Below are 144,179 nucleotides of genomic sequence, written 5' to 3'. Positions count from 1 at the left end.
TCTTCGATTTAGTATGAATAACCTACTGCTTAATATCAAATTATTTTAAGTTATCCGTAATTGTGCATCAGATTAATAGTTGTGATTGCGTCGAAAATTGTCTATGAATGGGTAAGTAAAGCTTATTAAAAAAAAACAGTAAAACAAAATTTAATGTTTTCTTAATTCAAAAAACACTTAAACATTGTTATTAAAAATATTAGGTACATACTAAAAGCTAGTTAAAATTGTTTTAGCAGCTCAAAGCAGCAATGCGGCTAACATGCTGAGTCAGCGAGTCGGTGATACGGCGAGCTGGGAATTATGTTAGTTTAGGATTTCACCAATTACATCCGACACGGGCTCTGTTTTGTTGAACAGCGACTAATTAAGCAGAGTATTTGTGGAAATATTTTAATTTTCTATATACGTTTTTAACATTTTCGTACTTTACGTGCAAGCGTATGATTAATTAAGATACTAAACAAAACTGAAACAAAAAATTTATAGGAAACCATTTTGAAAAAAAAAAATTTTTGCTTACACTATTTGTTGACAAAATATATTTTTTTCTGTTGTTCTCTGTAGTTTAATTTAAACCTTGTATCCTAAATATAAAAACGCCAGAGACGGTTATGTCCTTAGTCCAGATTCTAGTCATTATTGATACGTATTTACAATACAATTCCGCCTTGCAACTCCCTGAGAACATAGAAATTCACGATAGTTTGAATCTACTGATCCCGTATCTCGGATATTAAATAACTGTGGCAGATTCTGCCCGTCCATCGTACTCGCAATTCGAGGTGCTTATCAAACCAAATTTATGTAAAATTAAAAGTAAACGGGCCATGCCTAGTTAAGACTTGTGTTAACAGTTTCGTGAGCCATTCTCTGAGGTCTTGCGTTCACCGCCTGGATAAATAAAATAAATCAGCGGCACTACAACCGCTTTAGGTCTTGGCCTCAGATTTTTTAATCTGTTTCATGATCATTTTTAAATCTAATAGGCAAGTAGGTGATCAGCCTCCTGACACACGTCGTCAATTTTTTGCGTCTAAGACATGTCGGTTTCCTCACGTTGTTTTCCTTCACCGTTCGAGCAAATGTTAAATGCGCACATAGAAAGAAATTCCATTAGTGCATAGCCGAGGAACCTACGACCTCAAGTATGAAAGTCGCACGCTGAAGCCACTAGGCCAACACGCCCTCACCTCTTGGATAACCAGGTTTATTTATCAACAGCTGTGTTATTGCCAAACCTAATGTGGCATCAGCACTTCCAGTCATGCTATTATTTTATTTAAAAACTTCCAATTGTAGTATATGCTAGATTTAGACTAAATTGATATTATTTTTTACTCTATACGTAACGTGTAAACTCACTTTCTATGTTTAACCATTACAATATTTTGATTGAATAAGCCCACAAAATTTATATTCTAAACCATTTATGTAACTCACTGAGATCCCGATCCAGTTCGACTGTTTTTGTATGAAATGAAAGTAAAATGAGCTTTAATATTTTTAAACTCATAAAACCGCTTGCTCGACACATAAAGCGAATTTCATTAAAACAAAAAGGAGCAGCGCACATAAAGTCGTCATGAAAAATTGAGCAAGCCACTACTACATAAATAAACAGAATTCTGAATTTCATTTAAATTATCTTCCCTTTGAATTTCAGGCTTTACTTATTTCGCAAAAACGAGTTACCGTCACAGTTAGTGAAGCTTAGTATTGGTTCTCGAATTTGATTGATTTAGAATAAGCGACATAGACAAAAACCTAATCATAGATAAAAAAAATCTATATTATCACACAATTTAATTAATATTTTTGTTTTTTTATTCCTTTTTAATAATCGACTTAGCAAACCTATAATGTACATACTAGTACCATTTTTATATTCATTGATTTATTTATATTTTTTTATAGAACAGGGGGTAAACGGGCATATAACATAGATACATACAACTGTTGAGAAGTGTTCGCCTATTGGTTTTAACGTGGGACTCTCATCACTGGTGCCATATTTTCGATCTTCGACTGTGCACCAATGGACTTTCTGTCTGTCTGAAAATATCGTGCCGCATGCCTCAGACATAATAATAATATTATAATAATATTTATTTATTTTCTCACAAAAACTTACAAAACTTAATACATGATACAATAATCAATCTAAATAATTAACCTTGAAGCTCGATGGTGTATGGCAAGCACAGAAGGTGATCCCCTTACTTACCTATTAGAAATGATTACGGATTTTATACGGAAGAATTAAATTGAGATGTAAAGTTTATTAACAAACACAAACCAATAACAATATAGAACTAGTTCAAACGAATTAATATTTATTTTGAAAGATTTCGATCGAGCTTCAGTAGTAATGCATTTGAAATTGCATAATACGGGAATATGATTACATAAAATCCCGTGAAACCGTAATAATCACTTCGTTGGTAATTTTAAGAATTATTATCACATAACAATATCAGCATACTATAAAAGATTTGGTACGATAAAAGATGTTCGATTATGAAAGCTTTTGTGTCAGTCATATATCATACAAAAAATTCGAAAGTTCTTGACCAAAACGTTTCCAGTTTATAGTTACATAATTATTAATCAACTCATTAGAGTTACTATATTAATAATACATTTAAAGAAAAACACTTTTTTAACGGATTAAAGTTATGTATTATTGTAAACGTATAATTATTTAAACATAATTTTAAATTTAACCGACGTTTCGCGTGCTTTACAGCGTGCTCACGGTGACTGAAGACAAAAGGTGTTAAATGTTAAAAAAGTATCACAGCTGTAGAAAATGTTGTATTATCTGTATTTATTTCCCCGGAGTTGGTATTGACTAAAAGATGTAGGGTTTCTGCAGAAATTGCTCACGGTGTCCTCCATATTGGCTAAAAAGTTTATATATTAATGATTAACATGTTTAATTGATCCCCCTTCTTTTAAGATCGTTTACAAACGTAAAATAAGGCAACTGAACAGAAACTATTAACATAAGATAATATGTCAAGTTCATTACGTTTGACAAGATTATTTAAACATAACATTATTAATCCAAAACAAATCTTCAACAATATTACACTATTCTGTATAATGTTATTTACTTCGTCGCTCGCTCCCCTGTATACTTTGAGATTTACAATTCATGGAAACAGCTAGTTTTTCAACGCTGTAGCGTGCTTTCTTCTTTTGCAATTTTCCTTTTGTATAAATGATCGGATTGAGGAAGGTAGCGGAAAATGCAGATATTGATTTGATTTAATTGAACTTTGGTATTCTTGAGAGATTAAAAACGAGTATTGGTTCTCAGTTTATTATTTTGTTACCATTGTATGTGTGAAATTGATCGAAAATGAATTTGAGTTGTATAAGCAATGTGCAGTGTTGAATCTCATCCTTAATGTCATAGGTTCGATTCCCGGCTGATGGGCTTTATGGCCGCTTTAACATTCATTCGAATGGTGAAGGAAAACATCGTGAGGAAACCGGCTTGCCTTAGAACGAAAAGTCGACCGTATTTGTCAGGTACAAGAAGGCTGATGACCTACTAGCCTATTTGGTTGAAATAATAATCATGAAACAGAACCAGAAATCTGAGGCCCAAATCTAAAAAGGTTGTACCGCCCCTATATTTTGTGTATTCATAATTTAAACCTAATTTAAAGTTATTTTAAACCTAAACAATTTAGAAAAATATTGTTTGGAAATATAAAAAAAATTTAAAAGTCGCTATGGTACCTACCTACCTACTGTTATTCAAAGAACACTAGGGACCGTATTCTACTTAGCATCTTAATTCACAATCTCCGCTTGACTTACGTCAAATATGTCAACTTCGAATATAATGAATGTCCTGACAGCTCTTGGAACTAAATTAAGTTTGAGTGAAGTTCTGAAATAAGGGGCCAAGATTTCACTGCAATAATAATAATACAGTTAGTCTACTACGAGAGTCTACAAAAAATCTAGAGACTGTAATAAAACTGTCGTTATTGTACTTTATATTACAGATATAATATATAGTATAAACATGTACCTACCTTTATAAATCCTATCATACGTTACGTAATTTATACACTAATGCAATTAAAACCGAATTATACAAGTATGAAAACGTATTAAATTCATATTATAATCTCATGTCAAATAATAGAACATAAGCATTCAAAGCGCGTTCTGAAACACTCTATGGAGTTATTGTTCCCTAGTCATTAATAGTGTGCTTCTAGTGGAATAAAATTTACATATTATACAAACATGTATCAAACTTCAGTTTTAATACATTACGCTAGGATATGAGCTTATGACATCCACGTAGGTAGAACTTAAAACTGTGAACTTATTTACTAGGATTTATTATTTTATTTATCAGACTATCTTTCTAGTTGAGTTAATACCATCCGGTGTAGTTCCAGCGATAAAGAAATAAAAACTTCCCAATGTTCTAAGATACTTTGGGGTTTATAGCTTCTATGTTCTTATCAGGCGGTTGCCGGCAGTTTAGTCTTCGGTGAAAATTACTGGATTTAGGATTTTTTTATCGAATAAGTTTCCAAATATAACAAGTATTTAGTAAAACACAGTAGTTTAACCCTATAAGACGGTAATTTGCAATAAACATCAATAAACTAAAAAATGATATATTAATAAAAAATAAACAATTTAGTAATAATGTATAAATTTAAAGGTTTATCTTATAAATTACAATAATTTTACTTCATACATATCATGTAGTTATAAAACAACTCTATAACTAAGATAAAATTAATCATAGAAAGTTTTCATTGCTAAACCACAAATACATGGTTTTACTACTAATATCTGTGTTGTATAGTTGCTACGAATATGCTACGAACGTGCTACGCCGCATATTAGAGCATCCGTCTCCATCAATTTCCTGCGACTACGCTACGAGGAATCAAATTAATTAATGTTACAACGAATAAAATGTTTCTTAATAATAAAGACAAAAGTAGACAGTTAATTAAATGATCAAATGTCGCGAAAACCTCCTGTGAGTATATGATTAGCATTTATGTTGTTTTGCCTCAAATAAAAGGTATTTTTTAAAACATGTATAACATTGTAATAGCAATGTTTGCTTGGAATTTATGTTTTCCTAACATGTCACTTAATTAACAGTAAACAAATTTACTCCTAAATTTATTTTTAGTTAGATACAGTATATATTTATAATTAATCAGTGGCACTACAACCTCTTTAGGTCTTGGCCTCAGATTTTTGAATCTCTTTCATGATCAATGATAAATCTAATAGGCAAGCAGGTGATCAGCCTCTAGTGCCTGATACACATCGTCGACTTTTTGGGTCTAAGACATGTCAGTTTCCTCACGATGTTTCCCTTCCACGTTCGAGCAAATGTTATATGCGCACATAATGACAATCCATTGGTGCCGGGGATCGAACCTACGACCTCGCGTATGAGAGTCGCACGCTGGAGTCACTAGGCCAACACTGCTCCAATTATATGCAATATTATAAGTATTAAAGTATATCAATGAATAGCGTTTAACAATTTAATTTGACTTGAACAGTACTATTCACTGTTAATAGTAATAGTTAGATTCTCAAGCTGCGAATGAGTTTTATGGCCTCAGGCTATTTTAGCTCAACTTGGCTTATGGCGTAATATAAAATCTCGTATAATATTAAATATAGAACCATTTTTCTTATTATATCATTAACACAGACTAATTAGTGAGTCGCTATTTAAAATACAAGGTTTTCTGTAATTGAATTTACTAAAGTTACAATATCTATTACATTCTGTTAATTAAAGTGATACATTTAAATAAGTCGCCGAGTATTAGCCCTTTTAAATACACTGACGTATAGTAGGTATATTACTCAAAAAAACAACATTTATTAATTGAATGCTCAATCTTTAATTACTATTAAATTCTAGTCTAAGACCTAATAGATTAGATTAGTCTCGATGTTTTTCATAATCGCAAGCAAGTGTTAATTATGCGATTAAAATTATATATTGGTTGATATTTGATGGCACGATCATCGGGTTGAGCCGTACTTTGATTGTGTTAACTTAACTGCAAACCGCTTTACTCATAATAAAGTAAACAATGCACCAAATTATATTTGACGTATGTTTACATAGCAGATAATGCAGAGATAAGCATACGTAGATAATTCTGTGAAGACAACAATATTGTAATGTATTGAACTAACAACTAACGGGTCGATGATATTTGAATTGACGTTCCATTTTGTTTGTTCCAGTCGAGTTTGTAATCATTTGTGCAGTATAAAAGCAAGATTAGTTACCTAATTATTTTATTTACACGAAAATTCAATTATGATTATAAAATATCAAAAGTTAATATAAATACTTTAGGTGTTCTACCTACAACAGAAATCACCAAAAAAACAGACCAGAAAACAAAAAATCAGTGGTGCCTTGATCTTGACTACAGATTCCGAATCTATTTTGCGTTTTCAAATAGGCCAGTAGGTGAGGTTCTATGCATAACACACGCCGTCAACTTCTTGGTCTAACTATTTTCCTTCACCATACGAGCAATAGACAAATGCACACATAGACTGAAAAGTCAATTGGAGCGCAGTAAGGCACAGATCATCGTAGAAGCTACGACCTAAAAGATGAGATTTGCAGGCTCGAGCCACTAGGCTTCACCTACAACTACATCAGATGAGCCTCCTGCCCGTTTGCCCCCCCCTGTTCTATTAAAATAATAATAATAAAATATATTTAGAAAAGTCTCAGCAAAGCATTGTTAATTTAAATCCAGGTTCATAAACAGCGTATTACTTTAATAATGAAGCTGAAAAGTGTTCCGGTCGAGCGGGCGTTGAAAGTTTAAATTGCATTTTTTATTCCCGAAGGTCAGGGGTTCGAATAAAATGAAATTTTAAACAAAAATAGGAGCTTTCTATCAGGCGCCCGCAGTGCCGTCGATTGGTTGAGGTTGAGATAATAATTCAGAAACTTTAAGCGTTTTAAGAAAGCTTTTTAAGGGGTTTAAAGTTATCCAGTTGTATCTCATCTAGTAAACCTTGATATTAAGCGGTTTATAAGTACCTACCTAAGTGTTTTAGATGGACGTAGATTAAGTAGAAAAACATGCTTTTGATTAATGTGTTGTAGTATTTGTAAAGCTCTTTACGATCAATCTGTTTATTGCATACGTAAAGTGGTCCTACTGCGTTTGGTTTGGCTTCTGGGCTTCTCCAGACAAATTACAATAAGTAGTAAAATTTAAGCAGCTTTTCTCTCCCGAGACATTTTTTGGGTTCATTGTGTAAAATAATTGTATTAATTTTATTAATATTATAATTAATATTACTTTGCCATCATGATTGTGTCGAAGTAGTATTTGAGATTTGTTTTAGATGATTTTCTGATCTAACTAAATACTCATTGTTTATATGTGATAAGTGTTGTTTGTGTATGTGTTTTTAAGTGCTATAACATAAAACTTAATTTATATGTTACGTACAATGAAGTCAACATTTTAAATGCTTTTGAGAGTACGTGGTCAAGATACCGCTAAAATATAATAAATAACGGTTGAATCCACTGTCAAGTTAGCTTGACTTAAGATCATAATATGTCCAGATGGAACAGTGGGCATCCGGAGGAGAACGCTAGCACTTATTTCATAGAGAATCTTGATTTAACTTTCATTGAAACAGTTCAATATTCTTATACATTGGACCACATTTTATCAGGAAATAAGACGAAATAAAATAGCTATATACAATGTAAGGAGTTTATGTGTTGTTATATTAAGCGGTAGTGCAGATATCCAATTGAATTTATTTCACTTTAAACATTGTATTATTGCGAATAATATTATTAATTTTATCATTCGTTTTATCTTATCTTTTTAAGGCTTATGATTTCAAAAATTTTGGGGCCATTTTAACTGTATATGGTTCAAAACAAAACTGTATTAATTTACAAGCAATTTTGAGTAGCGTCATTCACTCAAGTAGTATATGTTTATATGAAGTAGTAGCACTTCTTAGTACAACAATATGTCAGTGTAATTCCTATTAAAAATATATTATTTAATATATTATGCCACAGGCGCCAATAGTAGCCAAAATCGATTTAAAACCGTTTATACTTGTGGTTTTCGATTTGCCAATATTTTTACATGAAACGAATATACGACAGTCGGTAGTTATAGTGATTTCATAGTTATTATTATTAAAAGCAATTTACAAAGCAATGGCAACGTTATTTAACGTCAAAGTCAAATAATTTTTAAGCCTACTTATGGTTTTATAAGACTTGCCAATAATAACTACTAACAACTAATAGTATTCCGTAGTTATTATTATTAAAAGCAATTAATTACACTGTCAGCCATTGTCTTTATGAATTAATAACATCAAAGTGGTTAAATGGTTTATTTGATTTGCTAATGTTGCTTGATCTATAAATTATAATTAACGATCTATCGATAATAATAGTGACTGCATAGTCATTATTTAACTAAAAGTAATTTATCAAGAATTTAGATCGTCAAAACTTAATTAAATAATCATTTGACACTCTCCGCAGATTGCCGTTTTACACTGTAGTCGACGAAGATATGGACGTTATTATCTTAATTTAACCGCGGCTCTTTCTTTCTTTCTTTTCAGGTTGTCGTTTGCGGCGCTGTTGACAATCGGTTCCTGTTCCATGATCATTTATGGTCAGTTACTGCCTTTGACTTATTCTACCTTTCTTTCTCCAATTGTCCTTCTAGACCATCCTGCACCATTATTTAGGTGCTTGCCTTGTTTCTGTTATTTCTTATCTCTAATACTTCCCTTAGCACATCGTCATATATATAATAGGACTGCCTTTATTTATTTAATTTGCGTAAATCATTCAGTTGAATTGAGGGCTACACGCAACGGTTAGCGCGGAGACAACAAAAATATCAGATACACAAATCAAACAAAACCCCTTCAGAAATCGAACCCAACGAATTCAACTCGTATTGTTAACATGTTTCCTATTTTATTAATTCGCAAACACAATGATCAGGAAGGAAACCACCAGTTTATTGTTGCGGCTGCAACCAATGTTTCTCCGATGTGCGATTGAAATTCAACTCTAGCACTATATTGATAGGATCTAAATTGTTCTATGGAGTTGATATGATAGGAATAGGACACGCCAATTTAGCTCAGTTCGGCTTTGCCTCGGGCTCTATATTTTTGCTCCTGATATCGAAAAGCGCAGATATAAGTTAAACGTTTAAGCGATTGTGTCTTATTAATGTAAGTAATAAGTAGATTAGATACTTATCATATAGAACGTACTGATATTTTCAAATAATCATGCTAATCAGCAGCATCGTATTAGTACTGAACTTTGTATATTAATAAAATCTGTATCATTATATTATTGAAACTCATTTAAGGGAAAACATAATTCATTCCAATATTATATCCATAAATATCGAAAAACCATATTAACGCCAACTATTGCCTCGAAAATCAATCTCGTTGTGTGTATTTTAGTTTTAATCTATACGCGAAATGTCCATTAATATAGTTCAAAGATTACTTAGTATTAAGGTTGTCGTAGGAAGTAGCTACCGTAGTTTTAAATAAACACCGCTTATCTCATAGACCCGGTGCCCCATTATGAACTCCAATAATGCTAAACTTCATTGAAGGCGCATTATAAATTATTTTCCTAATATTAGATTTTGCCTAACAAGACTATTATGAGGAAAATAACAAAAGTTTTGAGTGTATTTGTGTTTTAATTAAGTAAGGGTAGGTGATCGTTAATAACTAAAATATTTATATTGAACCTGACCAGATAATTACTATAAAATATGATGTAAAAAGGTTTGGAAAAACAGTAGTAATAGTATAGTTATTTGAATGTCAAATATTATTCAGCACTATACATATTTGATGGTTTATCAGGGTTAATTGAATAAATAATTGATTGTTAATTGTGCATGATAATAATAATTGGTCGAGACACTAGTTTTCAATATTTTTATTATACGGCGGCGAAACTTAAACTGTATTCAAAGGAGGAAGATATAGGATTTTAAAATGTGGAGGCGAATACTCGGCATTTCCTGAACAGTAAAATTTATCATTTTTCAGACTTTCTACAAGTGACAAACCGTCTTTCTTCATAGAGTAAGAAGAATTCCATTGTCAAAACCCATTTTATATGCATCAACAACTAATCGTATAAATATAGCTTCTATTTATAAAATGCATCATAAAACTACACAATATTGTACTTTATTAAGTAAATAGTATTTACCATCTATCTTTATGAGTCTCCAGCAAATATAACTGAGTGGTGATGCGTTGCCGAGTTAAATGTGAAAACAAACAAGTTACATTAAGTCTGTGAGAGAATGATCACGGCACTCGTCGTTAAACGAACGAGTTGCACGGGGCTGTCACAAAAAAATAATATTATCAGCGAACATTTCGTTACTTTAAATGTGTCATTGTTATAATATATGCGAGTGAACTATATACTTAAACAACAGGTCTGTTCTGCCGCCGTACGACTTTGATTAAAACGTGTAATAATCACAATTTTACTTAAACCCTAGTGGCGCTAAAAACCTTTCAAGTCTGGGCCTCAAATTGCTTTTGTAATAGTTTATTTTATTTTACTACTGAATGAATCTTTGTCTTGAATCCGCCCTTGAAAGGCACTCAAGCCACCAATACTGCAGGACAATTTTACCTAAAGTTACAGTTTTGACGACATTTAAAGCGCCAATTAATTAGCACATTTACACAGATAAAAAAAATCATTGGCTTACAATATTACTACACATTTAAACAAAACTTTTTCCACGAATTTCAAATTTATTTTATTATATAAACAAATCGACGTTTGTCACTGTTTATCTACTATAATGATTGCTAAAATGCGTTTTAACTACGAGTAAGTTAATACTGCCTTTTTTAATAAAAAATAATTGGTCCTTCAAGATATTAAAAATGTTTTTGACAACCCTAGCACTATCGCGACGTCCTCGCGCGTAAAATGAGGATCGTGTAAATGCAGTTTTAACGCGCACCGCGAAATTAGTTGTGATCGTAGCGTAAAATAAACCAGGCTCTATAATTTATCAGATAAGTTTTGAAACGTGAAACGTGATATCATAATTTTAATTATTAAATTACCATTCTATTCCAGTTGGTGGCGTTGCAAATTAAAAGTCCTAGTAAGCCGGCTATTTGCCATGCCAGCCGATTTTGACATGCATTCTTGAACAACTCATATAATATAAATATATAATATTATATGGCTGTACGTTTTTCTATTCTTTACCCCTAATAAAGTCTCTTCCATGTTAGTTCAAACTTGGATGCCCCATACTCCGGACAGTGTTGTTATTGCAGCTGCATGTTGTCCTGCCCCGCCCTACTATTACTACTATTATTTTACTGCCCGGCACCTGCTAAAGAGCGTTAGGTGTAGCTATGGGAGATATCGATAGTAGTAAACAAGTGACATATAAGCAATAATAGGCTGAAATGTTATTAGTTATATGTCAAAAAAAAATATTATTCGATATTAAATACAACTACCTCAAATACATGCTATATCCAGGATCATTTGGAAAGAGACTTTTCGAGGGCATTACAAAGAAATCAAAACATTTTTAAGCATCGTTTTCAAGACATTTTTTAACGGTTACCTGCATAGCATTAAAAATTAAGACAAATCGTAGAACAGGTGCTTATACATTGCCTTATATTCGCACCGTCCAGGCAACCACCTGGAGCTACAAACACAGATGACAATAGACCGTAACGGCCTACAGGAAATGTTAACAAAGCACAAACCATGCCTGGAACGGTTCTCCGTTCTATTAAATATCGGCTCGCCCAGAATATAGTAAGTAATAATATTACCGATATAGCTGGGGCCCTCTCCTCCTTTGCCTGTTATATTTAAAAAAAATGTTTAATAATTTGATTATTGGTTACCACGTACCAAATTATTTTAGTGAAACAATTCAACTTAAAACTGTACTAATACTGTAATATGCTTACTAACAATCCGATCTTTCACCGGAAATCGAACCTCAAAAATTACAGGTTTATCTCGGCCGAATAAGAGTAAATACATATATGGACTGCAAATTTTTTTTAATATTACTGCTTCAGTATCAAGCATTTCATTTTAATAATAACATAAAATTATAACTCCATCAGAGTTAATTCATCAAAAAGTCGTTCCTTATTAAATTGTGATTGCGTGTCGCGTCCATCATACCGGATAATTAACCTTGCTTTCCAAATTTTCCGCTCCCATCGACTGACTCGTTAATATGTAAATAATTTGCAATATATATCCAATAAAATACATTTTCTGACACTACGTTTCATTTAGATGGTTAAGCATTTATCATCTATTTTAATTTTATTTAGTTACAAAAAAAGTAAAGCAAGCAAGTATAGAGCAAAGTGATTACTATTATCTGCCTGATACACGCAGTCGACTTTTTAGGTTTAAGAACGTTGTTTCACACGTTCTCACGATGTTTTTCTTAACTTGTTAAATTCCGCCCAAAAGCTGATCGTATTTACTTCCTCAGGGACGATAATTGCACACTAAAGGCACTAAGACAATACTACAAAAAAAATGAAAACGAGTATTGAAAGTAACATTAACCACCTGTCACAAATATACTCTAATTAAAATTTTGGCAAATTTTAAAGCTAAAGACTTGACTTAATGTCCTATGGATGGGGCAGAGGGTGTCACAGAGAGTCTCCATCGGATTTGGAGCCTCGGTTTTCTTTGCCTCATGTGCAACGCTTTTCTTAGGACGGCTACGGTTGCGCTTTCCGTGCGGGTTTCAATCAAGCGCCTTGGGGATATAATTGAAATCTCTCCGGAGTGTATGGAATATTCATTTCCACGTTCGTCGCCTAGTCTGCTGGGTATCTCGACAGCGATCCCAAAGTTGCTCGTTAAATCCTCGCGGGCCAGTAGATACACAAAATACGGCGAAGACAGCGGCTAACGAAGATTTGGAGTAGTTTGTAACGTTACACATTTCACACCTGGCTATGAGGTTGATTGGGACCAACTGATACTAACCTAACCTAAAAAATAAAAGTTGGGCCCCGAAATATATGCTTTCCTAAAGATTTTGTTTTAAGTTTAATGTTGTTTCACACACATTTTATTTAGTCATAGCAATGGTCACGGATATTACAACAAAATTATACGAGGGAAAATAATCATGTGAGCAAAAACAAACTTATAATATAAGTTAATTTTAGGTCGGAGGTCAGAATTACTGCTTATTTGATCATCCCTTGTAACCCAATTAGTGTGGTTCTATACAACATTATTGCTTGGAACTGTTTCCCGCTAACTTATCGTGTATTTAATAAAAAAAACATTTAACTTCAGTACAAGGATCACACAAACTTTAACTCAATAATAGTGTATGAATATATCATATACACATCTTTATTTCAGGTGCAACTAACGAGAATCATGGGTTACTTTATCAATCGTGAAACTAACTCTTACGGGCTATTTAGTATTCTAGTTCAAATAAGGTTCGAGGCATGGAATCAAGTTCAGGGTATCTGATCTGCTTGCATCTGATACCCAAGCGACACAATTTAATTACGTATTAAGACTTTCAATCCATCATAGGAAAAGCAATAACAGTTGGTGCCTCAAACAAATGCAGTATACAGAAGATAAACAAACGAAGTGCGTTGACCCGTTGCAATTTACGCTTAACAAGAGTGACATAATTATTTGGAACTTGACGCATTTAGAAAATAAAACCAGTGGAAAAAACTGGAGCGCAAAATGTCAACACTAATGATCGTAGAGTAAGATAAATACAGTGAAACAATAGCGCACTCGTCACAATGCTATAATTGAACTCAATCGATAACAAAGACGACTTGCGACGCTTGTGAAATAATTAATTTTATATAACTATGTCAAAATGAGGCTTTAAGTGATGAAAACGTACTGAGAGCTTTACAATGTAAATGTAAATAAAAACTTAATTAAAATTCATGTAAATTAATACACCACATAAAAACAAAAAACTTACTAAACATATGCATAGAATTAATAATATAAAAACTAGATTTTTTGAATGGTTACATCGATGTATGTTTCTAACCTTCAAATTAAGACCTGTATGGCGCCGTATGTCAAATTTGTGTCCTATTTGATACAACGTGGTCATTTATAAAATTTATATTGCGAGCGTTGTGATAGATATTTTTATTCGAATTTAAATTGGTAAAAATAAAATACGAATTCATCCCAATTAGGTCAAGTTTGACTCGATTATTTATTGTTTAGTATAATTATTATAATTATTTGAAGCTTAATTTTCATTATGTCGGAATGTTTTATAATATCAGAGTTATCTTTTTTTCGACGAAAAAGCAACCAACTTCCAAAAGGGTTAGTTTATAAGGAATATATATACTAGAAGACTAATATATAACACGATACATATTTTCTCGAATTTGAATTATTTTAATTAATCGTATAAAATGTACTAACGAATTCTTGGTTATACGAAAACAGTTTGTCGAATCAACAAGAGCGAATATGAAAAACTTTTGATAAAAGTTTAGAGTTTGTCAGTTTAGGCCTCGAAAAATATTTTTAAAGTAAAAAATTTTGATTTCGAGCATAACAGATGGCTATTTCCCAGAGTTTATAAAAAATATCAGTAGCGTTTTATTTGAATAGAGTAGTAGTGGCTTTTTAAAACGTTTGATGAAGTGGAATACTCTTTACCACGAAATTGCTTGAATTTCGAAATATGTTTTGATAGTAAAAAAATTGGCCGCAGAAACAACAGTTCATTTAGAATAACAATTTAATGTAAATGTTGTTTTTAATTATTACCTTTCGGTATAGACCATGCTGAACACATTCACTTCTGAGGTCTACCGCTGCCATCGCACGCACACATACACAATTTGACACAACGATACTCGTGTGAGTTACGGATATTTTATACATTGCCCAACATTTCATACCCAAAGGGATTGATTATTAGGATCATCATCGATAAATAAATACGTTTTAAGATATCTTATTGGTGCAGAAAAAATACACTAGTAAAGACAGATAAGTGTCAGGCCATACACTAACTAGTACGTCATTGCAATATAATTTAACCAAATTTCTGGAACCTGTAAATAATCTTTATTATAAATAGCAGAACGGCAAGGGAGAAAAACTTGTTTATGAAATTCGAGAAGCTGAGATTTTTTTTATTGAATTTATTAAAACCCATTTACTCAAATACTCAAAAAATTAGATATGAGTATATAATAAAACGTTTTTCTCCTACACTCCTGTAGACAACGCAACAAAGCCAGCGAGAATTCTGAAAAGCTTCGATAATCTAAGATTATTCTGACAAGAAGTCAGAAACAGTTTTCCGTTGCGACGCCGTTCCAGATACCGCCTTTGCTTACAAATATCCAAATTTACTGACATTTTCGTTGTGAAAAGCTCAAGCGAATAATAAATGAAGTTTTTCTTTATTCGGGTCAGGTTAATGTCGATAAAAGTGGTTATTAAAAATAGATTGTTTTAATTATTTGGTGCACAAATTTAAATTAATTTTGTGTGTCAGCATTTTTATGATTCTTCTTTGTAGGTATAAGGTCGTGCTTATCTTGAGGAAACTATACGTTGCTGCCTGCTGCAGATTAAAGAGAGAGACTCTATCTTCCACTTTTCTCAGAACAATAGAAGGCAATAGCTATGACGTAATTGTTTTAAATTGGTCGCGACAACTCTTACCTACTATTACTATTATATTAAAACTGTACAGTTTTCTTCTGGCGATGATAGTTAACAATCTTATTGTCATACTAGCTGCCCCCGCGAACTTCGTTTCTCCTTAATGAGGTCTTACTGAGCCTACCAGTTTAGTACATACCAACATGGAACATTTTACAATGCTATCTCAGAGACTGTTCGGTTTTCCGGAATGAAATCTTTTTAGGTTGTTCTGTGAATTTTTCTCTGTATAAACCTCAGAGTTCACAACATAAGTTTTTAATAATGAAATAAAAAATAGGGGTTGATTATAAAGGATTGAAAATTCAGGGTCTTATGTATTTACTAATGCTGTATCATAAAAAAAAATATTTATCTAAAATTGAAAAATAATAATTTTGGGGTGGATTACCGTTAACATTTAGGGGGATGAAAAATAGATGTTGTCTGACTCTCAGACCTACCCAATATGGACACAAAATTTCATGAGAATCGGGAAAGCCGTTTCGGAGGAGTTTTACCACAAACACCATGTATAGGCGACACGAGAATTTTATATATAAGATTTAGTTGGTTGCTTTTCAGTTCATGGTATCCGCGACATTCTCTTTAAACACCACATCTAGAATGCCTTTTTCTCCAGTCCACTGTAAGAATCAATCGATTTTGATCTGTACAAAAATATGGAAAATTTAGTAAAGATATGTTAGGATTAGGGAAAATTAATATTGAAATATTACTATTTAATATTCAATTTGATTATAGCGAATTAATTTAGGTTTATAAACTTAAATAGATGTGTAAGATATATATAAAATAAAAAAGAACTTAATTAGAAAAAAAAAATAAGAAAAAAATTTACGTACCAAAATTATCTTTAGAAACTGGTCTTTTGATTATACTTAAGTTACTTGGCCGTATATCCAAGGAAAAACATCAAACGCTTAATAATTAGAAGCACGTGAAAGGGTTCCTTTAAAGTTTTCTCAATAAAAGAGTTTTGTAGTTTTTTCGAGTTTCTCAACTAGTTTGAAGTTGGAGGGTGCCTTTGAAGTTCCGACAAATTGTTGGGGATATGTTAAAAATGCAATTAAGTCTTATTTTATTTGGCAAAATTCTACGTTCGAGTTAAAAAAAAAACAAAACAGAACAAAATATTGGATCTAAGGAAGGATCGTATTTAAAAAATTTATCGCATATTTATCAATCAACAAATTTAAAAAAGAACCAAATAGTTCGTTTACAATTCACCGCTTAGAAAATATGTATTTAATTCGCGTCGAAGGATTTTCCTCTCCAGTCAAAAGGTCCCATAAAAAGGGTTTTGTAATATTCTGGATAATTATTATACATTTTACTTTAGTTTTACATTCTCTCTGTCTTTAGTCGGCGGCTCATGTATGAGCGTCGCGGTGCTTCATCGTTTTTTATTGGGTACACTTTTACATTGGTTATATTTAAAAAAAATTAAGTTTTCTGTAAAGTCGGTTTACTGACAATAGTTGAACGTGACAACGTCATAATAAAATACTGATAGAATGGTTACATTTTTCAAAAGAAAATGTTAATTTTGTTTTATAAATATTTTGTATGAAAATAGAGATAGAGGTAAATGGAAATCACGATTTAATTTGTCAAGTTACAATTATTTGTACTGAGTTCAACTGTCCGCCGCCAAGTAAGAGAGAGACATATGTCGAACGATGTCGAACGCGGAGGACGATCGTGCCTCTTTGTCACTCGTTCCGCGCTCTCGCTTGCACTTAATGCATTAAATGGAACGCCCAAGAGCAAAGTAACACCGCATACGTCATGTTTTTTGTGCGTGCAGCCGGGTCTATCGAATTAAAAGACGTTATCACGTCAAATACGTAAGATATGAGTCATATATGAAAGCTGCTTTCCTTAATTTTTTTAAAATGACTGATGTAACGTCGTCACACACATTTTGGTTGATTTCTTCAAAGACGCAGAAATGCCAATTATACTCAATCAGGTAAGGCTTTATCAATTTTACTAGGGTCAAAGGCAGTAACACCAGATATACATACTGTGAGTTACAAAGTTAGCCATGGGTGCGATAAATATACATGATTTAACATGTGAAAACGGTACCGATGTATGTGAAGAGACTGAAACATACCACGTATCAATACACTTAATCGCTGTATGTATCGTATACAATGAAACAATTATCTACCGTTACAAAGCTAAATACAATGTGTGTAACGTTAGTAAAAGACCACTAGACCAACTTGTCGCCATCACAAACGTTTGACAAAGTGTTTGCGTTCGACTTTCCTTTGTGCTTTGTACCGGTTACATCTCAATCAACACACATATTGATACTAGGCGTTAGACATTACACGCGAATACTTTTCTACTTAAAATTTTTCCATTTTCTAGAATTTTCCGATTATTTACGAAAATGGGCTTTATACACAGTTTAAAAAAATCAAAGGGCTTACCAGCTTTTTAATAGAAGGCAATCTTTCAGACATCTAGTTCTAGTAATTATATAAATTTTATGTCGCCTTATTTTCTGATTAAAATACGGTCTAGGAAAAAAATTTTTTTTAATAAAACTTCTATATTCATAAAATTTATCAGCAGAGTCCTTGACCGCTTTTTATTTAAAGCACTATTAAGTTTGAATTACGTAAATAATGTAGTTTATTACATTATTTATATCCCATATGTCGCGTTTACATCCGTATTCCGTATAAAATACGTGATGTATTTTTAATTATTTTATTAATAAATGAATATAAATTAAATAAGAATCAGAAACTAAAGATCGAAATCGGAGCACAGAGCGAGCAGCCTCGCGAGGCATTTGCCGCTGAAGTTGCTCGGTCAGTGTGGACGTGCCTCGGACGAGGCAAGCGCACGCGCTAGCAACCGAGCGCTCAAAGGCACCACATTCGTTTACCGCGCGCACTTTTTAGGCTCGGGACTACCGCGCGCGGCCGCCTCGTGATAAGTGTCGCGCGAGGACACTTATCACGAAAACTTATCACTCTCTTATCGCTGCTCGATCTGTGTAGATGCGCCTATTGACGTAATTTAAAAGTTTCAAATTAATAAAAATATATATTATTTAAATTTGAGTTAGTATCAACTTAAGTATTATTCCAATTCCAAATGTCTTGTTGAAAACGAATTAATAATAAGTACATTATATAACAGATATAATTATTGTGTCTAACGTACTTCAAATACGGAAGTCCATTATTATGCATAATACTACCCACATCTATTTTTGCAGTAATTTTCAGTCGATTGAGCAATTGACTACAGAATTCACTACTATGAGAGTTGCCCTTACTATTGTGCCAACTTTACTATTTAAATATTAAAGTTTATATCAAACTGGAATTTAAATTCATTTAATTTTTATTGTTATGATTATGAACACAACAACTAAAGAAGCGCCAAAAAGTATCTATGACACACTTTCTTGTTGAGCTTAGTTCAAGATATTGTAATAAAGATAAATGAAATATTCCGTGTTATTGAAATTAAAAAAATATTATTATAGTAAAGTTTTTCTTTGATATCATATAATACAACAATAGACAACGTCGTTAGAACGAGAAAAAGTATTTTTCCCTATATTCATTTAATTTATATTTCATTAGTAAGGGAATTCTGACTAAGCATGGTTGCACTCATATTATATTATGTAATGCTATATGCACAGTCCATATCGACCTCAAAGCTCAGTGGTATGTGCAATCGATTTACCAACTGGAGGTGGTTTCAAGCATAATAACCGGTACGGAAAACTATAAAGTTAAATCAGTAAAAAGTAATAAAATCAGAAAATATGTGATTTTTTTTTATAAAAAAGGGAGCTCATCTGATGTTAAGTGATACCGCCCATAGACACTCTCAATGCCAGAGGGCTTGCGAGTGCGTTGCCGGCCTTTTAAGAATTGGTACGCTCTTTTTGTAGACCTCAAGTTGAATTGTTTCACAAATACTTCAGTGGGCAGCTGGTTCCACAAAGCGGTGGTGCGCGGCAAAAATTGTCTTGAAAAATGCTCAGTTTTGTAACGGCGGACGTAGAGGTGATACAAGTTGAATTTCGTTTTCTGCCTTGACGTCTGATGATGTATGTAACAGGCAGAATATAAACTGGAAGCTGGAGACATGCCCGAGTGCGTTTCCGGCCTATAAGGAGCTCAAGCTCTTTACATTTGCGGTCCAACCGAAAGACGACTTCTTTCGGTTGGACCGCAAATGACGGTTCGGACGAAGAAAGAAATAGCATAACAAGCTTCTTGTAAAGAAAGAGGCGATTCAACTGTACTGAACTGTGTAAGGTCTGGGCCTCAAAATACTATTGCATGGTCATTTGTAAACCTAATAGAGAAGAAGGTGATCACCCTCCTGTGCCTGACACACACCGTCAAATAATCTAAGGCAAGCCGGTTTCCTCACGATGATTTCCTTCACCGTTCGACCAAATGTTAAACACGCACATAATCAGAAAATAAGGGGATCGAACCTACGACCTCAGAGATGAGTATTCTGAAGCCACTAAGCTAACATGGCTCTCTTCAGGGTTTCTATATATATACGTTTACACCTAAGAGCTAAGATAAAGTATCATCTGTGTAGTCAATTTATTTGTTTTGTAGCCAGGAGGGCAGCGAAAGTGTTAAGTCGAACGCTTATTGGGTTTCGGGAATTAGTAATAAAATGTCTTTGTGCGTAGCACAAGTCATAAGAGCTTATAGAATTAAATGATAAGCTATTTAGTGTATAGGCCTTAGAAAGTGCCAATATGCACAGTAGGGTAAAATAAAATAAAGTGCACGTAACGCTAGATGTATTTAAAAGTCTGTGAAATTCTCTTCTCATTATTCATAATACATGAATCATTCCGTTTTGACTAAATATCGCACTGTCTCTTTTTATCTCAATATAAATAACAAGAGTTGCTTGCTATATTGTTAGTTATGGATAGATAGATTTAGGAATATAAGTTTAATTTTTTTGATGTTTTTATCTAGAATAGTTGGTGTGGGAGTTATTTTGGAATTCTATCGTATTAGTATTTACTGTTAAGATAGAAAAATGTAGTGAAATAAATAAATAAAAATAAATAAATAAACATTTGATAGGAGACGAAAGAGTACTGTACCTACAACAGAGTATAAGATTTTATTATGACATACCTCGTTAAGTTTGTTTATGTATTTCAAGTGTTAATATTACGAACGCGCTATTCTTATAGCTCTTTTCTCCTTTAGTGTCTTATCATCTTTAACCACGTTCTTAAAAACAAAATTTTCAGTAATGATTCAAAACTTTATACATTATAGTATACACTAATAATCATAAGCAACATCTTTTCAACTATGCTAAAACGGATACTGTTGCACAAGAAGCAATATATTCTGTATGTTAAACAGTAGTTTAATTATAAAATTGTAGTTAGAAATAAGTACCGTTCAAGTACCGAAGAGACTATTTAGACTAGACATAGGGTATCCTAGTAGCATATTCTCCTTTAAAGTAATGTATTATTGAAACATCGGTTAAATAAACATCTTTTTTAATATGTGATTTTTTATTCTGTTTTACAATGTTATTTTGTGTGAAATGAACTGCGAATGAATAATTATTAACACAAAATTACCGTTTTAGTCGCGTTTTCTTAAAACTTAAACCAACTTAGTTACTTGAAGCGGAAAGGTGCTCACGGCGGTTTCAATTAGACCGGTGTGGACTCACTGCACTGTAAGACATTTCAAATAAAACAATACAATTACTCTACTATTTTTACAACTGAACAATGTTGTTTATTAGTCTGTGTCGTATTAAATTATAAAGTAAGATGTTACTGGTTGTTAATAAAAAATAATTTATAAAGGTATAATTTGTTGTACCTTTTTCACCCTTAATTTATTACCTATATAAGTTTTGTAAGTTATTCTCAACTCAAATAAATGAGAATATACAAAGTGAAAACCGATACTCGTCCATTTGTGTTTTTAATGTTATTTAGAGTAATTTTTTGAGATTGTTTGTGGTAAGTTATGTCAAAAGGTAGGTAGCTAAAAGTTTTTACAATATAGAATTATACATCCAGTTATTTGATGGATTATACTAAAATATTACAACCTATATATTCATCTGAAAAAGTTCACGTTCGTTAAAAAGGATTTAAAAGCTTTCGCACAATACTAAATCCCTTCACCAGATTATTGAAAATTTATAAAATCCCCTTACAAAATTAATTATTTTAGATTTTAAATATGATTTAAGGGTTGCACTTGCATTAAAATCGTATCAGAATTAAAGTTGTAGTTATGGGAAGTCCATTTGGCTGAAGTAGACTCAATGTATTACAATAAGCTATTTAACAATATTTTTGTAGCAATTGTTAAAAGGGCGACAACGCACTCGCGAGTTTCCTGGCATAAGTCAATGGGTAGAGGGTATCATTTCAGATGAGTCTTTTTCTGGTTTGTCCTTTTTTCTATAAAATAAACCATAATTATAAAACTTTATATTATCTGTAGATACATATACGATATTTTTATTGAATTTATGTTAGAATTAATATTATGTTATAGAAAGCATGAATTAAGAACTACAAATTTATTTATTTTTTTACTAATATTTCGTTGCATACAGAAATACAATACAATATTTAACATAATTAAATAAAAGAAAGGGCTGGCGTCCTTATCGCTCTCGAGCAATCTCTTTCAGGCAACCGCTGTGAAAAAAAAATAGATAAGGCAAGGAAGAAGTGCAGAAATACATACATAAAATGAGATTAAGACAAAACTGAAATAGGAGCAAAAAAACAAAAACTAACCTAAAAAGGACACAATATGAAAAAGAATTAAGGAATATCCAAATTTTCGTCACTCATTTTAGGTCAAAAATAGATACCTGAAATAAAATTATTGTTGAAATCTCTGCCCCTTAGGGAGCCAGATTTCACCTCGGTGAGTGGCTAAGTGCCACAACATCGATACCACTATATTGAGCTATTCAATAATTTAACGGAGAATTGCTTTGTCTCTCAAAAAGCAGGGCCGTATTGGAAATTAATAAGTAATATACAGTAAGGAAATGGTGGATTACTTTTATCCCATCCAATGTTCCGGTACGTACGTCGGTTGGTTGTGCTTCAACACAATGGTTGCAGCTTCTTGCAAACATTTAATAAAACAAAAAATCTTGGCGATTGAAAAGATCGCGGAGAAGTGGGCCCTTGACTGTAGAACTGGCAGTTAATGTAAAATTAGAAGAATTTAATATTTTTATAGACGTTTATAAGTGCACTTTGTGTTACCTAAATGAAAAAAGATTTTGAATTACATAATTTGAATTTGAAGTGTAATTTTCTATGGTAACATATACACACGTAATCTGAGTTCCGGACTTTCAGTCGTAAATGAAATAATATAATTTAATCAAGATTCCATCTGTTAAAGTCAATAAAAATATAAAACGCTTCTACTTACTTAGTACATAGAATTTTTTAAATGTTGCTTTACTGTTTTTCTCAAAAAATAAGTTATGCAATTTCCACTAGTATTTTGGATTTACATCACAAGAGTACGAATAAATAATATTAAACTTTTACAGTAAAAAAATCGTTTTTTATTCTAAGCGATATACAAGACTCCGACTCTGTTACAAAGGTCGTGGCCCCGCGAGTTAATGGATTGGAAATACACGCGGTCTGTTGAGACAGGTGCCGCTTTCTTGTATCTAGATTGTCTATAGCTGTCTTTACCAACACGTCTTTGAACAGAAATAACACAGACTAAGTAATAGTGAAAACGATATGAACCACTTTGGATGGCCTTCTAAAATTCATACATTTTTTAATTAGAAATTACTGTATCTACCCTTTCAATTTCAAGATGTCAAGATCAGGTTCTTACTGTCGCACTTTTTACCCAACTAAGCTTGTAAGCCAATTATCATGCTTTGTTTGAATTTCAAATTTTTTGATTTAAATAAAATCGTTTATTTTAAGTAGTTAAAAAAATCTGATTTTAAGTACTTATTGTAATGAAAGCCGACGCTTCGGTGAACGGAGAACTGTGACCAATTGGTGTTCCACCGTCACATAAATTTCTGTATTATTCTATTCTTTATTTTTAATGGCGACTTCTGTGTCAATCACAATTCCGCCAATATCGCGTTCTTAGTCTTATCACGGTAAGGATAGATTTGATAGATTGAATTTAGTCTAAGCAGAGTTACCCAAAACAAAAATGACTTCACAAAAAAAGACAACACACACAGATATATAACAATATATATAAGAGGTTAACATTATACTAGAAGTTATGGAAGGGAGTATTTCTGTATTATTATTAATAAACAAAGTAAAAATTGTCATTGTCATAATACAAATGTCACAATTTAGAGAACTGTTTCGCGTGTTTAGGCTGTTTGTATTGTCTGATTTATTGTTGATTTGATTGATTGTTGATTGTATTGTCCCTTGCACTCATCATTTTTTTATTTATTGTTTTCTTTTCTTACTAGGGTTGCCTGGAAGAGATCGCTTGTTAGCGATAAGGCCGCCCGTTGCATCCCTTGTAATTTATATATATTGTGTTATTTGTGTTTCTTTCTAGCAACGAAGTATGAATAAATAAATAAATAAATAAATATAGCAAACGTCAGTTGATAGTATGGCCTGTAACATATGAAACTACACAAAAGTTAAAACATTTTGGCTGCAAGACTTTTGACAAATCTCCCCTACCCACTTGGGTAAGCCCAAAGGAGCTCATTACGGCGAACGTTAACAATTTAATGTCTCTATTAAACCAGCAAAGTGCAGCGATGGCTCATTAACGCAGTATTTGAACAAAAGTCCGAATTAATTACGGTTTTGTCTCATTAAACACGATCGGATCCGAGTAATTTATGATCTGCGAATATTATTTTCAATGAAATAATTAGTAATTCGCGCGTTTGTTTAGCTTGATAGCGATGACATTAATATTCATTGTTTAACTTGACAAAATTACAATAGTCAAATTAAACATCTATTCGAAATATTTATAGATATATAAGATATAAGATAAATCAGAAAATACAGGCACACAGGAAGCAAATCTTTTTTAATTTAATTTTAGTGAGCAGGTTCAGCTTAGATATGTAAATAATACATACATAGTTTAAAAAAAAAACTTTTAGTCACAAAATCAAATATTTAAGTACATTGAGCACTCCAGGAATCCAGGAATACGTGGGTGACTGACGGCGCTGCGCCTCTGAGCATGGGGTTGTCTATCGCGCTTATGACAAACATATATTTATTAAAGAGACAATGTTCCGTAATTGGCCCTATAATTGTTTTGAGATAAGTTGTAATTAAATTATAGTGCTTAGTCTGTTGCGGGTTACATACTGCTCGCATAGCCATTTTGTACAGATGTGAAATCAAACAAAATTCCTCTTTCGCCATCTGGGTATAATATATCTCGAATCTTCCGCTGTCTGTTTAGTACCAACTTATTTGTAATATACCGTCATAAATAAAAGACAGCCTAGTTCCAAAGTCGAAAAGCGTTCGAATATAAATAAAACGTTGATTAGATACGACATCGGTCACCGATCACGGATTTATCGGGGAAATTATCGGCGGCCCTTTGTCACGGGAAATTAGTTTTGTCCCATTATCGCCCCAGCCGTGGGACGATTTGATGACTTCTATAGATTAACGATTTAATGTTATTTTACAATGAATCTCATTTTAACCCTATAGTTGTGAGAGATTTTGTCGCTTACTTGTTACCTATTTATATGCAATCTAAAGGTTTTAGTTACAGGCGTATAATTTTGATCTTGTACTAAACGTATGAGTGATATTTCTTGATTCGATATTTAACGATTAGCAATATTGTCTTCGGTTTAAAAGATTAGTTTGGACCTACCTACGGCTGAAATTCATCATCAGATGTCGAGGCGAAATTCTAAAATCCCCCATCCATCTTGCTCAGCGTTCCACAACCAAGGATTTTAGGACACTTCCTGCCGCGCACCACCTCTTTGAGGAACCAGCTGCCACTGTAGGTGTTCCCAAGCCGATACAGAGTAGGGCCCTTCAAAAAAAGAGCGTACTATTCCCTCAAAGTATCTGACATATACACGCTAACCCCTGGCGTCGATCATATGACCAACTAAACTACGAAAAAAATGACTTTATTTAAAATATATTGTCATTATTACACATTATAATAATAATCACAAGAATGCAATTATGATAAGTAGTGCAATAGTTTATAGTTTCATTAAATGAATGTAATTTTGTCTTTTGCCTGAAAGTAAATTCTGTTACTACATAAATAAGCTGACATAAATTCACTTTTCAACATTGCACACACTACATTTTTATAATTGTACAATTCCTGGGTCATCGGGTGCTTGAAATAATAGAAGATATTTGTGTTACTTTATATTCAACACTTACGTATAACAATAGAATATGAGCGAATTATTATAATGTTAATTGTAATACAATTTAACAGTCGTAGGCACTCTGCCTACGACTTCATCATGCTTATAAGTGATCAAAATGTTTAGCCAGGGCACATACATACAAAGGAAGTCATCACGTTTGTAAATTAGCAAAATGTACGAACCTTGGCACGTACATACATAGGTAATAATCACGCTGATACTAAGAAAGCTTGAGCGAGCAAAATGTACAGCCTTGGCTCGTACAGTAATTATAAATCATTTTCAAACCCATATTAGAGTTACAAGTATCGTTTTATGTTTGACCTTCGTTCTTTCGATCAATATATCATTAAACGTAGGATCGAGCTAATCAGGTTATATGGTTCAGATGCGATTTATGGTGTACACATGACGGAATTTTGTGAATATCCTACCATTAATACTGTAATAAAATTTCTTGGCAAGTTTTTTATTTTCTCTTCCAAATTAATTTTTTTCAGAATGTAGTCTGAAGAGTATTAAAGACAGATTTGATTTTAGTACATAAGTTATATTTACAGTATCATAGTTGAGGCCCTAATTATAGTAAACAAAACTGAACATTCAATCCGCCTAATTAAAAAAAAAATATTTTAGGTTATTGTTCTTTAGTTTCGGTCACAATACAAGATACTTATTTTAAAAGAAATAAAATTATTAAATAAAAAAGAATTAGGAATTTCATAAATATTGAGATAGTTCTTTACATTTTTTTAGGTTCAATAGAATGAAGGTAATTTAATATTTGTATACACTTTTATTTCCAAGAAGATTATTTAGAAGACTTAGTCGCGGTATACTCTCGTCGGTAGACTAACGTTTACTTCGAATAGTTACAGAACTTTGTTACATCCAAAAAATAAAATATAATATTTAAGGGCATTAGAAGTATCTCAATATATGATTATGCTGATGTATGGGATAATTGTAACAACAGGTGTTAATGTTCCATTCTCAAATATTTGGACTTTTTAGATTTCTGTCTTAATTAATTAATTAATGAAATCATTAATTAATTAAAAGGGCGCCAAATAAAATGAAAAAACAAATATATATTATGATAGCTAAAATTTAATAATGTTACGACATATATTTTGTCATCTGTTTACCAGAAGACGTAGCTTTGATGTCATGAAAGCAATTTATTAAATCACCAATCTGATGTAATGGAGATTGAATTGTCAACAAACTGTTAGCACGTGGTGAGCATACTAAAGTTAAAGAAATGAACAAATGCTCTGAGTTTTCACGTAAATTTAAGCGATTAAAATAGATTTGTTCTCATTATTTTACTTATCACTATTATTATATAATTAGAGATTAATTAGAAATAGTTTCTGATGAAATGAAACACTATTTTTTGTACTTTTATTTATTTTATAAAACTTTAAATAATATTAAAATTTATAAATTGCTATTCTGAATACAATTCAATTCACTAGAGTTTTTATAGGTTTTCCCGTGGAGTCAATAATCACATCAGCTATCAGGCTTAGCATATATAAAACCACTTCCTAAATATATATGCACCTCAATAAAATAAACATGTTTTTGATAGCAGCCAAGCCAACAACTATCATCGCCTTTGTCTTATAGATTTACCATGTTCTTTCTAAAAGCCGTTTTTTGGAAGTTCAAAAACTATAAATATAATTTTCAACTTTATAATTCCAAACCCCACATTAATAACCTTAACAAATATGCCTCTACGTTACAAATGAAGAGCACTCAAGTAAAAAGCTACTCATATATTATTTACCATAACCAGTCATTACCGCATCCCTTACGAATATTGCGTACAAAATTACGAGGAAATAATATAAATGCCGGTCGGGAGCGATTTACAGGCGGAAATGTTATACACATGTTTGTTGAAAAAATACAATGTCAAAGGGGATGTTTTTCGGTGATTTGGAGCGTTTAAGGAATTATTAATTAAAATGGAATTGTTAAGAGAATTCGCAATTTGAAGCGACCTTCATAGCAATTAACTACCTACTGATATTGATTATCTTTGTGTGTTTAGTGTAGAGCTATAACACTTAAATTTTATTTTTTACACTTTCAATAATATAATGGCACCCGCTACAGACCCTTCTTCAACATCAGCGATGGTTGCGAAGTGTGGACTGTTAACAGTCCGAAATGCCACGCCAGATAACCCCATTGACAAAGCGACTTGTAAGCTAAAATAGAACTAATCTCAAAACAATGATAGGGACAGTGTCTCCTTATTACTTATTAAACATCTCTTTGTCCTTGGCGCGACAGACAGCCCCGTGTGCACAGGATGTTTCAGGGCAGATGAATACCTCCACGTAGTTCTAGGCGAGGCTGTGGGTGAAAAACGCTCAGAAATCCCCGGAGCAGTGAGGAAGCTCCGTGAAGCCTATGAAGTGCCCAAAAGCTTCTGTGCTTCTGGAAGAAGACCAGAACTATGCGAACAACAGACCATTTATGGGTCTTTACGGAAACTCACCATACCATACCAATATAATAGGACCTTAAATTGCAATATTTTTACGTACCAACTTTAGACTACTCCTAATAAGCTGAGAGGACAGTAAAAATATTCAGAACATACACATATTACATTATTATATTAAATCCCGCATTGCATTAGAGTTCTTAATATTTAAGCTTCTGTTTAAGTTAGCACCAGAAGATTTGTAAGGCGATTTTCCTCATTAAATAACGCGGTTAAGTAAAGAATTGCGCAGACTGGAATGTTTACACATAACTTTGTTTTAATTGTTTATCATTAAAATACACGTCGTCCTTAGATATTTACCAATGACTAGCAGCCTGTACTGGCTTTACACTTATTAGGTTAGATAGTTTGTAGGTCTCCTATGTATGTTGTATACAACTGCATCTATAGGTACTGACGGGACTTGCACCCGGAACCTCACTACACTTACGGCCGAACCCAATACTTGGAATTTGAAAACAATCTGAGATTGTGGATTAAGACTTAAGTCCGACTGAGACCGCGTCGGTCGATCGATGTCCTATCTGCAATCCAATAACCAAACTCTACGAAGACAATAGGAACATTTTAGCGACGGATTGAATGCAATCACGTACAAATAATATTAAAATAAAAATGTCTATGATTAAAACAATCCGTTATTGGCACACTTTGGCACACTTGGATTAATAAGTCTATCGGGCGTTAAACATGCTAACAGACAAATGTGGCAGTAAAAATTATATATATATTTTATAAACTCAGTTTAAATCCGGAGCAAGATAGTTTGGAATAAATGCATATATAATCTACTATTTAACTAATGATTACTGATAATTGAACAGTGCTAAGAGAGTCCCAGAGCATTCGCGTATCAGAATTAATTTCACCCGGCGTGATTGTGACCTACTGTTATAATGAACCATAGATAAATAGGCAAAGACTTTTTTTTTAATAGAACAAAACAGATACATATTTACAATAAAAACAAAGTTAAAAATAAAACATAAAATAAACACATTGGATGTATCCAGAAAATGTTTCACTAATAAACGGTTTGGTTTATCCACTACAATAGTTTCGACTTTTTATTAAGTCGAATACACAAGGGATAATCTAAACGTAACTATGATTTATAAACCCGCTCAGAAAGGACATCAATAAAGTTATACAAAGCGACTCACTGTATGTAGCCTAGTATCAACTTAATATAATTATAGTAAACTATTTGGTTCGTATGTATGCAATATGTCGGTGTAGTAAATTTCAACCTTGTTAGCGTGAAATACGGTACAATTTTCTTCACAAAGCATCTCATATCAACCCGTTGATTGAAGATTGACTTTGGGAATTAAATTAATTATAGAGATGTGAAATTATTAAATATTGATATTACATTTTCTAAATACACATTAAGTATCGTTAGCTGTATAATAATAATAATATAATAAAGCAAATGGGTTTTAAAATCAAATACGTCAGAAAATGATGACATATGTGAAGGATTTATAGTGTAATTTATTTTTGTATATTTTTTTAAACCATCAAGAATTATTGTACGAAAGTCCTAACAATTATCAGTTCTTAACAATATTTTAAATATTGGAAACAATATAATACTTTAAAGTTTATTCTTTCTAGTGTTTTGTACATTTAAAATTATTGTACAGTATTTAGGTCATTTCATTCTAAGGTGTTAGAAAATCTTTCACCATTCCGTGGTAATCTTTCCTTTATTCTTAATGTAAAGTTCATAGATCTCATAGATAAAGCCATATTTTGTACACTTATAACATACATTTTACTATTTGATATCATTTTAGTCGAGAAACATTATACAACGAGTCACTGCGAAGTAGTTTACACACCTTCACGTGTTTTTTATCATATATGTAATAATAATAAAGCTTTCCTTAAAACATTCATCTATATATATATATATATACACACACTCAAAATTGTATATAAAAATAATTACGTGTATTGGTTTTCTCCACGGATCTATTAAAGATAAGCCTCTTCTCACTGGTTCTATCTCTCTATCCTGAGCATTTTTCTCCCAATCTTCTTAACCAATTTCTTAAGCTTTAATAATTAAATTCCAGGAACACAGATTTTGCGTTGAACACTGCTTGACAACTCTATCTCTAGCTAGAACTTAATCCGAAAATCAGTACTAGAAACTTCAGTGGCAAGTATAAGATGGCTATGCAAATGTTGAATCGACGTTAACCCGAGTTACGGCAGCAGAATATTAATATTATTGGCTCTTTCAAGTCTCAATTTTGGTTAACTGTGTGGTTCAGAGATTATGCTTGTTTTCATGTTAATATTCGACGTGAGTTAAATGTGGTTTTAAATGAATTTCATTACAATATATACTGTTTCCGAATAACCGATTCCGGAGGCTTTTCTCCTATGTACGCAATTAACACTTCCTTGTACGGCTAGGGAAAACATCGTCAGTGAACTATCTTAAAAAACAACAATGGCGTATATCAAACGCTTTAGATATAAAGAAAAACAAAACATAATATTATATGGGTACAGAAATCTAGTTAAAGTGAGATTGAGAAACAAAAATTACCCAATACATTTTCGACGTGCACGACATAATTATCAGTCTCGTTTTTTAATCCATCCCTATGACTAAGCCTTTCAATTGTTTTGTATCTAGGTTTGCAAATAAGGGTACCAGATGGTATCCTTTATAAGGCTTACGTCTAATACAAGACTATTGGTTCACAATTTTTGAGATTTAGTCATATTTTTTGATTGTAGACGGTGAGCGTTTAGATATTAAGCAGCCTATTTTACAGTACTTACAATAAAATTAGCACTATTTGATGTGACCGGTCCGTTTAAAACCCATTAATCATGTCCGTCCCAGAATAAATTAATTGAGCCAAGATACAGCGGCTGTTTCTTGACAAAAAGCGGGGGTCTGCGGGTCCAGGGCCCTACCCTTATCGAAACGCGATACGTATTTGTGAATATTAAACGGTGAATTAATTTTTTAGGCCTTTAGTAATTGAGAACCTTGTGAGTGAATAATATACACTGTATACTTGAAAATTGATATCTTATACAACGAAAATTAGTCCATGTTTTATAAGCACAAATTGATGAGTTAATCTTAAACAGTACTGGGTTCCCAAAACTGGCAATTACATTTAAGTCCTTTATTTACATACATAACTCGCAACCAAACATTTAAATACAATATAAAAGGTTCCTCGCGTGTCTTCAAGATGGTTCGTATTTCTTAATATTTTTTATTTAAACATTGCTATTGCATTAGTCAAATAAAATTGCAAAGCAAATTGATTACTTGTTCAGAATTATATAAACTTCTTTTAAAATACAATTAAAGTGCCAATTTTCAGATTGTTCATGTTGGGAAAAGATACATTTGATAGACATAACTTTTCATACGATTCGTCGTGTAACTCTGACAGATTTATAACAAGATACATCGAGTATCAAAGCTCAAAGGAAAAGTTGAAATCAAATGGAGCACAGTTTTAATGGATCGCTCTGGGTAACACTGTTACAGCATAGCCCAACTTTATGCTTTTGAAACAATTTTACACTATCTGTACAATAATAATAAAAAATTGTCAAGAAAAATTTCCTCGTATAAACGTGAACTAATAAAAGTCTAGAATACTTAAAATTCTAAAAGCTGTTTTAGGACACAGTCAAAAGTATGTCAAACGTATTTGCTTACCTAGCCAACATTATATCTTCCCAGTTTACAGTCCTCAGATTTCTGTATGAATTTACTGATAATTTACTGTTCATTAACTTATCACTTATCTGAATCTCATACACGCCGTAGATTTTTTAATTAAGGCATACTGGTTTCTTCACAATGTAATACTTTATCGTACTCAGGGCCGCTTGATCAATTGATGCAACACTTAGCAAATAATAGGCTACCTTTTTTCATATAAACTATTATTTCTTATAAAATAAAATAATCGTAAATAAACGTCACTTTACAACCCATATACCATATCAAATAGCATTGTGTTTAAAATCGACGAACTAAACCAGAAGTTATTACCCAGACTGTGATGTAGTCACGCCTGCGCCTCTTTCTGTAAAAATGTGTCACCGCAAAACGTGACACGGAAATAATAGCATCTAGTTATTTATATCCTTAACAATATATAAACTATTTGTAAGCTTTGAAAATCATTGACATAGTATGACTAACTTTAATGTGTAAACTAAACGAAATGAAACTCACAAATATATTTGACTATAAATAGTTTAGGTTTAAAGTTATGGCTTTTAAAATATCAATATCATATTTCTACGTATTTAGTACTTAAATGATAAGCCATCTATGAGAAGCCAGACAGAGTTAATAAGAATGACAAATTAATTATTATTTTCTAAATATTTGAATGATAAGCAATTTATTTGTACTTACATAGAATACATGAATCATAGTTGTTAAAAAACGCGTCATCCCTAAACACGAGATTATAATTTTAGAAGTAATTAATAATGATAATAATGTTTAAAGGTATGTTTATATTTTTGAAAAATAACTATTACTGAAAGCCCTTAATTGATCTACACAGAATTAATCACGGTATAATTGCCGTGTCAAGCATTATAATAATCTTACAATCGCACGCGTGCTAGTGATGGAGAGGAGGTTCTAGCCAACTACAAAGTGCCTAAGGCAGAATGAGGTTTACAATTCGATTTGCAGCTGTTAGAACGAGTTACTTTAAAATGAATTGTCTTAAAGTTTCGAACGTTTCAATTCCTAATAAATTATATTTAATAATAATAATGGATATAGACTAAATATTAAAATTAAAAATTCAAGTGAAATTGTTGTTCAGAAAAAACATGCATCATTGGTCTTATTTTTTAAAGAATTTGTAGATGAACGCGTTTTCCCGTTAAAAGAGGCTTAGTCTATTTCAATTATTTGTATAACTTAAAAATTCATCAAGCACTTTTAGCGCATGTACAGACACATTTATTATTTTTATAATGAATTTAAAAAAAAAATAGATATATTCAAATATATAGATCTATTAAACTATTATATACAGGGCCTTTAAACCATACTTTAATGTACTTGAATATCAGAAAGGATAAGAAAGGTACTAATTGTAAAATTCTGTTATAAAATTATATATATGCAATGTATGTCAGAGTAGTAGTATATACATATACATATTAAACACAACCCCTTAACATAAAGTGCATATTGATTTGACGTGAAATATATTTTTATACAAATGTGTAATTATTGTCGTTTCAAAAAATTGTCACTACTTTAATAATAATAATAATCCAGTGGTGCTACCTGAAATCGTTCTTGGTCTCAGATTATAACCACTTCTTCGATCATTTTTATTAACAACTAGTTCTGTCTTGACGCTCGGCGTTTGCACGTCTGTGTTTGTTTGTTTGTTAGTATCTTCTTTTGCGATTTTAGGTGAGATATTACTTAGCACAGCATCAAAGAATTTTGTACGGTATTCTTAATACTTCATATAAGTTAAAAAATTCACCAGTTATTCCTCTGTTTTTATTTATTTCGTGCACACCATCTCTAGTGTTTAATTAACGCGCCCCTTCTCAGGATCGAACTGTGTAGTATAAATAGAAAACCCTCGTCCATAGTTTGCAACACCAGAAATACTTTGAACCGCTACAACAACTCGTGCATCACTGTGGCCATCGCACGCCTCCACTCGCCGCGCCCGCCTTTGTCTCTAGTCACCGCGCATTCAGTGTGGATGCACACTGAAGCTGCTAGAACTGGCAAATAATTCAATTGCTTGGCTTTCTATTGAGACTGTATGGTCTAATTGTAATCATCATTGTATCGTTATACATATAGGCTTCAAACTCTTAATATAAAGCTTTGTCATATTAAAGAATTTGTAAAGTGATTGAATTGAAATGAAGCTGTTTTTACAAAAGAAGTAGCATTATTTTCTCACACAACAAAAAACATAACTTCATTATAAATCAACGTCCGAGCCTATCAACTGGTATTACAATCGATATAAGGCTAAAAAATTCCCTCTGAAACTTATAACCTCTATGATATCATAAATCATAAAGGCGCGTTATTAAATGCTAACCTAAAATATTTTTATAGTGTGTCTGTTTGTTTACAAATGGATATTTATTTTACGGGTAACGTTAGTGAAAAATACTGTTATTAATGATAAATGTGTATAGTATGGTACTATGCTAATCGTTAGAACAAAACTTAACCAAGTTTTTTGTAAAAAAAAGTGCATGCGTACACAGTACACAATATGTCAGAACTGAAACCTCTTTGTAAATTAATTATTACTAAGGTAAAAGCCAGAATAGATGATCATGTACCAGTATATGCTTACTCGACGTATTTATATCTATATTCACACTGTTAACGTGCAAATGATAATATAAATAAATTAAAATAATCTGCGTGTTTTGCACAAGACGTTATACGACAAAGATGGTATCTAAAGTTATAATAATAAATAAACGAATACATCAATCAAGAGCGTATATTTATCGATCTCCCCATCTCACTCTCTCTCGCAATTGGTCTCAATCGCTCTCTCCCTTTTATTTGACAAAAACGCTGCACATCTTCGTGACGTTCCGTAAAAACTTACCCTCATGCACCTAAAGAAGTTTACACTCTAAACTCTAAAGCTATAACGAAAGTGATATTTTTAGAATACGAGATCTTTTGTGTGTAAATGTATAGTGTACGAATATTGAATTTTTGTAGTTTGTTTTTTTTTGGCGGAGTATTTGTAAACCGTAAGCGGAATGATGTTTAGTCTAGAAGGCTTCTTTCATTGTAAGTAGCGTTTGTTTTTTAAGTTTTGGCAAGGATAAAGTTACTTGTTCTCAGAAGGATAAAGATACAAGGAAGAAGTGGTTATTTGATACCTTCTTTGTTATGGTATCTTTGTTTATTATATGTTTATTCTATAGTGATTTTTTATATTATGACGTTCTTTTTTTTAATAATAAATTTATAAATTATACAGAGTAAGTGGTGATATTAATTTAACAAACTTATGACGTCCAATATTACCTGGAGTCTCAGTTCAACGTATACAGAACAGTACAGAACTGTTGGCCTTTTTTCTCAGAGATACTCTACGAGTGTACAATAAATCGCTAACTGGAACAAATTTGAACTTTGAAATATGGAAAGATATTTGGGTAGGAAAACTTTTCCTTACTTCTACAATTCACATTTACGAGTAGTCATATTTACATGAACATAATTAATACAATGTAAGCAACACCAAGAGTTCAGACTAGTCAATTGCTGGCGAGCGATAACATTAATATGCAAATGTGACGTCACATACATCAATCAATTTCGGGCGCCATTTAAGAATAATAAATGTTTGTTTAGTTTCACGAAACATAATACTTCATCGCTATGATTTTGTTTCGATTATAAGCAATTCTTTTTTGTATGAAAACAACCAAAATATAATTTGTAATAAAATTCATTAATATATTGTATACAAAGGACTTATAGAATATACAAATACGCCTCTATTGCAAAACCAAAATTATATAAAATATACTTATTGTATTTTTTTTTATTATTATATGAATTACGATATATTTGACATTGCTTCATTCTCGAAATATATAAACACTAATGTGTAACTTCTTTTGATCTCTTCCATTAACCGCTTTTCGTTAATAAAAAAGTAATTTCCTGAAATATGTAGTTTTTTTAAGTTTAAAGACATTTAGGAATGTTTTCATTGTTTTCACCACACAGAAAAAACTCGCACACCAAATGAGACCCGTACATATATATCAGCCAACACAGTAATTATTTCTCAATAACAATGTCTGAATAAACAATTGTTTTTTTGAAAGCCGTGTACTTTTGTAATCGTGAAATAAAGCAGAGAATACAAACGCGTACATAAAAGTCTATATTACGTATACAATTGAATTGTAAAGTCTTATACATATTAATTAAGCGTCGCTAAGCGATAACACGTTGTGTGGACGTGCTGTAAATTATCCTGTCCCGTGTTCCCGTAGGTTACATAAATTATGTGAGGAATTAATATCAGATACACTTAGCGAGTTACGTATACTTTTGTATATAGAAACTGGTTCTATATTAGTTCATAGAGGGAGTGTTTGCATGTCTCAATAGCATTGAGGTCAAATTATAGATAATAAAGCATTCAGTTCCAAATTCAAAGGCATGTTTGAAATAGTTACAATATGAAAAGTACTTATGTAATGTTGTAGACTTAAACTTAGAATTACAATTAGAAAATTGTAAAAAGTAATCTGGTAAAAAAGCACCTTTTATCGCTACACTTCTGTTCGAATACTCTCCAGCCCAGACTAGCTCTAGACTCTATCTAGCATTTACCTAGAGTACTGGGCGTTGACATATCCAACGACGATTCGGCAAAAGGGTTAAAATTGCCTCGAAACTAGGAGGTCCAAATTTACCGTTTTTGTTCGGATTGTCAATGACCAGTCTTTCCGAAAGGTTTCATCCCTTGGTGTTGCGTAGAGATGTGGGCTATCTAGCATCGAGAGTGTCCATGGGCGGCGGTATCACTTAACATCAGATGAGCCTCCTGCTCGTTTGCCCCCTGTTCTATAAAAAAAAAAACAACTTACGATGTCTTCATAAAACTACATAAACTTGAAAATGACAAATCCCGTTCCAAATGTTAGGTAAAAAATTGTTTAAGTACCTCATGAAAGCATTTTAAATATTAACACAATATTAATAACCTTATTATGATACATCAATATAAAAAGTTATTGGTAGTCGTTTGATGTTCGTTTTATGTACGAAAATAAGCTACGAAATGATAAACCTTAAGACAATTCCAATAAATTCCATTATAAATATTTTCTTATAATTTGTAAGGTGTAATAAAGAAGGAATGGGAGTAATTCGTGACGAGGGCGCGTAGGAGCCAATAAAACATCAAAAGAAATAGGATTCTGACATAAAATGAGTACTTTAAACGCGAATTTAATTTATTGCTCGTTCATGTTATACACGACATGAATAGTTCCGATTACTGACGACAATTTCTTTGACCGAACTATTATTAATGTTAATGCTTTGTACCCATTAGTACCCGCGAAGTTTTTTTACCTTTATTGTAGATCTACAATGTATGGTTTACGCGGCATATGGGTATGTTCTCAGTATGTACGAAACGTTTAACATTAATGATTGCTTTATTGTGTTGTAGTGACTGGTGCTGTTTAAAAGTACGTGTAATTTACACTGAAATTGAGAAATAGAAACATTAATCTGGTGATTCTCTTTTATAGAATCTTTTCTGAAGAATCTTTAAATAAAATAATGTTAGTATAATTTTATATATAATTATAAATAGATTTTATGTTATATGTCCAAGTGAATGAGTGTAAGTTAATTAGAATAAATACGTTAGTGTAAATGCAAAGTCCGTACCAATTCGGCATATAATATAGTAGAAGTAGATTTATAGATACAAGTTTAGTTTAGCATAGATCAGTTTTAGTATAGAGTAAAATTAGATTTTATTAATTTTATATACCCATGGGGCTACAACCGATATTTCTGTATCTGTTCCGGGATCATTTCTAATAATAGGCAATGGGTGATTTTGTGCTTGACAAGCTGAATATATATATTATATATAATATACATTTACACTAACGTACTGTTTAATTAATCTAATTAACTCATCAAAAATAAATCAATAAAGTAATAAGGAAGATTCTGTCGAGACTACAATATTTTTTCATTAGTTCCCTATTCTTTGTTTCAATTAAAGTAGCTGCAAAGCAAAATGATCAGGAGATGTTTTTACCTCGAAGTTATCATACAGTTAACATTCATGCACTATCTAATACAAGCCTCCAGAACAAATTCTCCAGAAGCATTGGTTGGAAATCGCTCAATAAAACTGTTACATAGTTCCGGTCAACTTACCTGTTCGAAACTTACAAGAATTAATTAAGTTCAAATGTCGAACAATTCCGGAAATTCCCGACGAGTAAGTTTTAATGTAAACGTTTTTGTTGACACGACAACTTCAGTAGCAATTTGGAGTCCTTTCAGAATACAGCAGACTTTTCCATTAGGAAAACTTTTCAAGAACCAATAAATTTTCTTACAATTCAAAAGAAATAATGATATTGTAAAGTCAATGGAATGTTAATACTCTGTGCTTGTAAGTGTGAATTCATTAAGAATTATTCTTCACTCTGAAATACGACTAGAACTGACCTGCTTTTACACCTGTGCTGGTTTGTAAATGAAAAATTAGATTTTGCGGGTGGGTATAGCTTCGTATTGCAATGGAACTAAATGCCTGCTAAAATATTCATTTAATAAACTATCAACGTCAAAAACCTTGTAATCATTAAATTCCTATTACATTTTAAGAAAGCCGCAAACAATATCTAAATCCTACAGCGGCTATAAAACTAAATATAAACGGTGCTTCATGCTAAACATAAAATTCTGAACTCCATAAATATTGGTAATTTACCACTGTTGAGAAAGACATAAAAATATCAACCAAATAATACAAAAGGAAACATCAGCAATACGTCAACACAACATCGGGTCTCTTGGAAACGGTGGACTGCGTGCTTTGGCAGAGAAGGGCGAGACTTTCCGCAGTTTGACAGTTTGCAAGTTACGGAGGGAAAACATATCATTGGATTTGCATATCTTAATTGTTTCATAATCATCTATTCAAAGTCATTAAACAGAAAAAAAACATTTTCCTAAAATGCGAGCTAAGAAGAGTCGAGAAGATTTGTCATTTGCTACTCTTTTAGTCGCCAACTATTTTGTTTAAAAGTTACTTGAAAATGAAAAATGAAAAATGAAAAATATTTTATTTCTTCAAAAACGGTACAAAAAACATTCCATGGTTGCGACCCTCAATTAAGTGTAAAAACACCTGTGTTAGAAGGCCACGCTCTTCCATAGCAAAAAGATTTTCGTACCATAGGTATATTTATAAGCAAACTTGTAAACAAGAATGTAGTTGTGATTTCTGTGATTCATGAAATGAAAGAAATGTGTGGTGTGTGTGTGTGTGTGTGTATTTGTGTGTGTGTGTGTGTAGGTAACAGTGCGGTGCGTGCAGCTTTATCCAGGGTACATCAAAAGATCCTCACAAAAATAAAGTTACAAATAAAAGTTTTTAAAAGTTACTTAAAGTTTTAACGTGGGGCCTGGTTGATGGTACTGAGGTGACGGCAGAGCAGTTGCTTTCCTCGCCAATAATCGTCATCCTTAATGGTAAACAATAATGCCACAGGAACCAAAGTTTAAATTTGTTTTAATTTTCTATTCATCATTTTTTATTAATATTATTATAAGTTAAGAATGTTGTAAATACTGTGTTATATACTTATTATTTTATACTTACATAAGACATACAACATTTGCTTAAATTGTAAATAAGTTGTTTCGTATTTTATGCCACATCAAATTAATACGCATTTATTTATATAACACTTTTCTTATTATATTATTTTGTATGCTCATGTGAACTAAAAATAGTCAAGATTTTTCTCTTTGTAGAAAAGTTTCTGTAATCTACACCTTTCACGAGTTTTCCGCAAATACCCCAAGACGTGAAATTAACACACTTTAGGCGTAATAAGGTCAACTATACCAACCATATGTTTTGTAGCCAGTTTCCCCCCTCAGCTTAAATTTCATAGTATAGATATATAAATTTATGTAGATATAGGAATATGTAATAAATCAATATTTATGAAATATTTATATTTTTAAGGTCATTTTATTTTAAGTACTTTTCAACGTACGTTTCAAAACAATATGTAATAGACTACGAACGGCATGAATTTGGGTGAATTACTCATGGTGTTAAATAAAAAAAATGGACTGAAACGGACAATAACCTACCAAAAAACCTCAATTCGTACGGCAGCACAAATTTATACAATTGTGTGTTGATCATAGATGCCGATTATACATAGTAGCTACCTCTTCACTATGTAAAAACATTCTCAAAACTTACAAAAACAAGTTATCACTTGAAGCGTTTTATCGTAGAGATGGCGGGAACCAACCTTGTTTTATATAACGTAATATATGTATGTTCAATACAACGAGCATCTCAATGTTTTTATAGGATTCAATGTGTGAAGTCGAAAAGGTTGGACGACTTTACAGAGAGGCCTTAAAAGGTTTGCGATGTTGAATATCATTATGATAAACAGGCGGTTATTTGATTTCAAATAAAGGGAGATAGGAAAGAAAATAAGGGCAAACATATATGGATTGGTAATGACTGTACATATATTTATTTATATGGTCGTGATGCCGTGGTATTGCATAAGAATGCCTTATCCAAAATCAGGTAAATAGAGCCGCTGACTTACGTCCAAACTCAATAACCTATCTAAATCCATTTTTGATCATCTGAGATAGACATCTAGACAATAATCCAAATATTGATAAAACAATGATAACCAATCGAAGGATTGTAATAGCCATCTGTCGATACAAGCTATCCATGGGAAGTCGGATTGGTATCTGTGGATAGACCTTTGTATGAAAATGACAGTTCATCTGTGCCAATATCCTATCTTTAATTTTTTACACTTTTGACGGGTGAAACAATGTGCATAGGATTTCTTTACTTTATTTGGTTTACATTGATTAACAAATATTAGTGAAATTTCGGTGAAATGGAACGACAAAGAGGGAAGAGATGGCATTCTTTCCGTCACCATAATTGTCTTCGTAGGGTTTAGTTATTTGAATGTAGATAGGAGATCGATCAACTGCCACGATCTGACAATCCACAGTCTCAGAAGGTTTTCTATCTGAGACTGTGGATACATTATTGGGTTCGGGCGTTAAGTAATAGGAAAAAAATACTAATAAGCACCGCGTTTGATTTCTGCGAAGTGTTCCGGTATTGTTTTATTTGTTTTGCGCGGTAATAATTTTCTACGTCCGATTGTGAAGGTTCAACTTCTAATCCCGGTTTGGGTCGAAAAAATATTGATACTTGTAACAGACCCAATAAAGCTATGTTCGTTTTAAAAGTACACCTGCGCCTTATTTTTTAACTGCTCTGGTCTGATCTTTCCATCAATGCATGATAGTTCTTGAATATTACTCGTATATTCTAAATATCTCCAATAAGTAACGTATCAGGCGGACTTATAGCACAAGACTTACGTTATCGCTGATAAGTATGAGTGCATAATTTTTTTAAATATTTTCGTAAATAATATTCCTAAGGAATGTTACTTTATTTTCTCATTAAGATTAACTACGTGTATTGTATTGATTGGAAATAGTAGTTTCGGAACGCGTTTCGGATTAAACCCCTAAACAGATCATTAAGATTATCGCCTATTCCCAAATTAATTAAATAGATACATAGGAATGTCGTACACGTTTTTTTGCGTATTTATTTATTTAGTATTCCTACAGCTAACATAAATTATATATAATTACAAACAAATACACTGAGAATATAGCCAAAGATGGAATACGTGATACATTTAACAACAAAAAGAATTATAAAAGGGAACAAACAAAAATTATTTAATACATTTGACTAATTGTGATTTAATTTATTTAACTAAGTCTAAATTAGTTGTGTTGTGTGATGATGTAAAAGTGTGGGTATGTACGTGATGGTGTGTATGTGGGGTGTGCTCATGATGTATAATGATATTTTGTGTCCTTTTAAATAAAGAAGGTCTGTACACCAAATAATAAAACCGCGGCATTTAAACAAATATCGTAAAATTGATGGGAAACAAACACAGAAATAACTGATCAACCTTCAAATAGAAAATTTTGTTATTCACTAAGCAATGGTAAGAGAATTTAATAAATACGACTTAAAAAGTTCATAACTTCAAACCCCTCTATACCCAAACAAGTATTTAACAGCATGCTAATATATGTACGATATAATTTACATAAAGGTTTTTTCGTAGCGCGTAAAAGCTGAATAATGAAGGTGACTTTACAGATTTTTTTAATAAAGTCGAATTTCGCACGTGATATTTAAATCAGCACAGGGTATTATGAAAATATTTTTGTTATAATCCGAATATTGTCAATGCTAAAAAGCCTTTGTACTGGATGGTTTTATTGAATGAGGGTTAGTAGTCAAATTATTATTTGTGTATTCAATTTTAAGGCTTTTAAAGCAGCAATGTTAAGGCAACTAACCTAGCATCATGCTTTTAAATTCCGGCTTATATATATATATATTATATATATATATATATATATATATATATATAGATAACAGGAACAAAATAATTTTATGTAACATAGCTATAACATACCGAAAATATGTCTGTCCGGTACGGTAGGGCGGAATTGACGGATATGAAGGAATTCCATCAAGCTTATTAAAATCAAGTAAAGGCAAATCGTTTCATATGTGGTATATATACCTCTTGCTACTTTCAAAACATATTTCCTCAATTTCCGGCAAAATGTATTTAGGAATTACGAAGCTAAAACCATTAGTTCCCGTACAGAGCTGAAAATCATTCACGACATTAATCCAATAGAAAGGACATTGACGAAGGTACTATCGCCGTCTCTATCACGTCACCATTAGAAGATAGAGAGCACATTTGCTAATTGTATTACGACTAATAAGGGACTGTGACATCTTTACTTAACCCTAAGAAAATTGTCTGGTGTATAGTGTTACAGTAATGGCATACAAATAAAGGTATACACAAAAACATACATTGTTATTGGTTTGTACAACGTGTAAATAGTACAAAATTACACTGAGTAAAAATCGTGAAAGAAATGTCACTTTTTTAGACTCAGAGTAGTATTATCCTTAAATATACCTTTTTGACATGAATAGTTGTAAACAGTTTTTTCAGTGTATTCATTTAAATACTGACAGTTTCAAATGCAAAGAAAACGTTGCTTTATGCGTAAAAAAAATGTTTTTCATTATCTTTTCCGAACGAATTAAAAAAAAATATTGGCGTATTGAAAAAAATTTTTATTTCGTACTGCTGTCACATAAGTTACATATTTGCTTCAAAGTTATGATACACAATCTTATATTTCTTTTTAAAAATGTATCTGTTAAAGTCTAACGGGATGCTGCTAATATGGGCAGTTTATTTTACTTTAACACCTATACCTCAAAATGTACTGCATACATATGCGAGGTCAGAATTAACATTAGCAGCATCGAATTATACAAGTATCATAGTTAGTTTTAAAGCTATGAAACTAGGGTAATTCTCTCTAAGCAAAATCTTTGTATCATCAAAATTTCAAAGTTGCGAAAACTAATCGTGTTAAGTTTGTTTCAGTTTCAGCATTATCTAGTTTCCTACTTAGCAGCTTACTGAGATAATAGAGAAAGGTGTGAATCTTCGTAAGCTGTTTCAAAAGCAATCTTTTTATCCCTATTACTATAGTAGATTTAGTTAAAAGATTGATAAGTTGGAAAATATAAGTATACCTAAAAGGTTTAAAAATCAATTCTTAAATGTTTCTTATTTACATTATATACTTAACTCTTGACCCTTTTAACTAGTAGTGTTAATTACGTGATAATTTTTTACATTTATTTTTTATGTACTTGTATTAATTACAGCAATTAACATCTTTTTTTTATAGAACATGGCAAACGAACAGGAGGCTCACCTGATGTTATGTGATACCGCCGCCCATGGACACTGTTAATGCCAAAGGGCTCGTGAGTGCGTTGCCGGCCTTTTGAGAATTGGTACGCTCTTTTTTTGAAGGACCTTTAGTCGAATTGGTTCGGAAATACTTCAGTGGGCAGCTAGTTCCACAAAGTGGTGGTGCGCGGCAAAAACTTTGGCTATATAAATTATATCTATATATATTTTTTGAATATTAATATCAATAAAAATAATTTATAAAACATGTTTTACACAATAATTTAGTACAACTTTAAACACAGCATGTCACTCGTTAATTATTCATTATTTTAAATACTTAAACAGATCATGTTAATTTTATTCGTTATTCCATGATAATACTTTACAAGTTGAAACAAGAATACTACAAGAAAGTATTCTAAAAAGGTCTCTATGTGCTTTCTAAATGTATTTTTCTAAGATTTAATAACTAGTCTTGTTATTCATAATTATTTTTCATAATTATTACTTGTCTACGGCATCCCTTACATAATTTATAAGTGTGTCATAATGAATAAAAGCAATGAATAAACAAAGGTAGAAAATAAGAACATGAACAGAAGTACATACATGTCTGAAAGGATATTAAATGTATTTATGTAAATAAATAAAATAAATAATGAAAAAAAATAGTTTTTTTTTATCAAAGGCGCTATTAAGCCATCCACAACTATTAAGTAAAACAATATGTTCTTAAAAAGTAAGTTACATGTTACATAAAAATTGATGGTAGCTACAAAATGTATAACGTGGGGAATACAAAATGGGATAAAACCAGGTTAATAAATAATAACGTGAGCTGAAACTAGCTAGGTACATCATGTACCCACTGTAACACTAAATTATTCTTCAGAGTAAAACACAGGTTTGCTTACCTTGTGGAATAATAACATCTAGAATATAACATCCTTAAGATAATACATCGTAAAGATAATTGTGATGGGCTTTGTAAACACTTATCTATTGGTTTTAGAAATATAGAAACTGTAAAGATCGTATTGGTTGGTTATTGACATCTTCAGATTGTTTATTTCATTGTATTTGTATTCGCATAATCATATCAAAGACACAATTATATTTACGTTATAATGGCCAATTCATAGTGTGCGTAAATGTGAGTAAATTTGTGGGCCGTGCAATTATTGCGTACTTAGTATTGTGTCAGTAAAAGAAAAGCTCTCAAAAATAATAGTACATAAACGTATTAAGTTTCTATATATTGATAATGTAATTTCTTTTCAAGCATAGACAATTTGTGGGTAATATGTGTAAAAACCTAAATAATTTCTGTTGTATGTGTGTATATAATCACCAAATAAGAAAATGAAAGCCATATAGTGCTTACGTAATATTTGAAAGGCCTCTTACGCTGTCTCGATTACTCAGCGAGTCTTATAAACTGCAATGCCACAAATATAGTTCTTCATTCCTTCGTGTTCATACCATCGTAATGTTCGCGACATCGAGTAGATAAAGGGGAAATTTTTTTTTTTTTGTTAGGATCGTCAAAACAGCCTGAGCTGAGCTATAAAGACGATTAAAGCCAACAGCGAGATTCCATTTAAAAAAGGACAAATTAATTAGCCTGTTTTGTTAAAGAAGTATTTGTTGAACATTCTTTACATTACCTATTTATATCGATGAAGAATCTAAAGCGTAAATGTTTGGTATTTATTACAAAAAATATAATGGACCTGTAAATTTTTGGAATGGGAAAATATAATTAATTAATAAATTAGTCATAAACAAAAAAGTTTCATACATTTTATTGCAATTAAATTGACGATTGGATACAATGAAAGAAAATGTGTACAAATAACGTTTTAATGTAAGTAATATTCAGTCAGTAAGGGTTTATTCGATACAAGGTAAATACCGGTAACATGATCATACAACCTGTTCATCCGTTTCTAAGTCTATATACATATTTACAAACACTATTGGTCCGTCTATGTTAAAATAATTAGTGAGAGCTTTTTGCGATTTAATTTTAAGATCTCAAAATAATACCCCTCTCATTAAAAACCAATAAATAATAGTTCATTGATAGTTCTTTTAAACCAAAAAATCTATTACATATTCTTATAATGACAGTTATTTAATGGTATTTATTCTTATGATCTATGTATTATGCTATCTGTCACGAACTATTATTAGAATGTCATTAGCTACTAATATGTGAATATTTTCGTAAAAAACCGGGTCCAAGCCGAGAGCACGCGCTCAGGCGGCAGCCTCGACCTGCGACTCGCGAGCTTGGCCTCGCGAGGCAGCCACGTTAGTTTGCCTGGAAATACCGAGGCTAACCTCGCGAGCCAGGCTGTGCCATCGCAATTCCTTGAGCATCGAAAATGGACAGTTGTGTAATTTCTGCTGCAACTTTCATGGTAGCTTATTGAAGGAGGAAGCAATGACGTTTTAAAAAAAGACCAAGACGCTTGTGTATTATAAGCGTCGCAATCAATAAATTACTAAAGGATTTTACATATGATAAAACTGTACGTAATGTTACACGAATGTAAAACCGTCCACATCGAACATACAGCGCACACTGTGGCATCTTTGATCGCGTCCCATTTACCGACAACAATCGGCTCAACCTCAATCGGCATGCTCGACCGAGGTAACATGCGCTCGAACGACCCCGAGGCACGTCCGAGCATTTGGCATGCGAGGCTGCCGCGCGAGCGCGGGCACCCGGTGGACACCCGGTATACACGAACTCCTCTTTGAGCAAATAATAATCTAACTTGACTAGTTTTTTCGACAACAGATTTTCTTATAGGAGTAAATACGAGTAGCTCAGATATGGCTTAGCCGTATCTATATTTACAACATTTTACATTATATGCTATATTACAAAAGTTTACATCGATTACAATATCGTCTTTGCCTGTTTGCCCAGTCCACTACAGATATGGTATCACTAAACACATCACTTTAAAACTTTGTTTTAAACTATATCTCTGTTTCACTGTGTTCAACAGGTATGATATTAAAATTGTTCTGGCACCTTCTATCCAAGAGCTTTAAATGTAACCATCTACGCCCTTGAGAAGGTCCGGCTGGAGTCACACGATCTCATCGTGGTGCACGTCACTGCAACTGCCGGTCCGCTGCAGTCAGGCTCGCTGGCGTCACACTCTCAACTCCTCCATTGTCACATTGGACTTGGCGTTCAGTTGCGTATTCTTCTTTGTCAATGTGTTTGTATTTATCATCTGCATTTGATGCGAGAGAAGTGGCTGGTTTTCTTGCAACTGCCCGCTTGCTAGAGTGTTAATGTTACTTTTACCAATTTTGGGCGGTGGAGGGGCCCGAGGCAAGGTAGCCATCGCTGAAACGTTATTACTGGGAAGGTCAGCAAATTCAGGTGGTGGCAGTTGGTGATGGGAATGTGCATGGTGATGACTTAAAATAGTGGCGGGATCGTTTTTAAGGCTAGTTTGGAATGATAGAGCGCTTTCTAAGTCACCACAAATATTGTTGGGCATTTGACCGTTTTCAACGCGTTTTTTCAGGTGAGAATTTGGATCACCTTGGCCGTTCATTCTAGTTTTGTCTCTTTGGTAGTAAACACCAGCAAATATAAGAACATTTAAAATAAGCAGCGAGCACCCAATAGCTATAGTGACACTAAGAGCGGTTGAATATGCAGCGAAACCATCTTCAGGTGTAGATGTGCTCTGTGCATCAGATTTGTGAACGTCTGATATTGTACTCTGAGTCATTCCGATTATATTGAAATTCATCGGTGCAGTCACATTCAACATTGTTAAGAGGGGGATTTTCGTAGCTGAGTCTGGTAATACGATCTCTGTAGCTTTCTTAAACGGCGGAGTAAAAGTTTTCAAAGTCGGTTGTAAAGAGGAATCTTCAGGTTCGATTTGGTGGTGAGATTGTGGTACGTCCTCGCCTCCAGGGCGATGTAGGTCTGGGATCAAATTCAGCCAAAAGGATAATCTGTAAACAAATAAATAAATTTAAATATTTTTATCATAGAAATGACTCCTAGTTGACGATTAATTATTAATATTTTATAATAAATATATATATATCAGTTATGATTAGGAATTGTGTAGATCACTAGATTAGACTCAAATATTTTATATTTGAAACTATTTTAATATACAAATCATGTAAGAAAGGAGTACCTGTGAGCTCTGTAATGATTTTTTAATTTCAACTTGAGGTCAATATTCAAGTATCTTTTGTGAACTTCTTCGTAAGCTGTCCACTCAAAATTCTTCATTCTCACCCTGTCTTGCCTTCCAGCTCTGATAGGGTCGCTGTCTTGGGCTTCATTTGGGTTTCTAATGATTAAATAAATAAAATTATGATTACTCATATTTTTAAACATATTTATAATTATTAATAAATAAGCTGTTGTAATTTCTGATAATTCATAATTTTGACAGATTTAAATCTCTATACAAATAAAATACTCGTGTTACAATGTTCGTTCTCATACTCCTCCAAAACGGCTGGACTGATTTTTATGGAATTTTCTATGCAAATTCAGTAAGTCAACCCCAATTTTTTTATTATAGTAGATAGTTATTTTTATTGAACTAAAGAAATGTTTCCTAGAAATAATATCTATGGCAAAACGACGATTGCCGGGTCAGCTAGTACTTTTTTTAAATTTAAGCTTCAATAGTATTTTATCGTCGAATTGCATTTATAATAAATCTCATACTAAAGAGCCTTTGATAACGATCATAACTCACCCAGTCTTAGCAAAGTTTCCCCAATACAACATCACAGATTCCGATAAAGCCACTTCGGCTTTTGTATAGTTAGTGGGGAAGTGGGCTAACCCACCTACTAATGGCGCTCCGAAGATATATGGCAGGTCTTCTCCATGGATGCAGCCCTGGCGCTGTTGGGAATTATTCAAGTGAACATTGAATTCTTAACCTATTTTTTAACAAGAGCATTTGTGACCCGCAGTCACTAAGAGTTAAATATTTTCTTTTGATAAAACTTTCTTGCTTTGTCGTGTCGTCGCCTCTTGGCAGCTACCGTCGACAGAGGCGGTCTGTATTGGCGTGATGGCGGCGTTGGAATAGTTAATCATGTAAATTGAACATACATTAAAAAGTATAACTTGGCGTACTACTGGTATTTTCTCTAAATAATGTATATACGTAAACAGTTTATTTTCCACACAACATTTCTTATAATATTAGTAAGTAGTTATAATATGTATTCCGGATTTTTGTTAATATCGTGCATTTCAACTATTCCTTAAAAGTACACTTAATTATAATTATTTTATAAATATTACATTGTATGGTAAATATTAAATATATCACCACATCGTATGTGCTATAATCAGAAGATTTTAAGGGCTTCTAAAAATTGCAGTAATTATTTTAACGATGCCCTGTTAAGTACTTACAGAATTATCTAAAGTAATGAATAAAAAAAACTATTCAAAAGTTCTACTTATAAAATGTCTCATTACTGAAATAAGAACTGATAACTGTCAACGTAGAAATTAATAAAAACTCTAAAGTAGTACATCAAGTAAAATCATTATCTCCGGCGGATCCCCTCTAACGAAATTACCGAGGCGTTTAGCTCGGACAAACCTAATTTACCTGTAATCCAACAAGGTGAGAATTTCAGTAACGATTCGTTTAAATTTAAATATTTATTATTATGTTAATGTTTTTACGGATTGCAAGACTACTTTAAGTATGAGATACATCTCAATGAACATTTATTAATTAACAAATTAATAATGTTCATTGCGTTCCAGTAAATATAAATTTTATTTTTTAATTAGTATTACATTTATAGTTATACAATAATACAATTTTGATAATACATAGTGGCAATTTTGGAATATTATTGAAATATATATAAATAAACTATCTGTTTAATATAATGACATACCGATAACATTGTCATAATATGTGTAACATGGGATACGTCGTTTAATTATTAAATATGCCTTTGGATTGAAGATGTTATACACTACCAAAAAAACCGTCAAATTTCAAGCAAGATTTATTAAATCAAGTTAAAATAAAATGTTATTCGTCTTTACAAATTGATGTTATATCAATATCAGTTAGTGAAGTTATTCTAATAAAATATTCTACAATTTACGTCAAGAAACTTGAGATTGTACAAAGGAGAACATTTTATCATTTCCGTCCCCGGTTCGCTCCAATAAAAACAATTTCTATACCTAATACAACACCTAACAAAGAAACGACGAAATGTAACAGACATCTCAATGTTATATTAAAATGTGACGTTTTCTTTTCATTCTCCCAACATCAAATACTAAGGTACTCGAGAATAATTTCGCTCAAAATATTTCAATCGACTCTTGTATTCATTTAATTGTCTTTTGTATGGAAATATATAATGTATGCTGCGGTAAAATGTAATTTATGTGTTTTTCTGCTTTAAACTTTTTTATTGGATTTATAACATATCAATTATGAACCATAGTTTATATGACGTAGAAGAATGTAATCTAACAATCTCAAGAAAGCCAGTCAGGTTAAGCTTTTTTCCGACCATATTAGAAAATATACAAAAGATGTGATACCAATAATCATTCTTTATATATACGTCAACATTATACTAAGTACAACAAGCTATGGTACTGACAGGTAAATTTTGAGTTAAAGCGTTGGAAATATGAAGCAATTTGAAATAGCTATACTTGTAAATACTTGGAGTACTTTCTAATTGTTTTATCACCTTTAAAATTGGCAAAATATTTAAAAATGGCGTCAAGGCAGAAAGCAAATAAAATCGTCAATATTTCAGTGAACAGATTCTTGTGGAATGGATTTTAGCCAAGAAGCAGTAATGTAGAATGCATCTTTGCCAATTGGAAGTTGGAACGACGCCCTGAGGTAGTCGCTAAGTGAAAATCGATTTTTCAAAATATCCACCATATCTTTGGATGTTGGAAAAATCTTTTCATCGTTTCTTCTTTAAAGTCTCTAAACTTTTATTCAGAATTTTATTTCTGTTCTTTATTTGTGCTAAGCTTTTATTAACGTAAGTTGTGATTGTATCTTCCAAAGTCTTACCTCTATAACGGAAATAATGTTATAAAGTCAGAAACAAGACTTTATTTTTTTAGATCATATAACACTATAAAATCATATAGAAGAATAATAATGGGAATAATATTAGGTCATAAAAAATATTAAATCCAAAATACTTAAAGTAATGTACCGGTAACGGCTACGGAATCTCTAGTTTCCGTCTGACTTACAATGAGGTAATTTAGCGCACTTCATTGACTCTACCATCAAACGACCTAACTTCACTTATATTATTAATAATAACCAACTTCACTTGGTCTTCGATTTTGAAGGATATCCAACACAGAGTAGGTCTGGCTTAACCGGTAAAGTTTAATTACTTGCTATGAAATGAAGACGCTTGAACTCAGCAGTCAAATTGGTGGGCATCAGTAGCTCTATAACTTTGTTGTTCTTCCAAACTTCCGGTTCCAATTAAGAGAAATTTAAAACGGGGATGTACGTGGAATAAAACTATAGAGCGGCAAGGAAGTTTTTAATCGTTTAACTTTTGTAGCCCAGTTTGTGTTAGCGTTTCAAGATAATTTAATAATTACTAATAGAATTAGACTGGAAAATGGCACACAGTAGAAGAGATGGGAGGTTGAATTAGAATAATGATTGCAGGCCAGGAGGGCAGAATAATATAAGGGTCTGGGAGGCCTTTATCGGTATCAGTCCGTTTGGATTGTGATATAATAAAATTTGATCTATACATAAAATAAAATTTACGTATTAATTTTATAATATATAACTTTTATATTTGTCATCGAAAAACACTTAGAAACGTATCTGGCCAAAATTCTATATACAGTTTTAACCTTCCCGTAGTTAATAGAAAATTGTATTAAAAAAGTAATTAGCTACAATTAATGTGCAGTTCTAGTCATTTGTGTTGGAAATAAGGCCGATAGTACGCCAGCATTGTTATAAATGCTCGAGTCCTAAGGAGAAGATTAAACTCGAATTAAAACTAGCATTAAGGAATTACGGTGGTTATTATTCCATAAACTGTGCGCATTTTGTAAAGGATAGGCATTGGTGAAACAATAGAAGGTACTGCTAAATGCTCATTTTAAACGTCACTAAAGTACACGTAGCAGAATCTTAGGTCAAACTTTAAATTTACAGGGCCCCCGCTAACATCTATCAGGGGCCCTAAAAGGTTTAATTGCATCACTGAATAAAGGAAAATTGCTGCTAATTGTTTAATTTTTAAGCTGAAAGTTCTGAAATACCCCGTCCTTGAGTAACTTTTGTAATTTAATTAATAGACACTTTACTCCATTTTTAGTTACGTCTAAATTGAATAATTTTCGTACTGGCGCTGCAACCCTTGGTCTTTTATTTTTGTTGTTAATCAGCCTCCTGTGCCTGGTTATCGTTGTAACCGTTGATTTTGTGTTCAGTACGATGTTTTCGGTTTGAGTTCGATCGCTTGACCCCACGGTTCAAAGGCGTTAAAATTTTGTAAAATAATCTTAATTTTCTTTAAGCAAATTAATAGAAAAATATTTGTGGATAAAATTATGAACAAAATATTTGCTTAATGTACAATATAAATATCTCTGGTCTCTATATTCCATATTCAAATCGTAATAACCACGAGACGTTTTAATATCAAAGAGAAGGCTATTACGTCTTTTATTAATACAGCTGTTTTTAATAAAGATATATGCATATATATTATTCGGGCCTAATATATCTGGGCCATTCATATGTATAAGAATTAAATACGCTCTAAGGAATCAAGTTCTATATACATGTATAAAATTTGAAATTCAAACTCCAGTAACATGAATGGAATAAAGAAACGGTGTCAGCTGATGTTTTATGAATAGCATAATTGCTTTTGTATGTTCTATTTTTATGTCAGAGTGGAGTTCTACTTCGAAAAAGAGAATTAATTAAACAGAATAAAACACGAGTAATTCGGAAAATGTTTTTCTAAATATTAAATTTAGGAATATTAAAGTTGCGGTGATCACGTATTTATATCTCTATAAGAGAAGTTATTAAGTATTTTTACGAACTCGTTGGCTGCTTTGGTGATAACTATTAATTGTATTAGATAATTACAATAAATAAATCAGTAGTGCTACAACCTTGTAGGTCTACGCAACAATCTATGATTGTTGTATCTGTTTCATGATCAATGTCAATATAATAAACAAGTAGGTGATCAGCTATCTGAGCCTGCCACACAACCTCAACTTTTTGGGTCTTTGACAAGCGGGTTTCCTGACGATGTTTTCCTTCACCGTTCGCACATAGAATGAAACGCCATTGGTGCACAGCCGGGGATCAAACCTACGACCTTAGGGATGAAGGTTGCACACTGAAATCAGTAGGCACTACTCGTATTTTATAATAAGGTCTTACAATAAATCCGCCAATATATTTAGAAAAAGGCTTAGCATCGCCTTACAAAGGGTCAATAAATTTGACTTAAAAATGTCTTCCTTATCCCCCATCTCTGGCTGTATGTATTGTGGGAAATGTACTTTATATAGATTAAATATATAGATTAAAACAAAAATGGCGGTAATTCATCCAACCACCTCTTAATATGCCGTTAATTTCTAAATTCGTGAAGTTTAAGCATTATTATTTTGTCATTATTTTTTATACACATGTGTCGACAATTATATTTTTTTTAAATAATAATGATAATCACCTGTGGATAATCTCCATTCTTTGTTTGATAGTCGAAGACATAGAGGTACGAGTTTCTTCTTAGCGCAGAATGAGTGTCCGCTGTTAGTACAATTGGAGCGACAACTTGGGCATCACTTAATGCTTCCAGTGTTTCGTCTCTGTTGAAAAATGTAATATTAAATCCTGTTAACTATAGTAGTTAGGTTAGGATAGATAATGACCAACTTAATTCGTATAACAACATATACATATACTAGCGGATCCGACAGACGTTGTCCTGTCTACACGTCTTTAATTTCAAAATTTCAATTTTTAATAAGCCATTTTGATGAAAATTATTATTCAAATGTTATGACAATATCTAACGATCCAGCACATGGTCACACACGATATAACACAATGATAACAAAACTTTTTTTAAATTTCGGGACAGACTAAAATTAAAATTCGAATATTATTTAAAATTTGACACTGCGATGGTAGCGCCGTCTGTCGGATCCAATGTAAAACATTCCAAAATCAACAACAACTAAAAAATTGAAAATTAATTAAAAAAACATTGTCCAGCGGACAAAAATTGTGAATCTAAACCATTCCCAGATCCCCTTGAACACACACAAAAAATTTCGTCTAAATCGGTCCAGTCGTTTAGGAGGAGTTCAGTCACATACACACGCACACAAGAAATATATATATTAAGATTATTAATTAACACAAAATAAGTAAGTCTACACTTTTAACTGTTCTGTTTCTCAATACATAGAATAAAGTCATTCAAGTGGTATAGTTTTTATGAATAATGGAGTAAATTATTAATTATAATTTTTTTTATTGCAATTATTTTTAAAGTCTTCAAGTTTGATTAATTATCACGTCACCTTTATTGAGTTGGTAAAACATATATAAAAGTAATTGATTATTTTATATAAATTATGTAAGAACTGAATCCAGTTTGGAACTGAGTCCAGAATGGAGAATCCATTGGAAATTTAGAAGAAATATAATAGAAATATTACAAAATACAATAATAGCATATTAACTTACCTAATATTAACTGGATGCTGAACTGGTTTTTCCCAATCCGTATATTCGTTGATGATCGTAGCCAATATCTCGGAGAGATGATAAGTGTAGGTATTTCTTACGAACGCTTTAAGAATTTTTGATCTCCTATCCGCCTCTATTCCGAATAGGATATCATCACCGCTGAATGCAAAATAAGCCTCAGCCTTAGTCACTCCCAGCATAAGGTCATATCTGAAAATTGGGCTTCGATTTTTAAATTGAATTATTACTCCACGTACTACTTTTAGTTATGAACAAAAGGTATATTTTCTCTTCCGCTTAATAAATTAGATTATTTAGTTTCAGGCTCGGTGGAACAAAACGTATTTCCGGCTGGATTCATGAATTATCAACTAAATATACGCAGACACATTCGTGCTATATTGGAAGGTTGTGGGTATTTAAAACAAAACATTCAAGATAGTTTGAATTAGAATAACTTGTGGATAAAGGATGGGGTCCTTTAGCATGTCAAATACCCCCGGTCGAACTAATGCCAGGCCCGAAGGCCCTTCTGGGTGTTATTCGCGTGATTTGAAATCTGTACGTACTTTCTGTACTGATGATAGTTGCAGTTACTTAATAGATACATCCACTTAATAGATCAATTCATTGGCCGCAAAACTTATTTTACCTAATGTTTAACATGCAATGTTTTACGGGTTTTTTATTTTAAACAGATTTCGATGCAGTAATACTGAAATACAGTATAATTGAAATAATTAAATAAAAATGGGCAAATTAGACAAAAGCAACGGAAGTGTTCATCTACTATAACATGAAACAAAAGAACACACAACTCTATAGTACGAAACAAATATATAGTATGAAAGTGATACAATATGGATAGGTTATGCTTGTACAGTAAAGATTTAAAGGAAGATAGAGAAGGTGAGCTGAGTGGTAAGGGACGGAAAGGGAATTCCATAGCCTCACTGCGGAGACCCTTAAGGATTCGCGAAGAAAGGAGGAGTTATGATACATGGATTCAAGGATATAGTTTCCATAAGAGTATATGCTACATGGTGCTCTTTTAAATTCTAAATAATTTTTGAAGTAAGAAGGAGTTTTAGTATTGAACAGGATTGAAAATAAAAGTTCGTTCGTGGACGTGAGCACTATTTCGCTGACGAATAGAAATAGTAAGATTACATAACTTACTTGGTTAGCTGATTGACAGCACTCTCCCTCATAAGCACAGCATTGATGATGTTGACAGCAGTTGCAGGTTTTCCATGAAGCGCTCTGGACATTTGCCATTCAAAACCTGATTCTGGATTTCCCATCATGTCACCTGTATCTTTGAAAAAAAAATTACATATTGATCGAGTATCTAGATTCTATGGTTTTGCTTTTTCTCTTTATCTAGACCATGATTGACATTATTGTATATTGCTTAGAAATAAAATTACCAAGCGTACTGATTTAATAAATACAAGTGCAGGGATGTAATGTATTAATTAAATTGCCGATATAAGCCGGCCATCGGCGCTAATTAAGTGCCAGTTCCAACAATTATGACATCACCCAATTATAACGTTTTCCAACTTCGATGTAGTTCTTTTTAAGTAGCGCTGATTTCATATACTTAATTATTTACGAAAATTTGATATTGAAGTTGAATTTGCGAAATGCGTGGTCAACCTGCTGGAAACGAAATTTTCCTATTAAAACAATAATAAAAATATAAATGTGAATATAAATTACTATCAGAATGTCTTACAAATCTTACGAATTAAAAAATATAGTATTTACAATTTTCTTAAGTTACACTGCCACAGAAACCTAACTATTAAGATTTGTTTCGATTTTCTTTTTAATAATTTATAATTTACTTTTAATGTTACTTTTTTTAATTCATTTTTCAACCTAAAAAATGATTTATTATGCAGTCTGATATATAATACAGTCAAAATCATATATAAATAACGACATCGAAGGATCATATTTGGTCGTAAAAACCGATAGTCGTAACAGCCGATGACGTTGTCATTAACTTTAATAAAATAGAATTCAGCCAGGACCTTTGATTTTGGCCAATATAACCGGTATGTTATTCTAAACGATGTTGTCGTAAACAGTTTTGACCGTATTAATATAACCTTTTAATTCCAAAACTCAGTCACTTGATATATTTGAACTTTAATATATTTTTACTCCGATATCTCGGAGTTCGATATGCCACTTGGCAAAGGCCTTCTCTAACCCTTTCTCTGTTTTTTTGTAGCGATGTATTTATGTTATCTTTTTTTGTTAGAGGGCGGAGATCTGATCTTCCCGCGGCGACCAGCCGTGGTGGGAAGACTGTATTGTCAAAATTTATATATTACCTAATTTATATAGAGTCCCAGAAAACAAAAAGTAAGTTAAATCAAAAGAAATGTGTAACAAAGCACTGAATTGAAATAAAAGCAAACTTTTCTTTAAATTATTAAATAAAATTAATCTTTTAAAACCCTAGAGATATTAAAACACAAACTAACAAAGTAACAAATTTAATCTTAAGCCACTACAAATTCGCTGTATAATTAGAAATGGAATTTATTTATAACGCTACAACGAGCCAAAACGCGATTATTTAATTAAAAATTCCATCAGTAAATTTTAGCTACTTTGAAATGAGTTAATTTACGATGTGGTTTTTGGTCACGATTTGGATTACGAACCTTTATTTAAACCCAATTTAATATTAGTCTTACTACTCCAGTAGTCATCTACGGAAGTAAATTTGTTTCCTTACGTAGAAATTTAATCAAGAATTTAAAGAAAAACGATTTGACAGTTCTAGTACATATATGTAGTTAAGTTCAAAGATACTTTATTTATCAAAGGATTACATAAGAAAATTTAAGGTAGATTAGTTGTGTACATCATTTTATTAAATTAACTATATACAGTAAAAATATTAGTTACGCTGATATTAGTAAAACATATTAAACTTCATGTAAAATTAATTGGCTTAAGTAACGAAACAAAAATAAGAATATTAAGATATATTTTACAAAAGTACAGATAAGAATTGACTTTTACAATAAACGTCGAAGACTATTATAGGATGTAAACATATACGTCATTTTAGCTGATTTCGTTAATAAATGTTCTTTTGATTTTACTAATGAAGTGAAATTCTGTATTTCACATAAATGGATCTCGTTGACAAAACACTTAACATATCAATAATAATTCTCATGAGAGATTTATTTATAAATGTGAACTTACCAGATTTGTTCCCAAAAACATATCTGGACTATCTATGAGTATTTATGAGTATTTATATGAGTAGGTCCTTTGTGAAAAATATTTGGGAAAAATATTACGACGAAATAATCATAACAAACTGAAAAGTAAGTAAGTGTCTTTGATATGAAAAAAAAACTAAGAATCAAAGGAATCCTCGAACGTTCTAAGAACAACATGAGATGAGAAAAGTTCTGACGCAATTTAATATTGTTTGGGGCTGTCAACTGAAGAATTTGCGGACAATTGGTAAATATACAACTATCAACCCCAGACATAGCATTCGAGCGAGAAATGAGAGCACATAGTTGAATAGTTATTTAAGGAACGTCTGCAAATGTTGAGATGACAGCTTTTTAGTTGCGGAGTTGTTTAAGTTCGAAGGAATTGATTGCGGTCGCTACATTGTACTAAGTTTATTGAAATGATTACAAATTACACATTATTATGAAATTCTAGAATGTAAATGATTAATATTTAGATGTTTTTTAACAAAACCTATATATACAATTGAGTAAAATCACAAATTACACTTTCTTATACACCTAAAGATATATGTATGAATCATAAAATCTTAAAAAAAAAAGTTTGACATAACCAATTCATACGTTGCACATGTTTTTACTATACTTATTATCCCTTGTATAATCTTATATATAAAATTCTCGTGTCGCGGTGTTTGTGGTTAAACTTCTCCGAAACGGCTTTCCTGATTCTCAAGAAATTTTATATGCATATTGGGTAGGTCTGAGAATCGGACCGGAATGTTAAGGGTAATCCACCCCTAATTTTTTTTTTCATTTTTAGGTACATACATTTTTTTTATGATCCTACTATACATTTTAAACGTTATACACCGATTATACAAAATATAATATAATATTATATTATATTAAACATAATAAACTGTACATTTTATTACTATGTAAATACATATAACCCTGAATTTGCAACTCCTTACAATCAACCCCTTTTTTATTATAAACATATACATGGCAAAAGGACGTTTGCCAGGTCAGCTAGTTACTTATATGATTAGATCATGCTTATATTTACTTGTATTTTGTGTAAAATATATTTGTATTAAAATAATTAATAATATGCAAATGCTTCGTGGTAAATTCTCGAGTTGCAATATCTAAGTTTCGTATTAAATCTGACGCTATCTCTAAATGTAATTGAATCGCAACTTGTAAACTTAGATCAATAGCAACTTTATCGTCACATCGATTCGTTCACGAGCTTCTATTGCGTTGTCTGCAGAATACTTTTCATACAATTTATCGTAATGGTTTGATAAGTTTTACACAACGTAAGGTCCTCGTTAGTCATAAAAAGGTACTTGTTCTTAAATTACTAGCCTGTTATTAAATGTTTTCATTCTTAGAAAACTTACCATGAAATACTTTTTACTTATTGTCTCTTATATATAGTTAATAAAACAAATGTTAATATTATGTAACTTAATATAATTAATTGGTCGGTCGAGTGCCCTGAACCCCAGGATGTAAAGATGGGCCAAAACAATTTTAAAATATTAAGTTGTAAATATACATTTTCGATGTTACTATTTTTTTATGTTACAGGAGGCAGACGGGCAGGAGGTTCACCTGATGTTAAGTGACACTGCCGCCCATGGTCGCACTGCCAAAAGGATAGCAAGCGCGCTGCCGGCTTTTTACGAATCGGTAAGCTCTTTTCATGAAGGACTCTAAGTCGAATTGGTTCGGAAATACTATTTTTGACAGTTCACATTTACATAAGTGTATGACTTAACTCTTTCTAGAAAGCGTAATATGAAGTGCCCAACCGCCTGCGTAGTTATAGTGTATTTTTGGAAGATTTTTGCGACCTCTACTACCATTCTGATAGTCAATTTACAGAGAACCATGATAACTATAAACCTTTCTCACTAATAATCGTCAACTTCTGGTATAAAGTAACAAAATCCATTCGGTAGTATTTGAATTCATCGTGTTGGGATGGAACCGGAAATTCTTATAATACGTAAGGATTACAATATATATAATAAATAGAATTTCAATAATTATCGGTCTGAGACGACAGTTCAAAGCCAAACAGATTTGTTTGACTTGACTGTTTGTCAATCAATTGATTTCGTGAGACTATATTATCAATTGCAAGCAATTTACAATTTGTAAAGATAATATGTTATCAAACGTGAGTCGCGGAAGTCAGCTTTTTTATTACAAACTCTGTGGTTCAGATTGATTGATTCATCAAGGGTCTGACTGATTGATCTTTTATTTCTCTTATGAGGATCAATGGAATTTCCACAGTTCTTTTCCTGTTTTGGTTTGGGCTTTGTTGTGTAATATTTTCTTTCAACATCGGTATTTTTTGTACAACCAAAATGTATAGACATTTTGAATACATAAATATACATTATAAAGCGATTGCAGAATAATATTTAGTAATGAAAATGTTCACGTGTCATTAGAATCAAACGTGTTTTGATACAGTTTCAATTTATCAATGGATAAAGAAGGGTTTTAATTTTATGATAAAAATATCAAATGTGCAAATTCATAAAATACCCGCGCCCACAGATTATATAAACACAATCATAACTGACAATTATAATATACCATAGACTATGTGATGTGAATAATTAATACAATATAAAAACTCCTTGTAACAAACAACGTAGAACCGGCGTTTGACCGTAATAAGCATTGTATACTTTGAGCAAATGTCATAATTAATTTAACATCGAAATTTTTGCTGTTTGGACATGCTTTTGTTCTCCATAAATATTTAAATTATATAATACACTTATCATGGGAAGTTGCTTATCGTTGCAGCAATACAGTGTACTCGACTCATTAAAGAGAATGTCGTTAACTAATATCGCTTTGGGAACTCTTAAACAATGTCCAAGTCAGCGAGGGTTTTGTGAAAATTTTCAAGTGTCGGATAGACAGTGCGTGACGTGAATATTGCAATACAGCATAATTCGGTTACAACTTTTATAGGATTATATCAGATCCTCTACTAGTGATTTCAAGTTACAGTCCCTTTTAATTATACGTATATAGAAGGTTATATCGTTTTGATTTAATATTTGGTGTCATAGTGCAACCACAACATTTGTATCATTAACGTTTTAATAAAATAATAACTCCAATTTATTACATAGTGATGGAGGCATGTATAATTCAAAAGGACGCCTCATTTTATATGATATTGCGGTGGACAACATAACGCGTGTGTACTTTAAAATTCAATTCGCTGTTTTCTTGAAGATAAAGAAAAATCTAATCCAGACAAATAACGTAATATATTTAATTACTATATTATGACGTCGTTGCATTAAGAATACGAAATAATAAAGTAACAAAAATTATTTGCAAAGCAACGGACGATCTTATTAGTAGTACTAACTATTTTTGGGGTGACAAGAAATGCTAGTGAGAGGAAAATAACACAATTAAACTAAATGTTTAAAGACTAGCGTATCTAAGCATGATTCCCAACCATGCTTAGATACGTTCTTAAAATTACAAATCACGACTAAGCAGAACATAAAAACATAAACAAAAATATATAAGATTTATTTGTTTTAACACAAGCGATTGGATATAAATTGGAATGTTTTTGTTCAATGTTTGAGAATCGTTGAGAATTTGTAATGATTTTCGCATCGCTCCCCGATAGTTGCAACTTACTGTGACAGCTACTGCACTACGCGAAAATGTACATTCTGAATTATTCAACTGTTTTCAAGATTGTTAATTCAGGACTTTTAATTTGTAATTGTATATATGATATACATTTATAGGACTGATTTTTGATGTTGTTTTTGTTCATTTTTATTTAATTTACATAACACATAAATTTTGAAACAAAGCATTATTGATATTTGCAATATTGATCAATCTCTCTTTACTTTTGGGACACAATTTGTACCGTCTCCAATAGAAATCAGTAAATTGATAAATGTTCATTTTTATTTTATTTAAATTACTTATAAATTATATTAGACATTGCAATTAGGGTTTCGTTATAATTTATCCTATTCATCGTCTTCTTACCTTTGCGAACCCAATTTTTAACGTCTCTAGAAGAGAATTCTTAACAAAGTCAAGTTTAAAACGCACTTGGGTTTTAATATTCGTCTTTTAGGAGATTTAATATTTACAAAGCAAGAAGATTAATATAAACTTACCAATCACAACTCCATCAACACTGGGTCCAAAAGCATAGGAAAAGTCTGGTGCCTTAACTGGTGCTGACAATAATGTCTCCAAAGGACGTTCTCGTAAGCAACGTAGAAGTGCTGGCGGTGTCAGATCTGTAAAAAATACACAACTTTAGGGTTTTGGTATGTGGATAGTTCAATGCAGAAACTTTTCTATGTAAATTGAATTTATTAAAAAAATTAAATTGTAAGAAGAAGTTTATTATTATATAGGGAATACAATAAAAAGAATGTTACTGTATAGGTTGAGTTATAGTAAATTTTTAGTGATTCGGAAAATATTTTGGAATATATTTGTAGGTTCATTCATACCAGAGTGTGAGAACTTATTAATAAATAAATATATAACATTATACATAAAAATATACCTAATAACTAATATTAACATTTAATAATTAAAAAATATTATTATATTAATAAATCAGATTACCGGGTGAACAGTTAGCATGTGAGGCAACGAGTGCTGCGTATTTATTGGGATCAGCAACCAGTGACCAGGGACTTAGACCAGACCCAGACATCAGAACAGCTCTGTGGAACAGGAGACCTGAAACAAGCAACATTTTTCATGTGTTATTGTTTAGTCAAAGTGTTTTTTGGATTGTCAAACAATCACTTAAAAACCAAGTTGAAAAACAAGATGACTTTTTATTTTATAAGTAAAGTCAAATTCAAATTCAAAAATCATTTATTCATCTAGGTAACATAATGTACACTTATGAACGTCAAAAAACAGAAATATAGATTAAATTCTTCTAATTTTACATTTACTGCCAGTTCTCAAATCAAGGGCGTAGAACGGAAGAGAAGAACTGGCAATAAACTCTCCGCCACTCTTTTTAATTGCCAAGTATTTCGACATAACACAACGTTTTTAAGGAGCTGCAACGATTACACCATGTTCCATATGACATCTTGAGTAATAAAGAATAATAAAATAAATTACAAACAAAGATTTGTCCTCTATCAGCAGGAGGCATGGTGAAATAGGAGCACGCACTTACATACTCGTGAGAACAACACGCAAATACGTAGTAGAAACAACTAATAGCACCGCAATCACGAATTCAAGTACGACCAGTCACCACAAGTAGCACCCGTTCACGAGTATGACGCATGAAATTGACCTGGGAATGCACAAGCAAAGATTGGTTTCACAATCTCACGGTGGAAAATTACATATCTAAACACTAAGCCAACTCTGATCTTCGAAACGACCTTCAAATAGAACGATATGGCTTAGCAATTCGATGAGTTCGAGTGCTAATATAAAAAATATTTTCTAAATACAAAAACTACACCACAGCAAAAAATATTCGACATGGAGAAAACTATTAAAGTAAAACTCGTATATACTCCAAGAACTCAAAACAATCTTCCGAGCTCTCATTTAGCACATCTTCATGGCAGCTAGGGCACAAGTTTCTTTCGGAACGGATTTCCTTCACTCGCTTAGATGGCTCGTGCTATGAATTTTTGTTAAGAGTTCTAGTTTCAATATAATATACTTTCCAGAAACCTTTTTGAAATAGTTTCTCTTTTGTCTTTGCTATTGAGGCCAGTGTGTTGATTCTTTTCTTTACCACAAAGAGATTACGTATTGTAAGTGTTGTATACGACTTTTTTGTTTTAACTTAGATTTTTCTTTGTATGCAGTACATATATAATTATAAATAAACGTATAAAATACCTCTAATGCCGTTTTTTGATTACTACGTGGGAGAAACGATCAGACATCTAGATTAAAATCGTAATTCCACGAAATAGTCATAAAATAAAAACAAGGATAAATGTGTTACCATTATGTAATACCTATTTTGTATTTATTTCTTAATTTAAAAAAACACAAAAACAAGAGGTATTTTCAATTTTTAACATTCGACGAGTACTTAAACTGCGCAGCACTGCTCAAAATATTACGTTAATATTAGAGCATCTATTTATTTGTCTTATATTCAGCATAATATGCACGCAATAAATATTGCAAAAGCAGATCGTATCTCATCAAAATATAACTGCTTAATTAATCTAGTTATTTAAAAGCTTTTAAAATATAGTCGATTGATTACGTAAAATTCTCTATAAAATAAAAATAAATTCGACAGTGTTTTCATGTTTATGGCCTAGTGGCACCTTATATGTTAATTTTTATCATAATGTAAAACACAAAGTGTATTTATAGTATTTAAGTGAGTTTATATCATACGTTTGTACATGTTTGATTTTGTGACTCCAATCCTGGATCTTGAACTAAGTATTTCCAGCACATAGGACAGAAGTATATCCATCGTATAAACCGCTGTCATTCTGAATAAACAATTTATTAGTATTATAAGGACTAATTAGACGGTTCAAGGAGTTTAGAGTAGACCTTGCTTAGCGCATCGGTGTAGCAATTCTAAAATTTTAGAAGACATATTTCAGAGAGATTTTTATGTTGTAATTGAATATATTTTTATGAAATATCTATATGAGGTAAGGTTACTACTTACATATAATAATTGCATTATCTAAGTACAAAGCACTGTACTCGTTATTAGAGAGAATAAGAGACCTCTGACGATGCCTTTTAAGAGCCATTACGTCTGTAATGCACCACAACACAGGCTAGTTGCACTTTCGACTGTCACTAAATAACTCTGTCACAAAGGTCAAGTTAGTGTATAATTCGACCTTGACATATATTTTACTATTTAGGGAGTGATTAACGATCAAAATGGCGTCCTAATTGATACGTTTTAGAACTTGAAGGTTAAGAGCTTAGAGTGCGAGGTGAAGTGCGCTTCTTAATGCGATTGCGGTTAAGCCCCGTACTTAGCTGTAATTATTACTTGGAAGACCATCTTCGTCTGCGTATATTTAAGAAAGGTTTTAACAGGCTTCTTTAATAGAAAATCACAGAGATAGATTTTTGTCCACACATAACTTCGCCGGTTGTGGACCGATTTAAATGGTAAAGTAAGTGAAGAAAATGGTGAATGGTTTGAGTTGCTATTCTACTGGGAAGATGTGAACCAATTTTGAAAAAAATATATAATTTGTCATTATTAAAACATTTTGTAAATTTTAAAAAAAATTTCTAACGTTTCAAAAAAAATCAGTGGCGCTACAACCTCTTTAGGTCTTGGCCTCAGATTTCTGAATCTGTTTCATGATCATTTTTTAAATATAATAGGCAAGTGTTAAATGTGCTCATAGAAAGAAAGTTCATCGGTGCACAGCCGGGGATCGAACCTACGACCGATTCAGGTATGAGAGTCGCACGCTGAAGCCACTAGGCCAACACTGTTCTTCAAATGTTTCAATTATATATATTCGTGAATCGGGTAACTTAAAAATAACAACTAAAATATATACTATAAAAAATTCATTTAATAAATATAAACGTTTTTATCCGAAACATAATGAGTAAAGTTTGTATTTTTATAGTTCGTCCAAGTAACTATTAAAATAAGTCCACAGAATATTAAACTCAGCGCGCCAGTTTTACATATAATAATTAAAAAAGTTTGCTCTGCGGCTGACGTAAATCACAGTTTTATTATCGAATGCAAAAAAATAGGTATAGTACTAACAAGCGATCAAGAAATAACTCGGTTTTTCAAATACAACATAAATCGTTTTGTAAGCTAAAAGTTAAATTATAGACTAAGTTAATAAATGTATCGCTACCATATGCCTAAGAACTGTATATATAAGGAAACATTATCTTAGACACTTTTATAAAATTGTCTAATACGAGATTATTTATTTATTAACACTTCGTTACATTACAATATAAAAATTGAACATAATTAAATGAAAAGGATTGCAACTGGCGGCCAACGAGATATCCCAAATAGTTATTAATTTAGGAAAGTATTGAATATTTTGAATATTTTTCTACGTTACAAAAACTTGTTTTTGCACCACTTGTTTAACAGTTTGTATTTTATATATATTATAAGTTATATATTTCAGTTTGTATTTTATATTATTATTTAAAGCTCATAACAAACGTTCGTATATGCACAGCTTATTCGAATATTTATTTTCATATTGTCAATGAATTCATATCCGTCAATCGCGAATGGGATTGGCAGCCTGCAATATAGTTCATTCGTTTTGTATTGGTCAGCTTTGTCAGATTTTACGCATTAAGCTAAATGTATGAGGCGCATATACTATTGTTTATATTGCTCATTGTACTTTGTTTTAAATTCACATACTGTTACCACACATTTTATCAAACTTCGAAAAACATATTTGGCAATATAATAACGTAGTGCCACTATTTTAGCTGTGTTAAAAAAGTGAAATAAAATATGTATATTTGGAAACATAAGATACAGGTATCACTTATTCCACGTCATTTAATTTGAATCTGTAGGCATCTCGACTCATCGGCAAAGACGACAGAGGGTGTAGGCCGAGAGAAAAAGGCGGCGGAAAAAACTCTCGGTACTCTTTTAAAAAAGCAAATCATCGAACAACACTTATTTTAAAACAAATATCCCAAATTAATAAAAGTAGCCTATCCAGCACTAGTCCCAGGCCCTTTTATCAACTAGGTAATCGTTAAGTCTATAGTAAGCCTTTTTACACAGCTTATCTTTAATACATTTCTTAAATTTATTAAAAGGCAGAGATAAAAGAGCGTCTGGGATTTTATTAAAGAAGAGTATCCCTTTCCCAAATAAAGAATTCCTAACTTTAGATGGTCTAGTACGGGGATATTGCAGTCCGTGTACTCCACATTTCGTAATCATTTATTTTGCTTAATAGGTAGAATTATTTTGGTGGTCAACCGTCTGCCTGATACACACCGTTAATTTGTGGGTGTAAGGCGAGCAGGTTCTTCACGATGTTTTCGTCCTCGTACGGCCGAGTATTAAATGCGCATTTACTTGTATACACCGTGAATTGTGTACTTAGGAATTTTGATACCAGTACACATTTCTCCGTCTTATTCGGGCAGTATCTTAGTAGTAAGGAGATTGGGGTTACACGAATATTCTTCGATTTGATTTCTGGAGCAACAGCAATAACACAAAAATGCTTTATTTAATTTTGATTTTCTGAATATTTCAAAAAATATCACACTTAGAAATGTGACCCATTTACACATGAGTACAGGTCACACGAACAATGCTTAACAAAATTTACAAAAAGAGATTTTATGGTATATTTATTTGACTAAAGCAACATATAAAGTATTATAAAAAAAAAATTCCGTCGCGCTACAATCTCTTTAGGCCTCAGCCTCAGGTTACTGAACCTGTTTCATGTTCATTTTCAGTTAAATGATCAGCCTCCTATGCATGACACACGCTGTCGAGTCACGATTGACAGTTTTGGGTCTAAGACATCTTGGTTTCCTTACGAAATTTTTCGTCATCGTTCGAACGAATGTTAAATGCGTACTTAGGAAGAAAGTCCATTGGTGTACAGCCGGGGATCGAACCTACAACATCAGGGATGAGAGTCGCACACTGAAGCTACTTGGCCAACACTGTTCTGTATAAAAATTATAATAACTTGAATTGGGACTAGCTGTACTTTAAGTTCAACCAAGTTAAGTGCATAATTTTGGTGAATGTCTAAAAATCTTTAAATCGGAGGCACTATATAGTTTGAAATAAACCCACATTTTCTTAGAAAATAATTGTTTGGAGTGCAGAAATATTTGCGACGAACCGCAGAGTCAGCAAGTATTCTTGCCGGAATAGTTAAGCGCCCTTTTCGTTCCGTTGCCATACTTCACCTCATAATACCATTATAACAAAGTTAGGAATTTTAAAAATTTATATTTTACATACTTGTGTCAAAGAAAAGAGTTGAAGTCAAGATGTGTTGTTGTCTAGGCAGATATGGCATATAATATTAGTTTTGTGACTTTAAAATAGATGGTACATATTCTATAGTGAATCTGTTTTATAAAAAAATATGTATTTTTGTAGAGTATTTCATACGTACATTATAGAAAAGGTTTACTTATATATATTTACTATTGAGAAAAGTACGTTTTGTAACAATTACTGGCCCTTCAAATTTAAAATATATAAGTAGTAGTAGAACTTTTTTTTAGAATAAAATATGAGTTATTCGCTTTGAGCTCTGAAGATGCGGTGAAAGCGTGCGAAAATGCCTTAGAATAGACCCCTAAGGAAGAATGTGCCCACTGCTTTTCACAGTGCTTCCATCGAATGTGTAGAAAGGAACGGAGATTACTTAAGCCGTTTTTCATTTTCTAAACATTTTCAGTGTTACCTAGGTATTGCTAACACAAGAACGAACGAAATTCTTGTTTTGACTTAAATTCATGCGCTCGATGCATTCGAGCAAAAATGAATAATTTCGAACATCGATACAGTGCGAACACAAAACATCTCCACGAAGCATCCTTAATTTTCAAAGAGGAATTGTAAATTTGAAGGCATCGCAAAGTGGAAATTGCAATTGCAGAATTTCTGTTACATTCGATCGCAACTGGGTCAGAAAAAGTGAGGTATAGTTTGCATATTCATAGCGGATTATGTGATAGGCTTAGCCGAGATTGGATGAATAAAATGTTATGGAAAAAAATTCAAGGGCCGATCATTTACTTTTATTTTTTAACCGAAAATTTATATTAACTATTATATCTATACAAATAAAAAGACTCATACGACAAAAAACAAGTAAAAAAATATTCAAAATAATATGTTTGAGTCTTCTTCCACATTTACCATGGAGTTTATTCAGAGGAGTTAGCGTTAGAGAAAGCGAGCCTTTTTATTTAAAAATATTTAGGGTAACAAATCCCCTTTTCAATAATAAATTGTTTCTATTGAGGATCGTATAATATTAGCATATACTATTTTGAAATAAAAACTATTTCGTAGTCGTTCGTATCATAGTCGTTTTCTCTATGAAGTTAATATTCGAACTGTAACGAAACTAAAATATTCAAAATGAATTCATCAACGAACGACAAACTTTAATATTCATGTGTTGATTGTAAAGTTATCGGAAAATTTTCTGAAAAATAGTAAAAGTTATAAGTTTTTTAATACATCATTTATCATATGTATCATAAACATAAACAAAAAAAACTTAAACTATGAGGTTACCGAGAAAATGCTTATCATAACTAAATAGTTGAGCATAAAGTTTGACACAAATTTTATGTAAATTTTAGTTAATAATTATTTGGAGTATGATTGTGCAATATTTTTACGTCAATTATTCAGAACACACACATACACAGACACACATACACAGACACTCATACACAAACACACACATACACAAACACACACATACACAAACACACACGCATACACCATGTGGTTTCCTTATAATTAATATAATTATCTATTCTTTACATATAATCATTTTGTCGATCCGAAGTGGTGGAGGCCTGATGACCTGTAACACAGGTGTACAACCTTTAGCAGGCATCAGTCTCACTTAAGCAATAGCAGTGATCCAAATAAGAATGACAATTATTGTATATGTTTTTATATGTTTTTGTTTTTGTGAGAAAATAAATAAATATTATTATTATTATTATTATTATTATTATTATTATTATTATTATTATCATGTTAGTTTGAAGTTATATCATTATAATGCTTTTATTGTATATATATTCATTCCGTATTAGGAACATATTATTTCAATAACACGACAAAGATCAATATAGTAGGTATATATATAAACTATAAGTTATATAAAAAGTTAGACTCACAAAGCTCACCGATATCCAGATTATATGCATTTTGATAAACGAGCTAGGTCTGGATATCCATAGTTGCTCACCTGTTAAGATGTCTTAAGTTTATTTTTTTAACTAGTAATTTTTTGTTTTCTTAAATAGTTGTTTTGTTTTGTTTAATATTTCTTCATGTATGTCATGTTTGCCTATAAGTGCTTGTCATATTAAAAATAGTATTTTGTGATTTTTTTAGCGATGTAACAGTGTGCCAAGCGTTGGCAAGCTTTCTTTCAATAAATAAAGAAATAGATGACTTTAGAATTACATGAATAATAAAAAATATATATAAGTTCTCACTTATAAGTTACCAATGCCAAGTTCTTAACCTATCCTATCAAATTATGATTCTGTCCTGTCTAAATATTGTGAAGTAAATATTTTTATAGGGTTCTACTCAATCGCTTTTTTAATAATTTACGCTTGAATCGCTAAACTGAATAATTTGGATGACAGAGACAAATGAAGCGGTAAGGTAAGGTTATATTTTAGAAATAATAAAAAACCTTAACGAAAGTAATGAAACGTAATTCAATAGCGCCCAAGATTAAATATTCATGTTACTGTTCTGTAAATCTATACTTACTGCTTTTATTAGTTAAATTAATTTAATTTAAAAATATAACAATTTCTTAAAGACGCAATATACTATGACTACCTAGTATTTAACTTCGTTATATTATCAGTTGCTATTATTAAAAAATATAGCTATTTGTCCAAAACACAGTATATATCCTGACTTTACGGATAATACCTACGGTTAAATTTTACCGACGGATCTAAGGTTTAGTTTATCTTATTATTATTTTTTTTACTTTAGATTAAGGTTCTATATTTTTTTCATATGATATTTGGTTTTGCACTTTACTTGTCACCTTGGTTATCTGGAAGATATCGCTTGTTAGCGATAAGGCCGTCCGTTGCGCACCTATAAATGTTTTTATTTATGCAATGAAGTGTGAACAAATAAATAAATACAGTATGCAGAATTCCATTTAACTTTAAGTTGCCCAGTCGTTTGCATTCTGTTCCAAAAAAAATGTGCGAATATATGTATGTTAAACTATTATAACCTAGTGGTGCTGACTCTATATCCATAAAACGTACTAAGGCCACACTGTTTTATTAATTCAATTCGGACGAGCTAAACTTACGCTGTGCCGGTTTATTTATTAATAACCTAAGGCACTCTTACGTTGAAATTCTAAACCAGGTCGGGACATAAACGCTGTCTTCGTGCAAAATAATATAAAGCTTAAAGTAACACAGATAATGGAAATCAGCTTGCTTATGCCAGTTGCAGTCGAATAACGGGTAGTAATTATCCTCTTCATCGCATTGTGTCTTTTCATAATAAAATGCGGTAAGATTATAACATAGGTATTGTTTTGTTCTTGTACAGAAGTATACACGAGACGACACTTATGGATAGGAATTATATTTTAATGTTGTATAACATTCACGTTCAAACATATTTGAACTATAATCGCTTTTAATATTATAACATCGCATAACAGATCGATTGATAGAGTGGCTAAGGTGATTGTTAAGTATGAAACGCATAAAGTTACTCAATTTTGTTATTAAAAAATACACATTGCGTAGCTGTTTCTTCTGATCTGTGGCATGGCTGAGTCAGAATTATTTCGGCGCAAAATTATAGCGAAGTATTTTACGAGGAACTTTTGCGAAGAGCGAAAGCAAGTTGGAAATACTTTAGGCTAGTTTTTCCTTAATACTGTAAGTGCATTAGGTTAAATAATAAAAACTTAATCGGTATTTACGTATTATTCTTTCTTTACAGATTTGCCTTCTTCAGTAATATTTTTTATACTAAAGTATCTAAAGATAAAACAGCAAATATTTTTAATAGAACAGAAGGGAAACGGGCAGAAGCCTTATCTGATGTTGAGAAACCATAGCCACTCACATTGTTATAATTGTTACGCTGTTTTTTTATTTTTATATATGAAAATTTTAATTTTTAAAAGAAATTGCGTGATCAATACTATCTATCTCTATACATATAAAATTCCCGTGTCACAATGTTCATTCCCATACTCCTCCGAAACGGCTGTAAGTCTGAAAATCGGCTACTATCTATCTTTGAATCTCCTAATTGTTTGTATCCACGCCAAAAGAAAATGTATTTTTTAGACAAAATTCTATGTTTTTATTTTTTATTATACAGCATTCAACCCTTAATTTTCATCTACTCTCTACAATCAACTTCTTATTTTTGTTTGATCTGCACTTATAATGTGAACTCTGAAGTCTGAGGTTTATATAAAGAAAAAGCACAGAAAACCCTCTGGGGTAATATAGCAAAATGTTCCATGTTGGTATGTTCTAAAATGATAGGCTTGGCATTAGGGAGAAACGAAGTTAGCGGGGGCAGCTTATTTGATAAAATTAACTAATCTTTGAGCCTCACATCTGAAATGGGCATTGTCGGTCTAAAAACGCAATAAAGGTCGACAATGAGGCACTTTACCCGTGTGTAGCAAAGTATTCCTCATTAGGTGAAGATATATAAGTATGAGCAGAAACAAACAAAGGGCCAGATAGTGACAAACAGATGCAATTTGTAATCTAAATCTAGTTGAGTCTTTACATCACTTTAGATAAAACTCAATTTATATAATTAACCTCGTTTTATATAATCGATTTACATAATACAATAAGCGCTACGCGTGGTTAGGTTTTTATGAGTGACTGGAGAGATTAGGCAGAAGACATTTTTTTTTTAATTTACATGAACAATATCATTGTAATATATTTTATATATTGATTAATTAATATAAGCTTAGCTCTATTTTAATTATTTAATATAATACATATTAAATAATTTAAATAGAGCTAACCCAATTGCGCCAATTAATTAATTAAACCTCTTCACATTTTTGTGTCTGTTTCGTGACCATTTGTCTAATAGGCAATCAGCTATCTGTGCCTGACATACGCCGTGGACTTTTAGTGTCCTACGGGTGTCCTTACGATGTTTTCTTTCATCGTGACATACAGTCCATTGGTGCACAGCTGCGATTTGCGTGTGACTCTCATCCATGAAAATCTCACAACTACCTCATGGCGGAGAGTCGTATGCTGACAACACTAGTTTTTCTCTCTCTCAGGCCTTGCTTTCTTCTCTCGCGACTATTAGGATAGGCTTACCTTCTGGTACCGCTAGTGAAGTAAGTAGAAAGTGGACACAGGCCGCCCCAGTCCCATGACCCATTAGTGTGACGTTCGTAGGATCACCGCCAAACACAGCTACGTTCTCCTTGATCCAGTGGAGCGCAGCAATCTGATCCATAATACCATAGTTGGCAGGAGAGCGAGGGAACTCATCTGATCGAGGGTTGAGGAAGCCTGCAAAGAAATTTTGCTCTTATATAGTCATACAATATCGACTTACTAAGAGGAAATAAGTACTTCTTTTGCACAGCGTTTAACGTTAGAATGCCACTAAGAATCATCAATATAGGTGGGTAGCGGGCGGGGGAAGCTGTTCTGAGCAGTTATGCGGACGACGAGGCATAGAAGATCGTCCGTCATCGTTCCACAACTGAGCGTTTTCAAGGCAGATTTACCGGGCACCAGTGCTCATGACACCATGTAAAACCAGTTCCCACCGATATATTTCCGAACTCATTCGACTAAGGAAACTCTTTCAAGAAAAGAGCGTAGCAATTCCTAAAAGTTCAGCAACGCACTTGCTAGCCGTCTTCCATAGAGTGTATCTAAAGGCGGCGGTATCAATTAACATCAGATGAGAATAAAATTAATTTAAATTATTATTTGTCAAATTAATATTTTCAGGAACAAAAACATCCTGTTTATTTCCAGACAAAGGTTAAGAATTATACTTGCTCTAAATTAAATAAATTCTAAATAATTGTTTTCTTTCGTTTAGAAATCTCTTAAAGAAGCCTTGTTACAATAACAAACATCCTTTATATAATCTAAGCGATAAAATGGTTTCATAAAAGGCAAAAGCAACGGAAATTAAAATCCTTAGAAGCTACAAAATTTAATGGCCTTACAAAAGCGGTGACGTGTCGCGACTGTCAATGTATCCAGTAGTGTGGGTTGAACTTTACTAGCGGCTTCCCGGCTTCGCACGGTTGAATATGATTAAGTATGTAATTATGTAATGGATTTACTAACTCTATGCGCTAGATATTGATGTTTCTCTAAATCTGTATCACGGATTGTTATTGGTATTTTTTGACAGCTTTCGTTACACTATCGAAGTTTGTACACGCATTCCTAACTATTTGAGAACATTTCAATGTTCAGAGATAATCCATGATTTTAATCTTCATAGCCATCTAGTAATTCTCCTATTCAATGCAAAGAAGCAATCAAATTTTCCTATTAGTCAAGATGAGTGGTATCGGCTTGGTTAGGAATGCGATTCTTAAGACGCAAACACATTATTAAAACGCCACGCGACGCAACGTGTTGACACACGATCTGCATCGTGCACATTACCAACTCGTGACTCCATGACATGCTTGAAAATTCAGAAATCATTTAGCTGTCAATTCTAAATATGTACAGCCGTGTGCTTATCGTGCTATTGATTTAATAAATAACGAGTCAGATGAAAAAGGTTTGATGAAAAATGTTGCTTACATATCTGATACTATATACGAGCAAAATTGTCATAAAAGTGTACTTTTCATTCTGCGATAGTTTAGTTTCTACTTCTGTCATTCTTCTTCTGATGTCATAATCTGTGTGTACTTGACATTCGTGCGAAAATCTCGAACGACTGACGCGTGGGGTCTGGTGTTTTCAAGAAACACACTTTGCGTGATACGTCAGGTCGAGTCGGGTCGCGTATTTACCCAAATCATCGACAACACATCGATCTCGAATATCGTGTTCGAATGGCGTGAGCATGGAGTCGCGTCGGATATTTAAAGTGTGACTCGAGTCATAGCAAATAGTACAATTAGATTTGACTTGCTTCGGCTCGCATGCGTTGATACCGTTATGATTGTATTTTTAAATCAGCAGTTAAATATAAGTTAATACATATAAGTTTGTGTTCAATCTGAAGAAACCTATATACGGCAATAACAATAATGTTAAGTATAGTATATTAGCGACATTACAATACTTTATCTATAAGAAGACTAATTCTCTAAGCATATATAACTTCTCAATCTTAGACCAATGGGGCCCTATGTTACACTGGACTTAGATTTTAGGTTCGAGTAAAAACACTCCAATCCTTTCCACCGCATATTAATTGCTACTTTCTAATACAAAATTAATTTAAAATAATCACGCGCGATTTAAGGGCTGTTTAACAATATAAAATACAGTACAAAGGTCTCCAATTATACACATTATTCATATTGTAATATCAGTCTGTTTCATCTACTTCACTCCTTTGTTTTCAGGTTATATAAACAGTTGAGGATGATTACTTAAATGCTTGTTATTTTATGGAATGGAATCTCCATTTCATTTATGCAATGTCAACATTGTTTTGTTTATATCGCAATTTTGGTACGCGTTTAGATTGCCGTAATCCACACAAATTATACTTACACCGGAAATAATTATTTTAATAACCGAATTATACTTAGCTATGTTTAGGACTGTTTTGTACGTATTTTGTCGTAAATGCTTATAAACAATATTGTAGTGCTCGTTAATTAAAACTTTATGTTTTTCCTACAATAATACCTATGTACTTCAAGCACACAGAAGCCGATTAAAGACGAAGAATTTTAACTATTGATTATGTATCTATTCTGGTTCAAATTTTTGAGAAGTATAAAGAAAAAAAGATACTACTTTATCTGGCTTTTATTGATTATGAAGATGATCGTTTACCTTACAAATAAATATGCAGAGCCAATAATATAAATAAGAAATACAAACCAATATACACACATACGGCATTGGTGAGGAAATATATTTAAAAAAATCACAGCATCATGAGGGAGTTGATAGACGAACTTGGATGATCAGATCATCATCAAACAAATTCTAGAAGTACTGAAGGCAGAGATACCAATTTTTTTAAAGAAAAATTTCGAGAACTAAAACCAATATGCGAGATAAAAAAAATGATAAATATTACAAAAACTATTTTAATTTTTCATATTCAGCGAATTTTTATTTAGTTAATATTTGGTTGTTTAAGAAAATTTTAAATACTGTATATTTTTTGTAATTAAGGTATTAATAAACGATGTATATGACATTACAAGTCTAATTAATTAATTAAGACAAGAATAATATAAAACGTAAATTTTTTTTACTCATGATTAACTTGATTGATAAGATATTAATTAGAGCTATGGCAAAAGACTTTTTTTAATAGGTAAAATGCCTTTAACTGACTTTATACGTCAAACAGCCATACAATAGATAAATAAGAGACGATTTTATGTCATAAACATTCTTCGTTTTTTAATATCAGTTTATTAAATACTCATGCTTTCTGTTGTTGGTTTTATGATAGGAATAAAAATAATAATACCGTGTTGTTGTGTGTTCGCTGTGTTTAGCCGAAAATTTCGAAGCTATGTGAAATTTGGTAAACTTTTACTTGTCAAAGGGATGCCACAATGCAAATATTCTAAGACCACATAAAGCATTTCGGTGTATACTGGTATTTACAGTGCTTATCTTGCTGAAAAAAAAGTAAACATTTTTTGACGTCGTTAAAAAATGTTTACTTTTTTCCTTCTTCTTCTCCTATATCTATGAAGCTTTGTACAGTTCGATATACGTAATTATAACTTATTTTTGTGGTTAAGGAAAGAATCATAAGAAAACTGTGTTAAACCCAAAAATCAAAGACGTGTGACTATCTTAATCATATGCCATCTTTCAAATTTTTATTCTGAGCATTTATTCATTCATCGACGTTGTATTTTGGATAATTATGAGAGCTTTACATGTCCATGAAAAACGGGCCATACGCGGCTGGTAAAGTATATTTTACGTTAAGGTAAAATGAATTTGTGTCTACATTGTGTTATTTATATACTAGATTTGTATTCAAGTAACGTTGACTGTAAACATCTGATAACGAAAAAGAAATCTACATTGAATGCTTTTAATTTTACATTTATTGCCAGTTCTCATATCAAGGACGTAGAACGGAAGAGAAGAACTGGCAATAAACACTCCGCCACTCTTTTTAATCGCCAAGTATTTCTTTTACACAACGTTTTTAAGGAGCTGCAACGATTACACCATGTTCCATATGACATCTTGAGTAATAAAGAATAATAAAGTAAATTAACATCAGGTGAGCCTACTGAACGTTTGCTACCTGTGACTATAAAAAAAAACACAAGTTGAAGTTTTTGCAATTTTTTTTATTGAATTGATATTTTTTTCAGGCGGAAAATAAAACCGACTACTTAATGTATTTGTCCTAAGCCCACGTCGAAGGCAGATCAAGTTGTTATTTATTTCTAAATTGTTTTCAATCGAAGCATGAATATTAAATTCTCCCAAGTTGTCGGCACAATTTCCTCACTGAATTTGTTCACAGTGAGTAATTGAATATTTCCGCTTCTGACTTTTCAGTTATTTCATTAAATATTATGACATGATATAAATTAGTCAACTGAGCGTTTAGTAATGCTTAATTTAATAAGTTTCTTTGACGAGCTTTTCAAAGAGTTCTTTCAGGCATTCTAAGTAATTGAGAAATTAATAGCTTTATTCTTCAGACGAAGACTAAAGGTAAATTATTTTACATAGTGACCTTGGCTTTTGACGTCACAAGACTTGAGTGTTTAAAGTAAAAATATGACAGTAAACAGTAATCAAGAGACTAAATCAAATCAAACATTTATCAAATTTCATAACGAACTTGCACTTTTTTGTTTTTGATTTTTTTTACGGAATCTGCATTCTCTATGAACACTTAACACGAATTTCGGTATAAAAACATGTTTTATATAATTGCGGCATGTTTAAAAAATGTAGTTAAATAATAGCAATATTTGAATAACCTTATAGTTATACCTTTTTCAATCTAGCTAGATGAAGTAATAAGGACTTAGGTAAGGTTTGGCATAAAGCGTTATTTAAATAACTAATGAAAAAAGCATTTTAGTTAAATAAATTATTTTACAGTGAAATATGTAATAAGTTACAAGGAAAAAAGTTGCTTCAAAATATTGTAATAGTTTTTTTACAAAGTGGCAAGCTTGACACTCGACAGTAGCATCTCTTTGATCCAAGTGCTTTTAAAGCCTACTTAAATAAAAAGTATTTTGAATTTTAAAATATTCTTTTATCTTAACTTTTTCGACTCCCCATATTTCACTTCATAAATATTCATGGAACGTTTAAGTTGATCTATTTTTCCGCTCGTTCAAAAAAGTACGGTTGTATGAGCTGTGTTTTTCAATTTAAAATAAATAATCTAACGCTCTGTCTCACCTTCGCTTCTACGTAAACATATTCTGTGCTGATACTACAGCGTAATTTGAATAAGTTTCAGGATTTCGGGATAGTATGTAACGATAGTAACGCACTCGCGAGCCCTCTAGCATCGAGAGTGTCCATGGGCGGCGGTATCACTTAACATCAGGTGAGCCTCCTGCCTGTTTACCCCCTGTTTTATAAAAAAAAATGTCAAGATAAAACGTAACATCGTTAACTAGCCTTAATATAAGCCTGGTGAACAATATCGTTTTTAAAAGACAATTAAGGAATGTTTTGATGATGAAATTGTATGTAGGAATTTGTATTAATAAAGAATTGGGATAAAAATTGTGTTGACATTATAAAACTGGAATTAAACAATCGTTTTAATATAAAAACTAGTATATATTAAATGTTTGGAATGTAGACTGTCTACTATTTTTTTTTCATTCGAAGGCGATACTGCCTTCAAGTATCTCTATGGCATTGCTCTCGGAGTAGTGAGTTGAGTACGACATAATCTCAAAGAACCAGAAATTTGGAACATTGTCATTCGTTATTTGTCATTTGTCATTTTATAATAAGACCATCACTTGAAATGATACTTACTTAATCAGTTCGTATATAATATATATATTATAATATAACCTAAAAATATGTTATTTAATAATATTAAAGCGATTATTGAACCTTTCGAACAGCTAGATCTTCATCTATCCATACTCATTCATAAAATACGTAATCTATTCTTACTAAGACTTTCTGATGCGTAAATATATATTTTTTAAAATTTATTTACTATATTTGGTTTATATCACTTATAACTAACCTTAAAATTTAATGATTAAAATATATTATTAAAAGGAGTCCCTTTGGGCAAGGTTCCGAAGATACTGGCAGCGTTCCCCCTTTGAATAGCTAGACTAATTCTTTGTCCGAGGTAGCTGCCAGCTTCGGTCTTTTTTTAATTTTTATCCCAATTCATTATAAATACAAATTCTACCTACATACAATTTCATGAAAACATTTCCTTAATTGTCTTTCAAAAACGCCAATTAATGTCTCATACTTCGCAAGAACTCTCAATAAATACATTTTGCGAAGTTGCCAAACTTTTAAAAACTTCGAAAATTATTGTTTTCGAAGACATTGTTGAGTTTGAGACAGCTTTACTACTGAATTTTCGTTGTAAGCAGATTTTCTGTTGACTTGAGTATTCGTCGAATTCGGGTCACCGGAAGTATACAGCTTTTATAAACTATTGTTTGTTTGTGTGTCCCTGTTCTTAGTCTCTTTCATTTGTTTGGCAACTGTTAATCAGTCAAGATGGTTCTCATAATGAACCAGATGGTTCATACCTCTTCTTTCTGCATCAGTTACTTTGATTGCTTAGGTACTAAGCTTTTTCTTGTGTCTGACATACATCAAAAAGGTATTAAAGATGCATGGTAAAGTGAACATAGTAGACTAAAATTGGGAATGGTAATGGTGACGTGTATCTCGCTCGCAATACATATTAAGTTTCTCTTGTAAATTAAATACATTTTTTATGGAGGAATGTACAATTAATTACACACGTTCACAACAAACGCGCAATATCAAAACAAGAATCGCATGATAGGCGAGGGCTTACTCCGAAGCTTCAATATTAAATAATTATTATTATTACTTACAATTAGCGAGCATTACCCTAATAAGGATGACTAATAACAAAGTTTAGTCTAGTCTAAGCATACTTATAATGATGAACTATGAAAATAAAAAAAAGACTGTTTAAATATGTAGAAATCTTGCATGTTTTAATGTTAAGCATTTCTTAACAGTTACGTATGAATCTAACAGTGAAGCATTTTTTTTAATTTTAAAGGTGAATGTAATCATATGCTTCACGTTTTTGTTTATTTAAACCATTGAAATTCCGTTTGCAAACATCGGTTTTAAAGGTTCACAACAAAGTTGTATACACCGGCGGTACATAAATTTAAATTAAAAATAGTACTTTTCATGCATTTTCATCGTTACTTCACGTTATTGAGTCTTCAAAATTTGAAGTATAAACTTTTTGTCCCAGTTACGCATTTTGTTTCAGAGGTTCAACATTTTTTGAATATATTGGCGCATGTTAAACTTTCGTAGGTATTAGTTTAAATGCAGATTTTGCTTTAGGTTCATATCCCAGATGTTAAGATTTTCTTTTTTTTTTCTATTATTACCCCGGCGCTTAAAGAAATCAAAATACTCGAACCGGATGATAATTGAAAATTAATACGATAAACGATCGCTTACGTTACTAAGTTACTTTTGTAATGATCGAATTGTTTGATATTAAAAGGCTTCAGATTGCACCTCGGAGATTTCTTCAGTAAAATAATGAATAGTCTCACTCACTGCAAGAAGAGCCTAGCGGAGGCGAGACGACGGGCTCCCACTCGCTTATAATATAGTATTTGATTTAATAAATATGTGGGACATTACACCAGAAGAATATTGGGAAATTTATAGAAAAAATTGATCATACATGAATTCATCAACAGAAAGTAAAACAAAAAACGGGAAGTAAAACGAGAAAACTAAGCACAAATTCGTTTTACGGTCGAGAATACTTGGAGTACCTACTGCTACCGTACTGCTGCAGATGCCTTTATGACAGCTATGACAATAACAGTAGAAAGAGCGCACCTGTCTACCAACTCGCTTGTATAATATGTTATGTGATATATACCTGTACGCCATAGAATAGAAATTAGCTCCTTGCAATAAGATTTTATCACATACATTACCATTAACTTATAAGTAGTAGAAAAATAGTTATAACAATCCGCATACAATCTCGCTTATTGCAAAAACATTGATTGTAGTAATAAAGACAGTCATTCAACAACAATGGAGTCAAGTCACGCGAATAGGTGATTAGAAATGTGTTTTAGATTTGCAAACGCAGTAACAATGGATTTGTGTTCGACCAAACATTGGTTGTGATTATTATCGAAGATTACTTTCACGAACTCTTAGACACGTATTCCATATCGTGTATTAAGCTAGACGATAGAAATGTAGATCTTCAGATGATATTTGTCTTTGACAGGACTTAGCCTAGTGGTTAAATTTGTGTCATTATTATGGTTTGAGATCCTGCAATTCCTTTAAAAAAAAACACAACAAGATTTATGCAACTGTTCCATGATCATTTGTCAATCTAATAGACGTGTGGGTGATTAGCTTTCTGTCACACAAGCCGTCAACTTCTTCGTTCTTAGGCACGCCCGTGTAAGGACACGTCGTAAGGACAATGTTTTCCTTTACCGTTCGAGCGAATGTTAAATGCGCCCATAGATGTCAATTAAGACCCTACGACCTCAATGATGAGAGTCGCACGCTCAAACCAATTGACCAAAACTTTTTCATAACTAAGAACATACATTATTTACAAATAAAAATTAGGATCTTTCTCAGACCTAACCTCGATTTTGTGAACTTGACCTCAAAATCGCAATAGCATTCAAATATATCTATTACAACAGAAAAAAAATCCATAGGATAGAGAATCGGCGTCTTTATAAAACTGTTAGTACATTTTACTGTAGTTAACATCGTTTTTGTATGAAAATAACATCGTTACCATGGTAACCAACACGTACTTACTTCAATCAACGTTTATAAAGGTTTTATTAGTTAAAAAAGTAATAATGACAAAAGCGTATAGGTATGTATTAAAAGTAATTATAATGCTTACCTAGAATACCCAAGCGGTAGTTTATAGTAACAACTACCAGGCCGGCATAAGATGCAAGGACGGTGCCATCATATGGGTTGCCTGAACTCCATTCGTAGCTCTCTCCATGGACGAAGACCAGCACTGGATACCTAGCTACCGCGTCGCGTACACCTGCTGAATTATTTTATTAATTAGCTTATTAAACATCTAAAATCCCGATTTTTAAAATACTTAAGTGATTGAGATTGAGGCATTTGATAAAATGTTTTTACTTAAATGTAATATTACTATCGTAGTGATCAAAACTAAGTGAAATTATTAATTAATATTAACTGTAAATCACTAGTGGTTAGGGCTCCATTGTTGTGGTCTGTAATTCATTTCCATTTGCCACAGAATACGATTGTTGGTATACAATAATAATAATAGATTTCTCTTAAGATTGCTTGTAAAATAAATGGATATATGGGAAAATTAATAGTTTCACTATTAACACTTGTAACAATTACTAATGCAGTTAAAAGTTTTACTGTGCTGTATTAAAATATTTTTTTTCGATACATTGTATAATTGACATTAAGATGAGAATTGCTTACTCGTGCGAAAACGAAATGATCTTTTCTGCTTTGACGTGCCAAGTAACTTTATTAAAAAAGAATACATAATATTTTTTTATTAATAATAATTAAGAGCAGTTTCCGCCTAGTGGGCTAAGCGCGCGAATCTCATCCCCGATTCGGAGGAGGAGGTTCGATCCCCGGCTGTTCACCAATGGACTTTCTGTCTATGCGCACATTTAACAATTGCTCGCACTGTGAAGGAAAACATCGTGAGGACCAACATGTCTTAGACCCAAAAAGTCGATTACGTGTGCACTGGAGACTGATCACCTGCTTGCCTATTAGATTTAAAAATGATCATGAAACAGATTCAGAAATCTGAGTCCCTTACCTAAAGATGGGGTACTTATTTATTTTTTTATAATTAAATATAGTGAATACAACATATTTTTTGGTTTAACTAAGAAACTAAATTGTAACTTTGGGATATTTAGCTGAAACGTCGTTAGATGTAAATAATAATTTATTTTATTCACTACCTCTACATTGAATCATTATTTCCATAGTTTTGTACTGCTTCATAGAGATGGGGCAGACACGGTTTGCACATTCCAGCAAGATTAAAAATTATTAATCAAGGGAAAACATAGTTGTGCCAGTTTTCCAAGGAATTACATTTATACGACAAAGTGTCAAATCAAATTGTACAGATATGGTTAAAAGACCTATTATTTGGGCACAATAAATAGTTCCGCTTTTTATACGAAGGGGTCCGTCAAATAATGTGAGCGAGGTGGACATATTACTACAATGAGACCGCAGGGTTGAACCTTTTCAGAGTTCACTTTACATTCTTCTTTCGTGTTTATCTATGGAAATCTCGGAACCGGGTTGATTTGCGATTTTTTTAGGGATTTATTTACAATAAGACATGGCTTATTTATAAATATTGGGGTTGTCGTCTTTCTCTGTTTCAATCTAGTATTTATTTTGTGTTACAAATAGGAGAGTACACACGTTGAGTCTTCTTCTTCTCTTTTGAAATATTTTAATGAATATATAACAAAGTACAATATGGATACTCAATAGATCTTGTATTGGTGGTGGTATGTAGCATAATTTTGTGCCATTAAAATTTGTATAATATTTGTTGCATTTAGATAACTGTTAAAACTTGAAGTGAAGATTATCTTCTAAGTTATTTGGATGAAGGCATGGATATACAACTAACGATAACGTGAGTTTCAGTCAAAATTTTCTATAAGTCATATGATACTAAAACAACTATACGCCATAAACCTTACACGAACATTCATTCAGAGTCCAACTATTTGAAAAAAATCTTAATGACATTAATATATATCAGTAAAATAAAAATAGCATACCACCTCAGAATTGTCGGTCTCTAACAAAAGGATATAAAGAGGATTGCGGAGTGACGCCATTTCGTTAAATGGAAGCCTTAATAAAATGGCGTCCTGCGGCCATCAGTCGCGGACCTGGGGACCCTAACACTTACTTTTTATATATCATCCTTATCTTTGAGTTTAATGCTTAATCTCGGACGAAAAGCGATTGTCTTGGATGTAGACTTATGAGACACTTTGAGCTAGATTGTGAAAAGTCTCTTTATGGTGTAATAAGTATGTTACAAGAATAGATGATACACATTAGACTTATCTACGTTTTAATTATTGAACTCAAAACAACAAATTCAAAAAGGCAGTAAAGATACATGTTACAATGAACACAGTTGACTAAAATTAAGATGGCTAATGGCGACGTGTATCTCGCTCGTATATACCTATACATATTAATATTAAGATTCTCATGTAATTTATTTTTTTTGTAAAGTGAAATGAAGTTCTTTGAACATAACTCAAGGTAACATTCAGGAATAATGTCATTAAAAAAATATTAAGACATATTATATATTATGTTCTTATATAATTAACAATTAATAAGTTTTTTTAAAGAGTACCGAGAGTTTTTTACGCCGGCTTTTATTCTCGGCCAACACCCTCTGTTTTCTTTGTCGATGAGTAGGGAAGGATTTGAACAGGTTCGAATTTAATGACGTGGAATAAGTGACACCATGATGATCTTATACCTATTCCGAAATAAACGTATTTTGTTTTATTTTTATTTTATTTTATTCCATATTGTTCAGTCCTACATCTCCTTCCTAACTCAAAAAGGATTTTTATGTTTTTAGCAGCCCATAACTAACGCTCTTGCTTACTATATTCTTGAAATCTCACCTCTATCTTTCGTAACGAATTTTTTAATGTCTCTGCAGTGAGGCAATGGAATTCACCTCCCCCCCTACTAGCATAGCTCCTCCTCTGTATTGCTTTAAATTGGAACTGTAAAAGCCTACCTATATTTTTGCAACGAAGTGTTAATAAACATTTAGAAAATAAATAAACCAATGCTTAATAATGCTTATTTTAAGTAGGAAATACTAAATTTAATTTTGACTAATTCAATTACATGTTAGAAGTTTATCACAGTTTTGAACTTTTGTAGAACATATATCGACTCAATTTAATCAAAAACAATAACACTCAATAAACTAAATTCTCTCAACTATCCCTTATACAAAATTAATAACCAAATACATTAGAAACTTGAAATTAAATAAACAAAGGCCAAAGGTCGAAGCAATAAATATTCGCACGGTGCTCGAACAATAAAAGTATCTGAAAAACAATAAACAATCAAACAAAGTTGAACAATACTTGTGACTACCCTCCAACTAATAACGGGGCTGTTGGAGAACTAATATGTCTGGCACGAGGGCCATTGACTTTGTAATATCAATGTATTTTTGCTATATTTCAGCTAAAAAAAATAATAACATGAAAATATGCTCTTCATGAGCTGCTTAAAGAAGATATTGATGATAAAAATTTGCATCTTAAAAAATGTTATTTTTACAATTCAAGTCGAGTTACTCACCCACTATAGGACATAATATAGGGTTTACTTATAATATCGCTTTATAGAAAGTTAAGTTTAACATAGTCAAACAATATGTAATATCGTCAGTTTTAAATTTAAAGCTTTTAATAAAAAGCTCCTAATAACTTGTTGTTTTTATCAAACTACTTAATATACTTTTACCTCTAAAGCCTTTTAGATAAATAAGTTACAATGAATGTAAGTGTTAAGAACAACAAGCACACCAATACTACGTCAGAAAAGCTGGCTTTTTACATTTGTACAACTTGATGAAATCCTTTGTACACATCAACAGAAAGTAGGTCATTACGCACTCTGTATGTTTTTATTTTAAACGAGACGCTTGGAAATCGGGTTTATTTCAATTTTCCTCGTGTAGATATCCGTAGAATGACTGCTCGGTTGCTGTTCGTTGACGAGTTTATGTGCTACGAAGTGCTACGTTTGCTACGTTTGCTACGTTTGCGCCTGGGCGCTACGTTTTGCTCTTTATCATAGTAATGTAATGTATTATCTACACGTATATTATAAAATTCTTGCTAATATCGTTTCTTAGTTTATAAATCCTAATATATTTACCTTAAATAACTGATCCTTCTATTTTAATGAGCTTGGCAGAAGAAGAAGTTTTATATATATAAATATTAAATAAAAAAGAACCCCACCGAAAGAAATAGTTCGAAAAAGAAATGAAAAAATCGATATTCAAAACTTGCGTATTTCAAATAAGGCAGAAAACAAAAAGGAAGCCGAGTCAGAATTGGCAAGCCTTGAACGTTTGTCTTATCTCCGACGTGATGGATTCGTAGAAAATGGAAAAATCAAAATTTTTCCGAATAAAAATTGTGACATAAAACTGTTTTTATAACTCATTAATTTTTTAAATTTTGCTAAAAATAATAAAATCAGCGGCGCTACGACCTTTTACGTTTGAATCTCATATTTCTGGATCTGTTTCGTGATGATTTGTTTTTTTTTAATAGACAAGTATATTATCCACCTTATGAGTGACTGTGAAATACGGACATAGAAAATACAATAGTGCACTGCCAGGGTATGAACCTAGGATTTCGGGAATGTGAGACGCACGCTGAAGCTGAACGCTGCCTGTGTGTGTAATTAGGTTTAACTTATTTAAGTTCAATATGTGTAAAGAATTAATTTAAATAAAAATCAGTCATATAGCCGAATTAATAATACGTCAAATGAAGTCACAATTTAATATTTTTATTGATATACATGGTAGATGGAGCTAAACTCAAATAGTAATAAAATTGAGATTTAAGGTTATGACGCTACAATAAATTCTACACACGACCCAGTGCAATATATATTGATAAATTTTAGATGGGATAATGGATTTAAACTAACCGAGAACTGTTCTACATTTGCTGTATAAACAAATTTTAATGCATCTGTATTTTATTTATAAAAAGCTTGTCAACGCTTGGCACACTGTTACATCGCTAAAAATCACAAAATACTATTTTTAATTTCACAAGCACTTATAGGCAAACTGTACATGGTAGGTCCATGACTTAATGTTTGGTCTTGACTATAAACAAATGAACACATAGTAGATAGCTCTAAATATTCATAACGAAGCCTATAGATTAAAGACAAGATATAAATATATTATTTTGATCATGAAACTCAATTCTACATTCAAATTTAATACTTATTGCTAACACTACTCGTACTCTACATAGTTAATAAGTGGCAGCTCTGCGGTCTCATTAAGAGTTGCTTTTGTTTTTACTTTAATTACGTCACAACTCACAAGTGCTTTAGACGGGAGATGTGCTCTTAGAGTTTTCATATAAGCTATTCAAGAAGAGTTTCTGAGGAGTTATGAGCCAAGGCCAAGCTAGTAAATATTGTTTAACCTTCATCTAGATAATTATCTAGTAATTCATGTTATATCGATTACACATTGATACATATCATTATTAAATCATAGTCATTATTGTGACGTTTATAAATTGTTATATTTCTTTAAATTAATCGCTGAAAATTATTCAAACGAAATACAAAGCTTGGTTATAGTTTGTATTGCTGTCGTCTCTATCTCTTTTAATATTAGATACATTTAACTACTCTCATAAAGAATAGAATTTAACTATTATAATATTATAATGAATGCCACAATAGTGGAGTTAAATAACTCATTGCGGAATGCAAATTAGGTTTTACATTCCCGAGTATTGTTTCAAAGCCGTATGTTCATGTTTTGTATGCTGGTTTGTGTTTGATTTCAAATTGCTTTTAATGAACTATTGTGAGGCTATTTATGTAACCCTAATCGTTCAAATGTATACATCACAGATACTGATAGAACAATTTTATTAATTAGCATCGATGTTACATTTAATTTGCGATTTAACGAAGCGTGACCAGACAGCTTTCTTGTAAGTCGCTCACTCTGTTGTTTTTTATCTTTATTTTTCCCAGAAGCCAATATATTGACTAGAAAGCCGACACAATTGAAACATTAGATTAAAAATTAAAATTCAATTCTAAGAGAAAACGAGATAACTTTATTAAAACATTAATATCATTAATGAAAGACAGGTTAATATATTTATTGAAACAAAAGATGGTTTACCCAAAAAATATGAAATACAGACGTTGGGATGCCCTATTCTATACTAATGTAGAGAATCAACTTGTATATAATAGTATAATTAAATGTAAAGTGAACGAGGAATCTAAACTATTGGTAGGTATCAATTATACAAAAGCTAAATAATCTTGAATTATACACAGCCATTTCCATAATTCTGGCTCTAAATTCAAAATCAATTGGAATCCTGAAATTCAGGTTGGTCACGCAATGTTAACTCCCATTTCATTTACATAGAGGCCAGTGAGCGTTATTTCTGTATCACAGCCGGTTAGTTTGTTAGCTAATATGATGGATTGGCGCTGGTCACAAAGCTTTAGGTTAGTTTGTGCGATTGTATTGGGACTTGATTTATTACTGTTGTGAACACGGCACTTAGGTGTGTGATTTTTCATATTTCGAAAACTTTGGATAAAAGTAACTCAAGAAAAACAAAACATACCTTTCATAACATCATTTTAATTATTGTAGAATAAAGATCGCGGCTATCGAAATTCATACTTATTTTAAAAAATCTTACTACGGAATTATTAGTATAAAAAGTATTACTATAAAAAAATTAGATCATCAGTTTTCTTTCGATCTATTTATTGTAACAAATAATCTTGAACTGGTATCATCACTCAGTACTTAAACCAATTTGACAACAATTTTGTTGTAATAAAAATACTTTTATTAGGAGGTTAAAAAAGGCTACAGTAGCGAACAAAGAACATCGCTAAAATGAGAATGTTCTTAAAACAATGTATTCCGTGACTAATCGTCGTCGCGGCAAGCTAGTCGCCACTAATGAAAAAGATAAGACTGCAGTCTAGACTTTGAATAAGAATAACCAAAATAACGTCGAAGCTTTTGTCCAAGTTTTTAAAGACTAATTGAAAGTGAATAAAACAGAGTATTTTTAAGTATAAAATTCGACGATTCAGTAAGGTTTTATTACTAAAAAAAAGATTGTTATTTTTATATTTGACAAACTATAATCTGTGATATTATGGTAAGTTTATATAAACGCGCTTGCATTTTTCAAGCGCGTCTTTTGTGTAAGTTCAAACCCCGGCTACCTACGATTGCAATTTTGGCTAACTGCGCACTCGCTCGTAAAGAAAAACATTGTGAGGAAACCTAACGTGCCTTTGACCTAAACATCCGTTGCCTGTATCAGTCATTGTAGGTTGACCAACCTACCAAAAAAAATGATTACGAAATGTACATTGAAACAGTAATCTGAAGCTCAGTCAATTAATAGACAATCTTCAAATTTTAAATATGTGGTAATACAACACATGTTTTGCCTAAAATTTCTGCACCGGTTGTATTTTATCTTATAGCTATATATACTAATTTTTCTTTATAGCGATGTAATCGTGCTTTTTTCTATGCCTGACATAATATATTTATTTTATATTAAAACCTTTCAAAACCAGTCTTACGTATAATTACACATACGCGTTTAAAACTTGACATATTACGTTATGTGTTATCTGCACAGCTCTTTCTATAAATCAGCAAATATTGGGTGTCGAACAAAAACGAAGATGTGAAAAGGTAAGGCTGCTAACAAAAGACGACACAGCTCGGAAAAAGTATTGGATGGTTTTCGACGTAATATCCGAATTGCGGGGTGTTTTTTGGAAATCCCGTCGCCTTTTATACCTCACCGCAATGTTTGCAATTTTGACAGTTCCTTTATACAGACAAAACTATCACTAAATTCACTTTTGTTAACCTGAATTACTTTTATCATAGTTGGAACATTTGTACTGTTTATTTGGGATTTTGACATTTTACTAGTACTTAACTTACGGGTAAAATAATTCAAAGAAGAAATGAGCACTAAACATTTGTTTGCTGAGTAAATATATTATATTTTATCTTAAATATTATTTAACATTTATTTTTTACTAAAACTAAATAGACGTTAATAAACCTTTTTAGTAACCTTTCTCGTATGTTCATACATCAAAAGTAAATTATAATTAATATAAATAAGCACAACAGATATAAAAAATAAGTTAATAAAAGTCGTTGCTAGCGTTTCGTTACTGAAATTATTAATTAGTTTATTGAATATATGGTTTTATTTTTTTAAATTTAAAGCCGCAAGCAAAAATACAGCTAAAAGGAAGAACAAAAAGCTATCCTTTAAAGGCTCAAAGTAAATTAAATCCCTTAACGTAATTAACAATCTTAATTTCTCGGTAAAAATATCGTAATAAGCTCGAAAAATCTGCAGTAACTCAAACTGGTACCTCGTTTCATACTGACGGTTTAATTGGGTGTCTATAAATTATAGAAGGCGTTCGTTCACTCCCAAAATCCGACCCGAAAAACTCTCCTGTTACAGTCGAATAAATGTGATTTTGCTCAAGGACAAAAGTCTCCCAGAAAATTATATCTCTTGGACGTTTTCGCTCGAAATTATAAATTAGATTCGTAATAATACCTTTTGTAACTTTTGTGTCTGCGCTCTTGATTTCCGACATTTCTTTGAACTGTAGGTGAGATGCTGAGATAATTTGAAGCTGATTCTATGATAAGCTCCTTGACGTTCATTTATTATTTTCAAGAGAACGCTTTTACATTTCAAATGGTCTACTGACATTAGAAGTAACTTTGTAAAACAGAAACCAAAAATTTTCATTAAAAATCTATTCGACTGAACTTCGGTTTATAATGCAAGGCTGATAAAAAAATAGAGCTTTCTACCTAGTATTAATTAATTAAATTGAAAACAACTTTGAGATAACTGGCATAAAAGACATGAAAAATTAAGTAACAAAAGTCATTTTGGAAGGTTTAGTTTTAGTAAATCACTCAAGATTTTTTATGTGTATCAATAAACTTATATATTATCATACTCTAAAGTGTGTCGGTTCATAAACAGCGTTGCCTGGTTTGGTATCCTATTATATAATTAATTTAAAATTATTAAAATTATACTAACCTTGAGCCGGTGCATAAATATTTAAATAGAGACAATCTTCTGACTGATTAGTAAGAAACGGCAAAATCCTTTTCAAATACTCCAATCGCCCCTTCGATATTCGTTTCAGTACAGCCGTTTCATTACGAACATCAGGGAGTACTTGTGGACAAACTGGACTAAATTCTTCAGCTATTTTAACTCCAGACCATTGGGCTCCCGATACCGGTGGCATAAAACGTAACGAACCAACGGGGGGTGACGCGTAAGGAATTCCTCGGAATACTTCCACGGGTTCTAGAAACCTCGATTCTGGAGTAACTATAAAGCCTCGTATATCACCGTATTTAGTCCGAACCACTCTGGAACTTATTAACGGTTGTGTTTTGTCTTCCATTGTGTCTCCGTTAACTCGTGACGTCAGTGCTGGGAGAGTGATGAAGTGCACTAGTATCAGTATTATCATTTTGGTCTCCACCAGCACTGAAAGTTTCTGGATGCTATAAGTATACCATGGTGTATAGTCCTCTCGCCATCTAATGGTTCTGTAAAGAGAAAACTTGGAATTAATTTTGTCATACATCAATTGATATAAAACTAATTCTGTTAGGTATATCCATTGGAAAATAGAATTTAAAGTATTTGCCCTTTTTCATGAGATTTTATATACTATAGTAACAAGACCTAAAAATAATTAATTTGATTATTTTTATTTGTGGTATTAATCATTATATATTAGTGCCTTTTTCTAATTTCTATATTTGTCCGTACCTACATTTTGTGTCATTGTTATACGTGATCTCAAGGGCGCGGAATTAGTGGTATTAGATATTAAGAGAACTACTTTGAATCGCAATTGAGTTCCGAAATATTTTTTTCTAACACACATATATATAAGTACAATCTTGACAATGTGCGCTAAATTGTATGATAATTTCTCAAATATAATTTATCTAATGCAAGGTAATAATTGCCACATCCAATGGCCATGGAATAATTCGCTGCAAAAATAATATTTTCTTAACTTCTTCCTAAAAAAAATATTTAATTATGTACCTATATTGTATACCTAATAAGAAAACTAGACACTTCTGTATCCTCAGCCAGAGTACAAACAATCAGGTCTACTTCTAAACTTAAAACCTTATTATATGTTATTTCATTGTAATTGTGTAAATTAATTACATAATTAATTAAAAACTCACACGTTTTGTGACGTTCAAAACGTGTCAAAACAGTATTTAAATAATTGCTCAACTCAACTAGGTAACCTCTAAAACTACGTTCCAATGGACCATGAAAATATTTTATAACCCGCTGACATAAGAAGCTTGGTCACAAAGGGTGGCCTTTCAAGCCGATCGGCTGCGAGTGAAGGGTGCATGATAAATGATGCATTACATTGCATTATCATAGTCGCGCAATGAGCCGTAAATTACATGAATATCTCAGAATTGTTAGTGATGATTCAGCAAGTATGGATCTCGGGTTCAATATCATGAAATAACCTTTTGTCTATGTAAATCTAATGAAAGTTTAATATAAATGTTAACTTATGAAATTTTGATTTGAAAAAAATATTTAATTCAACTTTATCAAATACATATTTTATTTATTTCTCCCATATATATTATATCTTAACAGTTACAACTAACACGATAGATCTACACAATAAAACCTACACCGAAACTTCTACCCTTAAAGAACATAAAAAAAGATAAATACACATATATTTTAGTTATTTAAAAAACTCGTGTTGTTCACTGCAATTGCCGTCAGCGACATATAAGATATATTAAGTTCTGGTTTGTATCCGTTAAAGAAGTTTTATTTAAAAATATATGTATAATTATATATTATAATAAGGTATATATAACGGTAACCAAGCCCGCGTAATATGTAATATATTTGTTTCGGTGTTGTCTATAGAGACTGACTTAAATAATGATAATTATAGAAACGCCTAGTATTTTTATTTTAAGTCCATTTAAGAATTATTTTACGAAGTTTATATTCTCTTCATTCAACTAGACTATCTGCCGCTCTTAAATTTAAATCGAAACCATCTCATAAAACGAAACATAAAATAAACTTTGGACACCGAAGCGCATAAACCAAACGATATTGGTCCACAACAATAATGTCCCCATTCACCTTAGTTTTAGCTAACCAGCCAATAAAATGCACCATCTGACCCAACTTTCATAGATAAGACACGCTATACTTTCGCCATTTTTACTATACTATACAAGCTGAGTCGATTTTAAACTTTTTTATCGTTTTCACAAACATTCTTTATTTAAATTGCTATAAACCTTATTTGCAATAAGGATTAATGATAAAGTCAATCAATAACTCGCTTAAGTTATCTATTTAAGTTAATAAACTATTTTTTATAAGTTAGATGACTAAATTTTGTAAACTAGGGGGGTATTCGAAGTGATACGGATTATTTACTCGTCAACAATTACACCCGTTTTTTCTATGGTGTTTTTCCTATTTTAAAAACATTTTCCATCATTTAAAATAAAATATGTTCATTGGGGAATATAAGGTTAAGATATCACTTATTTCACGTCATTAAATTTGTATCGGTAGACATCCCTACTCATCAGCAAACAAGAGATTAGGTCGAGAGAAAAAGCTCTCTGTACTCTTTTAAAATACAATCAACATAATAAATACTATGGCAACCATAGATAGAAGAAACCAAAACGGACAGAATTACAGTCCGCTTTTTATTTGTATTAAATTACACACCGACCGGAAACCTCGCAGGCTAGTTTCCGGAAGCAGCACCTGCTCACAGGCATGACGTGTGAAAACTTAACTAGCAAGCGAGCAATACTGTCAAACAATCAGTTATTGAGCTGATTTCGTTCGTGTCTTGCGCAGATCGGTGATCACATGTGAACCCGGCTTTATTGGCGCAATAAATTTTGCTGAGATAAACATACAAGTCGCCGTAAAATGTCGTTACTGGGGAACGTTGTCTTGAATAGCGCTAAACCCGAGATACGGTTTTGTGAATATTTATGTTCGAACGAATAATGAGATGTAGGTTTGTTCCTGATAAGCTTCAATGGAATTTAAATATTAAGACGTACGTTGGCTGCGAGGATTTCATTTAAATGGTTCAATATATTCGTTTGATACTTTATAGTATCACTACATAGTATTAAACAGTGGCTTTCTTTGTCTATATCCATATGTATGCTTAAATTTTTAAAACTGCGCAACCGATTTTGATGCGGTTTCTTTTAATAGAGTGATTAAAGAAAAAGGTCCATTCATTCGTTTTTCATCCATTAAATAGTGGATAAATACTGTTATTTTTGAGGTTTCTAAAGTAATATCGTAAATAATTCCATCTTTCCGCTTACATTGCAAACGCAGGTTGAACTCTACAAGATTTATCAAAATAATGTACTAAATATTGTACACATTAAAAAGATCTACAGAGAACTCTATGTCTATCTCTTATGGATATTTCACAATGACATTGTTTTGTCATTTACTTTTAACGACAAATAATTTTCGATTAAACTTTGATTAATACAAAAAGTATTTGATATACTTTTCGAATTAAATCAAATCAAAAAAATCTTTATAATTTTTTGTAGAGCTTGATATTAAATATACGAGTCAACTTAAAATCTAATCATACAGCGAAATTTATATTACATTATTAAAAAAATACGTTTTGAAATATTTATTTATATTTCAATAGCAGCCTAAATTATATTATGATCACTCAAAAACAAAACAAGAAATTACTACCAATAAAATAATTCACCAATCATAGTATTGCGTGCTCCAAAAATTGTTACATTAAAAACTGCTATAAATAAAAGTTTCCAACTCAAATAAAAGTATGAGGGATCATAAAAGCAAAGTTATAACTAACGACATCACAGTTGAAATGCAACGTATACCCAAAAGTTTGTATCTTTCATCAGAACTTCGTGATCATTCGAATTTCGAATTAGATTTAGGGCTGCCAGTATCAAAACCACAGGCGCCGTTGGTATTTTTTCTTACCCAGGAGGCGATCAATGTTCTGTGCCAATATCGACTGTTTGGGTCTAAGAGATGGAGTCGTACGCTTAAGCCGCAAGCCAACACTGCTCATAAAGATAACAAAATAATTATTCATTATACCTCGTTTAACAAAAATCTTATATATCGTAGTAGGTATACTATATGAGTATATTTGAGTATATAGTATTGTATATTGTATTAGGTATGTATGAGTATATTGAGTATACTAATAATATTATGATTTCTAAATTTTTTCATCATTAAAGTACTGCAATATCTCTGAGTAACACAAGCTATATTTTATTTACAGCATGTATATCCATATTTAAAATAAATTATATTTTTTAGAATAAAGTCTTGCGGAGACGGTAGACATAGCTGGGTATGGATCAAATGTATAGAACAAAATAACATGGGAGAACCACAAAAATATACATATTTCATTAAGTTTGTCGGATCGCAAAGCAGGAAAAAAATAAGAAAATGTGCTAGCAACCCTGATTAAAGTCGATCGCCAGTTTTCAATGTAAATAAATTAAATTTAACGACTTTAGGTTGTTAAGAAAGTATTTCATTCTTTTGTATAAAGCTTTGGAATACGTTCTTTTAAGAATATTAAATTGTCAATTTTTAGACGTCTTTGAAAACTACAACTTGGATGGATTGCGGATTTGTAAAAAGTTTTTTTCGTCTTTCTTGAAATCGAGTTTATGTATATTCTTCGAGAACGCTTCGAAGCAATAATGTTATGAATGGACGCTGTTTACATTATTTTGGAACACGTGATGAAGCACGACTGCAAACATATTTTGGTGTACAGTCATGCCATCATTTCCGTTGTTAGCTGATTCAACTTTTTAGTTAAGTTCCAGGTATCAGCCTGATTCTACTAATATTCATACCAAATCACATTGTTAGAAATAATCCTCGTGGTACTTAGAAAAACCGCAATGATAGCAAATGAACAAGTTTAATAGTTAATGTTATATTGATGAAACAGATGTTACTTTCTCATCATTTTTGTCAAAATTTTAGAATTAAATCATCAAGATGATTCTATTTTATATCAATTTAGTTTTTAAAATAATACTCGTCTATAATGAATCGTAATCTAAAACTTAAATTTCAATTGCAGATATTTTTAAGATATTTAAATTATTTTTATTTATATTAACAAATATCTGAATGATTTTATACGATTATATGTAAAAAAAATATTTATTTATATATGTATTCAATTTATCGGAACAGTGTAGAAAGCAATGTGAGGAAACCTTCTTATTTAAGACCCAAAAGTCATATATGAGACACAGACATAAAAAAGGATATACGTATATGTCATATTGTATTGTCGTGACATCCTGATTTTGCGCGTCAATTACGAATAGATATTAATTCGATCTTTTAACACAGTGTTGTAAGACGGTTAATAATCAATATCCACAAAAATGAATTGACTAAATGTGATAAAACCTGAGTTAACAAATATAATTCACGTGTATAAAGTGATCGTACAGCTTATATAACCTAATATAACAAAAAACAATAACAACATTATAAAAAATTTACTAAGTACGTTATATTATTTTGTGATCACGTTAAGAAACATTAATTACTTTAAAAATAAAAGTAAATAAATCTCTAAAAGTTTGCATTGGTCCATACTGCTTAATAAATAAGTTAGTTCGGACGTTGCTTTACTGTTATTATAATTTTTTTATTAGGGCACTCCTTATATATTTTTGTTTAAATTTGTAATTCACGCATTTAATAAACAAGTCTATATTTAGGTTAACATACAATTTTATCCAACATTAATTTGAGTATGTTAATTAGAAGACTTTGATGGAAACCTAATTTTACCAACCTGAGAATTATGATTTAATTAGTAAAATGAACTCTACTTATTTTCTCTAAGTCATTTCAATGGAACTGGTATGTCTTAATTAAAGTGCTATTATATTTCATAAAACTCGAACACTTAATTAAGTGTTCAGTAAATTAATTAATTCAACCAAATTGTCGAGTACGAATGTTTAAAGTCAAGTAACCTAAAGTTTTTTTTTATAGCATAGAGGCAAACAAATCATTCTTTACTATTGGATAGAAACGAGTCCGAATAAAGCACACCCTAAGTTTGACTTCAAACACAGTATAAGGACAATATCTACCATTAATACACAGCGAAGCATTGTCTTGTATTAACATTTTAACCATATTAAACAATCACACAAGAAAAACCTTTCTCATCCAATTAACGAATATTTCCGAAACACAATTTGTTTTCTTCAGATAAAAGCTCTATAAAGGAAGGTTTCCATCGTAAAAAGCTTGATGGAAGTGCCTTTCATTTAAATGTTACGTCTCCGAATACAGGCATATCAAATCAAATCTTTATTACTTTTCCGAAGACATATTTTAGAAGTTCGTTTATCATAGTGATCATAAATTTTAGAATTAACCTAGTCTTTTAGACATCTGCTGTTGTGAAGCCTTTATTAAGTAATTAATGGATGTCATAATTATTTCAATAATTATTCCAATTTCAACTAATATTTATCGACACTGTAATGACCTATATCACGAAGTAGTAGTATATTGGTTTATATAAAGCTACCAGGAAACAGTCGATGTGTATAGTATATTTATAGTAAAAGCGTTAAAAAAAGGCATTTTTTCTGTGAAGTCCAATTATGCGTTTTCAAGGAATTTTTATATTGTCTTTAGGAGGCTGACCTTTTATATACGTCACAAGTATTTAAGACATAATGGTAACTATGATTTATATTGCTTATAGTGGCTTCAGTGTGCGACTCTCATACAGAGGTCGTAGGTTCCATCCCGGGTTGTGCACCAATGGACGTTCTTTCTATGTGCACATTTAATAACACACACACAACAGCACAACTGAATAATAATATCAAACATACTGCCAGCATTACCTCCTAAATCGCACAGCATATCTAACAAAGTTGTTGTCCCTTATATATTGCCAGTCTTAAAATGGAGGTTATTTGGAAAGTTCTCTTTGATAGTCCGTAAAAGCCCGGTAATAAATCGAGTATAGGCTTTGATTAGCTCGTGATGTGGATATTTTTCTTTTTGATTTATGCAAAATAGGAAGACAATAATTGTTACAACATGTAATGTGAAATCACGATCATGAAATACCTATAAAACATATTTTATATAATTAATATATATCTATTATTATTTATAAATTAATTTTATGCTATTAAGTCTCTCTCCTAAATCATAAGAAAAATAACTTAATGTGTGATATTTTTTTTATTATATTACTTAATCCTAATTAGGAAATAGATGAACACGTTACAAAGACACTTGCGCGTTATAAAACCAAAAATACAGAAAGATCGTGGAAGCAACACTGTTTCACAAACATAACCGAGACTTTTAAATTAAACTGTGTATTGTCCATTTGAAGGAAATGGGTCGCTTCTCAGGAAATTGCGACCCCAGCGCCCTCTAGGTCGGCTTACAATCTAACCGCGCTTGTAAATGAGAATGCACTTTAATTATGCAACTTTTAGAAAATTTTATATTTATCATTTTAGATTCATAGCCTATTTGTTTTTTATTGCTTATTTTCGAATTACTGTTCAACTAAATACGAAACAGAAATTAAATTCACGTTGAATTTAAAATGGCCTTATTGCTAATATTATTATTTATTTATTTATTAACACTTCGTTGCATTACTTAATTTAATGAAAAGCAACTGGCGGCCTCATCGCTTTCGAGCGATTTCTTCCAGACAACCATTGTGAGTAAAGGAAAAAAAAACATGGATTAGTAGATAGTACTAATATAACGTTAGGGATATAACGTGGTCAGGTAATGTTAATACAGCAGAAATTTAAAGGAAGAATGTTTATGAATTTATGTCAAATGAAAGAACACAAATATATAAAAACTGCTATATTATGTATAAGGTATTTAATAAGTAATAAACTGCAACTCTACATACACTTCATAAAATAAGTTAAATTAATTCAATATTTAATATATACATATAAGCATTCATTATGCACGAAAGCATCCTATTGATATTTGCATATGTACGTGTTACTATATGATGCTGTTTGCCAATCTTGATAACTTCTATTTAAAGACAAGTAGATGATCTTCTATGGCAAGGAGAAACCGGTTTTCTCGTGATGATTAACTAGTGTGTAAAAGTGCATTATAATTTATTAACATTTTTTGTGCCGAGACAGACTTTGAACATCCAAAAGCTAATCTACGAGGCCCCCACTGGTGCGAGGTTTAAAGCATTTGTCTTCCCCATAATATAAAAATAAGTATGTTCTTTAAATATGCCGACCACGGATCTTCTAATATTTCAATATAATACCTAAAGATGAGAACTTGGAAACTTATCGTGTAACATAGAAGGCTAAAAACCGAGTGGATAAAAAGTTACCGGATCGACCAAGTAAAAGACTCATCTTCGTTATATAATTATACACCGCAACAAAAGAGGCGGTGGACTTCAAATTTATATCCCTAAACGGAACTCAAGACTTAAAGCCCAACTATCTTAAGTCTGTCCGAACATAGGTTTAAAAGTAATTCATGATGTGAATATTATTCACGAAAATAACATTTTAATTTTATACATTATTAATAACGGTTAACGAGCTCGTGCACGCGAATTTACTTAATTAAAAATGTCATATGTCGTGAGCCAGAGTAATTATTTAATGTGGTTATCAATTCGATGAACAAACATACATATTTCATTTTTAATTCCTGAAGCTTTAGCATCGTTAGTATTTTTAGGGTTTTATATAAAATTCTATATACAGTATATGTGAAAATCATAGTTAAATTTTCTTGTTTGCGTACCTCCATTTGACGTTCGATAATTTAAAAATAATGTTTGTTTACACCACTTTATTTCTCACCTTAATGTTTTCTTTTTTTACTTGGGAAACTTAATACATATATACGATGCGATACACGTCGCTACCAGCCATCCTTATTTCTGTCTACTGGGCTCATTCTGATCTTTAATACCCTTTTGAATTGGTTAAACGTTATTAGTAATTCATTAAATAATAATTGTACACCCTCATATTTAATAGAGTTTTTCAAATAATTCTTACGCAAGATAAGCACACTCGCTCGACGAGTATTGCGTGTATATGTTATAATAATCTACTGTGAAGAGATTTATTCAAATATCTTTAAATTAAGATACATTATATTTTCTTAATTTAACATATAGTTCTTTGTTCGTCAAAATTTTCGTTTCTTGGTAGATTTAAATCTGTTTACAAAATTCTGTGTTAATTTTTTTTTATCTAAACAGTGCTTTATTATAGACGTAAAAGATATAGTTTTATTACTCCTAAAGTCTAAAGTCTTTTCAGAAATAGCATATTGATAAAATTTAATACATTTAGAATCAGGATTTCTAAAGATAAAGAATTGGTTCTCTCGAATTCCATCAATCGCCTATTATCACAGAGGATGCCACTCGCACGATGCTATCTAAGAATCGATTACTCAGTATCGAATCATTAATCGAGAGCCGATTATCAAGATCGTTAATCAACAAATCGAAACCAATGGTAGAACGATTCTTTTAGTTAAAGTAGTGCTTAGTATCTTCTTCCTGCTATCTAATTCATAGCTGTCCTTTCTTATCTCTGGCAATAAATGTTGCGATGAAAACATTATTTTATTTATATGTAGGTATGTGACTGTTAGAATATGTATCTTACATATAGCTTCGTGTTGCCTATTCTTAGAACAAAACAAAGTAAACCAACTATAGTAGTAGTAGTAAACTAACTATAAATGTATCTTATTAAAACAGTAACCTTACATACAAATAAAAATAAATCAAAACCAGCATCGAAAGTGACCAAACTTTTGCAATTTAATTTACTTATATTTATTTTTATTATTATTACGTACCTAAGTTAAAGTTAAAAAAAAACTACCTTAAAAAAAGTATTCATGAAAAAAAATTAACAATGACAATACTATAATTAAGTCACTTTTAAGTGCATACAATGCAAGGGCATGTTTGATTGCTTTTCACCGTTCAAAGATTAATGATTTCATGTTTCTTTCCAATGGGCAGGTCAAGAACATACAAAATATAAATCACGACAGGGCTTAAGTGGAATAATTGAAGTTCGGTTTAATAGCATGATACATATTTTGCAGTTTATTAGTTCAGTACTGAAACATAATTCGATTTCGTTCTTCGCACATCACCAGTCAACATTAACCATTTATTTTATGATTCTCACATTTTATACCGTAAATTCTGACGGCAATGAGCAACTATGTAGTAAATGTTGATTAATTATAAATCATAACTAGACTTATGAAGCATTCTATATATTGACGAAAGCCGCAATAAATTTAATGCAAGAAGTAAAAGTAATTTTCACTATTAACAGAGACGCAGCTGAACACTTATTTTTATATAATAAATAAGTTATGCCGTTGCTGGCTTGTAGACATTGGCAAGGCAACTTTTCTTTGGAACTTAATCATACATCTCTCATCGTTAAGGCAGCGTTACTAAGAACAGTTTTTGTTCGACCGTTTTATCACAGACATAGTTTGTAATTTCACTACCACGACAAAGTCTCCTATTTTTCACTTTAATTTGTAGCTTGTAACAAAAAAAAGAATTTTCAAAATACTATGACAACTATAAGCAAGGTTAATTCAATAATATTGTTTATTTGAAATCGTCTAAACAATTTATTCTTTCTTCCTTCTTGCTTACGTTAAATAGTTGATATTGCCTCCGCCAAAATCCTCTGAGGCGGCTTAATTAAGTTAATATATATTCTCTATGTTATTAATTTTACTACTTGGAACATTCCATTGCCGCTGCATGTAAATTGTATTGTGTGACTACTTCTTAATTGAATATCAAGAAAAATAGGTCAACCTTGGGAAATATAATATCGCTGGGACAAAATAACAGTATGTTTCATCATACTTAACCAAACAAAATGTTCTTTATGAATCAGCTACTACCTGCATATATCTACAACTTCGAGATTTTCATTTCATAATATGTTATCCATAAACGTGATGAAAATTATTAAAAAAAAATGTAATATTCAGGGGCTAGATTTAAAAAATTACTTAATTCAATTTCTTTTTCTTTATTAATAAAACAGCAAGTTGGTTATTGTAACACGTATAGGCTAATAAAATGGCTTTCAAAAAAAGGGATCGTATCTAAATAGGTTTTAAAATTATGATATGATTAAAACAATAGTTAATTGCTTTAGACGACAGTAATGCAAGAAGCATTAAAACAGAACATTATTCATCGGTTTTTATTACAAAGATCGTATTAATACTTTCAATCGAAAACCAATTTCGTTGGATGTGACCCTTCCACGTATAAAAGTCGTTTAAAGACTGTTTTAATTCGTTTTCATTTATCGTTCAACGTTAATTAAACCTCTGGTTTGATAGTGTGACGAGGTGGTCCAGTGACGTCATTTCCGTTAAGTGACCTCAATAGGCAGTTATTGATTCAAACTGCGCTGAAAGTTATTTTTAATAAAATAAAAACAGGGGAAATGTGTAGAAAATAATTTTGAGTATTATTCGTTTTCCTCACATATAGTTTATATATTATGTTTCAATTCCATTAACTTGATCAACTACTGACTAGTGGTTATTTATTAAATTCACAGTAAATTCTAGTGATAAGTTTACTAGAATATAACATACGCTTAATTAAGTATTATACTCGGAATAAGCGCAATTTACGCAAATCTAAAGTTAGTAATTCTTTTTTTGAGAAAGGGATGCTTTTCTTCAATAAAATCGCAGAGGCTCTTATATGTCTGCTTCTTAATAAATTTCTTAAATTTAAATACATATAAGCTATGTAAAAAGGCTTTCTTTTTACATAGCTTTTAGATTTTCTATAAATTTAACGATTATCTTGTTGATAAAAGGGCCTGTAACTAGTGCTAGACAGGCTATTTCCAATTAAGTTGCGATATATGTTTTAAAATAACTGTTGTTTGCTATTTTCTATGATGATTTGCTATTTTAAAAAAGTATCAAGAGTTTTTTACTTGACTTTGTTTCTCGGCCTACACCGTCTGTCTTCTTTGCCGATGTCTGCTTTACAAATTTAATGACGTGGAATAAGTGATACCTGTATCTTATAATATTCCATAAAAACATATTTTATTTCATTGTTTTACAAAAGAAAGATTTACGAACGTCCCTAAGCCAATAACATCAATCTAGTGTTAAGAGCTGTCAAACTATTCTTTCCACATGAGTATTGACATTTTGACAGTGGCAAAACAAGATTGTGACTGAGATGCTTTATCGCTTTTAGTAATATAAACTTTTTAATCAAAATTTGTCAACTATTTATTAACTTTGTAAGTAGCTATATAAGTGTGACAAACCGTGTATTATCTTTAGGAAATCAATAATATTTTGATGAAAAATCTTAGAAGGTATATATGTTTATACCTAATATTTAGCGCTTACGTATTTAACTACGGCGTTTATTATTTAATTAAAGACGTACAGCTTCAAGTCTGCATTTTACTTGAGTACCTAACATAATTGGTTAATACATAAACATAATGAAACCAAGTCTTTAGTGCAGAACTGTAATGTGAATACATTTTTATGGTATTTGAAAAATCAATAAAATAATTATGAAATAGGTCAGGCAATATGACAGTTGACAGTTGACATGACAATTATACCCCGTATAAATATATAAGCACAGATTTAAAAATAAAAATGAAATACTGAAGACTAGTTATTATAAATTTAACATAACATTATACCAAAAAGAAGTACATCCCTTTTTGTTTCATGGGTAGAAAAAGACAACTTTATGTTTAGCTTATTTTAACTTAAGTATTTCTTCACAAATTATTTATAAGTAAACACAAAGTAAATCTTGGTGAAAACGCCGACGCCGACACAATAATGAAACATTAATATGTTTCATCATTAAAATAATATCATTCAAATAAACTCAAAACGTACAGTTAAAATAAAAGCGAAGAGCAAAGATAACACTCAAAAAAATAAAATTACTCTGCGCACATTCGTGTCGAGTGATGACGTCATTATTTACGTTTTGTTTCGAATCCGGGATGAGAACAAACTCCGGTTTTCGCTAAGTATTTTTTGTGCTCATAACGAACGTGATTGAGATGTTGACGATAGAATAACGTACTCCATTCGGGTATCCACTTTATTTAAAGGCGTAGTGAACCAATTCGAAGTATTTCAAATATATTATAGACAATAGATACCCTGGAATAATAGTTGGGAATTGGGAATACAATTTAATACGAATATATTAAATGTGTATTAAACAGAGTACTGTGATATGTACTGTATATACCATAGACGTAATATGTTTTACATATAGTAACATGGCGGTAACAAATAATTTTAGTCGTTTTACCTTTAATACGTTATGTTTTAGCAAAAAAGTCCATACTGAAAAACAATTGTAATGCAATAATGTATGTGCATAATGTTTATTTATTTATTTATTTACACTTCGTTGCTAAAGAAACATAAATAACAATATATATAAATGTCTTGCTATTATATAATCACCTATTTATTTTTGTACAACATTGTACATTCTAATAATTGTTAAATAATTCCCATAGTTAGAAACATAAAGATACTAACACAAAGATACTAACAAAACAGATTGAAATTGTCATCTTATGGCTGATAGTTTCAAGCAAGAACTTTAACATCAATCTTTTAAAAATTTTGGTGTTTTACGGAAGCGGCCAGATCCACAAAGTGTTGGCTCCAACGGTGGAGATGATGGTAATTCGGTCTCTAGCTCTCTGCTTTTATCAAGTAGGTACCGTCTCATAAGATGAAGGAATCTCCAAGTTTTGGTCTTCTGTTTTTTTTTTTTTTTTTTTTTTTTTTTTTTTTTAGAACAGGGGGCAAACGGGCAGGAGGCTCACCTGATGTTAAGTGATACCGCCGCCCATGGACACCCTCAATGCCAGAGGGCTCGCGAGTGCGTTGCCGGCCTTTTAAGAATTGGTACGCTCTTTTCTTGAAGGACCCTAAGTCGAATTGGTTCGGAAATACTTCAGTTGGCAGCTGGTTCCACAGAGTGGTGGTGCGCGGCAAAAACTGCCTGGAAAAACGCGCAGTTGTGGAACGGCGGACGTCGAGGTGATACGGGTGGAATTTCGTATTCTGCCTCGACGTCCGATGATGAAACTCAGCTGCAGGTATTAATCCGAACAACTCCTCTGAACACTCTCCATGGTAAATGCGGTAGAAGATGCAGAGAGACCCCACATCTCTACGCAACGCCAAAGGATCAAGCCGCTTGGAGAGATTTTGGTCGTCAACGATTCGAACCGCTCTTCGTTGAATACGGTCAAGTGGAAAAAGCTGGTACTGGGGAGCACCCGCCCAAAGGTGGGAACAGTACTCCATGTGGGGCCGAATTTGCGCTTTATATAGTTGCAAGCGGTGGCCCGGAGTGAAGTACCGTCTCGCCCTGCTGAGCACACCGAGCTTTTTGGAGGCTAATTTTGCCTTTCCCTCCAAGTGACCGCGAAACTGAACGTCGTTCGATATGTCAACGCCAAGTATTCCAATGCTGGCTGTGGCTTTAAGGAGAGTGTTTTCGAAAAGAGGAGTAGCGACAAAGGGTGTTTTTTTAGCGGAAAACGCGCAAACTTGTGTCTTTTTGGGGTTAAATTGGACTAGGTTTAGTCTGCCCCAGTCAGAGACTCCACGTAGTAGGGTTTCTACTTCAGACACAAGTTTGTTCCGGTACTCATCGACATCTGCCCGAGAAATACTTGCCCGGCCAGTGTAAAGAGTGTCCCCAGTGCTGTCATCCGCATAGCAGTGAATGTTGCTAAGTTGCAACATATCATTGATATGCAGAAGAAACAGGGTCGGGGATAAAACACAGCCTTGTGGGACCCCAGCGTTCACGGGTTTAAGGTCGGAACATGCTCCGTCGATGACGACCTTGATGCTCCGATCGGCCAGAAAGCTGGAGATCCAATCGCATAATTTCTCGGGAAGCCCATAGGCTGGAAGCTTCGAGAGCAGTGCTCTGTGCCACACCCGATCGAAGGCTTTCGCTATGTCCAAACTAACCGCTAGAGCCTCCCCCTTGGACTCAATTGCCTCCGCCCATCTATGCGTAAGGTATACAAGAAGGTCACCAGCCGAACGACCACGACGAAAGCCGTACTGAGAGTCACTTATCAGCTGGTGGCCCTCCAGATACTCCAGGAGCTGGCAATTAATAATGGATTCCATTATTTTGGAGAACAAGGAGGTTATCGCTATTGGGCGATAGTTGGACGGATCGGAGCGATCGCCTTTTTTAGGGATCGGATGTATCGATGCGATCTTCCAGCACTCCGGGACAGTGCCAAGCGAGTACAGGTACCGGAAAAGGCGCGTTAAGACCGGAGCCAACTCAGGAGCACAAGTACGCAGCACAATTGGAGGAATACCATCCGGCCCGCTCGACTTATGTATGTCCAAGGAAGACAAGTGTTTCTGGAAGTGATTCTACGACGTTATGATAGTAGTGTTAGATGACGATGATGATGATTCTGAATGTATGAAAAGTCCTGTGCACAAGAGTACTTTCTGTCTTTAGTAGCATTTTACACTCCCGCGTACGGTTAAGGTAAAATTCGTGAGAAAATAGGCATAGTCGATCCAAAAAGTGACTGATCACCAACTTGCTAAAAATAAAAGAAATATATATATATGATGCGTAGATCTAAAATGGTATAAGTGTCAATATTTATGCGTGCAACGACTTCTATAAAAAAACGTAATTTAATAATTATCTGTGAACCAACATATATGAATATGTATTTGTAAAAATATTTTAACGCGAACTCTTCAAGAGTAACAGGCAATTAAGCCAACAAAAACTCCAAGGTCAAATCTGATTAACAAACGCCGTACGGGTAAATAATCCCCAATTCTATCAAAATTAAGCCAAACATGATCCTATATTGGATCTATATGCCCAATTTCATATTCATTCAATTCTCTCTGTTTTATGGAGCGGGCTAATCCTATCAGTATAAATAATGATTTGTGGATCTATTGTACTATATTCTCTGCTACGTAATAAATAAATACAAGTATATCTTTTGTCGCAAAATATTCTTGAAGTACTGAAATTTGTTGTCTTCTCAAGTATTACGTAAGTACTATAGGGGTGTGGGGGGCGAGAGGGTTCTTTGATTTTCTTATTTGGTGAATACGTCAACATTAATTATTTACCTAGTATTTTACACATATTACCCACACATTGTCTATGCTTGAAAACGAAATAGATTATCGAGGATTCCTACAAAAAATTAATACGTTTATGTACGACTATTTTTGAGAGCTTTGCTTACTTTTGCTGACAAAAGGAGGAGGGGGGGGGGAATAAATTACAGTAAATACTTCAATAGCCCAAGGTTCGAAGCTACGACCACAGAGTTGAGAGCCACACAATAATGCCACTTGGCCAAATGATCTTGACTTGACCTTGATTGCCTTCTGACATAGCTATCTAATAAGTAATATTAATTATTGCAATGATGACAGTACTAACGAGTATATAGTTATTAATTTCTATTTTCTTGAGATTTCCCAAATCCATTTGAGAGAAGGTAAATCGTTGCCATTGCCAGATTGAAATACACAAATAAACGACTCGTAAAAACGCATGTCATTCCCACCCTCAAGCTTTAATATTTAATAACTATCACCCCAGGGGTGATTTGATTCACCCGTACAATATTGAAGGCCCTTCTTCCAAATATTTCTTACCTTCGGGTTAATGGTTGGGTATTGATGAGAATTTTATACGATTCTGCGTTGTTAGTATGAGTTTATAGTTTCTATTAATTATTTATTTTCTATATGGCCATATTATTATGACATGATTAATTAATTACACTATAATAAAGGCTTTCAAAAAATAATATTTTCATAGTAAACTACACAGAGTGAACAATTAGCAGTAACATAATATGAAAGTCTTTCAACAGCAAGGCTTGGCCAGAAATGATGATCATTTACCTTTTATAAGGAAATAACCAAAGAACTTTTTAAGTCTTGGTCTCAGATTTATGTGTCTGTTTCGTGATCATTTCTAATAGGAAAATGGGTGCTCAAGCTTCTGTGTCTAACACACAGTCGATTTTTTGGGTGTAAGTTTTCTTTCACTTTATATTATACTAGCAGACTCGGCCAAGCGTTGCTGTAGCTAAGGTTTTTGTTTATATTACATAGTAGTAAACTATTCAAGGGAAGCGGTACGAGAACTTATGTGAAACGTTGGTACTTTTAGCACAGCGCCATCTGTTAGAATTGTATCAAATAATTGCAATAAAATAATATTTCGGGTTTAAATTGAAATGTAAGCTATCCTATGTTTTAAATTAGATCAAACTGCACACGGTGAGCAAATTTGATTGATATCGGTTCAGTACTTAAGGAGTCCACCGCGGACAAACAACGTGAAACGTGATTTATATATAATAAGAAAATTATATTTTAACTCTGGCCTCAGCCCGCGACGTCATCCAAGTGGTATACTTTGTGCAGCATTTCTATTTTTAAGATTCTTATCCTATGTTGGAAATATAGATACTGCAATTTGCAATCAAAATGTATCTTAAATAATTACGTGTAGTAAAGAAAAAAGGTTTTGTTCGGTCTTTCGTACTGAGTAAAATAAATTATTACAACAAATATTTGACACCTATATAGGAAGAACTATCAAAAACGCTCAACTACATTTATTTCTAAGCAGACTGTCGTCTTATTTCAACCGTTTCAACTCTTTTTTTAATATATTACGTTATTAACAATATTATTAATTAAAAAGATAGGTAGACAAAGGTATTTTCGCATTTAAAATATTATTGTTGATTATAATTTGGAATTACCATTAGTATCAGAAGAAAGAGTTATAAGAATGCAATTAAACATGCGAACAGAATATATTAATATGCGTAAGCCATACATAAAAAGTACCTTGTTAGAACATTGATGATCGCTATTCTTGTTACGCCATATTGTAGGCTTTCACGCTGTCATGCTCAGTTTAATAAAGATAATTTATAAAGCTTATATGAAACTCAGATAATTTATATCCAGGTTGAGGTGCAAGTTAATAACGAAATCACGTCAAATAATTACAAAAATATACAATTTTGTGTTCAGATTTTAGATAAAACAATTGTACACACTTCTCGTAGACTTTGGCCATTAAAAATTTTGTTTGTTCCACATTACATAAACTGGGCTAAGTAAAAGCTGTCACAGAGAAGTGGAGATTTTGGGTTAATTCTAAGGGATCCTATAATCATCAAACAAAAGGCATCATTTGTGTTTTAATTATTCTAACATTTCAGCTACCCATAGCTATTTTACGTTGCATTTAAAATTGTATGTATCTTTTGTTAAATGTGAAGACATTATTTAAACAGTCAATCTTGTGTGAAAGCACTATGTGTATGAAATAATTTGGAATTACTTATTTAATTACTAGATTTAATTATTTTACTATAAAGCAGATTATCGTTAATAATGCTTGAAGATTCAAAATCTGTTTAATACGACAAAGGGATATTCTAATTAATTCACGCTTAAATTAGGTACGTTATTACCGAGAATTAACTGACGATTTCACGATGGATTTACTGTCTTAATATGATGATTGAAAATATTGTTGAATTATTTGGTTCAATTATTATTGTTACAATCATTTTATTACCTTAGACTTTTAAGGGCTAAGATTTCTGCTCATACAAAAAGGTTTAATACTTTATAAAAAGTGTCACACTCACATGTGATCGTTGTTAGGCCAAGAGTGCATCAATTGTGTTTTATTCCTAGTTTTTTAATTTAAATTTATTCTGTTAGTATAATACCGAGTAATCCATCTCTTAAATGCAATTGACAAAAGGTGTTTGCCGACCCACAAATAGCTAATGTGGTATTACTATAAGTGGTTTATTAAAGATCTACAACACCGGTGCCATTTAGTGAAAGACCAATTTTCTTATTCTTATTTACTATTTCGTTAAAAACCATACCAACTAGACTAAAACAAGCACTTTATTGTACTAGGTCAAAAGTAATTCATCATTAAAAGTCGTTTATTTATAAAAGATTAAATATAGTGTCATTGAGCAGTATGTAAAGTGGAAAATAGAGATTCAAATAAATGCTTCAATTACTAGCTCCCTCAATATCTGAGCATTTGCTATAGAAATGGCTGTATACATAAAACAGGCTTCGATATGTCACTCGTATTCGGAAAATCCTTTGAAACACTCTGAAGTGAGTGCTTCTCAGTGAATATATTTGAAGCGAAACGTACCCTTTTCAGAAGATATTGCATAAGACGAGTCTATTTTTTTTAATTTACAGCAAGACGTGACTAAGCTATTCATAGTTTTAAATTTATTCGGGATGAAATTTTGTAACTACTGGAAGATGAACTATAATTATGCATTTTTTTCTTAGATCTTATATTTATGTCGTTAATGTATTAATGAGAGTTCTGTATTCGAATGAGAATTATTGTCAAGTACAGGTTTCTTGCATCGGCTATCTATGGAGCGTCAATTTTTCAATTGATTTGTGACGAATATATTATATTATATATTAATTATAATTTTATAGTCTATGTGGCACTGGTCTTAGTATATAAGTTAATTATTAATCTGGACAGAAAAACCAGTTTGTGTTTCCACCACACTACTTAAATCCAGTATTTCTAATAAATGTGGCAAACAATTATTTTTTGTAACTTAATATTTATTTAATTAAATACGTAAGTCAAATAAATAAATAATATTAAAAATTTGTAAGAGCCCGGGTAATGTACTGATATCAAATGATACAAATGAACCTTATTAAGCCGTAAACGTTAGTAAAGGGATGTCCTCAAACACTCAAGTTACCAATAAAACGAAGTCAGGCACTATTTGTTGAAGCGATACATCCGAGCTTGGTCCATTAGCGGTAAGTGTCCCTTTTCTCACAAACTGCTGACGTCACTACAATTCGAAGCCGATATTTAAAAGGTCGATGGATTTTAGGCCAAATCTCGGACGAACAAAAACGTGATTGAAAAAATATTTAATTTCTTTGTGATTCTTCCTTATATATTTTTGATATGTTTGTTGTACTATAAACTGATTCATGATAAAACAAACATAGGCAAATCCCACCTTACCTTTAAAACATTATACATCTCGTATATAGGGCATCAGACAACAGGAAGACATTTCTACGTGTCACTGATATTTATTCTATTATTCTATTTTATTATTCTTTAGGCAAATTTATAATGAATTTTTGAGTATGTATAGCACATATCAGCTTCTGTTCTGAGACATGTCGGTGTCTTCACGATTTATCTCCATAACCCAGTATGACTATTTAAATGTATTAGTGTCGTATATAGAAAGTAAAAACAAATGGTGAGCAAAGAGATCAACATCATTATCTACACGCAATACATACAAAACACGTTTAAGAATATGTTATGGTATGTTGCTGCAACATGTCATCGATATGTTGCAGCAACGATTTGCAAATCAGCATTAAAGTTGAACAATTATAGTACTGTGTAGCTAGTCCGTAGCAGACAAAATAGTTGCGTAATCAAACTACTACTTTATGTGTATATTATTATTAACAAAACTATACACTATAGAGACGCACCTTTTTACGCTTTCCTGGCTAACATTTGTTTTTAGATATAAAATAATAGTAAGGATTATAATATTTACAAAAAATATCAAAAATATTTATAAATATTAAAAAAAATACAGTTTTTATGTAAGCAAATCTCTCTTGTTGCAAATTTGAAAGATAGAGAAATAAGCACTTACATAAAAGAAGACATTGACATTTTCACCCCGTTTATCCTGAAACGTAGACTTGGAGACTGCGTTTTTTAAATGATTACTTTTAACATTACATTTGCCCATACATATTACATATTTTAAACCACTCTAAACTCAATAGAAGCTCGTCCGCGTAAGCCACCTAAGGGGTTTAAGCCAGATTATTATCAGAAATCTGTTGCATAGGCGCAGTAAGCTTTGGCCTGAAAGCGATCGTTTTAATCCCCTGAGACCTGGAAGCCTGACCTCGATACCTCGTTCGTTACTTCAGGCATAGCTGGGAAGAATTAAGTGCAACACGTATGGGTCAAGAAAAATTATCTTAGCTTAGACATAAATATCCCTTGCACGCATTTTAGCACAACTAGCTAAGCTTAACCTGTATTGAAGAGTTTATAAGACTTTATAAACTCTACCCGACTTGAATCATACCTTAATTACTTTAATCACTCATACCAGCGCTATCGTGTAAAATATGTACTTTGCGATAATTAATACGATAAAATGCGTATTGTGCGTTCTGTTACTACTAGTTTCGTAAATTTGTTATTTTATCGTGTTCCTAATTTTTTACTTAAATTTAACCGTAACTTTTTCTCCCTGGCAATGAGTACCATTTCTTTTAAAGAAGTACTAATTTTATTTAAATTTCTGCCTAAAATAAAAACATAAATCATTTATTCGCTAGTTATCCAAAGACGTGATTCGTGTGTGAATTTAAGGAAAATGTTAAAATATTCATAAGATTCATAGGAATGTATACATATTCATTAGATTACGAAAATTTCTCAGTTACTTCGCTAAGGGAAAGCTTAAAAGTTAAGGAACTGGACTGCGGAAGTTATTTTTATGCAAAAATTTTAGGCGCTCTCTTGGTTATGTCCTTGTATGTAATAAATAATGTGATCCGCCTTCTGTCAATTTTCTGAATTATATAGTAAGTAATAATTCGGTCGGTCGGAGTCACAGAACCTCAGATTATATAAGAAACACATGCTTAGCCTCTAAACTGACACTCCTTATGTTACATATATAATGTCTTTAGTACATAGTCATATGTTTATGCTAAGTTTAACATAGTAATAATCCATTACCACAATATGGGTCTTTCATTCTGAACGGTTTTTTCTTTTGTAGGAAACAGCATTGATAGGTGAATACAGATTGCACGTAGGTGAAATTATGATGATCTGAATCCACAGAGAGAGAGCTGTGTAGCCAGCACAATTAGAGAGGGCTAGTACAACATGTTCCAAGAGACACAGACAAATATTTCGTTTGTTATATATTAAAAAAAATTGTAGGGTCATAAAAATAAAGCTTTAATAATAATATAGTCAGTAAAATTATTGACTTCTTTACCTGTCCGTACATACCGTTAAAGCAGGTTTTAATGCGTGACAAGGAAGAGACGTAGACATAACTTTTATTACTAAACAAAAAAAACACACAAATAGAAACACAAAAAGTAGCAATAATTATTAAGGAAAAAAATAAATGAGAAATATTTTTTTTTAAGAATAAGGTACGTTTTAAGGGTGTAATACGTATGTGCTGCGGTTGTAATTGGCCCTGGCTCAGCATTATGCTGACCAGCAGACTGTTCCACAGCGCTGGTCATTCTACCAGAGACCTGTGGTCTAGATTGCACCTCAGTCGCAAAAAAAAAGAATATAATAATACTAATACTAAATAGAAAAAAATCTTAATGTTAGTAAAAGTTAGCAGTTTAAGTAATGAAGTCTTGTATAAATATGTATAGATAATATATAATAGATAATCTTGTATAAATATATATATATATAAATAAAATAAAATAAAAATTGAGAATTAAGAAAATGGTAAAAAAATATTTTTGGGCGGATTAAAAACTACACTTCGTTAGATTTTTGTGGAGACGTATTTAAATTATGAAATCTTTTAAGAAGTTTTTTTTTTATTGAGACTTTTATTATATGAAATTAAGTAAAATGCATTTCAAATGATGTAAAATTAGGTAACCTCAGATAAGCTACATATAAGTAGTATTTATAAGAGTTTTAAAGCTAAAAAAATAACTATTTTCGAAGAAGTCAACTTGATATGCTTTATAAAGGGAGAAATGTATGCAATGAGCCGTTTCCGTTGAGTGCCCACATCATACATTCACTAATGACTCATTAAAAGCTCAGTAGGAGGAAAAGCTTCGTTAAAAGTACAGCTTTTCTTTACAACACAACTTGCTAGTATCCGTATCTATCTATTGTTAAAATGAGGAAATTACTATAAAAAGTAAACAATTCAAAATATATGTATTACATATACATGAAATATCAAGCAGTAATATTATATATATGATATCTTTTCAGTACAATGTGGCTAGTGCATTATTAACTTGATGAATGTTAAAGCCTTATATTAAAAATTAAAATAAAATTATTGCTACCTGTCAAGATATAGAAGAAATTTCATAATACGTTTTATTAATTTAATAATGTCTAGTTCGTTACTTCGAAAAAGATACGCTACTGAAGTGATAAATCTAAACATTACAATTAGGAGTGACCTTATTTAAGATATTTTTTAAATAGCGTATATATGGTAACGTAATATTACTTATATTAATTTCAAGTAACAGTGACTTACCATTGCAAAAGTCCGAATACAGACACGTGCGAAAACTAATTTATCACTCACAGTCGCATCCATTTCACACACACATCACAAACACAGCACGCAGACGTATTAAATCCGTAATTCGATATTTTTAATCGCGAATCATTTATAGGCGACGGGATACACCCATACACGTCAGATAACTGATAGCGTTTGCGAATAAGCACGTTCTGCGCATGCCTACCCGCGCACCTCGGCATTACAGCCGAAGTTAGCCGATAATCGGCGAAACATCACGATACCCGTTAACCGTTCAGGCGAACGTCGACAATAAATCGGTGTTAATTTCGTTGTGTCGTGAAGTTGGACATCTTGACTTTTCTGATTTTGTCGGCGAATGTTCTTGATCTAGGACGTGTGTGAAATCCATACAGTTTGATAATTTAGTCTTTATTTTAATGCTCGCAACATACAAGGGAATTATGATACTTAAGGCTAAATTTTGCACAAGGCTATGTTTAACGATTTAGTCATTCGAAGTACTCAGTTTATTTATACAAGTTGTCAAGAATGTTATTTTATACAAGCAAATTATTAGGCTCCTACATCATAATATACTGGGCTCTACGAGTTTGCTACGCAGTGCTACGAATATAATAATTTATTTTGACACACTAAAACAATGAAGTAACAATTTTACAGGAAAAAATCAAATATTTAAATGACATAACATTCTGAAACTTTATTGTAAATAAGTTGCAGCAGAATGTATCCGATTTTTATTTGATGTTAACGAGTATTTTAGTTTCAATGGATAATAAATTCCTGTTGACGAGTGATTAATATATAACATTTCATTTTTGTGCTTGATTTAACCGTTGAAATGTTGAGAGACGTCGGTATGAATCGTTAATTTCTCAGAGTTCTCGACCTATATCCGTTAAGGGTCGAATTGACCCTAAATATTTTACAGAGATTCTTCATTTTAGGTAAAGGTTACAGTAATAATATATGAAACCATTTCTATTGTATTACAATTACGTTTTATATGTAAATACATTTTTAAAATACTATAGCAGGTACTGCTTGGCCGAAACATTAACTTGTTTCGTCCAAGTTTTTGAATCAAAACTACGTAGAGTGTTCACTTGTTCGCGAAATAAGCGAAATCGGCTGAACTCAAAAACTGACATTTAATGGACTTACTATAACTGTTTGATTTGGTAACTGTGTGTATTATATATATTTATTAACAGGCTGTGAAATAAAGATTCTTGTACCTATAATGACGATTTTGGGTATTCCATCCGTAAACCAATTCGAATTGTCAAATTATTCCTCTTTTCTTTTAATATACTTATAAGTCGATTCCGTAGAATAGCCGGAAGCGAAATGGGACAAAGAATTATCGTGGAAATGGGGAAAATTGTATAAATCGTCACAAATGGGGTACCCATTGCTATAACATTTGTTTCCCTCTGGTGGGTTATATGGTTAATGGGACTTTGATCCTTGTCTATGCAGTTTTAATCCATTTCCATGGTTATGTAATACGATAAAGGATAAGCTATGGCTTAGAGTGACATTAGCGAAATCATTTTGGCAACTGAATTAAATACTTAATAAAGGTGCTTTTACTTTACAACATTAGGTTATTTTTGTTTGTATCCTATTTGGTTCCTTCAGTCACTTGGACCAGTAAGAAGTACTAGAGCTAAATATGCGGATAAACGAATTAGTACCGAGTTTTTAAATTTTGAATTAAAAACAATGTGAGAACACGGATATAGCACAGAATATACACCTTACACCTTGTATTCAAATGTTTTGTTTGCAATATCTTATTTATAAAATTCCTTCATTGTATATGTAAGAAAGTTATATTATATTTAGTCTTAGGAAACAAGTTGAATTCTTAAATGAAAAGAAAGTTAAAAAGTAGTTTCTGTAACCACCGACTAATAAATTACTTTCTATAAACAATTTATGTATATTAAAATTTATGTTATTAAAATTTATCTTAATATATTTTAATTACTCGTCACGTTGTTTGTTAGCTATGGAATCCTAAACTTAACCGATTCCAATCTAATTTGGGGTTTTATGTAACTTAAAGGTTAGGATAACTAATTGATATAACTTTTGTCCGCGTGTATGTCACTGAACTCCTCTTCAATGGGTGAGCCGATTTGAATGATTTCTTGTATGCGTTTGGGTGGAGCCCTTGATGGTTTGGATTCATAAACGCAGGACAGCGTCTATCAAGTGCCTTACTATAATATATAAATTCCTTATATAATAAAAAAATAACGTAACAAAAACAAGCATCTGAAATAAGTAGTTAATAATTTAATTCAATGTCTTTTGAAGTTATGTCTACAAGTATATAAGAGTAATAAATAGCTAACTTTTCTTTAACAACATAATCGAATTTAGAAATAAAAACTGAAGTAATGTTATTATATAATATTTCTAGCTTAAATAAATGCGAAGAAACAAAAGCAAAATATCAAAACGCTCGCTCAACGAGCTTTAAAATTAAATTTAATAGCGACCTAAATTTCTCCGATATAACAATTATATAAGTCGGCATTCGGTCGGAAAGACTATTTTCTACAAAACAATAACATGAAGTAAATCATGAGACGAGCGAAGCATGAGAATTGAACTGCCTTGGCGCTCCACAATAAAAACCATTTTCAGGGTAACTATTTACATTGAGATAGATTCCAATTATATAATATGCGATCTTTATACAACGTACAACCCAGAATTAGTTTTTTCTATAAGCAGTGTTGGCTTCAGCGTGCGACTACTATCCCTGAGATCGTAGGTTCGAGCCCCGGCTGTGAATTAACAGACTTTCTGCGTATGTGCTTATGTAACACAGAACCACATAATTGTGAGCCCCAGACCTAAAAACGTCAAATAAAAAATAAATCACTGGCGCTATATTCCTAATTGGGCTCATATTTCTAAATCTGAATACTAAAAAAAAGTGTGTCTACGTATGAACAAGCGTTAGAAGTTATGCGTATGGATTGTTTTAAAAACAACAAAATAATATTTATTTATTAACATTGTTTAATTCTACTGTTACGAAACACGTTAATATAAAAATACTAGAATATACAACTTGAACACATGAAGTTATCGATTGCCATGCCACCTAGACCTAACTTGACGATGACGAATTTAGGTGTTGGTGTGCGGGCGCATCGTAAAAATTCACTCTATCTTTTCTCCATCGCGCCAAAAGAAGTATAACTACAATAATTTTAATTTATTTTTCTATATAAGAACATATAAATTTATAAAGTAGCAATGTCATTAATAATTTCAGTTGATGGGTGGAGGTTGCTGAAGCAATATAATTTCTTATCCTGATTCTAAAACGATACTAAGTTAATAATAAGGTAAAATCGTAGAAAGTAAAATGTATGACTTTAACATTTAATAGTAACAGACATAAAAATATTTTAAAAGTAGAACACATTTTTTTAAATACAAAAACCAATTATCAATGGAGATCAATGCATTATAGAACTGAATAGACATCTTTTATATAATTACTAGAAAATCAAGAACTAGTCTGTGCTTGTGACAGCGGTACTCCTTCGAGATGGCTGCATTTAAAAGACACTTGTATTGTATATCAGTGAAGCAATTAAAAATTTAGTAAGCATTTTCTAAATAGCGTCATTGTATACAAGCAACGGGTAATTATAAGTTTTATTGCATAATTAAAATTTCATAAGAAAGATTCAAATTTTGTTATTTTATTAATTAAATTGATATTGTATAATTCTAAATTATCAAAGAATAATAATGCTTCTTAATTAATTTGTAAAATTATTTTCCGTTTTGCGAATAACATTTTAAACATTAATCATTTTAAGCTCATGTTTTCATTATCATCGTCAAGAAAAGATTATCATCTACAATATTAAATATATCACCAAAACTACTACAAACTATTTGCATATAGTTTAATGTAACGAAATTGACTCACGTTTTTCGTTTCAGAGGATATTGCCACGCAATGCTATCGCTGCTTAAGCACTGCTTGCCGAAGGTGAAAGGCCGCGACGACGAGAAATTTTATTCTGAAAAATTCGGTGAATACGCTTGAAATTAACTAAATAATAACAAAAGTTAATAGCTTTACATAAGTTATACCTACTTAGTATTTATTATGTTATAATCATATAAATAAACTTATCCAAAAGCATACAAAATCTTTAAATTTTAATCAATCTTTTTATATTATTTAACTAATTATAAACAACAAAAATTATAATCGTAAATTATTTAGAATTTACAATATCCATGTCCATGCAATGGAGATTACAAATTTATAAACCACTTTTATTAATTACTGAATAACACGACTTTAAAAGGAATATGAAAAATACTTAAATAAATCTTCATAAATGGATTTAAGATAATATAGTACTGATTATAAAAAAAAACAAAAGAAACGGAAAAAACTATTGGTTGAATCACTGGCTCTTTCATCTGGGTTGAGCAAGAATTTAGGACTGCGTCGACTTACGATGATTTTGATTGATTGAACGATTTCTTACGTATATTATTTCTGACTTACAAAACCAGTGGGGAAATGTTCAAAGAAATCCAAACATTTTGTTAACATTCCTAGTGTACCACAAAAAATGGTAGAATAAGTTCTGAGTACATACCTCGTTGTACTGCTCCTTACTAGGAAGAAAGGCACACAATAACCTCAGCCGTAAGGATATGGAGAAATTGTTAGTTTGGGAACAAAGAGAGGTTAGATTGATGCTGTACCTGGCCTTTCAATAATAGTTCACGAACACGCACAAAAGCACTCACTATAAAAGTCTAAATGGAGAACATAATTATTGACAAGAAATTAACAAACAGTATATATAAAAATGCATCTAACGTTACCCAAGTAAATCTTAACAAAAAACTAAAAACAAAATTGTGCGGATCGGCCGAGTAAACATATTTATTTTATTTACCATGACATCATGACCCTCATAAAATTAAATAAAATTAAAAAATATGTTTTTCCAACACCTTTAATTAAACTTAAAAGGCAGGCTTAAAATGATTTAAGATTAAAACCAAAAAAATCTAAGATTTCACAAAAGATGCATTTTCAAGTCGCTCTTCACGGCTTAAAATATTCTCTTTAAATGCATATTCAAAGTTAACCACGGTTGACCCAGTTTCGGTTACAAAAACGGCCATAATGCATCGTGCTTTGCGAGCCTATTGAATGGGACGTATTTCAAATGATATGGAAACTCGATTGATGCCGGTACGGTACCATTATTTCAGTTCAATGCTTTGAAATTTTTTGATATGTTCAAATTCATCTAAAATATGGTAAATAACGCCTAATTTCACAGTCAAAAATGTCATTTATTCTTATTATTTAGTAAAATGAACGATTTTTCTTTTTATAAATGAGCTATATTGTTGCAACGTTAATTAAACACTTGTGATTTAGATTCTGACAAGCTCCCAATGGGAGTGTATCACCGCCTCGTTGGAATCGCTCACGAGTTCGCTTATACAACGACTTTTGACACCGTTTTTCATCAATTTGACATGTGTAAGATTCTTATTTGTTTAATATATCTATATATATAAAAGAAAGTCGTGTTAGTTACACCACTTATAACTCAAGAACGAAAGAACAGATTTGAGTGAAAATTGGTATGGAGGTAGCTTAGAGCCAGGAGACGGACATAGGATACTTTTTATCCCGTTCGACAGCGTTCCCGTGGGACTTGACATGAAACGTCAGTCACTATAAAAAGTGGTATAACAAATAAGAATCAGACTTGGAATAATAAAACGCAAATGATAGCTATGTAATTGACGTATAATGACAGCTATGTAATGACGTATATATGACAATTTGATATTTGTAAGATATCAATATTCAAAATATTTCTATTAAATAAATACGTTTAATTATTTTTACAATTTACAATTTAATTATAATGATAGTGCTATTGCCCATTCGTATAAACAGTGAAGAGAACTATAAAACTCGGTATTGTCGTATGTATACAGTTCATCCAAAGAATGATGAATGTTTCTATTTGTTGTTGTTGTCGAATGACGCATTTAATCGAGTATTGGAACGGGAACGTGAATATGATCACCAGGAATTAGATTTAGTAGTTCAAACGAATGTACCCCTGTTGAAATACCAACAAAAGGAAGTTTATGATACTTTAATGAAGGCAAACGATGATGAAAATGGTGGTTTATATTTCCTAGATGCCCTTGGTGGAACTGGCAAGACATTCCTCATGTCATTAGTTTTAGCAACTGTTCGGGCGAGATCCAACATAGCGGTTGCAGTTGCTTCTTCTGAAATAGCAGCCACATTGTAAGAAGGATGCCGTACGGCTCATTCAGAATTAAAATTACCGTTAAATCTTCAAACTATTGGAGAACCAACATGTAATATTGCAAAACACTCAGCAATGGCCAAAGTTTTAGCGGCATCGAAAATCATCATCTGGGACGAATGCACAATGGCGCATAAACGTGCATTGGAAGCACTTAACCGAACATTAAAAGATTTACGCAATGAATCGAGATGTTTTGGAGGAGCAATGATTTTACTGTCTGGCGATTTCCGCCAAATACTGCCAGTAATTCCAAGATCTACGCCTGTCGACGAAATAAACGCTTGCCTCAAATCGTCAAATCTATGGCGCTATGTGACGAAACTGCAGCTGACAACAAACATGAGAGTTACATTGCTTACTGATAAAAAAGAAGAAAAAGAATAAAGATGTAGATGACCTGAACTACATAATGGTATGCGTTTGGTGGTTAGAAAATTGAAGAACAATGTAATTTACGCTACGATAATGATAGGAAAATTCAAAGGTGAGGAAGTTCTTATTCCGAGGATCCCGATGATCCCAACCGATATGCCGTTTGAATTTAAAAGACTTCAATTTCCGATACGTCTTGCATTTTCCATGACCATCAACAAATCACAAGGCCAATCCTTAAAAGTTTGTGGTTTAAATCTAGAACATTCATGTTTTTCCCATGGTCAATTATACGTGGCATGTTCACGGGTCGGAAGACCATCAGCGTTGTTTGTTTTTGCGCCTGATAATAAAACAAAAAATGAAAAAATGTGTATCACAAGGTACTTAAGTGAAGAGCAACCTATGTACTAAAATACAGAAATAATAATGAATGATTAATGTAGGTATTTAATTTTTTTGTATTTTTTCCAATAAAAAAACCCAAACTGCTTATTTATTGCCATTAAGGCGGAACAAAGTTCGCCAGGTCAGCTAGTTAATACTAAAAGTAATGTTTTAAATATGTATAAATACGCAATATACATTTATGTATTTTAATTATAGAGAGTAACCTCTGATAGCGATAGCAATAACAAACTTGAGCTAATGAAATTTCTCATAATTTTTACTTCATCATTAAAACAAAAAATAATCACATTTGACCCTTTGAGTTTGTATATTATTTATTTAAATACAACAAGAATTCAAGTACTCCAAAGTATGTAGAAAATTACTTTCAAAGATTATAATATAATATAGTTTATTGAATTCCTAAATTATGCATTTCAGATTAGCACTTATAAAAAAATAAGTAAATGTCATCCTGAATAATTGTCTTATCATGGAAACGTAAAATATAATAATATACATAACTTAGAATCGTGTAAAGGCCGACCCATAAGTCCATCAGATTATACACCTGACGGCGAGGGCTTGACAAAAGACGATTAATTGTTTAAGAACCTCCGGGGACCGAGATCTGAGAGCCATTCTATTATAACGTCATAAGGACGTAGACATAATTGCTTTATTTATTAATTACTACCTGCTGCTCCAATTTCAGCGTAGCGTAAAGCGGCTTATGTTTTTTCCAATAATTATATAATTACTATTTCAATTTAGATGTTTTCACATCTAAAATATCGATATCGCAATGAATACAAAGTTTTAAAAGGTTTTGCATATAAAAAGTTAAATAACAATTTTAGAAGATCTACTTTTGGCGCGTTAGGGAAAATGACAGTAAATTATTACGAGGCGCGCATACCGTCACAGCTTCAAGAAAAAAACTTATATACATAAGTTTTTTTCTTGAAGCTGAAAATCGAGAATTACTACTACATACTCGTCAATTTAAGAAAAGAGACACTTATATAAAGACCGAGATCTCTATCTGTCAAACAGTCAGAGGCTTTAAAAAATAAGATCTTCAATAACTTTCATAAAAACATATTACATGTAATAGAGTACGTTACATTAAAAAAACAAATAATGTATGTGTATTGATTGCGCAAAATACATCAAACAAACACACATAAAAAGTATAAACTAGTCGTTATGTATGTTTCTTTATAAAACTCAGAGGCACAATGTAAGTACGGTATTAGAAAGAAGCAGGCACCGCTTAGAGGCTCGGAGATGGCCTAATTACATTTATGCCTAGAATATAAATGTAAATGAATGAATTACTCAGATTTTATTCAGAATATTTGAATATTTTCATAATACGAAATATAAGACTTAATACTCGTTGACGACATACTTATTGTGGTAATACCTTTTTTATGTGGCATAGGGTAAACAATTGAATATATAATATACATTTTTCGTATTGTATAATTTATTGAAATTCTTTATGTGTATTTCCAGTGTATAATCAAAGTTAAATATAAAAAAATCATGTCTGCGCAACAAGTCAAATGGGCAGGCATGTTCGGGGAACCACTGTCTCTCAGTGATGCAAAAGGAGAATCCCCCCCTCTCTAGGCGTCCTCCACTGGTCAGCACAGTGTAGTGGACGCACAGGCTGCCCTTCATATTTTGGTGGGGTGGAGTTTCTGCACTCTAGGTCAGTTAAAAGAACGTAGCCATTCTTAACAGAGCAACGCACTTCGAGCCTGGCAATGTGAGTGTCCAATATTAATGCTTAGCTTTTTAGTTCATACCAACATGGAACATTTTCCTATGCTATCCCAGAGACTGTTCGGTTTTCCGGAATGAATACTTTTTAAGAAGTTTTTTGAAGTTACTTATAAGTCGTTTTCATGACCTATTGATAATTATTGTTATTTTAAATATAAAATTAACAGAGGCATGCAGTGGGATTACATAATATTAGAGTTACAATTAAATATTTTATCATCTACTTTATCGACAGATATGGTCCATTAAACTCTTCTTGTTTGCTACAGTTCAAAAAATTGTATGACTTAAAAGTTTAGCGATTAAAGAGAGTGGCGGAGTGTTGCTTGCCAGTTCTTCTTGCCCACTCTACGCTAAATGTAACTGGTAGTAAATTTAGAATTAATATCATCATAAAACATCTTTTCTGTTGGCGTTATACGTACATGTGCTTGTTTACCTATATGAAGTTATTTTGTGTTTGAAAAACATTGTACAAAAGGAAAGAAATCAAATTATGACTACAGTATTCATTCTCCTAATACCATTTATATTACCAACGATAAGCTCTGGAACAGTTAAATTTGGATTATTAAAAAATTTTTGGTGCTCACGCTATTTTTCTCTTATCTCTCCATCAATAAACAGGGATTCTTTATGTAGGTTTACAGCACATATAAAAGCAAGCTGTTACAGTTTATTGTGGGGCGTGGGTCGTTAAAGCAGTGCATGACCTCTGCCTTGTGTTACAAACTAACAGGCACCCAACATACTTTGAACTAAAATGAAAAAAATATATAGGGACGGGTAGGTAAGACTCCTCATGTTAAGTGATTCAGAGGGCTCAGCAGTGCGTTGCCAGCCTTTCAAATTGGTTCGGAATTGCTTCAGTGGGGCAGAGATTTTCAAAACTCTCAATTTTAGAGTTTTAAACTAATTAATAAAAATCTTCTGTGTCAATTGTCAGAGTCAAATATTATTTTTCTTGGGCTTTTCTCTATTATATAGTATTCATCCATACATTATAGTTTAAAAAAGGATAATTATAATACTTAAACTTTGTTTCTACTCAAGTATTAAAAACAACTTACATTCACCTGTCAGTCTTCCTAAACATGTCAAAAATGTATACAGTTGTGGTGCAGATCTGAGGAAACAGTTTAGCAGCGAAATCATATACGGAATTGGCGACTGCTGGTGTAGGTAAGTTCGTGAACTACTCTCAGACGGCAGCTTGCCTCCGGGATCTGGAATAGTTTTTAGGCACATCCAATCTAAACAATACTGGATGCAAGCCCGTGCAGTCTTTTATACCCCTCAAAACATTTTGTATGTGAACCTAGCAGCTTTTTCTAGCAACAACTTATATTTTCGCTCATAAAATAACAATTTGTTGATACACTATATATTACAGAATGTGCTTACAGTTGTAATATATCAAAATATAAAATACTATAAACTTTTTTTGATGCTTCTTTTTCCTAATAAAAGTATCGCTTGTATACATGTTATCGCCAGTGCGAGTTTACAAAAATTACCCAGAAAGCAAGGGTTTGTAAAGAGCTCATTATTACCTAACAGGATGATAATTTTGCGGAGGCACGCACGCCGCTACCTCACCTGTGTCACTGAATAACTAATCAACTATATTCACAATTTATTAGCATTATTTTATACTAGTTCCTACACGGGCTTATATTTGTGGTTACATAAAAACATCTTTCACATTTAAAATCAAATTACATAATACTAATAAATTATTAGTCGAATAGTGACGAGAATTCACATTTATTATAAAAATTCTCATGGAACGCACAAACCCTTATATTTTACTTTCAAATACTCTGGAGCTATTTTATATGTATGCTTAGTACCTTAAGAATTCTGAGAATGAGTGTAATGTTGATAGTAAGTGTTAGTTATTAAGATACATTATTTTTTAATTTAGCCTTAACGCTTGTATTCACTTTGATTAGTGCGAGTGCAAGTGATTAGTATTGATATTGATTAGTGCAGGTGTGTAGTGCAAGTGTCCAATTATTGTTTAGTGGCTCTGTTAAGTAAATGCAGTTGTCATATAGTTTCGCAGGCACGTTTCGAGTGAGGGGACGACGCACGCGACGTTACTACTCGCAGTTAACTCGCAAGAAAATAGAACACGCCTCTAATCACTTTACTACGCAGCCAACTAATCGCCTGCACTAATCAGTCACCGTCCGCACTTGTTTTCTCCTAATCACTAATCAACTGCACTAATCAAAGTGAATACAGGCCTTAAGACTCAATTAAAAATAATTTATCTTAATAGATAATACTTACTAACTTTACACTCATTCTCAGAATTCTTAAGGCAATAAGCATACATATAAAAAAATTGGTTCCGAGAAGTTTATTATTTTTTGCAACAATCAAAACCTTTGCTAGCCTAAACATGATAATTAAGGAGATTGACAAGCGAAGCAACGTATTTTTTCTTTAAAAAAAATTAAATGAATGTGCGCCAACTTGTACCACTTGAGTACCGTGAAAAAGCAAAAAAATATTAAACATTCACAGCCTGAAATATGGATTAACCCTTGAAAAAGCCACTCATTCCGATTTCAATGTGAAATAGCACAATTTACTTGAGCAATTACTTTAAAAAGTAACGTTTGTGTGAGTATTAAAAGGATACTTTGTAAAGTGTAGCTGAATTTTGAACTCGGTTTTATTATTGAATATATTTAACTGCGTTCGTTGAAATTTTATTGGATAGAGATAATTTAGTTATATGATGGCTGTGGACCGATTACTATTAAGTTTTTAGCTTGTTTATCTATTGCGATGCATTATATGATAACTTTGCTCATAAACAACGTATCAAGATTAAACTTGGTGTATTTAAAGTTATGCTTGTTACAATATAACTGCAGAAACGTCATCTAAGTTTGTTTAAAATTTACTAGTACTTCATGCTTATTCTCACTTTAATCAAATGGGAAGGTTCTGGGTTAAAAAATCAAAAGAAAAGATAAATCCTAACAGGTATACAAATTGAGAAGTAAATAAATATGTTATGTATGTATGTTTAAGTAAGTAAATAAATATAGTTTCAAAAAGCATACTCTACGAGGTGGTATTGAATGTCAGTTATCCTCAATTTTATTGATGAGTGTAAAGGCTCCATACTCTATACCAATTTATTTGTATGCTTAAACTCAACACTTAACTTGGCATCGGATTCGCTGGCTATGATGAGCTAAAGAGCCTAGCCGCAGATACGTTAAATCAAAGAATGTAGAAGTAATTAGGGCTTTGAAAATTAAAAATTGTCCACTGAAAATTAAATGCATATGAAATAACATTTTTAAAAAAAGCGCTGAAAGAAAAGAATTTTTATTTTATCATATTATATTATCATTGAATTTAAAATGTATTTTGATCGACGCAAAGTTCTTCTCTAATTAAGTAAAAATTGTCAATAATTTTCACCGTCATTTTCATAAAAATAACCAAAAGCCGTTATATTTTTAATTTAAGCGTTTAAAACAACATTTTGTCATTAAATTTAAAATGTCGACGCAAAGCTGATTAAGTAAAAATTATTTATTAATAATTTTCACCGTGATTTTCAATAATTAATATTTAGATTATTTTATCAACTGCTATATATCACTTAACATCAGGTGAACCTCCTGCCCGTTTGCCCCCGGTTCTATATATAGTTTAGTTAATAAACTACTGAGGTACACTTATACAAGTTTTACCTTTTACATTGAAAACCTTTGAAGGTAAGCATAAAATAATGAATAAAAAATAAAGATATATACATACTACAAAATTGGCAAGTTGTGTCAAAAACGTGTTTGATTACTTTGATACCTCATGGGTATAACCATATTAACATATGTGTTAAACCTCACTTAATTTACGCTTTTCCCTCCAATCGCGACCCGAACAAATAACGTTAAACCATTTGTTCACCGCAAAAACAGTCGCAACGCTCATTTACTAGTTTTTACGCGACAGTGACGAATCGCCTGGATTCTAAGCTTTTTATGTACCTGCTATTTATAATGAAAGCTTTAGATTTATAACGATTTATACTTAAATATTGTCTCTCAGTTTTGTACGCTGATTTAAACCTAACATTGTTCGGAAAAACAGTAATAATTCTCTTCAAATTATGTTCAAAACATGGCCTGCTCTAAACGACTCGGCGACATTACCTCTTATAAAATCTTGGGAGCAAGCAGTGGCGAAATTCCTCTTGGAAACTTGCGTAGATCCATAGATTCTTGGCAAAATATATTAAAAGCCATTCATTTGCATAAAATCCAAAGTTGGCCATTTCGAATAAAATATATTTGTGTTATTTATATAGGTATTAAATAGGTATAAATTATTATAATGTTACATTATGATAATTAAATGCATTTTCATATGTTACAGAGCTTATGGCTGGACTAGGTTATGATCTCATGGTTATTATGGTGGTCAATCTTTTACATACCAAAAATAAATAAACTATCTGTAAGGAAAATATCTAATCATTTGGAAGATACTGCGTCACACAATAAAAAATCGATTCTAGTATGAATTAGTATAAAGCTGAGGTAGACACGATATCTTCAATATTTCATACTAAGCAAATGAGAGAGAAGATTATTTTTAATATAGAACATTAGTTAGTTTGAGAAAATAACTGAAGAAAATGTAAGATCGACGAAGTGAATACAAGAGTTTTCCATTCGAGCGGGTATCAGTTATCACTTTTCATTAAGATAAACTCTTACAATGCTGCGTTTTAAATAGAAACTTAAGAAAATGTTGAATGTTGTGATTTAATTTTTTAAAATATATTTAAATTAAATTTTGTTCATAGTTTAAATAATATATGGTGTAATTTATATTAACTACAACCATAATCATAAAATTATTCCTCCTTGATTAGACCTTTTTGGACAAATAATAATTCATTGTAGGTAATAAAAATCTCGATCACGTTGGTTTAGGAGCTACGAAGCCCCAGAAGGCCATACAGAATCGCAGGCTCATAAATTTATGATTTTAAAGAAAAAATGCAATTTGGTGGCTCGCGGAAATTAAAATTGCATACACGAAAATTTTCCTGATAAGTGATCAACGACTAGAGACAGCCTGAAAAAGATATTAAAAAACGAATAAATATTCAATGAAGGCTGTAATAAATGCCAAACGGACTTTTGACAGATTAATTATTAATGGAGCAACTGACATTAACAACTTTTGCGAAGCCATTAAAAATTTCATCGGTAACTTTCTTTGTTTAAGTTATTTTACGTGTTAAATTTTTTAAATAATATAACTATATTATAATTAAAATAAAATAATGATTTATTATTTATAGACTTGTTGAACCGTGTTGGCCTAGTGGGTTCAGAGTGAGTCTCATCCCCGAGGTCGTAAGTTTGAATACCGCCTATGGACTTTTTAAAGGCACATTTAAAACTCGCTTTAACAGTGAAGGAAAACTTGATGAAGAAGCTGGCATAGCTTGGACCCAAATAGAGACTCAAGCGAAGAATGCTCAAAATGTGGTTGGCTATTCTAAAAAAAATTGTTTTCAAATTTAATTTCTTTAATTTTTTTCCAAACGCCAATCAACCAAAGAAATAAAATCTTCAAAAAAATGAAATAAAAAATTTCACAAAGCAGTTAGTTTGAAAAATACGTGGGAACCGCAATGCGTTCTAAATGGATTTAATGAAATGAAGGATGGGCGGGGCTCTGTCCAAAGCAGAAGTTTTATTACAACCCAGAGTACCCCAGCTCACAAAATCGGCAATTTTTTACAACGATAATCGCTTTCCCCTCTACTTTGGCCTAATTTGAGTCATTCTTTAGGAAATGAGAGATTAGCTTTGAGTAATCGATACAGACATTAAGGATGGCTCGAAGGGACAAATTAACAAGTCACGGAGTTAAGGTGAAAGATGGATGTCAATAATTCAGTGATGATTAACTTACACAAAAGTTCTATTGCCCCGCTCAGAGAGATTTTTCTTATGATATAAAATGCCAAAACATACGATCGTTTGATTCCTATAAAACAAGTACTAAGATTAAAATAAAGGTCTCTTAAATTTAGTTGTTTGCGTCAATAATAGATCACTAATGGAAATATCTTGCATTTTATTTACCTACCTAAATTGAATTTTTTTTCACATTTTTGCATGTAAAACTAAATTTGACCGCCGCTGTTGCATGAAAATTTAAGTTTGTTATATTTTATTATTGATTTTACTGGGCATTTCTTACAAACTAAGCAGCTAAAAGGTGGCTTATAGAAAATTGAAATTTGCGTCGATCTTAAAAATAAATAGACAGATTTACGAGTTAGTACTTCTTCTTCTCATTTGGTACGCTCTTGCCAGAGCGGTCGTGATCGCTATGTAGTAGAAGTAGAAGGCGCAGATGGAATGCGCTTCACGACGCTCCGCCACCGCTGCCTATTGGAGGTCATCCTGCTGCACTGATTCAGTGTTTCTCCTACGGCGGACTTAATCTGATCAGTCCAGCGTGTAGGTGACCTGCCGCGCGGTCTAGCGCCTTCCACCTTCCCCTGGACGACAAGGCGTTCTAAGGACTGATCGCCACGCCGAGATAAGTGCATACATACATAATTAACAAGTTTCAGTTCTGACACGTGTACTAACAACAATTGTTTTAAGGAATATAGTGCTTCTCTGTAACCGAAGGTAACAAAAGGTAAAAAAAGGTAAATGAAGGTAAAGTAACTATAATTTTAAAGTGTTCTTAGTCCGTCGCGTGTTGTTACAAAGTATGTTCTTTTAAAATGCATACAGTCGATGCAACAGCACAAACCTTTTGAAATAAGAGACCATCACAGACATTTAAATTAGAACAATGAAATTTTTACACGAGCCATGTTGAAGCGTGCGTCTATTCATTCTCTATTAAAACCACCTTTTGTATTTTCACAGTAGGAAGCCCTCTAATTTTTACAGGCCACTTAATTTGAACATCTAAAAGACTGCATATTTTCGTCAAAGAGTCGTCGGTTTTTCCCTTTTTTTAACGGCATGAATACTAACGTTATAATTTCGGGGAAATACAGCTTTGGTATATTTTTAGTAGTTTTTCTTTTGTTGGGACCTGGGGCAAATGTTTTCTCATGAATTTTCTGCTTTTGTTAGATGTTTTGTTTATATTATTTTTTAAACAGGGAACTTTTTCTCTAGGAGTCTTAAGAAAATATGTTTTATAAAATATTAAGTTGATTGATTCAAACATACTTTCTACATAAATTGACTGTAATCAGGCGTTGTACTCGTTGGAGGTATTAAATAGCTTACATAATTATAGTACTGGTAACTCGGGTGATAAAACACTACTACATATTTCTTTTAACTACTCCTCAGGTACTTTGTCAATAAAACGTCGCTTACTTTTTGGAAGTCGCAGGATTGTACAGCGTTTCTTTAGCGGTGTCTGGAAATTGAAGACCAACAGTACATGTATTGTTTTTGCAAGAATTGATCTGGAAATTGAGAGGAAATTTTCCTTAAAAGGATATGCAGCAAATATTTATAAAAATTTAAAAAAAAAATATCCAATAATTCTAGGATTCTAGTACCATCAATCATTTCAATATTACAGTACCTTTCAATAACCTTAAAAAGGCAAATAAAAGCTCCGCTATTGGCGAAACAATTTCAGTAAAAGCTTCAACTCATATCGCTCGTATCATTTCAGTGATTATCAGCATTTTAATCCGCCAAATATTACCGCGACCCTTTGTTTTCAGCCTTTACTGAGAGCTCAATTTATTCAGTGCGATATTGAATGTTTTTATTAAAACTAGCTGCGGCTGCCACTTAACAAAGCACAGCCACATACAGTATAATGAATTAGAATAGAATAATAGAAACTTGCGTACAGACTTCACGTTGGCAGAACATTTTAGTAAAGTCTAAATCAATAGTTGGTAACGAATTTATAGTCTCTGTCTACTAACACATACACTTAAAGGTAGACATCCCATACTGTTTATGAATAAAAGTATACATTAATAACTAATCAAAGTTGTTGAGAAGGATATTCCTACTATTTTAATACGAGAATAAATTATATAGCATTTGAACTTGAATTTTTTCTATCAGTCTACTTACATCCCCGTTTTAATTAAAATGCTCATTTGTTTCTCTTTTATCAGAGTGAAAACATAACTAGGCAGAAAGGGACTAAGATTAATTTATCAAACAGTGCAATTAGACTAATTGAGTTTATATCAGGAGGTTATCGCAATAAAGTTATCGTGACTGTCACAATATAACATAATTTTCCATTTATTAGCATTGATAAATACATTAAAATACCACTAATTAAAGACACCGATTCACAAGAATTTAATGTAGTAATGAAAGAGTTATCTGCTATTGGACATAATACAGGTATTGATATATATATAGATAGTTTAAAATAGAACTTGCCTTCGACAAAATTATCATCTCAAAAATTAGTTTACAGGAACAAATTGCTACATTAGCGAACCTAAAAGTAAATATTAATTTTTAGGTATATTTAATAAACACATATGATAGGCAAAATGTACGGTATTCTGTATAATGTAGGTATATCAGACCCCTCATACTCCTTTTGAGCTTTTGAAAGTAGTACGTTGACCTCAATACTTATGAGGCATACTTTTCGTACAAATATTACGATTTCAAATTTATTAATGCGTATCGTAAAGTTTCTAAATTCGTAAAATATATTTTAAAAATCTAAAAAAACAATATAAAGATCGTGAAACAGATTTATTTCAACAAAATATTTTTAGTTTCCTTCATGTTATCTGGCATAGCGATATTTAAAATAAAAACACATTGACACCAGGTGTCGATTAAAAGAAGATTCCACCTGGTCCCACCCAATAATTTTCATTAGTGGGAACAAACCAAATTTGATAATACTCATACAATAAACACGATAATATTCCGACTTGGATATAGTTGGTTGAATGGTCGCTATGCGGGTGTATTATTCAATACCTCACAAAGCATACACATGCGTAATCTAGAACGTTCAACATCGCTGGTTTGGAACAAGTTGTTAATATAATTTATTTATTGTTTTCTTATAGTCTTGATGACTAAAAGTCATGCCTGTCTTGCAATGCCCTAGCCGATCGCCTTTATTGCTCTAAATCTTCCACAGTCCGTTTCACAAATTTTTTTTGCGAACTAGCGAACTGTGGAATCGAATCCCTGTGGGGGTCTACCCTTAGAGATACGAACTCCAACTGTTCAAATTTCGAGTGACTCCTTCAAAGGCCGGCAACGCACCCACTAAAAATGGGTGTATATGGTTTGCGATGACTGCCCTTTTTGGGCGTCGCACATACTCGTTTGACCCCGTATTATATAAAAAAAATACATTGACCATACAATGCTCTTTCTTTAGCTCTTCTTATGACATTACGGATGTTGTGTGAGAATGGGGATTAAATATTTTTTTTTGTGGAGTTTATTGGCCAAAGCGCTGTTCTTTTATTGCATTAATTAATAATTTCTCTCTCTTTAGTCGGCAGCTCATGTCTAAGCGTCGTGGTCAGCAACGAAGCATCTAGAATTAATTAATTAATTATTAATAAGTTATAGAAATATTTATTAAGAATTAGAGTATTGGTAGTATTTAAATAATGTAAATTATATATATATATGTATTTAATCATAATTGAGCATAAAAATCTATTACGGCTTCCAAGTAGGTGATTAAGTGTATAATCTTCGTATACATGTTTGCATATTTGTCCATCGAGTCAATATATGCTAAGGAGGCATATCGAGTCTTTCTTGAGACATTGAAAAATAGTGTCAGTTTTGGTAATATCGCATTTCTGGAGTAGAGTAGAGTATATTATAGCAAAATAAAAACATATATTTGTAGTTGGCTTAATTTCTCTTAATTAACTTTCTATAGCTTTTAAGACTCAGTTGTTCATTGACAAGACAGAACAAATACATAAAATAAAAATACTGTCGCTATATCAGAGTGTTTTCCTTTTATAGGCGAACAAATACATTTTCTTCTATTAATAAGAAACAACAACTCGATTTAAAATATCATTTGTACGTTCTTGAAACAAGCATTATTTCGTCATTTTAATTTAAAACAGACCAAATGTTTGGAATGGTAACTAAAAGTATATTCTAAGCGCTTTGAAACAGCCTTTGATAGAGTAATTAGTCTGAGCCAGTCTCGCCAAAGCTCATTGCATACATGCTTTGATTTCTGTAACTTAAATATAATTTTGCCATTTGTACATACACACCACTTTTTCATTTGCTATGTTTTGATGTGTGTACGATTATAGTTTTCCTTTGTTGTAATTAAAATGTTTTCTTAAAAGAGATGACAAAGTTGTATTTGCATGGAAAATACAAATACTAATATCACCAGTCATTTATAAATCTGTCATTACTGTATATAATATCATATTAATAAACTGCTTAACTTCACGTCTCGAATAAAATATCTTTAAGTTCAATATAAACCGAATAATATTCGGGTACTATTATACATTTTTTTCTTGCGTTATGAAGTTATACAGTTCAGTAAATTGCACTCTTTTAACTAAAGTAATCAAGAGAGCAAGTGCAATTTCTGGGAAATTGTGTTTTAGTGGAAATTGTAAAAGACAGATGAGTACTTTAGTTCAAATGGTGCAATTAAGTTGATTATTTTTTAATGAATATATGTACCTCCATCCGAAACAATAATTGTTTGGGCGGTAATTGGATTCGGGAATATGTCTCCACGTAGGAAATGTCTGTGTTAGTTTTAGGATGTTGTGCAATTTCTCTGTTTTGTGCCGTATTGTCGGTAACTGGAATATCTTGAACTGTACTTGGAAGTTCGCAATGTGAAGTTATTAACTAACTGTAATATTAATTATACTCCATCGTAGTTGAAGCTTACGTGTGACTGACGTTGTTTATAATAAAGGTTTTGTTGGCGACTCATAAATAGAAATATAAATATATTATAAGTTAGGTTTGAAAATTGTAACTCTATAAATAGAAATTAAGTGCGAGTGTTAAGAGTTATAAGTTAGACAAAATATGTATACAGATTTAGGTGAGAAATATGTTATGAATGTAAATATATTAAATAAATAAATAGAATACTTCGCCGAATAAAAGGGTCACAGCTCTCGACGCGGTATACCGGCGCAAATGTATATAAGCGTAGCTCTCGTCGCGGTATACTCGTGGAGTACTTAAGCTCGGCGCGGGCGAGTCTCGAGGCAGTCGCGGTTCAGACTTGACACGGTGCACACGCGCAGTCTCGGTTCAGACTTGACACGGTGCAGACGCGCGTAGAGACTCGGGCTCTTTCCTCTATCCCGTGACAACGAGCTGTGATCCACGAATAATCGGCGAAGCAAGAAACAAGAACAAGCCGCAGTTTCATTTCAAGACAACATCTACAATTACGCACTAGCAGGGGTGCGTGGGTCGAGGCGGTACCAGCGTTACGACGAGCCGTCTTGACAAACGAGTACGAAGTCAAACCCCACCGGTATACAAAGCCGCACCGAGGTTACTTAGGTTACCGCACGGGTGTTATCAAACGAACACGATTTAAACGTACTATACCGTGCGGGCCTGAGTATATCTGCGAGTGTCGGCGGTGGGTGATTGGCACGCAATCAATAGTGGTCCTTCGAGCCGGATCCTGCAACGGTTGTCATCAAGAAGTGATTATTGCGAGAAGAAAATGCCAGTCACAAGATCACAGAACGGGATGCAGCGACGGGAATCGACGTTGACTGTTACCTCCGCCACTAGGTCCGAAGTTCGGACTACAGGCGAAGAGAAAACGATCGAGCAGTCCACGTCGACGAGCGCAGCCAGCCAATCAGAGCAAGCATTGACTCTGACACCAGCGGGTTATACCCGGCGGGCCGCATCGAGAACCGTATCAAAAGCCAGCTCAAGAAGACTAGCCGAGGCCAGAGAAGAGTTGGCTCGCTGCGAGCTGCGGGAAGCGCAGGCTGCAGCACACCTGGCCAGATTACGATTAGAAGCAGAAACGGAAGAGGAAGACTCCGTTATAGAAACCGTCAACGATGACCATGAAGAAAAGGTAGCAAACTGGATGCGCTCATCGGAACAAAAGCCAGAAGAAATAGAAACAAAGAGCGACATTCGAGCAATAGCGGACGCAATAAAGGAAGTCATGACTTACCATGTAATGCCGCAACCGAAATACATTCAAGAGCTGCCAATATTTGAAGGGGACAGCTCCGAATGGACAGCGTTCAGGGTCGTATACGAAGATACATCTCCCATGTTCTCGGACATTCAGAACATGGCGCGACTACGTAAAGCGATTAAAGGCACGGCGAGAGAGAGTATTAAGAGCCTCTTGTACTCAGAAGCAAAGCCAGAAGAAGTTATTAACGCTTTACGCCGAAGATTTGGTAGACCCGACGCATTGGTGCTAGCCGAACTAGATAAATTAAAGGCAATTCACAGAACTACGGAAAATCCCAGCGACATATGCGTTTTCGCAAGCCAAATAAACAGCAGTGTGGCCGCCATAAAAGGATTGAAGAAACCGCAATACCTGTATTCACCGGAAATCATGAAAATTATCATAGAGAAGATGCCTGCGATTCTGAGGTTCAGATGGTACGACTACACGGCTGCGAGGGGAGAGGAATCGTTTTCAGATATTCAAACAATAAGCAACTTCCTCAATTTAGAAGCGGATAAATGCGGCGCATTCGCGGTACTTGAAGACAGCAAGAGTGTACGACCAAGCGCAACGATAAGAAGATCGGCGAAGAAAGCTACTTTTAATATTGCTGAAAAGAGTAGACCAGCAGAAATCAAGTGCCCAGTTTGTGAAGGCAACCATAAGCTCAAAGACTGCCAAAGATTTCTGAATGCAGCAGTCAACGATAGATGGGAAATGGTTAAGAGGCTTAAGGTTTGCTTCAAGTGCCTCGTTGGAAAGCATCGGAAAGAAAGATGCCGAAGACCACCGTGCAAGTTGTGTCAGAGATGGCACCACACCTTATTACATGTGACATCGGAGAGCGAACTATGTCATGAAGAGGCAGCAACCAAGACAGCGACGGTCCATACAATTAGTACTCCGAAAGCTATTTTAAAGATGCTTAAGGTGGAGATCTACGGACCGACTGGGAGCAAACAAGTACTGGCGCTGCTAGATGAAGGCTCAACAGTGACACTGCTCGACGAAAATGTGGCTGCTAGCATCGGCATTAAGGGTCCTCGTGAAACCTTAAATATAGAAACTATCGGCGGCGGGCAAATGAAAAATCACGAATCAATGATTGTAGATATCAAAGTAAAAGGGATTAGACAAGGCGAGAAGAGCACACTTAAGCGGGCAAGGACTATCAAAGAGCTGAAATTAACCCCACAACTCATCGATAAAACCCGACTTAGGAAGTGTCATCACTTGCGGGGTTTACTGCAAGACGTGTGCTACGAAGCTGAGGCGCCGAAGCTGCTCATTGGCCAAGACAATTGGGAATATATTGTCTCGTTACAGATACGACGCGGAAAGCCAGGGCAGCCGGTGGCGTCAAGAACAAAGTTAGGATGGGTTATCCATGGCTTCGATAGCAACGGCGTGTCTCCAATGAATTATGTGAACACATGTGCACACGCAAGCGTCGTCGAAGACGAAAGAAATCAGCCAGTGAGAGAACATGTTAATATTGAGTTTTTGGGGGTTCAGCCGAACAAGCCTTCAACGGCTATAAAACAGCACGCACTAGAAATGTTGAGAAGCAAATACGCTGAAGAAGTAACAGCCGACTGCACATCGAACAAAAAGTGGTACCTGCCTCACTTCCCAGTGAAGAAAATGCTAAGAATTGTGTTCGACGGTGCAGCCAATCACAACAGAGTCAGCCTCAACGACATTCTGCTGTGCGGACCGGACTTCAGGACCGGTCTACAGTCAATATTACGAGTGTCACTGCGAGTACGTCAAGAACTCGTATCGATAGCGGCCGATAAAAAAGAAATGTTTCTGCGGGTGAAAATATGTGAAGAAGACAGAAATAGTCTCAGGTTCCTTTGGCGAAGAGACAAGAAAGCGCAAGTGAAGGAATACAGAATGTCATCAGTGATTTTTGGAGCCGTATCGTCGCCTTGCACCGCGATTTATATAAAAAACAAGAACGCAAAGGCCTTCTCACATAAATATCCCGAAGCTGCGCAAGCAATAGAGCAATATCGCTATATGGATGACTATTTGCAAAGTTTTCACTGTGTCGACGATTACCAACGAGTTATACAGCCAGTGAACTTGATCCACATGAAGGCGCACTTTGAGTTACGAGGATGGGCGTCGAACAAAAGAGTGATCATTGAAGACGACACCGAAGCTCGAAAAAGCTACCTAGAGCATATCGGTAGAATAAAAGATAATCAGCTGCCGCGATGTATGTCACTATTCTGTACTGAGGGGGAGCTGCATACTGTCGCAGACGCGAGTGAGACAGCGTATGCAGCCGATACTGGAGGTAATGGAAAATACTTAGAAAACCTCGTTGATGCCAAGTCGAGAGTAAAGTCTCGGAAATCAATATCTACGCCGAGACTTGAAATGCAAGCAACCTTGTTGGGGACAGAACACATAGACAATTTTAGACCAATCACGAACCTAGCTGACAATTCGAAAAAGGAGACGCTAAAACCAAACTACATTCTTATTGGACGATCCAGTGGAGCTGCGCGCATACTACATTTTCCTGATGCAAAGCTGGTGGGCAGAAAAGATTTGAAGTCCGTCCAACGACTCTCTGATCACTTTCGGAAGAGATTGCTACGGGAGTACTTGCCCATACTACTGCCCAGGAAAACGACTAGACTACAGAAAGGCGAGCAGCTGCAACCAGGCGACGTGGTTTTTATCGTAAAACGCACGCTACCACGATGCACTTGGCCGAGGGGAATCATCGAAACTACATACCCCGGGCCCGACGGAATAACCAGAATCATGGACGTCGCAACCAAAGGTGGAGTGTTACGAAGACCATCGTCGAGGATCCTGATCTTGGTGCCTGCGGAGTCGCCGTGCAGGAACGACGGTGCTTCGCACGAGGGGGAGAATGTTGGCGACTCATAAATAGAAATATAAATATATTATAAGTTAGGTTTGAAAATTGTAACTCTATAAATAGAAATTAAGTGCGAGTGTTAAGAGTTATAAGTTAGACAAAATATGTATACAGATTTAGGTGAGAAATATGTTATGAATGTAAATATATTAAATAAATAAATAGAATACTTCGCCGAATAAAAGGGTCACAGCTCTCGACGCGGTATACCGGCGCAAATGTATATAAGCGTAGCTCTCGTCGCGGTATACTCGTGGAGTACTTAAGCTCGGCGCGGGCGAGTCTCGAGGCAGTCGCGGTTCAGACTTGACACGGTGCACACGCGCAGTCGCGGTTCAGACTTGACACGGTGCAGACGCGCGTAGAGACTCGGGCTCTTTCCTCTATCCCGTGACAACGAGCTGTGATCCAAGAATAATCGGCGAAGCAAGAAATAAGAACAAGGCGCAGTTTCATTTCAAGACAACACCTACAATTACGCACTAGCAGGGGTGCGTGGGTCGAGGCGGTACCAGCGTTACGTCGAGCCGTCTTGACAAACGAGTACGAAGTCAAACCCCACCGGTATACAAAGCCGCACCGAGGTTACTTAGGTTACCGCACGGGTGTTATCAAACGAACACGATTAAACGTACTATACCGTGCGGGCCTTAGTATATCTGCGAGTGTCGTGGTGGGTGATTGGCTAACCAACAATAGGTTTATATATTAATCCGATGGCTTTATTTTTAATCTTATGGAAGACATATTTCTTAAGTCTTAGGAAAATAGGTAGCCTTCATCTACAAAAACTTACTGTTTCCCTAGGAAACGTATCCAAAACCCGCAGGTAACGATCGTGATCCTGGAGAGATTAAAAGAGAAGATAATAAATAATTACTTTAAATTTAGGTAGCAGAAATATAAGTTCTACAATATGATTAAATAAGCAAAGCGTTTCTTTGCCCATATCACTCAATGATCATATAAGGGTAGACAATTTGCAAAGTAATCTATCCAACTACATATTCAACTCCTATTTCAAAGTACGCAAGGGCTGTTATCGTCTGTATATTTTACTGGAGTGTTGTAAGGACAGTAAGCTCAGATGGGACTGAAACAGGATTTCGGAGGCTTCAGCCGGATTACCCCCAGTGAGGCTATCCACGCTTACAGCTCAATCGGTATGACCTCTGGAAAATTGATATCACGACATAATATAAACCTTATCGCAACCACCTAAGATTCACTATTGGGGAAATATAGAAAGTTGTTTTTGAAGTGCAAAAAAATCAACGATCTTCATGATTATATTAGCTCTAATAAGCCTTAAATGTAAAAGATATTACTTACAAAGATATTATCTACAAGTCTTTACAAGGTTTTAAACTGAATCTAGCTTAATCTCAGTTGAAATTATATTTATTTACGTAATTTTTTCTTAAGTTTCAATTTAAATGAGACCTCTTAACCATTTACTAACTCCGTAAAAAAATAAAAATAAAATAAATAAAAATCATTTATTTCAGACCAATTAAAAACAACTTATATATCTATAAACAATTTTAACAATTTAAATCTTTAGTCAAACAGTTGCTTAATTAATCAAGCGTCTATGTTGATTGACAGACTCTTCATTTAGGTAATTAACGATGATTTAATTCAGGATTATGTCCAATTAACGTCTTTGCTTTTATATTAATTATGATTTCATTAGATTTCTTTATAAATTTGATATTTAATTTATTTCTTTCTATGGAAAACTTTACTATTACATGATATTAAGATCATTTTGAATATCTTAAAAATTAGAAAAAAATAAAATTTTTGGAAAATTGAAAAAATGAATCAGCAAAAAAGCATAAACCCAAGAACAGACAATGAATGCACAACTTTTAACATTAAACATTCAAATAAAGTGGGTGCTGTTATAATAAAATAAAAAGGATTCCCGTACCGGGAATCGAACCCGAGCCTCCTGGGTGAAAGCCAGGTATCCTAGCCACTAGACCATACGGGAGATATATACATTATAAAAAATATGTAATGTAATGTAACAATATGTTGTATCTTTATAAAAATATTGAATGGTGATTGTATACTTTTATTTTTTATTTCTGTTATTCTTGTTTTATAATAATATGTAGTTTACACAAGTGATTTATTTTAACAATTATGGCTGGCATGCTCAATGATCAATTTTTTGCCAGGTCGCCTCAATTGTTTTTATGTCCCTGTTTGCTTACATCATACTAAAATTGTAATCGAATCTTAGTTCTATTTTAGTAATGATTATCAGCGCTGCAAGGCCGAGTGGATTAGCTACGGTTGAATAACATTTTATCAATAAACATTGTAATCCTATTTAAACTATACAATAAATCCATAAATACAAATCACGTTATATATAACAATAATTGATGTATATGTAAACCTACCTAATAATTCTTTGGCAGCTAGCTCACACAAAGAATTAGTCTAGCTTTTCAAAGGGGGAACGCTCCCAATATCTTCGAAACCTTGCCTAAAGGGACTCTTTTTAAAAATATATTTTAATTATTAAATTTTAAGATTAGTTATTATGTATATTTTTATGTATTATGTTATTTTGTTTTGAATAAATACTTTTATTAATGTTTTTATTCAATGTATTAACCACTCAGATTGCCAGGGCTGCCGACCTTTCAAAAACTAGTACGCTCTTTTCTCAATATCGAATTGGTTCAAAAATTTCTCGGTGGGCAGCAGGTTCCACATAGCTTTGGTACTCGGCAAAGTAGCCTTAAAAACGCTCCGTAGTGGAACGACAGACGTCGCAGTGATACAAGTGGATGTTCATTTTCTGCCTCGATATCCGATGATGAAACTCAGCTGCAGGTATCATTTGAACAATCACAATTGAAGACAATTCATACAAACTAAGCATCACAGAACCTTTTATTAAATTTATCGTGCTATTGCTGCAAAACACCAGTGAATTAAGACGCATCGACGTATCACCAAAAAATATAATATGTAAAACTGTGGCCAATAAAAATTGACTTAATAAATATATGTTGCGTTTTTCCTTCTTCGGCGGCAAAAATAAACCCTTTTTCCCTAAACTCCTCTCACCCTTACACTTGACAGATCTAAATAACAGGAATGAAAAAATAACCTTTTCAGTTAAATAATTCTTTACAAGAAAAATAACAGGTATTTTTATTATTCACCCCTAATCGCTTACCGAACACCAACTGAAGTTGATACTGAACTTCATACTCTGTATTGGTGTCTGATGATGAAACTGTATGTCCATAAAACATTTTTGAACATTGTAAATGAACTGGAAGATGCAAGGAGGCCCGGTTCTCATATCTTTCAAGGTCAAAGGATCAACCCATACATATATTAAATAAATAAAACAAAATATATGCGTAGTTATTGTGACTATAATATGTTTAATGTACTTTTAGACTCGAGTTTTGTGTGACTTCGTTATTTCAAATCTAATTATTTCGGGACTTACAGTTGGCAATAAGTTTCGACTCCAATTATTTTCTGCCCTGATACCTGATCACTATACCACATGCTTGCGAGTTGTTTCCTGACTGACCTTCACCTGGCTGATATAGGTTCAGGACATTCGGTTTTCTCATCTATTTACTTAGAAAAATCTACTTACATTTATCATGTAATAAGGATTACTTAAATGTGCTCACAAACATTTTATCCAAAAAATCTTGCCGGATTAAAATAAAAACGTAGCTTATTGCCCTGGTATGTAAATTTAGAACCATTTTCATTAGCGTTCATAAGTGTACTTATACGATATTTTGATTTGAGTTCAGTATTGTTAATGCTTGTATTAGTTACTCTGAATTCATGAAACATTTTTTAGAGAAGATCCAAGAAATACTACATTGTATAGAAAAGGATGTTGAAAAATATTACAACTAGAAATGCAATATCAAATGTATGGAATAACCATATATTATGATAAATCATAATCGGATCTGGAGCTGAGTTTCATATTCTGAATAAATCGACTTCCTCTCTATACGGATATGACATCCGATCGTTTTGATTCGTATAGGGCATCGACATACCGATCTAGCTACATACTTTGTGGTACTATACTGGATACAAAAGACTCCGGCTTAAATTGTAATTGATAACAAACACAGATGGAAAAAATACTATTTGAGACCACCCGTGGTATATAAGATTATATATCTGCACAGTTTTAGGTTGATGTTGTGAAGAAGAATTGTACAAATTAATTACTTTGTATTCTTAAGCTTTTCCGTAATGTACGGTGCTTGGGAGATGTTAATTAATTATTAATAAGAAAGCACTGTTATGTTATTCACGCATATGCGTGCAGATTGTAGAGCGAAGACAAAATACACGTAGAAATGCGTCTTCCGTGTTCTGCGGACGTAGCGCGACGGAAGTTCTACCAAGATTGAAAATTACACTGTTACAAGTAAGAAATCTTTAATTTATTCATGTAGGTAACACAATGTACACTTACAATGATAGAAAATTATATTAATATACAATTACAAACTAAAAATATATCTAATAACTAACCTTAAAATTTAATTATTAAAAAATATTATTAAAAGGAGTCCCTTTAGGCAAGGTTCCGAAGATACTAGCAGCGTTCCCCCTTTGAATAGCTAGACTAATTCTTTGTGCGAGGTAGCTGCCAGCTCTTCGTTCTCCTGTTCTTCTTTTATATGTTAAATTCGATATACGCTTGTTGATATCGTTTCTGAAAGAACAAGGAAATTGACAACAACAAGTATGTATGTATGTATGTGGACTCTGTTTCCGC

The 144,179-nt window shown here is 32.4% G+C and overlaps 1 protein-coding gene and 1 non-coding gene across 2 annotated transcripts; both read right to left on the bottom strand.

The window, feature by feature from the left end:
* Nucleotides 1–47,034: 47,034 nt before the first annotated feature.
* On the bottom strand, nt 47,035–115,465 carry LOC110994006 (neuroligin-4, X-linked). Its single transcript, XM_022260473.2, has 12 exons — nt 115,301–115,465; nt 91,704–92,227; nt 82,631–82,786; nt 73,654–73,851; nt 63,175–63,291; nt 62,712–62,837; nt 56,447–56,585; nt 55,265–55,477; nt 54,240–54,378; nt 49,232–49,383; nt 48,656–48,814; nt 47,035–48,464 (listed from the first exon to the last, which is right to left on the bottom strand). Exons 2-12 carry the CDS (start codon nt 92,146–92,148, stop codon nt 47,639–47,641), a joined length of 2,670 nt encoding a protein of 889 aa, XP_022116165.1. The 5' UTR covers nt 92,149–92,227; nt 115,301–115,465; the 3' UTR covers nt 47,035–47,638.
* Nucleotides 115,466–141,305: 25,840 nt separating this feature from the next.
* Nucleotides 141,306–141,377, bottom strand: Trnae-uuc. Its single transcript has one exon. It is a non-coding gene; the product is annotated as a tRNA-Glu (tRNA).
* Nucleotides 141,378–144,179: the final 2,802 nt, after the last annotated feature.

This window comes from Pieris rapae, chromosome 10 (assembly GCF_905147795.1).
Source record: "Pieris rapae chromosome 10, ilPieRapa1.1, whole genome shotgun sequence".
NCBI classification, from domain to species: Eukaryota; Metazoa; Arthropoda; class Insecta; order Lepidoptera; family Pieridae; genus Pieris; species Pieris rapae.
The sequence above is the reverse complement of the archived record's forward strand: the minus strand, read 5'-3'. Positions and strand labels throughout refer to the sequence as shown.

Coding starts and splice junctions, on each gene's coding strand:
- LOC110994006 (XM_022260473.2), bottom strand. CDS start 92,148: ATGATAATACTGATACTAGTGCACTTCATCACTCTCCCAGCACTGACG. Junction 48,815..49,231: donor GGAAACTTTGCTAAGACTGG/GTGAGTTATGAT, acceptor TTTAATCATTAG/AAACCCAAATGAAGCCCAAG. Junction 48,465..48,655: donor AATCATTACAGAGCTCACAG/GTACTCCTTTCT, acceptor ATTTGTTTACAG/ATTATCCTTTTGGCTGAATT.